This window comes from Camelus dromedarius, chromosome 6 (assembly GCF_036321535.1).
Source record: "Camelus dromedarius isolate mCamDro1 chromosome 6, mCamDro1.pat, whole genome shotgun sequence".
NCBI lineage: Eukaryota > Metazoa > Chordata > Mammalia > Artiodactyla > Camelidae > Camelus > Camelus dromedarius.
The window spans coordinates 37497078-37611837 of NC_087441.1; the positions used below are offsets into that span (position 1 = coordinate 37497078).

Sequence of the window (114760 nt, forward strand, 5' to 3'; positions counted from 1 at the left end):
GCACTGAGCATTGAAAGAGTACCAATCCTCAAGGACACAGCCAGACACTTAGTGGCAAAATGATTACATCAACTCTCCCCAACCTTACCCCAGGAGGAAGCAATTTATCCTTACAGGAAGTATTTCCTATTCTGGGTATGTGCTTGGCTTCCTTGCTCATAGTGTATCTTTCAGGATTGTTATCTGAGAGCTCAGGTTAGTTTGGGGACAACATCCTGCATAGCTGAGAGTTGTCCTACAGGATGTTATATATGCACTGAGCCAGCGATTGATATATGGTGCTGTGGACTTGGCAGCTAGAATACAGGAGTCTGGAAACCAAGGAGGGGAAGTAGGAATGGCTCCTCTCACCATCATACCCAGTAACAGAAATACTTGCAGAATTTGCCCGTCCTATTCCTGCATCCTAAGGCTATTAGATTTAAGTCTTGGCTACTGCCGAGGATGGGAGGAAGGAAATCACTTATAGTATTGAACATAGTAAGAGTCTCACAACACCTATAGCTATGACTACCACCTGCTCACTTTGGTTCTTTATTCCAAAAGATCAGAAGTTAAGTAAAGACACTTTTTATATCAGCGGGGTAATTAATGTGATGGTCATGAACACCTAGGGTTGTTGCTAGATAATGGGGACAAGGAGGAGTATTTCTAGATCTCAGAAGATTCACTAGGATTCACCTTATTCTTCCATACCTGGTGATAGTACCAAATGAAAAATTATAGCACCCTGAGCCTGACATAAGCAAGGCTTAAACTTCTCAGAGATGAAGGCCTGGATCTCCCCACCAAGCAAATAACTTAGACCAGTAGCAGTGCTTGCTAAGGATAAAATCTAAAATGGGTGGTGGAGAAGGGACCTGATAAATATGTTATGATCTTTGGACCAGTTGCAGCAAGGGACATTTGCTTGCTACACAAACTCTCTTGCCTTAGAAGGAGTTACCTCTTGAGAATTAGCAGCTGGCCACAAACTTAAAGAACTAGGGACAGGATGAATTTTGTATAGGACAAAAATGGATCTGAAAGGTGTAAGTGATAGGCTGCTGCAGATACTTTTGTTGTCTGTTACTACTTCTTTTTATTTCAGCTGCAGAGGTGCTGGACAGTTCCTATACATGCCACAGTGGCCCCTCAAGTGCCTGCTGCATCTCTCTTCCTCACAGCTCTCCCCAAAGCCCTAAAAAGCTGAACATATACTGAATGATCAGACACACAGGGAAGTTAATTCCTCTGGGAGCCACTCTCAACCAAGGAGTGAAGGGAGACAGTAGATAAATGTGTCCGCCTTTTGTCCTCAGGAGGGAAAATGCTGACACACATTCTATACCATTCCTCAGAGAGTCCTTAGTGGGACTGAGTCCCAATTGATCAAAGTGTTAGCCAGATCAATAATATATCCTCTAATGGTTTTTCCTTCTTATCTCTTTCAGTTTCTCTGGCTCATGATCACCTACTGAATAAATTACCTGATTTAATCTCTGCTTTCAGAGGAACCCAAACAAAGCAGATTGATAAACCAGTTAGCTGCCGGTTGATCATGAAGTTTTTAGAAAGATTTGGCTTTGTTAGTAAAGGAAAAGCTAATAATATTTTTGGTGGAGGAAGTGAGGTCAACTAAAATTCAGAAACAAACATTTATTAAACATTATTATGGATTGTACATTTTAGAAGGTATTCAATACTATTTGCAGTTGACTGATGTGACAGATGAGTTTTCTGAACTCATGGGGAAGGAACAAAAAGTAAAGAGGGAAAAAGAGAAAGAAGCACATAGCAAGACATCAATGAATGACAGTCAAACTCATAGTGATGTCTACCAGTTTACAGCCATCTGGATTTATCTGTGCAGATCTACAATCTAATTTAGGATTATATGTGTACTATGCTTTGGGTGTGTTAGAAAGTAAAAGTGAAGGTTGGGACATGATTGATTTTTGGTATATCCAAATGAATATAACAAAATTATGTCCTAAAAATATGAGATAATTCATCATGTAATATGTGAGAAAGGTAAGAACCCTCAAGATCATTTAGTCAATGTCCTTGCTTTAAAGATGAAGAAGAAGAGGTGGCTTAGTGGCACAATCAGGCCTGGAGTATCAGGATACTGATACTGTTTCCATTTTACTTGGAACCTTGCAGCAAGAGAATTGTCATTTGAAAATGACAATTTGTTTAATGCAAAATATGTTCTGTCTTTGTGTGAAGTCTTGCACAGAGCTCGTGTGTTTATTGATTCCATTGGAGTCCAGTTGCTTGTACAGTCTCCACGGATTGAGTCCCTTATGCAATTAAGCCTTAATGCATCACCTTAGCTTAAGTCCCATTTAAGTGCTGAATGTTCCTAAGGGGCTTAACAATGCGATACAGAAGAGAAGAGAGCTAGAACTTTCCTTGGAGATCACCCAGCCACCTTCACTTGTCATGCATTTTTGTAGATATTTACTGCCATTCTCAATTGACTGTCTGATTTCATCTCTATGACTCTTCTGGCCCAAGTGGGAAGGAGGAAAAAAGATAAAAGGACATTTCCTCACTTCTTCCTTCTCTCAAAACTAAAATCCAGATGGTCTCTATAGCTAACCACAATCTCAAGTAGAAAATGACTGTTCCACCTCCACAAAGGAAGCATTCAATAAATGCCTGTTGGTTGATGGAACAGCATTCTCTAGTTGTTCTCTAGAATAGATTTCCCATAAGTAGCAAGGATATGTTTCATTGAAGAAATCAGTGTCCACTTTTTTTTTCTATTGTGGTAAAACATACATAACATAAAATTTACCATTGTAACCATTCTTTTTTTAAAGTTCTTTTTTTATTTTCTATTGAAGTATAGTCAATTTACAACGTTGTGTCAGTTTCTGGTGTATAGCAAAATGTTTCAATCATACATATACATACATATTAACCATTCTTAAGAGTACAATTCAGTGCATCAAATACATTTGCATTGTTGTACTTCTACCACCAGAACTTTATCATTCCAACCTGAAACTCCATGCCCATTGAAGAATAACTCCCCATTTCCACCTCCTTTCAGTCCTGGCAACCACCATCTTACTTTCTTTTTTATAACTGAGATATAATTGATGTATAACTTTTTACATATGTGAGATAGCATACTTCCTGTATCTGTGAATTTGACTACTCTAGGTACGTCATATAAATGGAATCGTACAGTATATTTCCCTTTGTGATTTACTTATTTCACTTAGCATAACGTCTTCAAAATTCAACCATCTTGTAGCATATCAGAATATCCTTTTTTAAGGATGAATAATATGCCTATATATAAATACATATGTATCTATATATCTACCACATTTTATTTATCCATTCATCTGTTGATATATACTTGGGTGGTTTCCACCTTTTGGCTACTGTTAATAATGCTCCTGTGAACATTGGTGTACAAATATTTACAAATATCTCTTTGAGTCTTTGCTTTCAATTATTTTGGATACATACCCAGAAGTGGAATTGCTAGATCATATGGTAATTCTAAGTTTCATTTCTCAAGGAACTGCCATACTGTTTTCTATAGCAGCTGCACCATTTAACATTCCTACTAGCAATGCACAAGGGCCCCAAATTCTTCATATAATACTTGTTACTTTCTGTTTTGTCTTGTTTGTTTTTATAATAACCATTCTAATGAGTGTGAAGCAGTATCTCATTGTGATTTTGATTTGCATTTCCCTAATGTGCTTACTGAGCATTGTATAAGTTCTTTGGAGAAATGTATATTCAAGTCCTCTGCCCATTTTTCAATTGGGTTGTTTTGTTGTTGTTATTGTTGAGTTGTAGGAGTTCTTCATACGTTCTGGATATTAATCCCTTATCAGATATATAATTTGCAAATATCTTCTCAAAGGGTTGTGTTTTTACCCTGTTGCTAATATCCTTTCATGCGCAAAAGTTTTAAATTTTGATGAAGTTCAATTTATCTGTTTTTTCTTTTGTTGCCAATGATTTTGGTCCACTAACTTTTGAGCACACATCTCAATCCTCATTTTAATTTTTAAGTTTAGGTACTGCTGTCTAGGGTTTCCCATGTCATCCATTTTTCAAAGTCACAAGAATTATGTTACTAAAATACAAATCTGATTATTTCATTCACCTGCTTAAAGCCCTTCAGTGGCTCATCATTGCCTTTAGAATAAAGCCCCAACCTCTCTATCAAGGCAAATAAGATCCTACTCCTGAATAATCCTGCTACATGCTCTGCTTCATGGAGTCCATGTCTACTACCTCTCTTCATCTGAAAACTTCATCCTTCAGGAATCCGGTCAGATATGACCTTTTTGCATGTGTGAAGCCTTTTCTGACACTCCAAGGCTGGGTTAAGGACCCCTTTTGTGAATTCCTTTAATCAACACTTACCACACTGTATCACATCTTATTACTTATCTGTCTTTTCCACTAGACGGCTAACTTCCTGAGAGCAGAGACTGACTCTTAGTCATCACTGCAGCCTTAGCATCTAACGCAACACCTGGCACAAAATATGGCATTTGAGAAATATTTCTGCATAAATCATCTCATGAGAGAAACAGGTACTAAATAAAGATTTCTTGCCTAACTAGCTTTTCCTGTTTTCTCTCCTATTGCACAACTCCTTTACTGGATTTTTAAAAAATGAGATTCTGGGTGATGGGATTCTGTATGTATTATATTACTCTTTGTTTCTGTGTGTTACTTATAATTAAGCAGAATTCTTTATCTTGTTTTATCCCACTGTGGTCAGGTAAAACTATTAAATTCACGGAATGACACGGGGTGTCTATTGAGCAGAGTATTTGGGAAAAGGCTCTTGTTGGGCTATGCTGTGTAGTGATGGCAGGAACTCACGAGGTTCAGAGTGAATTGCCAGTGGGCCACTTCTAACTCCGGAGTTCGAGCTGGAAGGGACAGATAACACTGTCCTTTCAGAGGAGGCACTTGAGGGATGAACTAGTTGTCACTCAGCTGAGGCTACACGTTGCTCTTATTTCCAGTCCTATATTTTTCCCACTATATCATAGAGACAAAAACACTTTCTTTGTCCCTGTCAAGACTTAGCTATAAAAATTCAGGGGAACTTAGGGAGCTTTTTGAGCATACACTTCTGCGTAGACTGTAAAGGACTTGAGAGTTCTAAAATGATTGTGAATCTTCCATGCCTAGAATTTGATGAAATAACACTAGCTCCTAATTCTCTAATTTCATTTGATCATTAGTTTTTAAGAAGGGAGCAAAATTTGCACGATGTTTGTTTCTGGCCATCTGCTCCATTCAGAACCTTGGAACTAGACAACTTATTTTCTGAAAGTTCTATTAGAGGGAAGTCTGAGTACCTAGCATCTGGGAAAAGAGGTAACCAATTTTGAGCTTCCTTTCTGGAATTCCAACAGTTCTGGAAGTATTTCAAGTTCCTATTCAATCTTCACCTTGCTGATTTAGATTTTGTCACAATCAAGTACTTTATGTCAATATGGCCCCCAGTGGGATTTGGTAATAAGCTCAGATTTATAGGATGGTTAGTTGCATCCTAAAGAAAAACTACTTATTATAACATGAGAGGATTCAATCCTGCAAAACTGCATGAAAATAGATTTCTAAAAAATAGGCACAAATCTGTATTTTTAAAGTTTGTGTTAAGAATGCCCTAAAATGATCTCAACACAGGATACATATTAAAAATAGTAATAGTAATTTGACTCGCAGGTGTAGAGATGTTAGCAGAAAAATAGTAGGAAATAAACACATTTAGTTAGGTGAAAAGAAGAAAAATAGTACGAAATAGATACATTTAGTTCGATGAAAATGCGTAAGTAATGACACATTTTGGCCCAGCCCCAAATCCTTAAGGAGCTGACATCTTGTTCCAGCTTGTTTTCTCCCTTTACTTCTAGTTGGCTAGATTTCATATATAATGGCCTGTGGTTCCACTAGACTGGTGCAATGCTGTATCAATTGACTGATGAGGTGTGTACACTCAGCACGTACTTAACGTTGAATGAGGGACAGTCCCTGGCACGTAGTAGGTCCGCTTAAGGCGTTAACAATCATACTTGTGTGAGTTTGGAAGGAAGGGTCAGGGTAAGGGTTATCTGACTCTCCGTGACTTCATTACCCACGTCTCAGGTGCTGAGGCCAACGTTGGGAGGGAGCTGGATGTGAATTTGCCGCTCTTCTTGGGGAAGAGCCACTTGGGCCCAGCGCACGTGAAGATGCACGTGGAAAGGCTCAGTAAATCAGCACGCGTTCTACAAGCCGAACGTGACCACAGCCTCATCTTCCCTAGCATGCGCGGCACACAGGCTTTACCACCGTCTGGCGGGGCCTCGCGGGTCCCCGCCGCAGGGAAAGCCTCCGGCGGCTGCGGGCCCTCGGAGAAGCGCCCGCACTGGCTGCGGGGCTGCTGGGCTGCGGGGCCGGAGGCGGCGGCGGCGGCGGCGGCGCGGGGCGGAGCTTGGCTGCGGGGAAATGACGTCGTCGTCCCCGCGCGCTCCGCGGGCCGCGCGCCCTGGTAACGGCGGCTCCGCGGCTCCCGCGTCCTCCTCCGCGTCCCCGCCTCCTCCCGCAGCAGCCCGCGTCGTCTCCTCCTCCCGCAGCAGTCACGGCGGCGGCCGTCAGGCTGGGTCTTGGTACGCGGTAGGAACGGGACCTGCGGGGCCAGGCTGCCCACGACGCCCCCGCCGAGCGCGAGCTGAAGAGCGGGCGACAGCGGATCGGGCCCCGGGCCGCCGCCACCGGACTCTGCCCCGCGCCGGTGTAGCCCGCGGCTTCGGGCCGGCGGGGCCGCCCCGTCCCTGGACGGCGGTGACCGGGGGACGGCGGGCGGGTGGGCGCGGGCGGCCGCGGCTGGCGGGCGCCGGGTGTCGGGTCCGGAAACGGCCGCCCGGGCTCCTACGTCCCAGCCGCCGTCGCTCGGCGGGCCGCCCCCCGAGCGTGGGGACCGCTGCCCCGGCCGGGGTCTGCCGGGAAGATGGCGACCCCGGGCATGAGCTGGCAGCAGCACTATTACGGCGCCTCGGCGGCCGGGACGGCCAAATTCGCGCCCTCGCCGGCCGCCGCGCAGCAGGCGGGGCACAGCGTGGACTACAGCCAGGACATGCACCTGAAAATGAGCAAGAAGATCGCCCAGCTCACCAAGGTAAGGGCGCGGCTGCGGGATCGGCGCCGCGGAGACCCCGTGCGAGCCGCGCCGGGCCCGCCTGCCCGGCCCACCTGCCGGCCTGGGAGGTTACGCACAGTTGAAGGGGGCTGGTTCTGGGGAAGCAACAACCAGAGACGTACCTCCAAGAATCGTTCAAACTTCGGTGCAACGCTAGTTAATTTAAACTAAACAGGTCGACGGCATGGCTAGGTTTATGGGATTTGCACCCTGTTATCCTTCAGGGGTAAGTCAGCACAAAACAAATTAGGACAAATCTACGTTTATTGCACTATAATAAATCACTTTAGTTTTGCTCTCGTGCATCTGCCAAGACTTCAGGAGGCTTTACACTACAGTACTGTAGAGTACAGTACCGTATTTACCCAACACGAACCAGAATCTTCGGAATTCATTAGTATCTTGCCGGTTACGTAGTTAAGTGGAGAATAAACCTGAGCGGTGCAGGAGGGTAAAACATACCTTTCGTGCCATTTTGGGTATTCAATGAGTCATTCCTTATCCTGACAAAATGTCAAACAAGGCTTTTTAGATGAATCATGTGTGTGCATTTAGTTAAATGCTTCAGTCTACCAGAACAGAATTTGTAAAGAGCAAAGAGCCTGCAAATTTGGCCAGTTGTAGTTTAGGATGGTACTTGAACAGTGAGGTTTTTCTAGTTTAGTAAATGTTGATAAGGAGAAAGAGTTGGTATCTGTGGAGCAAGAGCAATTTAGATCCATTAAACTGCTCTGTTTAGATCTCAGGAGCAGCCTTGCCATACCCATTAAGTGAGAAGAAGTGATTCGTGGTTTTTGAAAGTAGAGGTGATAGAACGTAATGTGTTTAAGCTGAGTGGGCTAACCACTTGTTACGAGTGTTGGCACGTGAAGAGAGGCGGGCATTGTGAGGTTTGCTCCAGGATAACCTCTGAAGTCTTGACTCTTTCAACTCCCAAATTCGCCTTATATAATTGCATTACTAGTTGGCACTTTCGAGAGGGTCAGGCTAGACAATGTTGGAAGAGTGGAAAAGAAGGAAGAGGGATTGGAAAGGGACAGGAAGTAGGTAAAGATATTTTGGTGAAGAAATGTGATTGAGAGTAGAAACAAAAATAGCTGAAAGGACTGAGGGATGAGAGATCAAGTGGACGAGCAAAGGAAAAGGTGCAAGTGCGTAACCGTAAAACTCATCCAGGCAAAGAGCAAGGCAGCGTTTGGGGAAATTTTGCTTGGTAGTGGAACTGTGTACAGTTTAATAAAAGAAGTTTCTTTTCTCTTCAGTAAGCTGCTTTTCTTTTTACTTAAGCTTTTTTTCAGATTTCCTGTTCTTTTATCAGGAACAAAAATTCAGCACAACCGTTGAAGGTGGGAGTATGAATAGAAGTTGCAATCGCTTTTTCTCTTTATACTGCCCACCTCAAATCTAACGAAGCAGAAGGCTGCCCTCAGGCCTGCGCTCTCATTACAGCTTGCGTGCTACAGCTAATCTTTACTGAGTATTGCTTGCACTCTGATTTAGTGTTTGTAGTTACAATCTCTAAACGCTCACACCACTGCTTCTGCTCAGTGCCTCAGACGTTTAATCCTTTATACTGGAGTTTCTCAACCTTGGTACAGCTGACATTTTAGACTGTTGGGAGCAGGCAGGGCTGTCCTGTGCATTGTAGGATGTTTAGCACTGTCCCCGGTGCTACCTGGTAGGTTCCATGCACCCACAATTGTGGCGATAAACATGTCTCCAGGCATTGCCTGATATCCTGGGAAGGGGTGGGCAGGGATCATTCCAAGTGGAGAACCACTGATTTACACTGAAATATCCCACCCCTGTCTCTTGCCTTTATTACTAAGACAAGACAGGAGAATGAAACAGTGTGATATTAGGACTCTATTTCAGCCAACAACCTTCAGTTTCTAAAACATACAATAAAACCTGCTTCCCTTAGGTAACAATTTGGAAACTGTCAATTTTATAGACACATATATTGTAAATACTGTACAATAAGAATGATATCATGAGGAATAATATTGCTTGTTAGAAACTTTACTGTTATCTGCTGTATAGAATTTTCACTCATGAGGAGTTTATTGATAAATTCACCTCAGTAGAGATATGTTAATAGAACTGTGGTTGAAACTTGGCAATAGCTCGTATTTCAAAGTTAGATATTATAAAGGTAACCAAAAATAGAATTTTATTTCTTTTAGAAGTGAGTCAACGGAACTCAACTCTTCAGCATCACAGTTAGCATGGCTTGGGGATCTGACACAGTCTTGAGTTAAAATTTGTACTTTACCACTTATTGGTAGTATGACCTTAGGCAAGTCATTAAACTCTGAGGCCCAGTTTCCTAACCTTTAGAAGAGACAAGATGATACTATAACTCTCTACTGTAGTAGGCGCTTAATTCAGGCTGTCACTGAGAAGAGCTACTATATGCCAACAAACAAAGTATTAGTAAAATATTGGATAGTATGTTTTTAAAATGCTCCTTTCTTTTAAAAATAAACCATTCTGCCTTAATAGCATTATGTGATATTGCATTTCTTTTGTGGGTTTTCTGCTAAATTCTTTAAAAGTGTGTATAGTAATTTTTCTTGTATTTGAATATCAGAGTTTAAAGTTTACACATTTGCTCTGTTTTTGTAAGTACAGTATTGAAAATACAATATGCAATTTTCAGAGATTTGGCTGACAATGAGAGAAGAAGGATGAAAGTAATCTACATAACTTTATACACAGTAACATATTTTTGACTAACTCAAAAGCAATCTCAGCTGCAGGCATGTTTGTTCAGATTCTGTTTCCTAAGGACCTAACATAGCAAGCCATCTTATGGAAAGGACACAGCAGTTCTTCAAGCTTCTTTTATGAACAGGCACTTTGCTAATTGTTATAGATACAGCAGGGAGCAAGGCAGTCTCTGCCTTTTAAAGTGAGTCTGTTATATTTCTGTTGCCCATGTCAAACTTTAACAGTTACTGTTAGAATCCTGAGTCACGTTGTGGCAGGTTTCTGGAATTGTTAATGACTGAGCTGTGTCAGGATAGGCAGAGAATCTGGATGGGCTGAGTTATGTTTTATAAGGTCACATTTGTGTACTTCTCTAGTCTCCACAGTGTTGACTCTTTAGTGCACTCAGTCGAAAAGCAGAACTTGTAGGATGAAATTATAAAACAGCTTTATTTTTGTCACTCACTGTCCTTTTCAGTTTACTCTGTGAGACTGTCTCATCCCCTGCCTGTGGATAAACTTAACTTTTCTGGTTGCTTTTAGATACTACAAATTATCCTTCAGTGACTAAGTCATACAAATCTCAATTTGATTATTAAAATGTCTAGTGCCAACAAATAAAAACCCCAAACCAAACCTGAGGTAAGGATGACGCTTCTCCCCTGTGCCCACTCCCTAGCTCTGCCTATTGCAAGGGGGAAGGGGGCATCATTGACCTTTTTTCTTCCGACTGAGCTTTTCTACTCCTCCTCCTTTGTCTTGCCACGCCTGGTTTCTGACCCCTCCCAAGTTGCACAAGGAGGAAGGGAAGAGAGGAAAGAAAAGCAGCAACTAACATTCGATGAGTGTCTGGTGATCTAGCGTCAGTGCTGTTGTAGACTTGGCAGATGTTTAAAGCTCTTTCTTTCACCTGTGGATCCTCCACCTCCCACTTCAGTTGCTCGCCTCACCTTGCTTGACAATGAGAATGCATCTGTGTTCTGGCTGGTGGTTTTCGTCTTCCTCAGCCTCTTGGATCTGGCAAGACCTTCATGTTCATTCTGCTGAGGTCTGTGCAAGCTCCACTTAAGCTCCTTGGATGGACCCAGATGATGTCATCCCAACTTGCTCTGTCTCTCTCTCTTGTAGGGCCTACATTGGTCCATGGGGAGCACTCATTCTTTGTCCAGACAGACTCTGGAAGTGGTCCCAGTTCAGCCATTTCTCTGCTGTTCTCACTGCCTCTTCATCCAGCTGCTTATCCTTAGAATCTCCAGGGATGAGTCAGGTTCCAGTTCAATATGTTCTTCAAAGTGATTGAGACACATATCAAGCTCTTCAGGTAGTCCCATCAAAGCCTTTCCTTTAGGCTTTAGGTGAGAGCAGGCATCCACCTCCATCCACCCTCCCTCTGGAAGGCAAGGGCACTTGTTCCTGTAGCCCTCCACAAGGAACTCTTCTCCAAACCCCCCTCTGTATTCTCCTTGAAGCTTCTCTCACTAGTGTCCAGGGTAGGAGATAACACACCTCAACACTTTAGACTGCCTCCTTTGGAAATTTTGAGAATGTTTTGACATCTGCTTTGAGATGTCGGTTGTCTGGTTGTCAGTAGAAACTTTCCTTTTAATATTTTGTAATGTTAGCTGCTCATCCAACACTTTAGTTGACTGTACTTTTGGTATAGTTTGGCCCAATTACCACTTACAGACATAACTAGTATAAGGTAGGGTATAAGTTTCCAAAGAGCAGGAACAGTTGCTTTGTGTTCTCTGCTTAGCATCAAACCCTTCTTAAAAGTCTTCTAATACCCAACTTATGTCTCTCCTCTTGAGAACTGCCCTGACCAACCTAGGCCCTTTTGGGTTTGCCTTACTCTGGATTACTCTAACATTTATTGTCTGTACTTCTATTAGATACTTAATAATATAAATTTGCGAACACTGCTTATTGTGTTTATAAATGTACTTTGTTTCTCACCTATAAAGATCATATATTTCATGTAACCTTAATATGAGTGCTTTGCATGCAGTATAAAAGCTTAATAAATAGTTATTGAAGATGATGATGTACCAAGTAATTTTAATATATAGTAGAGAAAATCAGTACATATTTTTCAGGAGTTGTATCTGCTACTCTCCAGGATTAATGCTAGGTCATTTCATCTAAGTTAAATTACTCTTAAATATTTACTGACTTCCCCTCAAACTGGTTCAAAAAGCTATATTATTTCATAATATACTTATTATTTTGATGCAAAAGTAAAAAAAAGCACTTTGTCTAAAATATAAATATTATCATTTCAAAAGGAAGGTAATTGATATACCAGATTCTTTAGCAAGTATGGAAAAATAGTGTTTTGATCATTTAATGTGAACTCTGCTTTGACTGCTATTGCTGATTGTGGTTATAGAATACCAAAACCAGTGAGATTTTCAGAAACAATCCTATTTTCTCTGTGTTAAATACAACTGATTTCTCACTAGTTGGTTTGTTTGAAGTACCTGGATTCTCTTTTATAGTAATACTCAGTTTTGGTTATGACTTGGGTTTTTTCAGCTGGGCACATCCAAATCTGGTATCTTTTTTCCCTCCTTTGTTATATTGCAGCTTTGTCATTCTATTATGCAGTTGCTTGGATGTAATCTTTTAGTGGTTTAGTGTAATCTTTGAGTGGTTTGAATTAATATCCTACATTTTACGATTGGGCACAAAAGCATGATATGCTGTTAATTGTCTAAAAACTTATAAAGGGATTGCCTTTAGAGTTAAAAGGTTTAGTAGAAGAAAACGTAGATTTTTATCAGCCAAACCCCCTCATTTTATAGGTATGGAAGTTGAGGGCCTAAAGTCATTTGAAGATTATACAGCTTGTCACTGGCAGAACTTGGACTTGAACCCAGGTCTCTGAAATAGGCTAGGAGAGGGGCAGCTATACTAGCAGGTCTCCTTTTCCTGTGTATGCCTTCCTTCCAGCTAATATCACTCACTCAGTTCCTCAGTTCAGGCCACGGAGATGTTTTTCCCCATATTGGAACCATGTTTTGCTCACTATCTGAATCATAGACTTGGTAAGAGTGAAACCAGCATGCCTCTCCCATACACTGCACAATTTCTGGGTACGTAGGTTGTGCAGTTTATAACTGTAGCTTTGGCAAATTTGTAACAGCTCTTTTTTTTTTTTTTTTTTTTTGTATTCTCAGATAAATGTCACAATATTTTCATGTTTCTATTAAGAGCTTTAGTCATTCCAGACTTAAAAAAATTCTTTAATTATATTGATTTACATACTGTCATACTTGGTGTCAAAGTTACTACTATGTGGTTACTTTAATGTTTTTCCTCTGACTGCTTACTTTGTTGACTGGATTGTTGCTTAGGTCCCATTCCTGAGGGCAGGGGGTTGGAACTTTTTCAGTCCCCCACCCCATCCCCTCTCTGTTTTGTTTGTTTGTTTAGGAAAATCTGTTGCTGTCTTCTAATTGCCAACCTCTTCAAAAGTAGTATGAAGGATAAGCATTCAGCAGAATGTGATTGAAGCGATTTGTTTATTTTAATTAATAAGTAAATTCCTATACTTTCTTAAAATTATGAGTATTTCTGAAAATTTTGTCTCTCTTAAATTTGAGATGAGAATGAAGAGTAACCTGGGTCTGTAAAGCCAGTTAGCTTCCACGTGACAACAGGAAGTAACAAGGTGGGGTGAGGAGCGGTAAAATACTGTGATTCTCCCCTTTCAGCTTAATTTATATGAGATTAAAAATTTTTTTAGCATTTGGATAAACTTGAATATTATGCTGTGAAATGTGATTGATGTGAATAATAGAAGTTCTTAATGCCATACTTATTTTTTCACCGCAGAAGGTTTCTGTCCTGCAGGCTACTCATAAATAAAAAGAACAGTAAGTCTGTTGGAACTAGTGCCCCCCACCCCTTTTGGGAGACAAACACCTGAAGAGAGATGGAAGAAAATTGCTAACTGAATTCAGGATATTTTTTTTTTGTAAATAAAAACCATGTTACAAATATGTGGGGGAAATATTACTATCAGGTTTATATTTTATATTTCAAGTGTGTAATCTGAGCCATAAAGGTTTTTCTTTTAGGTTGACCTCATAACTTAACAATCCTTTAAAATCTTTAGGAAAATAGTCTCTGACTGCCAATCAATTAATATATAAAAATGAATTTTGGAAACACCAGTCTTTGCAGGTTGAGGATCGCCAGTTGTAGTCAGTATTTTGGTATACTTAACATTTGAGACCAAAGCAAATATTTTAGAAAATAAACCTTTTATTTTTAGCTTCTAAACTACAACAGTGAGACCTCAAAACTTATTTCATTAATGATTACATATTTTTTTCAAACCAAAACTTTACCAAGAATGTATAAAAAGCAGTAAAGTTGAATACGAAAATTTTTTAGTCCTAGATCTTTTACTACTGTCATTTTGAGATATAAATGGAGGCTGAAACTCCCAAAGGACCTATTGTGGATGGAAAAACAAGACTTAGTGATCAACCATAATACTTGAGATTTGGATACTAGACTCAGCTACTGTGTACTACCTAATTTACTGTAAGGGAGATAGTATTTTAATGACTTATAGAAATTACTAATCTGTACTTCTTTATATGTACCATCTCTGTTTTAGGGTTTAAGAAGGTTTGGAAATAAACATTTGGTTCATAAAATACATTGCTAATATTTAAATTATCAACAAAATTGCAAATTTTAGTAAAACATTAGGATAAATTCCTTTTCACAGTTGTTGAAGAATGAATTATTTTAGTTAACTCAAGAGTTACCATAGGGATTAATGATTTTCCACCTTCCAAAATAATATACTTAGATTTAAATCACACCATTCATAAATTACATGGAGTCCTTTATCACTTCCAGATCCTTGTAGATAATCAGTATGTTTATAAGAGATTAGGCCAGACCTGTACTAATCTTGTGCCAAATGCTGAACTTTTATTTCTGAATAAATTCTGTTACTTTAATTTTCATTTGCCACTTCTCTCATATAAAATGAATTGCAAAATTTGACTATTTACATACTCTAGATATTAGACCTTCTGGTTGGAAAGATTTATTCTGTTGAATGTGTGTCTGCGTGTTCACAGGTATTTGCATCTTTCATTCTGTTTCTCCTTATGCACAGTTTAATAACAGAATCTCATTTCTTTCAAAAACATTTATAACCAAAATACTAAATAATATTCTGTTCTTATTCTTAGATCTTTTGCCCAGTGAACCGCTCTGTAAACAAAGTACAAATAATTTTGAGAGAAAGATATGTGTTTGTATGTGTGTAATACGACGGTCCACTCAGAGCCACAAGAGAAGATAGACTTAAATATGACTGGAATAGAGCACATAGAGCCATATGATTGCCAGACTTTTGTTGAATGCCTAGTCCGTGGAAGACACTGTGCTAGGCACTATTAATTAATACTATTAATTCACTGTTCCATTTTTAGATTATATATTTTTCTCACTTTTTCCTTATACATTTTTGTTTGGGGGGGGGTAATTATGTTTCCCTATAGACTTTTGAGAAAATGTGACCAGAATAAAGTAAATGAACATTTTAATCAAGAGAATACTTTTATCTGACAAATTTTAAATGTTTAATTATGGGCAGCTTTTTCTTTTTGATTTGTGCATTTTGGGTAGTATACCTGATTTTCTTAGATAAATAAACAATGCTAGTACCTTCCAACTCCTTAAATAAGATTTTTAAGAAAAATTTAAAGAATAATGTTGACACATTCTCTGGTTACAAATCTCTGTAATGACCAGGGATAAAGGGGGGTAAGGGAAATTTCAGTCTTCTGAATCCCAGGAGCTAATGGATATGTATTGGGGTTTGTGCTTTCGGTCTCTCGTGGGTGGGCCAGAGGACCACGTTCCCCGAGCCATTGGCCCAGGGAGGCAGCAGAGCCCACCATACCGGTCAGAGGTGTGGTTCAGTGGCTTAGATAGACCCCAGTTTGAATTTCTGCTTCACCATTTACCAGACTGTGACTTTTAGTGAGTGTTTTAATCTCTCAGAGCCTCAGCCGCCTCATCTGTATACAAATAAGAATAACAAAGCCTATCTCATAGAATTATTATAAAGGGTAAGAGAGATAATCTGTGTAGGAGAAGTCAATAAATCTCCATTTGTACCCACTCTCCAGGCCCCTCCCCCTTGCTTCAGTCTGCTGGCATCGTCTCTAGCAATTAAGTATGTTTTATGTGTATTTTCTCCTCTGGTGGAGATGTATTCCACATTTTTAGAGACCACAGCTATCAAAAGTAAAGGTTGAACAGAAAATAAAAGAGAGTTAATTTTCATTATTTAAGGTAGTTATGTTCTATCAAGTTATTCAAGGGACGTACAGGGTTATGTTTCTGACATCCTGTGGTTACGTTTTCATCAAGCCATCAATGTATAACCTTGTTTTAGGTGTATTTTTCTTTAACAACACCTTATTTAATACATACTGTTGATTCATTAACAGAGAACTTACAGCCAGCAGCACTATAACTCATGCTTGACTGAAGCCTAGCACACTGTAAGTGTTAGATTTTGAGGTTACATATACATTTGAGCAAGTACGTGAATTTGGAAGTAGGGAATCCACGAGTAATGAGGATCTACTGTGTCTAAAAATGAATGCAGAACTTTGCATCTGCTGTTTACCTTGGCCCTGCTCTGGTTTGTCAGATGTGTTACCACCCTAACCACCCTCACATGAGTGTGGGTTTGACTGTTATTATTTCCCTGAACACTCTCAGATGGGAGGGCTGGAAGGGATGGTGGGGGCAGGAGTACTCATCTTTTGTGCTAGTTGCCAGTCACCTAGCAGCCACCCTGCAATCATGAGCATAGGATAAAATTACAATCGATTCTCTCCTTGTTTGTGAATTGTAGTCTTCATAATCTCAACTGGGATCTACCACATTGCCCTGGGTCAAAAAAAGGAATAAAATGTTTGAATTATTCCATAGCATGGAGTGAACCTTTTCAGAATATAATATTGACTTATTTAAATTGAAACAAAAGCCTTGTTTTTTATACTCATTTGCTTAAAATGTTTACATTTACAGTTCCTTTCTTCCCAACACAAACTGTCAGTGTGGGAGTTGGTTTTGTTAAGACTTTGTACCTAAAGATAACTAGAAATCTTTTACTCCCTGAGACTGCAGAACATTTGGTTGTTAGTTTCTAGATTAACTTTATGTAACATACAGAAAACTCTTTAAAAACCATTTATTCAAATACAGAATGTTTGGTAGATATTTAGTCTTACTGGTTCTATTTTGATATGTATCTTCCTTAAATGACCTAGAAAATAAGCACTTTCATTGTTGATCATGGAGTATGTTCATATCAGTACACGCTTTCTTGTCTCAATCGCCTGGTGATGATTAAAAAATACTGGTGGGAAAGGAGCCCAGATAAGAGAACTCTGTGGTCATGAAGGCATCAGCAAAGTTTGACTGCAACCAAGCCTGTCACTTTAATATCGCTCTTCAGGGCTACGTGTCTTTAGCCTTCAATCCTGGGTCTGTCACCCTTGCTCTTTGTTTCATCTGTTTCTATTTCTGGATTGTGGAACTTTGCCAGAGAAAATTAGGGGACTGGATTGTGGCAGAATGATGCCATTCCCCCACTCCAAGACATACACGCCCTAATCCCTGGAACCTGTGAATATGTTACATTTTGTTCACAGGTATGATTAAGTTAAGGATCTTGACATGGAGAGATTATCCTTGATTATTTGGATGGGGCAAGTTTAATCACCAGGATTCTTCTGAGTGAAAGAGGGAGGCAGGGGAGTCAGTGTCAGAGTGATGGATGTGAGAAAGAGGGCTGCTCATGAGGTTGCAGTCAAGCTGAAGACTTGACTGGGGCTGGAGGCTCCACTTTGGAGTTGACTCATGTGTTGTTTGCCCAAGACCTTAGTGCCTCACAAGTGAGACTCTCTGTAACTGGTGATCCCAGGGAGTGGAGGGGAGAGAGACCAAGATGGAAGTTACAGTCTTTTCATAACATAATCTTAGAATGACATAGCATCGCCTTTGCAGTATTCTGTTGGTTACACAGACCAACCATGGTGTGATGGAGGAGGTGACTACACAAGGATTTGAATACCAGGAGACACAGACCATTAAGGGCCATTTTGGAGGCTGATTCCCCCCAAGAGGGAATCAGAATTGATTGAAGATGTTATAATGAGTTCAGAGAGTTTGAGATGGCCATGTATACCTAGGTAGAAATATTTAGCAAACATTTGGGTATGTGTCTTAAGCTACAGGGATAGAAATGAAATTTAAAAGTCATTAGCGTATAGGTGATTATTAAAATCATGAGTGTTTGGGGCCTTAAGCAGAACAGAAAACATTTAGAATAATTGCTGGGGGAAGAAGGAGAAAAGAGCTGACAAGATTAAAGTGAAAAGATCAGTGAGATGTGTGGCTGTCCTAAGAGGAAATTAAACGTGATGTCTGGTATCAATTGGAATGCTTTGCAGTTTTCTGCAAAGTCCTATGCTGTCCTATGGAGAGGACCACCATTGTTCAGCAAATGTAGGAGAGAAGGCATGGCATTAAAGGATTAATCCAAAGCCTGAGTTTTGCCTGATAGGTATAGTAGAACTGGGATTTAAGAGAATGAAGGAGCTTTGATAGAGTAAGTCGTGCAGTTAATCCACTCTTAGTTGTGTGCTACATAGGGAAGGAAGTGGGTTAAGATGAAGCTGATAGACAAAGGGAAATGTAGGAATTGAGAGGACCATCGGTGTGTGTGTGTAGATAATGCCCAGTGGCTGAGAGAGAATGCAAGGAGATGTAGCATGAGAGGGGACTAGAGTAAGACTTTTGAGGTAGAAGAAGTTATAACAAGATCCTGGGTACAGTCTTGAGAGTGCTTATAAGGGAGTGAGGTTCTTAGAGTTAGGAATTCCGAAAAACTTTTAGTCTGGTCTTTAGGATTCTACATCCATTTTTGAAATCTCCAAAGATAATGGCAGGGTTTGGATAGGAGGAAAATTTGTGAGTCCCAGGCCAAAATTTACTCTGAATGAGGGCAGCGACTTGGAGCCTGATTTGTTCCTCTGATAAGGCAGGTCAGGTGATAAAGTTAAGCAATAGGATGCAACGTAAAGCAAGAGGCATTTTTCATTATGGGGGAAGGATAATGGCTTGGCATGGCTAACGGCAAGTACCATTTTTAAGCAACCATTACATGCTATTTTCTTACAGTGTTTAATATAATTCTTACCATACCCTGTGAGGTTGATACGAGACTTGAGGAGGAAGTTGAGTATTAGAGAGGTTAAGTGACTAGCCCTAGGCTTTGCTACTGGAAGAGCTGGGATTTGAACCTTGGTCCGTCTGATTGTGTCATGTTGCTATTTTTAGAAAGCAGTGCTAGGCAGCAAGGTGAGTGCCTGCATCAGTTCCAGATCCCGTGTGTTTGGTGCAACATAAAGTCAGGTTTATTTTGGAAGGGAATCTGTGTCTTTGGTTGAGAGGGGTGGAGATGGGGTTCTGAGGATGTGGGAAATTTGTGTGTGTGTGTGTGTGTGTGTGTGTCTGGTTTGCTATTTAAATACCGACTCAAGGATTGCATAGAATACAGTAAGAAGAGGGGTCAGTGGTGAAGGAGCGAGGGAATGAGGATGGATCCTGGAATTTAACTTGTAGCTGTTTTGCAGTCATATGTCTAAATAAAGTGAAATATATGGCCTGATGATATAGAACCATCTTATACTTAAGTTTTTAAAAAATATCAACTAAAATTATAAGTATTTAACAGATGTTAAACAAGAGGCTAGAATTTTTAAGAAAAATGTGATGTGATGTTTTTAAGTGAATTATTTCACCAAGTTGTCTTTTTAAGTTGATTATTAATTTGTTTTGTACAAAATTTCTGGAGAGTTTGTCATCCTAAAAATAGTGAATAACATAAATAGAATTACCAGTATTCTCCTATTTACTAAATATATGGGATTTTTTTTTAGGTGGTCACCTTTTTATTGATTGATACCTAATCTTAAATCTGAAAATGACATTTTATAAAATCTAAACGTCTTTTAGAAAACTAGCATATAAGTTATTTAAGAAAAAAAGAGATTTGTGCTAAATATAGCCTCTGGAACTAACATCTCTGAGGTAGGGGACTTTGCCTGTTCTGCTTTATTCCTATATGGATACTCATTCAGCAGCCGTTTCGAAGTATCCAGTAAACACTGGACAGTGGGGGGGGACACGAATAAGCCAGGAGCACATCCTCCAGGAGCTCGCAGTCTGACAGGTATACGAGATGGAAATTACCTGAGACAAAGCGGTTTTTGTATTAAGTAAACCTGTTCTTGATGCTTAGTGTTAGACAAATCAGCAAGAACATCTGAGTCCTTTCACTTCCTCTGCTGAGCGCAAGATGGGAGGCAGAGGGGGACAGTCTTGTCCCCTGCATACCTGGTTACGATTTCTTACGAGGACTGTATCAATAACCAAAACCATTACACCAAAAAGTATGTTGTGCACTACTGTGTATCAGGCACTGTGTTAACCAGTTTACTTACATCACATTGTTTCATCATAACTTTATGAAGTAGGCATTATTCTCTTCACTTTACAGAAAAAAAACTGAGGCTTAGAGATGTTTAAAGTAACCTCCTCTCAGGTGTATAGTTGAAGTAAGAAGGCTAATCCTGGTTGCTTTTCTCTAATGTGTTTGGAATCCTATGTAAAATCCACAGTCTGCTGTGTTCAAATGGTAAGAGCAGAGCCCATCTTGGAAGCTTCGAGCCGGCTCGTTTTATCTTAATGCCCTGTCTCTGTCCCTGGACCCGGCTCCAAATACAGGCCCCCGGTCATCGGGCTTATCCTCAGGCAGTTGTGCCTTCTTTTCCCAGACACTTGTTGGGTTGTTATACTTGCTCTCTGGAACTCTCATTCTGTGCTCAACAAACTTCTCTGCAGCCACATCTCTTCATAAAATAATCTTATCTCCTTACTTTAATTGAAAACCTGGCTCCCTCCCAGGATACTGCCTCTCCTGCTGCTTTTGCAGGTCTGCACTACTTGTTCTCACACGTTTCATCAACCAGATACTCATAAAGAAAATGAAGTTCCATCAGGAAAACGAAGAGCTTGATTTTTTATGCTGTGATTTGTGAGTGACCAATTTATACTTATTAAATATAGTAGCAAGTTATAAAATAGGCTATATTTATAAAAATGCAGTGGTTTGAAGTGTTTGTATTAAGATTACTTATCAAACAAGAATAGTCCTTTTGTTGAAAACAGTAAAATGTGCTCTTCTGCCAAAATAATACTTGCGATGAGAGTAAATTATAAAATTCATAGCCAACTCTCATTAATAAAGCATTTAGAATGGTAAACATCTGAAGTACTGGTACAGTGCTTTGTTTATGATAAATGCTGTATAATTCTTATGCCTGACAGAATGTTTACTTATCATGGTTATAGTTGGGTGCACAGCATTTGCTTCAAGTAATTGTCTTTTGTCGTGACCTAATTCAAACACAGATTGGAATACAAGGGTGAAAAAAACTGAAATAATTCCAACAATTGGAGAGGATGCTAGAAAGAAGCTTTAAAAAAAACATAAGTTGGAGACCAAACCCTAGGAAATAGTTTTATTGGATATGATGGTTTCTGAAGTTGAACTGTCAAAATAAATGGGGAAATTAACAGTGGACATCTATTATTGGCCAAACAAAACAAAACAAAACAAAACAAAAGAAAGGAAATGGAAGTTCCAGTAAAGGGGAAGAAAATTATGGAATACAGTCATTAAAGTGAGGAGACAGCTGTGTTGCCTAAGCTACATTCCCGGTGTCTACTGCTGCCTTTCACACCGCCCCAAAACTTGTATAAAACAACAACCATCTTATTCTTATACATTCTTGGGTTAGGAATTCAAAGAAGAGACAGCGGGGATGGTTTGCTCCGCAGTGTCTGGATTTTCAGACAGGAGTGGCTTGATCAGAGGGAGCTGAGACAGCTGGGGTTGGAGGCTCCGCTTCCAGGATGACTTCTTTACTCACGTGGTGCCCAGACTGGGATGGCCTGAAGGCTGGGCTCACCTGGAGCAGTTGACTAGAGGACCTCCATGTCCTCTCCGCGTGGTGGGGGCTTTCACAGTGTGGTGGCTACTGGAGCCTCCAGAGACAGAAAGCTGCAAGGCTTCTACTGATCTAGGCTCGGAAGTCATTCAGTATCCCTTTTGCCACATTCTGTTGGTTACAAGTGAATCATTAAGGCCAGTGTAGATCTGAGAGGAGGAGAATTGGACTCTACTTCCTGATGGGGGAGTGGCCAGATCACACTGCAGAAGAGCATGTGGAATGGGAACTATTGTGACCATTTTTGAAAAATACAGTCTGCCAAAACTTACACATTTTGGAAGTAGAAGAGAACTTAACCCACATTTACAGCCTTTTCAGTGATTTGCCACAGACTTTTAAGGGGTTAAAAAAGAGAAAGAGTTGGTAACCTAATATGCATTATTGGAAAAGAGCTCTCACTGCCATTTTAAACACAAATATAGACTCTCCAGATTAGCAGAGACACTTCCCCTCTACATTAAACAAAATCATTATTCGATATATGGCAACAAGAAAGCTTTTTTATTGTAAGCATAGCAGAAGGTTAGAAAATACAATGGTGTGCACTTTGGATATTGTCACTGCTTAGCCATTTGCCAGTCTTACCCGATGAGACAATAACCAAGAAGAGCAAAATTTCAAGGCCTTTGGAGATTACTTCCAAGATTCTGGAACTTTGCTTCAGTGGTAATAAGTGTATTACGTGTATTTGAGCAGCAGTTTTTGTGGGTTTCAAGTCATACTACATTAATTTTTAACTGTATTGTAGAAGAAAATTTTCAATCTGTTATAGCTCTTATTTCTGTCCTCTTAGCCCTTTTGAGAAAAGGGCAGATGGTGGTACTCAATAAATAGTGTTGTGTCAGGAAGGAGGAAGCCCAAATCTTCAGCACACTGGAGAGTGCCCTCCACCTGGCTTATAGAGGACATAGTCCCATCTAGGGGATTTAAGGAGGTTAGCAATCTTGTGGCTCACATACTGAATATTTATGATAGCTGAGCTCTTTCTTTTTTATTTGTCTCTTGGCTCCATTTTGTCACAGTGTAAATGCTCAGCAAGTGTGAGTGCCCACATTTATATCACTTTGGAAAGGAAGGACGTTCTCTGTAGATTATATGAGTAACTTTAGCTTGGGAGATATTTAAAGATTTTAGTGACGGAGCTGATAAACTGTGTGGTAGGACTGTGATTCAGTGGCCAGTTACTTTGATGCCCAATGCCAAGTGATGCCCTTGAATAAGACAAGAGATATATTCTGGTAAGCATAAAATGTTGCTGTGGGATGGTAGAACCCTCAATTAATTTTAAGAAGCTTCTGTCCATTTTTAAGGCTGTCATCTATACCTGGATGTCTGCCATCACCTCAAGTACGACATGTACGAAATTGAATTAATCATCTTCTCCATCAGACATCTCCCACATGCCAGAGAATAAAGAAAGAAGCCAAAAACCTAGTTTCCTTTCTCAACTTGAGCATTTCTGTCTGACTGTACCTTCCCTTGAGAGTGAAACTCTGGGATTAAGTTTTCCTTTTTACCTTTTTTTTTTTTTGTTTCTTTCTATGATATCTCTTTTAGATTTTCCTTTTATTTGCATCCCCCCAGGTAGGAATTGGAGCAGACCCTATTTTTGTAGTCTCCTGACTTTCATGCTCTCCCTATTTAAATTTATTGTGCTTCTTAGAGCTATGGTACTGCTAATAAATGTAGTTCCCTGCATGAGTACTCATTCCTCTTTGTTGTTCACTAAACCAGATCTTAAATCCTCTGCATGGTTTTTGCTTATTTACGTATTCGTGGGGTAAGGGGTTTCCAGGGTTTAAGCAGCAATATTAGTTAGGTTTCTCTAGAGAGACATCAGAGCCAAATAGGATGTATGTTGTTAAACAAGGAGGCTATGAGACTGAGGAAGGAGGCTCTAATGCCATGGTGGCCTGGGTAAGCAAACCAAAATCTAAACCTGGAAATGCCTCAAGATTATGAAATCCAAACCTAAGGACAACCAGTCACAAAGAGCCAAGTAGGCTTTAAGCCATAGCCAGTCAGATAATTTGTTTGCTTTGTGTTCCCTGCACTCCCAATCACTTCCAGCTTGGTGCTGCCCAATTTGACTCAATTTTTGCTCAAAGTCTTAACATTTTAACTATGCCTCAGTTTATCTTTTAGCAATAGCTAATAGAATCTATAAATATGACTTATAAATTGGCTCACATAATTATGGAGGCTGAAAAGTCTCAACATCTGTAGTGAGCAAGCTGGAGACCCAGGGGAGCCCGGTCCCAGGGCAGGAGAAGACCCATGTTCCAATTCAGACGGAACGAAGAAGTTTCCTCCTCCTCAGCCTTTTTCATTCTGTTTAGATCTTCACTTGATGGGATGAGGCCACCCACATTAGGGAGGGCAGTCTGCTTTACTCTGTCGTCCAATTCAAATGTTAATCTCTGCAGAAACACCTCACAGACACACTCAGAATAATGTTCAGCCAAATGTCTGGGTACCCCAAGGCCTAGAGCTGACACACAAAATTAGCCATCACAGCCCTTCTGTTGGAAAAAGTTTTCTTCCATTAGCTTTTAGTCACTTACAACTCAAAAGGCAGACAGGCTTCAGGCCACAGTGAGAAATGGGGAGTAGAGAAAGCACGGGATGACATTTACTAGTGCCCACGAGAGAGCGCAGGTGAAGGGCTGATCTGGGGGCTTGCAGCCTGAGGCTATCAGGAGGGAGAGACGTGGAGAGGACTAGAGCGGAGGACTAGACTTGGCGGAGGCTGGAGTCAAAAGAAAAGGTGGTTTGGAATATGGAGAAGTTAGGAAGGACTGGAAATGTGGAATGTGAGACTGGGAAACAGAAGAAGGAACTGAGAGAACAGGAGAAGCTGAAGTCCGCAGAGGTGGGGCTGACAGGGCCCTGTGAGGTGAAGCTGGGCCTGTGCTGTTGGGGTGGGAGCAGGAATGATAATGACCAGGCTTCTCTTTTAGAGGAGTGGAGACTGCAGGCTTTGTAGGAGGAAGGAGAGAGTAGGTGATTAGACCTGTTAGACCGAAGGCAGGGCTTTTGGGGAGGCAGTCAAGACAGAAGCCGAAAGGGTGGAAGAAGCTGGTAATAAACCACATCCCCTGTGGAGAGTAGCAGAGGGTAAAAAGCATGTCATGATGCCCAGAGAAATGCAGTGAAGGAGATTTGACACCAGAGACATGTATTATCTGTACCATGTGTACTTGCAAGGAATTAGGCTGCCCTCACTAGTCATTAGGGAACTGGATCAAAACCACCGTGAGATACCACTTCACACCCATTAGGGTGGCTGTAATTCAATTTAAAAGTGGGAATAAATTGTTGGCAAAGATGTGGAAAAACTGGAGCCTCATGCATTGCTGGTGAGATTGTGAAATGATGCTGCCATGTTGGAAAATAGTTCTTCAGTTTCTCAGTAGGTTAACATACACAGAGTTACCATGTGACCCATCAGTTCTATTCTTAGGTGTCCACCCAAGAAAGTTGAATGTATGTCCACACAAAAACTTGTACATGAATGTTCGTTACAGCATTACTTACAATAGCTAAAAAGTGGAAACAACCCAAATGTCCATCAGCTGATGAATGGGTAACAAAATGTGGTATATAATGGAATTTTATTTAGCCCTTAAAAAAAAGAGAGAGAAAACACTGACACATCCAAAACACAGATGAACCTTGAAAGCATCCTAAGTGAGAGAAGCCTACAAAAAGCCACATTATATTATATGATTCCATTTCTCTGAAAGGTCCAGAATAGGCCAGTCCATAGAGACCAGAGGTAGATTCGCTGTTGCCAGGGCCGAGGGGAAGCCGGTGGTGGGAGCAGCTATGAACCGTTACGGGTTTCTTTTCAGGGTGGCGAAGATATTCTGGAATTAGGTAGTGATCGTCGTTATACAACCTTGTGAATATACTTTAAACCACTGACATGCACACTTTAAAAGGGTGAATTTTATCATAGGTGAATTAATGTTTCATTGCTATTTTTGAAAAAAGGGAAGTGTTGCAATGTTCAGTTACTGAAGGCTCGGTACAAGAGCGTTCCTGAGTACAGGACCAGTAAGATGTCTGTGTGAATTCCTCTGCCTGCTTTAATCTTATCCTGAGCAACAATATATGACTTCACAGATTTGATGAGCTACTTGCTTTATTTCTAGGAACCATTAAATATATTGATTACCAAAAGTCACCTCCTGGGCTGCACTTTGGGAAAAATCTGGCTTATTTTATGTAATTACCAAGCTAGCATGCTTTATTTTATTGTAATTTACTCCTTTACCTTAGCTTTCCTTTCAGGGTTTTCCATACAGTATTTTCTTTAAAACTTTCTGTTTAAAAAAAAATGCAGAAATGGGGTAGTAGAAAGAGGAATATGTGCTTTTTTGGTTTTGGTCATTACCTTAATTTGAATTTTTTTCTCTAAAGAATTTGAATATTGACAAGTTTAAAGCTGTTTTCTAGAATTTCATTACCTTTCTTCAAATCCTTTCTGAATGGCACTGAGGTTTTCTCAGTAGGAAGAGCATCATAATATTCATCTCATTAAACTATACGTAGTTCCTGCTGAGAAATAGATTGAGACTTGAAAATGTTTATTACCAGGAGAAACAACAGAAAAAATATTTCAGAAACACAGAGTAACTTCTCTTAGAATTCAATTTAGGATACTGCTGTTATGTTTCAGAATTCTCATTCTTCTAAAATAGGTTGGCATAGCATTTCTTTTTAATTGCTGGATTAGTTCATAAGGCCATTACCTTTGCACTTAGTAAAGCAGTAGGTGATTCTCTGCCTTTTTTTCCCAACCATTCCGTCCCTTGGTGAGTGTGTGGATGGCCATCCAAAAGGGGAGGGGAATGAGCATGTAGTTTGTTAAAAGGCCACTTGATGATTCTTATACTACGTCCTACCTACCCTTTCATTAAATTGAGAATGACTACCATAGTGATCAGATGTCATTAATGGGAGTGTAATATCCCTTTGGTTGCTGGGTAGAAAATGGGTAAGCACAGTTAGCCTTAGAGAAGGCTAGAAAATTTGAGGTAATGTGTTTTTAGAAGTGCCTGCTCTGAGGGAAGATAGAAGCTCAGAACAGAACTGTAGACACGGAGTCAGAGGCTCCTTAGTTACACTCGTTCCAGCCCAGCTCTCTCTGAAACAGCAGGTTACTGGCGGGGTGGTGGCGGGTGCAGGGATCATGTGCGCAGTCGGTTAGTAGGTGCCACACAAGTCCCCTGTATCTCATAATGTATGAGCCTTGACTGAAGATAGAATGAAATCTGTAGAGATCCATAACCTCCTTGACGCACGGACCAGCTGGAAGAGGGTCTCTCCCCTCCCCCTTTGAATCAACCAGCAGATTCTCTTGCTATGTATGACCTCCTAAGTTGCTCTTCAGTTCTGTCTCATTTCTCCCCGCCAAGGTTTGTGAGGACCTCAGGCTGTTTCCTGAGTTATTTTGATGTGTTTTGACTGTTCTTTAGTCTCACCCCATCCAGTATATCCTCCACAATGCAACCAGAATTTTAATTTCTAAAATGCAAGTCAGATCAAGTTATTTCTCTGCTTAAAACCCCTCATTGGTTCTCCATCACCTACAAAGAAAAGCATGTTTATTTAATTCTGTAAAAAGTGCTGGTACCTTGACTTTTGATTGATTCATTATATTGGGGCATGTCCTTTAAGAAGACTCAGTATACTGAAATTCAGACGCCCCACGAGTTTTGCACAAAGTCTCTCAACACAGCCTGCTGGTCTCTCTCAGCTGTTGCTGCTTCCTGACCTGTCTCTGGTGGTAGGTTTGCTGATTCATTTAGTGAAAGTGGCTGTAGGCTTAGGTCAGGAGTGGAAACCAGATCAGGTACAACTTTGAAGTCCACAAAAAAGGATTTTGGCTTTTTTTTTTTTTCTGTATGCGTACGACAGAACACTATTGGAGGGCTGAAGGCAAGGATTAGTTATGACTTATATTTTGAAAGGACCACTTTGGCTATTGAGTGAGGAATGGATTGCAGCCCAACATATAAGTGGGAGCAGCGACATGACTGAGGGGCCTACTGCGGTGGTCCTGGCCCTTGAGCCAGGGGTGATGGTAGCTTGCACTAGGGTGGTTGCAATGGATGTGGAGAAAGGTGCAGAGATTTGTGATATATTTTGGCAGTATAACTGATAGGGCCTAATAGTGGCTTCAGGTGGGGGAAAAGAGTAGAAGGAACTCTTAGGTGACACATTTGTATGTTTTCATTCTTTAACAGCAATGTTTAGGGGTAAAAGGAGGAAATGAGAAAAATATAATATAGTTGTCTGTGTCCAAAACAGATAATGAATGCTATTGTAAGCCCTTGAATTATGCTTGAGTGAGGAAGGGAGTATGTGCCTTGGAGGATGTAAGGGCTAGTCCAGGGCCAACGTAGTGGAGGCTGCCATCTGAGAGACTGTGATTAGACCTCAGGATATACGCAGGGTGTCCACACTCCATCTCAGCACCTGAGTCTCATGCTTTGATACTGGTATCTAAAGGCTCTGACTCTTCAAGGAGAGTATCTCCCCAAATTCAGCCAGATTCTACAGACCTCAGTGTGTGTTGCATCAAATAATCTTATCCTAATTTTACCTGACTCACCTCCTTAAATTTTGCTGACATCCAAGCTCTTATTCAGAAGCCTGTTTATTTGAGTCCTGTGATCAGACAAGACAACAAATGATAGCGCTCCCATTCTAACTCCACCTCTCAGTCCAACGGCAGGATGTCCTTACAGATACAGATTCTGTATAGCCCTGTGGATCCTGTGATGTATCAGCTAATTGTCATGACATTTGCTCTTCTTAATATCTGTTCTGCATTCCTGGCCACTCAGAGGCACATTATTGGAGTACGCAGGAGTAGGGCTGGGGTCTGATGTGGCCTCTCAAATACTAGAGAGATGCCAGTCAGAATGGCTTCACTCTCTTGATGTGTGGCACAGGGAATTCATGCTTTCGATGTGCTGCCTCTTGAAGTAAGAGGCAGGAAAGTCGTGGAAGAATCAGCTCCCTGCCTGGCCTCCTGAAAAGAAGGTACCAGGCAGCTGCTGGAAAGTTACATTGGTTTTATCTTCCTTTTTCCTGGCTGAGGACACTTTACTCTTCATCTTGTTTCCACAGCATAAGATCGTTGGACTGTTAATTTCCTCCTGTTTTGTTTATTTGATATAGAACCTTCTAAGGCATGAGTTAAAATGTTGGTTAAGAATTCACTAATATTGCCCAATACACATTTACATGTGAGATATCTTATATGTCCAGTTACTTCAAAGACTCTAAATATAGGATTAAGAAATAGATTTATGGAGATGGAATATATTATTATTATGTTAAATAAGTGCTGTAGTAAAGATATGTTAAAAATATATAGGAACCTATATATTGAGGGTCTCCCTGGAATTCATATGCTGGTTGGACTAGAGATGATATTATGGTAGATTAAAAATTTTTGACATAGTCTTAACAATCCAGTTTTGACAATATTGATTAGTGTAATTATGTATTATGCATCTCTCTGAATTTCCTTTGAGAAGAAGAGTAGACTTGGAAAATAGCAATAATACTGACAGAAAATTGGATGGGTATGATAAAAACTATGGTGCATATTTGGGTAATTTTTTAAATTTAGTGAGCATAACAATTACCAAAAAGTTTTGTGTTCATCTGAGGATCAACTTGGTAGAATTAACTTTCCAAAGTTTACCTTTTCCTTCATGGACACAACTCTTTTTCTGACTTCTCAGTTTACAAATATCAGTGTGATTTTAAATTCTTCTTTGTACTTTGTTCCCTATATCCAATCTCTTACTAAATTCTATTTTAGGAAGAGAGATGCAAGAGAAAAAGGTAAGAGTTGTAATAGGATAAAGGGTGACAAAATATTTTTTCCTTTTTTCTTCATTTTTATCTATTCTATTTTTCATACTTTCTATAATGCACAAAGATTACTTTAGTAATCAGAAAATATACAGAATGTATAACTCTTTTAAAAGAGTTTTTGATCACTGGACATGACAAGAGGAGGATGTTCCAGGGAAAACACTAGTATTGGCAAAGGTGCAGAGAAGAAAAGTATAATTAGTTATATAAGTAGTTATGAAATATTTACTCCCCTAACCCAGATTTTTGCAGTATAAATGCTTTAAAAAAACAAGTGCCTTCATTGTGTTTGAGAAGATAGTTGGAGTTGAAAATGAAAATGTAGGAAATCTTTGTTTTTGCAGTTTTGCTTTTTGCCGCTCTCATTACTGAATTCATTGTGGTGCCTCATGCATTGTCTGTGAGTGAGGATGGCGGGCACTGTGGTCTCCTTTGCCATTTTTGTAGCCTACTCCACATTGCCTTTCCACTACTATTCTGCGTCTTCCAACTCCAAGGTGCAGAAGTCTCCTGTTTTGTTAAGTTACTGATCCACTGTTGCTTTGTGGGTATTCTTCTATTGGAAAAATAGGGTTTGGTGGGGAAGGGAGTAATGCAGAGTCACTTTTTGAGGGGACCTGAGCCAGAGCCAGCCCTGTGAGATGCTCATGTAAGCTGTTCAGTAGCTAGGAGGTGGAGAAACAACTAGATGCCAATAAGGGTTTTAAAAAAAAAAGAGGCTAGTTTCTATTCTATTTCCTTGATATAATTAGAAGACTAAAACAAACAAACAAACAAAAAACAGTGCTTTTGACAGTAATAACATTTTGTTTTGGTGAATGAAAGAGAGGAACAAGCCTTTCTTTTCTCTTAATTAATTTTTATCAATATAGCAAGGGTTTCCTAGCTTCTTTGTAACGAGGAGCTAATTTTCTTTTCTTTAGGTCCTTGAGATGGTTCTTTGAGCATAGAGTCATGGAAGATGAGTAGATGAAGGAAGGAATGTCCCTTCTGGTTTCACTTCCCTTCTGCCTGAGAATGTCAGCATTTCTTGCAATGGATGAAAGGGCATGAATTGGTTGGAAAGCCGTTATGGCTTTGAGAGCAAGGAGATATTGCTACAATATTCCAAATTAGAAGAGATTGCTAGAATTGTCAACCCCTTTTTTGTCTCAACATATGTGATGGATGATGTTTACCTGTGTAATATACCTTATTGTACAGAGCCAGGTTCAGATCAACCCCATACAATTTTGAGAGAAAATAAAACACTGTAATTCCAAATCACCACACACATTAAAAATATCAGTAGCTGTCACTCTCTAGAAATTGCAACATAAGTAAGGTAAACTAAGAATTGTATGCAATTCCCAGAGTATAGACCATATGGCTTTTTTTCCTTACATTTGCAAAATTCAGACTGTACAATTAATATTAAATTATTTGGGGGCATGCAAGTCACATCAGTAGAACCTATGTCATTTCCTTTTAAGTTTCCTTTTCAGATTATTTATTCTCATTCACTACTGATTTTGTGTATTAATTTTATAGTCTGCAAATTGGCTAAATTTATTAGCTCTAATAATTTTTTGTGGATTATTTGAGATTTTCTACATATAGAATCCTGCCAGCTGCAAATAATAATAATTTTACTTCTTCCATTCCAAATTAGGTTCCTTGTATTTCTTTTTCTTGCCTAATTGCTCTGGCTAGGACTTCTAGTACAATGTTGAATAGCAGTGGTGAAAATGGATGGACTTCCCTAAGGTTTGTCAATTTTCTGAATCATTTCAAAGAACCAATTTTTGGTTTTGTTTCCTATTCTCTATATCATTTATCTTCACTCTAATCTTTATTATTTCCATCCTTTTGCTAGCTGTGGGTTTAGTTTGTGCTTCTTTTTCTGATTCTTTGAGATGAGACTGTATTATTGACCTGAGATCTTTCTTCTTTTTCATGGTTGTTTATAGCAACTACTCATCTCTACAATTATAGTGGGAAGGCAGTTATAGACAATCCCTTAATGAATGGGCATGGTTGTGTTCCTTTATTTATAAAAACAAGCTGCAGTTTGCCATTTTAGCTCTATCCCACAAGTGTTTCTTTTTAACCACTCCCCACCTTCCCCCTTTGGTTACCATAAGTTTTGTCTTTTATGTCTGTGAGTCTATTTCTGTTTTGTAAGTAAGTTCATTTGTATCATATTTTAGATTCCACATATAATCATGTGATATGATATCAAATGATATTTGTCTTTTTCTGTCTGATTTACTTAGTATGATAGTCTCTAGGTCCATCCATGTTGCTGCAAATGGCATCATTTCACTCTTTATTATGGCTGAGTAGTATTTCATTGTATATATACCACATCTTTATCCATTCATCTGTTGATGGACATACAGGTTGCTTCCATGTCTTGGCTATTGTAAATTGTGTTGCTATGAACATTGGGGTGCATGTATCTTTTGGAATTAGAGTTTTCATCATTTCTGGATTTATGCCTAAGAGTGGAATTGCTAGATCATATGGTAACTTTATTTTTACTTTTTAAGGAACCTCCATACTGTGTTCTGTAGAGGCTGCACCAATTTACATCCCCACTATCAGTGTAGGAGGGTTCTCTTTTCTTCACACCCTTTCCAGCATTTATTATTTGTAGACATTTTAATGATGGCCATTCTGACTGGTGTGAGGTGATACCTTACTGTGGTTTTGATTTGCATTTCTTTTAATAATTAGCGATATTGAGCATCTTTTCATGTGCCTGTTGGCCATTTGTATGTCTTCAGTGGAGAAATGTTTGTTTAGGTCTTCTGCCCATTTTTTTGATTGGGTTGTTTTTTGTTGTTGTTATTGTCTGTGAGGTGATATCTCTTTGTGGTTTTGATTTGCATTTTCCTGACAATTAGTGATGTTGAGCAACTTTTCATTTGTCTTTTGGCCATTTTTTAATTGGGTTGTTTGTTTGATATTGAGTTGTATGAGTTCTTTGTACATTTTGGATATTAACCCCTTATCAGATATATCATTTGCAAATATCTTCTCTCATTCAGTAGGCTGCCTTTTTGTTTGGTTGAGTTTTCTTCACTGTGCAAAAGCTTTTTAGTTTGACGTAGTCCCATTTGTTTGTTTTTGCTTTTATTTTCCTTGCCTGAGGAGACATATCCAAAAAATATTGCTAAGACTGATCTCAAAAAGTGTACTGGCTTTGTTTTATTCTAGGATTTTTATGGTTTCAGGTCTTACATTTAAGTCTTTAATCTATTTTGAGTTTATTTTTATATATGGTATGAGAAAGCAGTCCAGTTTGATTCTTTTTCGTGTAACTGTCCAGTTTTCCCAACACCATTTATTGAAAAGGCTGTCTTTTCCCTATTACATATTATTTGGCATAGAATAATTGCACCAGATCTTTTGGAAAAATTGTTGGATCTGAGATTGTTCCTTTTCTTTGTAAGTTCTCTTGTGTTTCAATAGTGCTTATATACCCTGAGGATGAGCGTGCTCTCTCTCTCTTCCCCCTCCCTCCCTCCCCCTCTCTCTTCTGTTGGTCTGTCTGTCTGTCTCTGGAATTGATCAGAAAAGGAAGGTGGCCAAGTATCCAGAATTTTCAAATAAGCAAGAATTAAAGGTTGATACAGGCAGGAAAAACATCACCAGGAGGAGTAGTGGTGACGAGGATCTGCTTGTGGTTGCTGGGTGGTTGGGTCTGTCGTGAGGCAGACAGTGGGAGGGTGAACTGAGGCTGGCCTCACCAGGGTTAGTAGCATCATTTATGGCCATGGAAGGGATGCTGCACTCTAAGAACATGGTCTCATCTCCCTATTAGGGAGGAGTGTGAAGCAGTCAGACAGTGGTTGCCCATCTTCCCTCTCCCCCTCAAATCCCAGGCTTTATCCTTGCTCTCTCGGTCAGCTTTCAGTCAGTGCCAGTCTCTCCACCTGTGTCAGGCAATCCTTGCCTTAAACTTTCTCTGTGACTTTGGTGTAACAGTTAGCCCTTCCCTGGGTTACATTTTCAATTCCTCTTTAAAAAAAAAAAAAAAAAAGAAAGAAAGAGAGAAAGAGAGAAAAAGAAAATTCTCCCTGGACTGGACTCTGCTGCCTCCTAAGCCATCATCCTAGTTGTTTATTTCCTTCCTTTTGCCAACCGTTTCTTGGAGTTTTTTCTCTACCAACTGAGTCCCTCCATTCACTCACTGTCCACTCACCCACTTTTTCCACTTGTCCACTTGCTCTGTCCTCACCAATCTACTGAAAGTGCTGGCTCCAAGATTATTTCTGAGATTCAGATTCTGAACGCTGGGGCTTCAGGTCTTTATTTTTCTTGGTTTTTGTGCAGCCTTTGACATGATCCCCTGCCCATCCCTCACGCCTTGGACCATGATGCCCTTTTCCCATCCTGCTCCTGCTCATCCCTCTCAGCACGTTGCCTCTGTCTGTGGCTCCTAATCCTCCTCCTCCTCCTGCCACTGAACCCCGCTCAAGGCCTGGTCCGTAGTCATTCTCGTTCTTTCTCAGTGGTTTCTCCCTCCGGGATCTCGTCCAGCTCAACAGCTTACCTCTGCAGTGTGGACCACATGCCCCTTTCTAGCTCCAGAGCCCATCTGTCCCCTCACAGAATCCTGTGCTTTCCCATCTCTGAGTGAGCATTTTACTCAGAATAAGGGAAAACTCTCATGTTACCACCCTCACTCCCACCCCAGCAAAGACTCATTTTGTATTTCTCCTCCTTTGTAAGACTTACCAAAGTTTTACTTTGAGTAATTGAGTAAATATTTCTTTAAGGTCAGTCTCCACTAAGTTGCAAGAGAATAGATAGCCACATATATACATCCAGTTCACTGTTGTGCTTTCTGTGCCAGTGATAGGTCTTGGCACGTAGCAGGTTTGTTTTTGTTGAAGGGACGAATGATTGAAGTAGGAATTGACCATTAAAGATTTGCTGTTAAGCCATCAAAATTTATTTTGGTCATTGGGATTTTTACATTTCCCTCAGAATGTATGTTTCTTTTTTATGTGTAATGATTAATATTCAATATTCTTGAAAAAGTTTGATAATTTTTATAAATCAGTTTTATTCTAGTCTGTGATTTTTAAGGAAATTTGAAGGGTATCTGTTGATAATTAATGTTACTTTAATTTTCCATTTTCATTTTCAGTGTTATGTTTTCCTATAGCTAAGTCATTTTGAGTATTGATTCATTCTTTTAGCACTGTTAATATTAATTTTTAAAAGGTTTAATATTTTCTGATTATAATAGTGAAATAAATTCATTACAGAAGGCTTAGAAATGCTGAATATCCTCAGTTAAAATTTGGTTAATTTTTTATACAAGTTGAACCATGTATCTGCACACACAATGCACACTCACTTTTTTCCTTGTATGAGATTGGATTTTGTTGTATATAGTAGCGTGTGTATTTGCCTTATTCTACAAGCTTTTTCTTGTAAAACATTTTTCTAAAGGAGATTTGCTTTTTAATGGTTTCATGGTATTACATTTTATGAATGTACCATCATTTCTTCAATGATTCCCTTACCTTAGCAATCTTAAACCTGTTGGTATAATATGCAGCAATTTAGGTTCACTTAAAATATTTTAAGCTTATATAACATACTTTTCAGTGAACATACTTTATCACTAATGAGTTAGATTTCAGTGGGAACATACTTACGTTGCCAGTGTATTTGCTCCGGGACCATAGCAAAATATGATAGACCCTCTTGCTGTGTCCTCATATGGCAGAGAGAGAGGAAGCTAGTGCCCTGGTCTCTTTTTATAACGGCACTAAATCCCATCACGAGGACCCCATCCTCAAGACCTTGTCTAAACTTCATTACCTCCCAGAGGACCCATCTCCGTATAACGTCATGTTGGGAGTTAGGGCTTCAACGTATGAATTTGGTGGGCTTGGGGAGAAACAATTCAGTTTATAGCAGTCAACAAAGGAAACTGTCTCAGACACTATTTGTTTTTACCTAAGTAGCATTTTTAAAACTAGCATCTAGACTTGTCCTCATTTTATCTGTGAGTAAGAGTATCTGAAAGTCTTCATAGAAAAAATAAAAATTACTCACAATTGCTTATTCATCATGGAACATATAGTTAAGTTATGCATTATTGGCATAAAATGGAACTGTGAAATTGCATGAAATTGCTGAAATGATTGTACTATCCCATTCCATGAATGTGCATAGTTCCAGAAAAATTGCAAATGGCTCTTAATGTCTTTTAAAATAGTGTATGAAAGGAGACATTAGAGAATTTCCTTTTCCTATGTGGAAAATGATAGCCAATTTTATGGATGATTATGATCACTTACTAAAGTTTCTTTTAAAATTAGTCTCATTCTCTCCATAAATAAATGATAATAACTAATAAGGAAGCCTTAGTACCTTACGGTGCTTTACATTAAAAAAATCTTCATATGACATCATTTTTTAAAATGTCAATGATAAGTTGATCTTATAACAGTGATGTCACTAGGGTAGAATACACATGATCTTCATTTAACATTGAGAAACTTGAAGCTTAGAGAAAAAGTTACTTTACCTAGGGTCAAAAATTCAGTTTAGGTCCATTCTTTTACTTCAAGTCATATATCTTCTGTGTGTTCAAAGAACAGGGTGGGAGGATATAGCTCAGTGGTAGAGCACATGCTTAGCATGCACCAGGTCCTGAGTTCAATCCCCAGTACCTCCATTAAAATAAATAGGTAAATTAATAAATATAATTACCTTCCCCCCAAAACAAAAACAAACAAAAAATATTTAAAAAATAAAGGACATAGAACTATTTATATTACCTTTGTCTGAGAAATAGTAATTAATCAGAGAAAGTTACAAATAAATCGTTACCTTTGTAATTATGTAGAGAAGTGAACAGAGGATACTACATATAGTTAAGGTACTTGAAAATTCATATATAGCATTCTCATTTAGAAATACATAATTAAATAGTGGTATATTTTGTATGGCTACTTACGAGAGCACTATTAATTTGTTACTGTCCTTGGCATCCTTGTATTGTTCCTTTTGAAGTTTTTAGAAAGTTATTTTAACATAGCTTTCCTGGAATATATAAATGTATGGTTAGTATGATACTGTGTTTATTTTACATAATATACTTTCAGAATCTCATAATTGGTGCTCCCAGTATATGAGCTGTAGTTGTACAAAGTCTGGACTGTTTAGTAGAGAGTAAACAAAGGTACTGCAAATCCAGATTTTTAAGTTTTGGCTGCCAATTTCAGCTGGTAAGATGGCTATGTATAGATTAGAATAGGAGTTGGTAATAAGGTCTTTTCCACAACTGCTCAACTCCGATCTTGTAGTGGGAAAGCAGCTCCAGTGAAACTTTATTTACAAAGACAAGCAGCAGTGGTATCTGGTCTGCAGGCTCTACTCTGCTGGCCCCTGGATTAGAATACAAAATGAAATAGAACTCCTCACCGTACTATTGCCCTTTTATTTATTAGATGTTTACTTAAATTCTGTTCTAATTTAATGCTACAAAAATGGCAACACTTCTGCATTTTAACTGTGAAAGTATTTGGTGCTGGACTTCATTTTTAAAGCCAGAGTAAGATCACATTTTAAAATGAGCAAAGTTCTAGAACATTGATTTTTAGCTTCTGGATTGTTGGAGTGTATAGTGTTTACTTCTTTTTACTTCAGAAGAAAGTGGGCATGTCTGTAAGCCTTAAGTAACAGTTACAAATATTGCTGTTTGACCACAGGGGTGTAGTGGAGGACATCAAGGAACATAGGAGAATGGGAATGTTACTTTAAAGGGAATGTGTTGTCATTGGGATTAAAGTTGGGAAATATCAATGGAATCATTAAAATCCAAGGATGAAAATAAAGGCCTGTACTCAGAATACTCTGGCTCTAGGAATCTGGCTTGCTTGGAGGCAGAGGGAAAATTAGGCAATGAGTGAAAATACATTTGATAGGTGAGCGCAAATGTACTAATTGGATTTTGTAAGGAGACCACTTGGGAATGAGAAGGATCAGCTTTAAAACAGACCATGGGAGGATCAGAAAAAGAAATACATAAATTTAAAATATGTCAGACTTTAAGCAGTTGAAATAATACAGGAAGAAGAATGTGGGGCAAGAGGATGGCCGTGTCCCAGGTCTCAGTTGAGTCCCTGGGACGTGCCCCACCAAGTGTGGGTCCTTAGCTTCACGGAGGAAAGAATTCAAGAGCAAGCCGCAGTCAAGTAAAGGTAGATTTATTCAGAGAGATACCTACTCCATAGACAGAGAGCAGGCTATTTCAGAAGGTGAGAGAAAGGCCACAAGGTGTGGGGTGTGGGTACTCAGCTTAAAGTAAAAGTAGATACACGCTCTGTAGACAGTGCAGTCCGTCTCACTCAGAAGGGAGAACTGCTGTGAGGTGTGGGGGTTGTTAGTTTTTATGGGCTCAGTAACTTCATATGTTAACAGAAGGAAAGATTATTCCAACTACTTTGGGGAAGGGGCTTGGATCCCCAGAAATTGGGCCGTTGTCCACTTTTTGACCTTTTATGGTTAGCCTCAGAGATGTCGTGGCACCTGTGGGAGCGCCATCTACCATGTTAATAAATTACAGTGAGTGTATAATGAAGCTCAGGGTCTACTGGAAGTCAAATCTCCCACCATCTTGGACCTCAAGGCCTACTGGGAGTTGAATCTTCCACCATTTTGGTGTTAATTGCTGTGTCATTCCTTGAATGGCCATGCCCTGCCCCCTTCTCTCCTGTCTCAGAAAGAGGCCTTTGGGAAGACGTAGGGCTTCATGCAAAACCTCCTTCATCTTCAGGCCGCCAGTGTAGGGCAGAGACTTACTGTGAGGCCTTTCTACTGATCCCACCACAGCCCGCAGGAAGCTAGACTGGGCCATAGGAAAATGCCATTCTCATAGACCAGGTGGTCTCCTCTGTCTTTTTCCTCCTCACAGTTTCAGTTTTAGGAAAACATTCTTAATTTTGAATGCTTTAAAATCCTAATTTAAAAGTCTTTAAATGTAAATTTTAAGATGGTGCTAGGTAAATTTGCTAAGTAAATCTATGAATACAAAAACAATGCATGATATTTTGGTATTTAATATTTACCATAGCCAGTATGATATGCACAGAAAAAAATCAATCCAAATGAAAGAATTAACTTCGTTTGAAATTATATAGTTTACTGAATTCTTCTCCCTTTTTCCTTAATATCACGCAGGTAATATATGCTTTGAACACTAAAAATGATGAGCATGAATCCGCAATTCAAGCCCTCAAAGATGCTCATGAAGAAGAAATCCAACAAATTCTTGCAGAAACAAGAGAAAAAATATTGCAATATAAAAGCAAAGTAACAGAGGAGTTAGACCTTAAGAGAAAGATTCAGGTTTTAGAAGCATCGTTAGAAGACCACATAAAAATGAAGCAGCAGGCTTTGACAGAATTCGAGGCTTATAAGCACAGAGTTGAGGACATGCAACTTTGTGCAGAAGCCCAGCATGTCCAGCGCATTGTAACCATGTCTAGAGAGGTTGAAGAGATTAGAAGGAAATTTGAAGAAAGGTTACGGAGTTTTGGACAACTCCAAGTACAGTTTGAAAAAGACAAACGGTTGGCGTTGGAAGATTTGCGAACTGCTCACAGACGGGAGATCCAAGAGCTGCTGAAGTCACAGCAGGATCACAGCGCCTCGGTCAGTAAAGGGCAGGAGAAAGCAGAGGAGCTGCACAGAATGGAGGTGGAGGCCTTGAACAAGACACTGGAAGAGCTGAGACTTGAGCGGAAAAAGCTCATTGAAGATTATGAAGGCAAGTTGCATAAAGCTCAGTCCTTTTATGAACATGAGCTGGATACTTTGAAAAGGTCACAGCTTTTTACAGCGGAAAGCCTCCAGGCTAGCAAAGAAAAGGAAGCAGATCTTAGAAAAGAATTTCAGGGACAAGAAGCAATTTTACGAAAAACCATAGGAAAATTAAAGACAGAGTTACAGATGGTACAGGATGAAGCTGGAAGTCTTCGTGACAAATGCCAAAAGCTTCAGATAGCACTTGTTACAGCAGAGAATAATGTTCAGGTAAGTAACGAGTATTACATTCAACACGTGGGCTGTTTTTCCTCCAGTTCCCTCTTTTTCCTTTTGATTAGACCACTTTAACTTTTGTTTTCCATTTTACTTTTTTCTACTTTTCTTTTGTGAGAAAATCAGTGAAAGGGTAATTTTTATTACCCTGTAGCTGTTATATGTTACTATAGTTTCAGATATTAAAGGCCCAAAACGATAAGCTTAAGACCTTGCTGACTTGTTTATGAGAGGATTTTATTTTAGAAAAACATGTTAATATTTTCCCAGTGATTTGGGAAGGTTAAAGTATTGATCTTAGGGTTTAATTATGTTTTTTTTCCCCTTCATTAATAATAGTCTGCACATCAGTTGATATCCAGACACTTAGCAAAAAACTAAGATAGCTTTATAAACCTGAATTAAATAGGGGTATGACACAAGTTTGAAAAAAAGTCTCAGCAAAGAGTCTCTTTGTTTTATTGGCATAGAAAATTTCTTAGCTATGTTTTTAGTATCTGTGCAGCATTTAAATATATTAGAGAGGTCGAATATCGTTTCATTATTGGGTCATATTACTTGTGAAGATGACAGGTTATGTGTCACTAATACAGATTCAAAACTAGGTATTGTCAAGTGTGACTTTTGAATAAGAGAAAGTTGCTGCTGGTAGCTTAAATGAATTATATTTAACTTAGCATCATTCTTGGATATTAATTGCATATTAATAATGGCTATTTGATCTTTCTTAGGTTCTTCAAAAACAGCTCGATGATGCCAAGGAGGGAGAATTGGCCTTATTAAGCAGGCACAAGGAAGTGGAAAGTGAGCTAGCAGCAGCCAGAGAACGTTTACAGCAGCAAGCTTCAGATCTTGTCCTCAAAGCTAGTATGTCTGACCACAGTTCTTGGTGTCTTCCTCAGCTAAAACCAATACTTAAATGTTAATTGGAGACAAAATTACACGTTTCTTCTCATTTTAAAATATTGAGACTCTAAGTATGTTTAAAGAGTCTGTTATCTTATTAATTAATCATAAGACAAGCAAATAATTTAGTTTTAGAAATGTATTTCTATAGAAAAAGTTAGAGTTACAGGTTTCAAAGCACCAATAAGTCAGTCAGTAAAAGAAAAACGTTCTGAGGCTTGTCCTTTAAAAACATGTCCTTTTAAAATGTAAATATTAATATAAAACATAAACATAATAAAAACATAAATAAAATAAAAAATAAAATATAAAACATTTAAAAATACTGAAATTAGTGGAACTATATTTAAATTACAGCAGCTTCATTTCATTGGCTTATTAGTAAGGATCATTTTATGCACTAAAGCTGGGTTGCCCATCCTAATGTGGCTGGCAGGCTCATTTCATAGCTCTTCCTGGAGGAGGGGATGACCCTGTCAGTCTGAAGTGACATTGTGTCTGGGGGAGTTTGTGGGGCAGGGGAAGCTATTTGAGCGAGTTCTGTGAGGATGTCATCTGACTTGATTGGCTCATGGGTGAATCCCAGATTACCCCCTCAACTAAAGTAGCAGCTTTTCTACTTTTGCATGTATGAGAATCTCCTGGAGGGCTTGTGCAACCACAGGTCCCGGACCCCAGCCCCAGAGTTTCTGATTCTGTAGGTCTGAGGTGGGGTTGGTTTCTGACTGGCAGTCCCAGGTGCTGCTGGCGCTGCTGGTCCAGGGCACTTCGAGATACTCTGTCCTGGTGCATGCCTTCTGAGGTCCGTTTCTCACATTCACTTTTCATCTCTCTGTCTCTCCCCATACCCTCCTCCTTTTTTTTTTTTTTTTTTTGCTGTTGTCATTTATTTTCATTTTTCATAACCTTGCTGTCCTTCTCTGTCTCTTACTCTGCCTTCATTCTTTATCAGGTCTGTTGTCTACAACAAATTTAGTTTCAGCCAAACTGCTGCCTGTCATCTTTACTTTTTGCATACAAATTTCTTCCTTTCTATGTTAGAATTTAAAAGAGGAAGAGATTAGAAAAGAACAAATAACGCATTTTAGTGCCACAGTGCTAGTCAGTGCACCCTCTCTTACTTTGTTTTACTCCCAAGACTTTTGTTTCTGCCTCTAGGGAGTTGCTTCTCCTTCAACTTGTGTAGCTTGAAATTTTTAGAAATAATTAGAATGGTCCTGGGTGCAGGGAGCAACATCAGTGATGTGAAAATGGACTTCTTTCTAATTTAAGTTACTCTATTTGGATAAGAAGGATTCTCATGGTAAATATTTCTGTTTTATAAGTGAGGAAACCAAAGAACTATTTGTAAATGCAGACCTTTTTTTTTTTCTGCTTAGCTAATAAGTACAATGTGTCATTAAGTATGAACTGTTTTATAAGTGTAATGGATTTTAAATTGAAGGGATTTTCTTTTGGGGGAGTAGGTCATATTGGAATGCTTCAAGCAACTCAAATGACCCAGGAGGTTACAATTAAAGATCTAGAATCAGAAAAATCAAGGGCCAATGAGAGATTATCTCAGCTTGAAGAAGAAAGAGCTTTTTTGCAAAGCAAAACTCAGAGTCTGGATGAAGAGCAGAAGCAGCAGATCTTGGAACTGGAGAAGGTAAAGAGCCATGGAGGACCCCACACCCCCATGAAAGGAAAGGAAGATAAGTTCAGTTTCCCTCTTTTTCAGATTTGATTTAGTGTTTACTTCTGTACCACAGTCACGAACTATTTCTTTACTCTAGTAATTTTTGTTTTTATTTTGGGGAGAAAAGTTATAGAAGTTGGACTATCCCATATTGTGTATATGTTCAGAATATTCTCAATAACAATCTATAATGTAAAAACTTATGACATTCCAACCAATTCAAGGCAGAAACTGAATAAACTCTTTATTTCAGTGGAATAGCCACTACAGTTAATCATGTGTTTTTCTCTTGATGAAACATATCATTATATATACACCTAAGAAATGGCTGTAAAACTGAAAAGGATGGCAAGAATCAAGCCTTGAAAATTCATGTCCTAACATGCTGAATTTCTAAATTAAGTAAGACATATCATGTGTCAAGTAACTGTTAAACATGTATTCCAGCTTTTCCAGTGTCTACAGTACCAGGTGGGAGTTTGGGACACTCTTCCTCCTTCCCTCAACAACCAGGTGTCCTGGGAGGTATCTGATCTCCTTGTCCCTTGCTCCCTCCCATTCACCCCTGCCCCGGGTGCAGGCTGGTTTCTCTTGCCACCACTCCACAGACTCGATGTCTGCCTCAGGCTCCAGGGACATCCTGATCGCTGGCCTTGAGGATCTTGTCTTACTGTGGTACTGACTCTGCTCGGATTTGTAGCATCTCTCTTTGGGTTCTCTCTCGTTTTCCTCCTGTCTTCTTGGCCTTGCAGTGTTGTTTGTGAGCTTCCCTCCTCTCTCTGTGTCCTTACCTTTAATGTTCCTCTGACTTACTCATCTCAATCCACATGCTCATCCGTTACTGTTCTAGTAACATCCACCATCCCTTTCTCAGTGACAGCTCCCAGAGTTGTCCGACTGAGCCAGATCTTTTCCCTGAACTTGAGTCCTGTGTATCTAACTCCCTCTTGCCATATCTGTTTCTCACAAACATGTCAAATCAACGTGCCAAGAACTTTCTCCCCTCAAAATAACTATATTTCCTTTACTTCTTTTTTTTCCCCCAACCAATAGCACTATTTTCTATCTAGTTTGGTATATTTGAAACCCGGGAGCCATTCTAGATCACTGTTTTCTTCACCTCCTTATCTGTCACCAAGTCCTGTTGGTTCTACTCCCTCAGTCTGTTTTTACCCCATCCTCTCCTCTTCGTGCCCCTTCACAGACCCTTGCTATAGGCACCTGCCCTTTCTTGCCTGGATTACAGTATAGCCTCCTCACCGCTCTCCCTGCCTGCAGCCAGCTCACTAGCCTACTGCCAAGATGATTGTTTTTCCAAAAAATGTCAGTTGCTTACATTTCAGTGATTTCTCATTCCTGTCAGAATAAAATCCAGCATCCTTAGCATTAAAGACTCCTTGTCATCATTTAACTCCTGCCTGTTCCTGACCCTCGTCCCTCATCCCTCGTCCCTCCCAGCCGTGAACCCTGCCTGCCCACCACACTGCTCGGCTGCGTGGACTTCTGTCTCCCTAACTTCACCGCCTGGTCAACTGTTCCTCATCCTTCAAAATGCTGGAAATGGTTGTGGTGCACATCAGAGCTGGGTTTAAAGTTTTCTTGTCTCTCACTTCCTGATGGGCTTGTGAGAATTAAATGAGTGTGTCTTCTTCAGCTCCGATGTTTCCTCTTCTCCAAAGCCTTCTCTGATCTCGGTCTCTCCCTCTCCCTCACACACACACACACACACACACACACACACACACACACACACACACCCCTCACACACGCCACATTGTTTCCCACGCTGTCCACCCATCCAGGTTAGGCTTCCTTTCCTGTATACTCATAGTGTATGATGTATACTCCCTTCATTAGAACTTAAAATGTTATTTTGCAACAGCCTTGACTTTTTTCATCATTAGACTGTGAATACTTAAAAGGCATATAATTGGCATTCAATAAAATTGTATTGAGTAATGCCATCTGAATGGGTAAATTGGTAAGACATTTTTTGTTACAACTTTAACATGTAGGAAGACTTTTTCTCTTAAGCTTGCAGATGTGCTAACTCACACTTGGTTCTAACCTAATAATAGTATATTTTATCACTTACTTTAAAATGATTCATTTTGCCAGTGCCACCTGTCATTTTCTGAGAACACTCAATGATGTATATTCCCATGATGCATAGTCTAAATCCCATAGCATTCAGTTCATTCAAATTCATCTATTTGCTGAGTGTTCAAAGCACTAATAGCAGTAATGAAAAAAGCAGATGCGAATTATTGATCTTTTTTTTTTTTTCAATTTTAGAAAGTAAATGAAGCGAAGAAAACTCAGCAAGAATATTATGAGATGGAGCTAAAAAACCTGCAAAATAGACTGGAAGGGGAGGTGGCTCAGTTAAATGAGGCCCATTCTAAGACTCTGGAAGAATTAGCTTGGAAGCACCATATGGCAATTGAGGCTGTCCACAGTAATGCAATTAGGGATAAGAAAAAACTGCAAATGGTGAGTAACAATTCAACTTAGCGGGGAGAGGTTATAGCTCAGTGGTAGAGTGCGTGCTTAGCATGCACAAGGTCCTGGGTTCAATCCCTGGTGTCGCCATTAAGAAAATAATGCCCCCCCCCCCCCCGCAAAAAGAATAGCAAAAAAAAAAAAAAAATCCAGCTTAGCATTGCGTTGTAGATGGGTGGGTTTCTGTGATGATCCAGCTGCTGTCTTATACTCACTCTGTGAATCTCAATTCAGTGAGTAAGATTCATAGAAGTTCTTATGTGGGATGTAGTTTATTAAATTGATACGAGGCGTTTCTACTTGGTGTGAGCTGTTGTAGAAACACTGCCTAGATCCTGAGCTGTCTTTTCGTGAGGCAGCAACCTAGGTGTGATCTCTCCTGTAGACAATTTCCTTCCCTGGGAAAATGATCTGTTTTGTTTTGTTTTTTCCCTCAATTAGGTAATCAGCTTGCTAATAGTAATACATGACAGACAGTAATTATATAGTAGAAAAAAGCAAGGTGTCTGACAGATCGGGGCTGTAATTACACTGCGCTCTTTACTTACTAGCTCCTTATCTTGGGCCCCCAAAGTTTTTTGCATCAGGCTCTTTATTTGACAGATGAAGAGAAGGTCCATCTTGTAATATCCCTGTGAGGGTTAAGTGAGATTAAGTGTTAGGAACCCAGACATGTCTGAACAAATAGTGATAAATAAATGTTAGTTATCAGTACTTCTTACTGTGTGTATCAGACACCGCAGTGATGTTTTATGTTAATTTTTTCATTTAATCCTTCTAGCACTGCTGTTGGTTTCACTGCTGTACCCATTTTATTAAAGAGGTGGAGGCACAGAGAAGGCAAACACTTGCTCAAGCACATGCAGCTAGTAAGATTCAGTCAGGCCTTGAATTCAAGTCTCAGATATCAAATCCTAAGGCACTTTACCACCGCATCCTGTAGGCCTGTATTAATGGTGGTTGTTACATGTTTTACATAATAGCACTTTACAGCTTACTAAAAGCTTTCTTGTATATTCCTTATTATTTATGTCTTGAAGATTAATGTCATTTTTATTATATAGATGGTGAAATAACTTTAATAAACCTAAATGATTTACCCAGAACCACAAACCTAAGATGTGAATTGAAATCTTCTGCCTTTCTTTTCTGACAGCTAGTTGGAAAAAATATTCAACACCTAAACATTATTAAAAATTCAAACAAAACTTCCTTTTAGAAAGGTGTTTCTGTCTAAACATACTGTTATATTTATAATAGCTTAAGATGGAACTTAATGACATGTTATTTCTCAAGGCTGTGGTTGTCGTTTTCTGTGTCAGCTCACTATTCCAGGAGAGGTGTGCACAGCTTTAGTTACCTGTGTGCGTGTCGCCAGCCCTGGGTGGGCTGTCACGTGTGCCAGGTTTTATAGTAGAGCTGCTGCTGCTTCAGTAATGGCTCCCGTAGCTGTTTTTGTTCTTCCTTTTCATTTCTACGTGCCATTTTCACCTTAGCCGCCTGCTCTCTTACTTGGAGTATTTAAATTGCAGCTGCCTTTCACCTCTCGTTACCTCTGTATTAAGTTCTAAATGCTAGAATCAAGGCATCTTTCATCCGTATCATTTTTGCCTCACCGTTGCCCTCCTAATCATCCCCTCACCCATTAAATTTCAATTTCTCAACTACCTGAAAATCTACTTTCATCCATTTACATTTCTTACAAGCATTCTTTGAAACATGGTTGCCGTAAGACAGACGACATGAATTTCCTGTATGTGACCGTAGTCAAAACCTCTTATGAAAGCCTTATCTTTACCCTTGTCTTTTCTCAAAATAATTTATCCCTCGCTGCTTCATTCCTTTCTTGCCTGGGTGGCTCACGTCTGAGCCTAAGCTAAAACCAGCCTGCTTCCTGATAGTCTTTCTCCAAGGTCAAATTATTTTTTAAAGAACATTTAGCTAAAGGTGACTTCACCATTCCTTATAACTTTGTCACCAAGAAGGATATGATTATATGGAGAATCCATGCAGAAAAGAAATGACACAGCAGGTCTGAAACTGCCATCTTTAGAAAACATGGTGCAAGGTTGGCCCTCGCCTTGTGTCTGGAACTTGATTTCAGGAGGGTTCCCACCATTCCCTGATAGGAGTGGCTCACTGTGCCTGAACTGTTTATGCAAATGGTGTGGTTTATGCTGAACTTGTGCGTTCCTTCCTAGAGTCTGGAGTTTTGGTATGTGCTAGTCAGGGGTGCCTATGTAGCCAGACCCCAGTGGGAAACCTGGCACCGAGTCCCTCAGGAGACTCCCTAGTGGGCAGCATTTCACACGTGCTGTCCCGGCTTGCTGAGGAGCTCTGTGTAAGAGGGCTCTTAGAAGCTTGGGCCTGGTGTCCTGCAGGCTTCGCTCCATGTGCCTCTTCCCTTTGCTAGCTGTGCTTTGTACCCTTTTGCTGTGAGTGTGACTAAATGCTGAGTCCTGTGAGACATCCCACAAATCAGCAAACCTTGTTTGTCTTGCGGACTCCCAACACAGAGCCCTATTGATTACTTTTCTCACCTTACACCATAGAAATACTCAACACTTGTAAAATACCATGTTCTTTGGTCCCTCCATAGTTCTTCCCACATATTTTGACTTCTGCCTAGAATGTTACACTTACTCATGCCTCACCACCCTGTGCACAGCTTCAGACTGTGCTTAGGAATTGCTTTCTCTGTGAAAGTTCCCCACCAAGCTGGAACTTACCAGTTCCCCATCCAGATACTCCTATCCTCCCCATGTACATCTAAATTTAATCACATATTCTTTAATGAGCTTATTAAGGGCAGGTACCATGTCTTATTGCCTTTGTATTCCAAGTGGTAAGATGAGTAGCATGTCTGGCAAATAGTATGTTCTTCTTCAGCAAGTATCCGTTTTACTAGTATTGTTCTTTAGATACCTTAATTTTTCACTTGTTGATTCTTGGCTATGCTCAGTGCTAGGCCACTGAGTTTCAGAAATGTTACTAGATTTTGTGTTTTTATGTAAATATAAAAGAATTATGAATTCAAAAGAGAGAATTTTTTCTCATCTCACCAAATTGTCATTTATATCACACATTTTATTTTTTGACTTCAGCTTGATCTAGGCTGGTCAGATATTCTCACCATTAAAAAGATGTTTTAACTGCTACATCATAAGTGATTCACAGTAATAGAATCTAAGCCCCTAGGATTAGTTTGATTCACTGTTAACGCTGATATTAAGGATTAAGGGTAAGGCTAATTTGAAGAGCAAAGCATCAAATATAAGAACAGAACAGTCTTTTTCTTGGGGTCTTTGAAGTATACAATATTTGCAATTTTGTTAATTTAAAAAAAATTTCTTTTTCCAAGGAATTGGAGGAACAATATAAAAAGGAGAAACTAAACCTGGAAGAGGATAAAAATCAGCTTCAACAAGAGCTGGAAAACCTGAAGGAAGAACTGGAAGACAAGCTGAATTCAGCCAGTCAAGAGGCAAGAATTCTTTAGGCTAATCCATCACCTATGTTGTCTTATTGGTAGTATCTTATTTGGTAACATTGTATATGTAGGTGAGCCTCAGTGAAGGTAAAATACCTAGAGTAAAAATAATCCAGAAACTTTCATTAATGCTGGGTTTGTCATAGAACATTGATTATATCTCACCAGGTAAAAATTTACTACAAAAAATACTGGATCAAAGTGCTTTTGTGGGGAAAAGGAAAACAAAGAAGAACATCCCCTTATAGGAAAGAAAAGAAAGGAGGTTTTTCTGCCCTTTTGCAAAACACTGACTTTGTATTCTCTACACTGAATCTTCATTTAAAAAAAGAGACTTTATAAGTTCTAGATAGTGACATCTAATTTTTAAATTCTACATAAAAGAATTTACATAATATAAATTCTATATAAAAATAGTATCATTAAGCCTGGAAAAGAAAAGACTAAGAATAGAATATAATAAAATTATTATGAATCAAAAATTTGTGAATGAAATAAATGTAAAGGCAATTGGAAGGCTCTAATATTGTTTGTTCCATCCCTTTCTCTCTTTCGTCTTCGTTCACCTTTGCCCTTCACACACCTGTGCCCCGCTGCTGTCTCTTTTCCTTCCATTCCAGTTCATCCTTCATGTGGCTTGTAGACTGATCTTCCTGAAACAGGTTCTGGTCTTGACACTTCTTGTCTTGTCAGCTGTTCCTCCCTCACTAGCCCCATCTTTCCCAACAGTCTTTAAGTCCTGCTTTCTCATCACTCTGCTTCTGTTTATACAAACCACACCAAAATACAGGAGTGCCCCCGGGCAGGCTAATGATTTGCACTCAGTATTCTTTAATTATCTTTAAACATTTATCAGAGAAGGTACCAAGCACATTTGGATATAATGGAGAATTAAGATTGTCATTGCTGCTAGCTCAGTCTCTCTTCGATTGTCCGAGATCATCCGCTGCATACCTCTCTCGCAGTGCGTGATCCTTGTAGTTACAGGGTCCCACTCTCATTAGAAGGTAAGGGTTTAGTGACCATCTGTGTGTCTCATGTGGGTCCCCTGGAGTTCTACTCTCAATTCTGAGTAGTTTAGGAATTCCTTCAGCCTACATACCATAATCTCACTGAGAAGAGTTGTGATTAAATATATAATTGATTTTTCCTTCTAGTTACATTCTCATTAATGTTTTAGCACTGTGGTAACGTTTTGGTGCCATGTTAGAATGGCTCCCCAAGAATCTACCTGGCTCCTCCCTCCGTATACGCCTGCCTTTCCTTCAGCCTGGGACTTCCTTCTTGTCCTACTTTGCTGGTTAGGATCTCCAGAGATAATAAGCATTCTTGTTTTGTTTCCTGCTCTTAAAGTGAAGGATGTCAACATTTCATAGCTAATTATGATGCTTCTCTGCTAGTTTTATTTTATTAAAGCTCTTTATCAGGTTTAGAAAATTCTCTTGTAATTCTGGTTTCCTAATTCAAAAAAATTACAAATCGATGTTTATTTTTCTGCATCTGTTGAGATCATATTTTTCTTTAATTTGTTAATGTGGTACCTTACACTAATCAATTTTATAATTTTAAATCAACTTTGGATTTCTAGAATAAGTCCTAGTTAGTCATGACAGATTATATATATCTTTTCAATATAGTGCTAGATTCAGTTTTCTAATATTAATTTTAGGCTATTTGAGGTTTGAATAAGATTCCTCTGTACTTTTCCTTTTTTATACCATCCTTTCCTGGTTTTGGAATCAAGGTTGTACTAGCGTTATAAAATGAAGTAGGACTTATGTCTTTTTCTATTCTCTGGAAGAACTGTGTGAGATCAAAATGCTTTTTTAACCTTAATTGCACTGTGGTTTGTATGAAAACAATTTTTGAAACTTGTTAAGACCAGCTAGCATTGTGACCTTGCACATGAAAGAAGTTTAATGTTCTGGGTACATCCACTTATTTAATGCCATGTAGTCTGTATTCTGGTCCATTAAATCAAGATTTTAAGCTGTCTTCTTCAAATATTCTGTATTCTTTTCAATTTCTATCTTCTTGATTTATCTAAAAATTGATACTATGATAGTGGATTTGCGTATTTCTTACATTCTGTCAATTTTTGCTTTGTATATTTGGAAGCTTTGTTATATACACACAAATATAAAATTGTTTTAGCTACTTAATGAATCATACTTTTTGGCTTAGTCTGTGTTATTTGATATTGTATAAGCAGCTTTCTTTTATTTTCATATGACTGGCTTATCTTTTTTCATCCACTGATTATCCATTTTTCCTCATCTTTATGTTTACATGTGCCACTTGCCAACCACGTATAGCTGCATTTAAAAAAATATCTAGTCAGAAACTTTGCCTTTTAAATAAAGACTTTATTCCACTTACATTTATTTATTGGATGGGAAGTAGATACATCTGTGGAAGGACAGGCAGAAAGAGGGAGTAGTTCATAAAGACTGAAAGTGATTGTTTTAGAGAAAATTAAAGAAATGCACTATCTTCATAAGTTGATAGATCTTGATACCTTTACAAGTGAAATAGCCTAAAAATATAAATAGGTCAACTATGGATTTAAATAGATAAATTTATGAATGTCAGAATCATAATAGGATATTAAGGGAAGCTAGTGAATGTAAAATCTCAGGTAGAGCATAACCCTGTTATATGAAATATTATTTGGGTTCACCTTTGAAGACACAATACTAGGCTTAAATCATCAATAAAACTGACTATTATGGTCTTCTAAAATGTGCCTATAATATTTAAGTTGTGGATTTTCTTCTGGAAATAAGCTTTTTAAGTGTGTGTATAAATTTTTTTTCAATATTTCGTTAAAGTGAAAGTCATTTGGATTTGTGTATTATAAAATGTTATATCACAGTTGATATGGGACCCCACACATGGTAGGAGATCAGTAAATACTTGACATAAATCGTAGCAGTGTTTTTTGGGTCTGTATCCTAAGGCAAAAGAAATAAAAGCAAAAATAAACAAATGGGACCTAATTAAACTTAAAAGCTTTTGCACAAGAAAGGAAACCATAGACTAGAAGAAAAGACAACTACTGAAAGGGAGAAAGTGTTTGCAAATGGTATGACTGATAAGTTAGGATTAATATCCAAAATGTATAAATAGCTCATACAGCTCGATATCAAAAAAACAAACAACCCCATCAAAAAATGAGCAGAAGACTTGAATAGTTTTTCAAAGAAGAATAACACGTGGCTAACAGGCACATGAAAAGATGCTCAGCATTGCTAATCATTAAATGCAAATCAAAAACAACAATGAGATATTACCTCTCATTTGTCACAATGACTATCATCAAATAGTCTATAAATAACAAATGTTGGCCAGGATGTGGAGAAAACACTTGTACACTGTTGGTAGGAATGTAAATTGGTGCAGCCACTATGTAAAACAGTATGGAGTTTCATCAAAAAAACTAAAAATAGAATGAAACAACCATATGATCCAGCAATTCCACTCCTGGGTAAATATCCAAAGAAAATGAAAATACTAATTCAAAAAGATACATCCATCTCAATGTTCATAGCAATATTATTTACAATAGCCAAGACATGGAAACAACCTAAGTATCCATCAACAGATGAACAGATAAAGAAGATGTCATTATATGTATATAATGGAATATTACTCAGCCATAAAAAGGAACAAAATTCTGCCATTTGCAACAATGTGATAGACCTAGAGAGTATTATGCTAAGTGAAATAAGTCAGACAGAGAAAGACAAATACTGTATGATACCACTTACATGTGGAATCTAAAAAATAAAACAAACTAGTGAATATAACAAGAAAGAAGCAGACTCACAGATATAGAAAACAAACTAGTGGTCACCAGAGGGAGAGGGAAGGGAGAAGGGGCAAGATAGGCATATGGGATTAAGAGGTACAAACTAATATATATAAAATAAGTAAGCTACAAGGATATATTGTACAGCATGGAGAATTACAGCATTTATTTTGTAATAAGTTTAAAATGGAGTACAATCTAGAAAAATATTGGATCACTATATTGTACACCTAAAACTAATATAATATTGTAAATCAACTATATTTCAATAGAAATATAAAAATAAAAATTTTAAATAAAATTTATAGCACTTGATATGATGAGTGGTAGAAAGTGACTCATGTATCTCGCTCAGGTATTTAGACAGATAATGATGCCATTATTGGAAGATAGGAATTACAGGAGTAAAGATACATTAGAATCGCAACATTGAGTTGTTTGGACATGCTGACATTGAGGTGATTGTAAGACGAGGTAGAGTGCGCAGGCTTGGAGCTAAAGATCAGGCAGTTCTTGAAGCCATTTAAGTAGAAGAGCTCATTCATTGCGAAGGAGAAATCAGAAGCAGGAGAAAAAGGATGAATGGATATCAGAAAACCATGAAAACAGATACTTATAAGCAGGTAGAAGTGCCTCACAGCGTCACACAATGATTAGGGTCAGAGTATGAGGCCTGAAAAAGTTATGCAATCAAGAGTTCTTGGATGACTTTTCTATAATTTCAGTACGAAAGTTGGATGGAAACTAGAGTTAATAGGTTTAATATGAATCATAGTGATGACACTGCTTTTTTAAGACTATATGTAAATGGAAGAGAAGAGGACAATGAAGTTAAATTCCTTTTTCAACCTTACACCAAAAAAGTTCCAAATGGGCTAAGCATTGAAATGTAATATCAAATCATGAATATAAATATAAATGAAATATGCAAATACAAGTGAGAACAAGGACAAAGAAGGCCTTTTGAAATATGATGGCAGTAGCGTGAATTAAAAACAGAATATTTGTACAGTTAAAGGGAAAACTTCTGTACATCAAAACACCATGAGCAAAATTATGAGTGAGGAAAAACTGGGAGAGGTGGACTAAGTGATTGGCAAATTATATGAGTAACAGAATTTATGTTTCTAACACCATAAGAGTGTTTACAAACAGTAAGAAATTTACGGACACCCTAATTTTTTAATGGGCTAAAGAAAAAACGTGGAAAGACAGTTTTAATATCACTGTAATTTAAAAACTGGAAGTGAAATTAATGAGATGCCATTTCATTACCGTAAAATTAACAATGATAAAAAAAAAATTAAGTGAGACCATGCAGTGTTGATAAGGGTAAAGAAATATGCACTCAAAAGCTGCTGTGAATGTGAAATCATAATTTTCCTGGAAAGGAATTTAGTAGCGCATATAAAAGCCTTAAAGATGGGAATATCCTTTGGCTTATACATTTCAATGTATTTAACTTAAGCAAATAATTAAAGATTATTGACAAAATTTCGGCACTGTTTATAGTAGAAGAAATTTAGTGAAAATTGCAAAATGGTGATAAGTTATTAACAGAGGTTTGCCACAAGAATAAACTGAAGAAAGCTTATGTACAGGCCCTGAGGCATGAGAAGTTTCTAGGAATTGGAAGGATGCCAGTGTAGATGGAGTGCAATAGCAGCTGTAATTATAATTAATATTTAGTTCCTACTATGTCCCAGGCATTATTTTATATAGTCTCCCCTTTATGTTGTTTGTTTCTTTAATTCTCACAATAACGCTATGCAGTAAATACTAGTTACTAAATCACAAAAAGTTTTGTAACCTGCCCAAGTCACATAGTAATTGCGTAAAGCCAGAATTCCAGTCCTGGCGGTGTGATCTCAGAACTCAGTTCTTAACCCCAGTACCCCTCTTCTTCCTAATGAGTGTAAAGACCAAGGAGGAGTGTTGCCAAGCCAACGCTGGAGAGTTGCACAGAAGCTATGCCAGGGGGGCCTTATAAGCCTTTTGGAAAATTTTAGATATTATTCTAAAGGAAAAGGAAAGCATTTTGGAAGATGCTTGCATAGGGGGTAGTGCTTACACTTATGTTCATATTTGTAATTTATAAAATAACTCTGGTGTTTCAAGGAGAATGGATTAGAGAGGAGCAAGTATGGATAGATATTTCAGAGAGGAGGTTTCTACTTACTGTAATTCCCTCATATGCACGTTATCAAGAAGAATCTGAGTATTGATCTCTCTTGCACGTGACAGAAATCCCAGCTCAAACTGGCCTCAGGAAATTTATGAAGTCATGCAGCTGGAAAGCCGCAGGGGAATGCTAGCATCAGGCATGACCAGATTCAGAACTGAAATTGTTGATAGTGGAACTCAGTTTCTCTTTTTCGGTTGAGTCGGATTTGCTCCCTGTGTGGTAATGCCTTAAGTCATACATTCCCTTAGGTGTATGTGCAGCTGGAAAAGACCTTTTCTAAGAATTCCGTTGAAAGTCCTGAGATCACTGTGAGTAGATGAGCTTTAAACTGTGTGCCTGCCACTGAATCAGTCCCCATGGTCAACAGTGAGATGAACTTACTGGTCTGTGTTAATGAAGTGCTTCAGTCCTGGAGTTCCGGTTGAAGCCCTCCTGAGACCTCATGGGCCGATAGGGAAGAAGGTCGATTCCCCAAATGACAAAGGAGACTCTGATATTGGGAGACAACCAATGTGTTCTGCATGTATATATTTTTATTATATTTTGGAAAACAAAATTTAATCAGTTATGTTTATCACAATTTGCTTATTATATTTAATTGTGCAGAATTTTACAGTTTTTGCCTATTTAAACATATTGTCTCTAATTAGATTCTTAGTTTCTTAAACACTCTCTTTTAATCCTTTATGTAATTACTAGAATACTGTTCTTTACAGGTTTTTTTATACATTGCATTTGTATGTGTAATGCATATTTATCTGAAAATTTTCTGGATTGTGGTGGAAAATTCTCCATGTAGGTGAATTTGATTGTCCTTCCCTTATTGATTGGTACCTAATATTTGTATGTTACTTTCTAGATAAAAAATCTTTTCCCATATATCCTTGAATTTAATTATTATAATAAATCTGTGAGGTAGGTATTTTTACTGCTATTTTATAGTGGCAGACACAGAACTTTAAACTAGATTTTGTGCTAAGTTCAGTACTCTTTAACTCTGTTACAGTCTTTTCTGAAATTCATTCATTCGCTATAAAACACATTCACAGCAAGCCAAATCAACACAAAAAGTGGATAAGATACAAGAAAGCTATATAGACTAGGGAACTGGGACATAAATAGAGTGACAGAAAATTTTAAAACATTGTAAATGAATATTATATACAAATATGCTAGTAAATTTTAAAAATTAGGAAAAACTAATATTGTATGACAGTTTATAATTTTAAAATGACTTAAAGTGGCTGAACAGCCTGACCAAACCAATTATAACCATAAAAGAAACTAAATAATAGTCCATCATGTATCTAGAGATGCACTACTAGGTCTAGAGGATTTTAATGGATGAATTTTACTAAATTTTCAAAAAGTAAGTAAATCTTAGCTCTGAAAATATTTTAGAGTCCAGAAAAAATGGAAGATCTTAGCTCATTTTATGAGGTTGGCATCCTTTTAAAGATGCTAACAAGATAAAATGCTACCATCACCAGAATTGTTCAGCATGTATGTATATCTGCATGGAAAGGAGACAGGAAGTTGGGGGTGGGGGTGCAGGTCAGAGAAGGGGTTAAAAAAGGATTTTCATAGTTTTCTTTGTGATGTGTACTTACAGTGAGAAGTATTCAGGCATTAGTTTTAAATTACCAATTGTCACTTCTGTAGAGTTTGGATAAGCTTAACTGTTGTATAAAAATGAGATTTTTACATCATAGCATTTTCCTAGATAAAGTATTTCATTTATTAATCTTAGTTGTCATTGCTGTGAGTGTATGAATCTGCTTAATCAGCAAATTGTATATTTGCTCCTAATTTCAAGAATATATAAATTCAACTCAACAATTTCATGATACAGATTTTTGTGGAAACACAGAAATCACAAGTTATCTTAATTTAAGATGCATTTACCAGCATATAAATATTGACCTATATCTGTCACTTTTATAAATAGATAGAACGGGGCTCGTATGAAATACAAGTGATTCAGTTTTAAAGAGCAGGCTTTTAAATCTTTTTATCTAAAAAGTACTTTTTTCCTCAGTCTTGGGTATAATCTATCTTGCTTCAGTTCCTTTTTATAAGTATTTGATTATATGCTAGAACCAGGAATTCTCAGGAGCTTGAGGTATCCATTTATTTACATGGTTGTCTTGACAAAGGGAAATCATAAATACAGAAGTCTTTAAAATAAAAAACAACAACAGATGAAGGCTGTCATGTTGAATGCTTCTTCCAGAATCATCAAGAAAGATCTATTTAGTAAAATTACAATAAAAAAAAAGACTTTAAGAAAACAAACATCACTGTTTTGCTAGTTAATTATACTGAGGCATGTTCAAAGCCCTGTACTTACTTGCAGATTGGCCGCCTCCGAGATCTGGTAAGCAAAAGTGAGCAAGGTCTTGGCTCTGCGGAAGGACTCATTGCAAGTCTTCAGGACTCCCAGGAAAGACTTCAGAATGAGCTTGACTTGACTAAAAACAGGCTGAAGGAGACCAAGGATGCTCTATTAAATGTTGAGGTAATGTCATTATTCTGCTGTAATCTAAACATCAGCAAGGTAAAAATATAATTTATTTGCTTTGCTTAAGGTTTGCTGTAAATGTCGCCTTTAATAGTGCTTTAGTTTCCTAGGGCTGCCAGAACAAAGTACGTCAAACCAGGTGGCTTAAAACAACAGAGATTTCTTCTCTCGCAGTTCTGAAGAGTGAAAGCTCAAAGTCAAAGTGTTACCGGGGCCATTCTTCCTTCTAAAGACCTCTTGAGAGGATCCTTCCTTGCCTTTCCTGGCTCCCAGGAGCCCCAGGCATTCCTTGGCTTGTGGCAGCACAACTTCTCTTGTCTTCCCTACAGCATTCTTCCTGTGTCCTCACAGCTGCTTATAAGGATACCTGTCATACTGAATTAAGGGCTCACCCTGCTCCAATGTGACTTCAACTATCTCCAAATAAGATCACAGTCATAGGTGCTGGGGTTTGGACTTCTACGTGTCTTTTTGAATACACAGTTCAACTCTTAACGTTTAGTATGCACAATTCTTTTACCGGTAAGAGTTTGACCTCTCATGTATAGCAACTGAATGATTCTCTGAGACATACAGATTTCAGAAAGGATCTGTTTCCCCTTCCATCCCATGAAGCGGACCAAATATTTAGGCTGCCTTAAAAGGTAGAGAAGTGAATGCGTACAACTAGGAGGGTAGGAGCCAGAGATTTCTGATTTTCTCCTTCAGAGAGATGATTTAAAGCATGGGCTCTGCTGTCAGATTGGTTGCATGTGAATTCTGGACCTACCACTTAGTGTGTAACTTTGGGCACGTTACTTATTCTAAGCCTTAATTTCCTCATCCACACAATGCAGGAGGGACTGGGGATAATGATACACTTACACTGCTACTGTCATAACAATGAGGTAAACCATTACAGCACAGTGCTTAGCAAAATAGTAAGGCTTCTATTAAGTGTTGCCTTTTATTAATGTTCAGTTTTTTTTTGCTTAGAATTGGATTCAGTTTCATTTCTTTAAGGTCTTTGCCTATGTTTACATTGTCCTTCCATCAAATAGTAGAACATAATAAAAATTTTAAGCAAAGTCTTATCAACTGTTCATTTTCTGTCCTGCTGGACAAATGCAATCAAGAAAATACAGGTGCTGCGTCACGGCTTACCATAACTTTGGGTAAGCTCCTTAAAAGCAAGTATTTTCTTTACCTCTTTCCCCTCCCACAATAATGTTTAATCAAGTGCTTTGCATTCAGTAAAAGAAATACTTTTTAAGTAGTTCTCCATTCATCACTGTCTTTGGTGGAAAAAAAATAATTCCTAGAGGCCAAGTACTTAGTGAAAATGACAGTTGGCTAAGGTGGCTGAATTCAGGTTTCAGTACTGACTGTTTAATAGCCAGATCAACTGTGTAGAGTGGCAGTTGCAGCATTGACTTGCTGCTTTCTTGTTAATCTGGATATGCCCCTCAACAATGCTACAACACGTGTTATTAGCAAGTGGGTGACAGGATGGACCATCATCTGTCTCTTTTCTCTTGTCCCCTAAGAGCACCTACACTGCTGGCAAGGATCGATGGTTGCCAGTGTTGTCCAAACATTTCATGTCCAGCCTAAGCTCCAGAAAACCACTTGATTTATGCTACTCTACAGAGATTTCATATATATCATATTGTATTACTATAACACTAACCCCATGGACCACTGGTTTCAAGTTACATAATAAAAGTAGTCAGAAGCCTAAATTTCTCACAGTTACTTCAGTCATGTCAGTGAAGTATGACTGTAATGCTTAAGCTTTGAGCAGATAGTATACTTTTGATATGAATGTGAATGAATTTAAGTAATGTATCTTCCTATGTAATGTGTGTACCCTTAAAGATAATTGAATTGTTAGATACCGTGATATGGAAAGTTTAGTTAAGATTATTAATTTAACACTGACTTTAAACCATGTAGAATAACTTGTAAACTTGCAAACCTTAATAAAATATAGTTTGCTCAGGGACATTTAAAATATAAAATGGGTACCATAATTTTATTGTCAGAAAATCTCGAATAATTGTCATAGATAGCACTATCAGTTATTGTGCTGTAAGAATTTAAGTTCTAATGCAAGCACTCTGCTTATTTGAAATAAGCAGCAGTGACTTTGCTTTTGAAGACTAATCATCATTGAAAAGTTTTTATTCTGCAGGGTGAGCTAGAACAAGAAAGGCAGCAGCATGAAGAGACGCTTGCTGCCATGAAGGAGGAAGAAAAGCTCAGAGTGGACAGAATGGCCCACGACCTAGAGATAAAATGGACTGAAAACCTTAGGTACATTCTTCACTCTGTCATGGAATCTTATCTACAAAGACATGCAAAAAATGTTTCTCTATTATGTGGCTTATATTGTCTTATTGTTGAAGACATACTAGCAGCATTTTTAATTAATTTTTCCCATGATGAAATGCAGAGAAATTGGATTTTTTTTTTCTGCTTAAATGCAGATGATTTTTGATTTCATTTCCTTGACTATAACATAGGCAGATTACTGACCTGAGGTCAGAAGACTTATTGTTTTAGTACCTAGTCTGCTATTGATCATTTGGTAACTCAGTGATCTTGGGTAAGTTACCAATTTACCTTATGGTTCTTAACTATAAAATAGTCACCTCTTATTCTGAGTTGGCTTTTGAGAATTAATTAAACGCTTGGAAAACCTGTGAACAACTATACTACCATTATGAGAGGAATAATTCTCTTTACAAATTAAATGCATTTGTTTTATTTCAGACAAGAGTGTTCTAAACTTCGTGAAGAGTTAAGGCTTCAACATGAAGAGGATAAAAAGTCAGCAATGTCTCAACTTTTGCAGTTAAAAGAGCGAGAGAAAAATGCAGCCAGGGATTCATGGCAGAAGAAAGTAGAAGATCTCTTAAACCAGGTAATTAATAGCCTGTAGATTATGAAGGTTCCCTAGCCAAAGAAATAGAAATAACATTGTGTGTTAATTCACTGTATTTTGTCATTTTTCGTAGGGCAAACTTAAAATTTTTTAAATGTATAAAATCAAGATGACATATTCTTAAACACATGGAACTGTGCTCACTAATGAGGTTACATCTGTGGTCCTAAATACTGAGAAGCACTTACAGTTTTTTTGGTTTAATAACTTGAACTGAGCACATTAAAGATTTTTAATGGAAGAGTTTTATTTTTTGAAAGTATAACATCTTTTTCCAAGCCATTAGATACCATTTGGGCAATGGAAGGTAAAATTTATTACATGTTACCCTGATTTCCCAAAACCACTTACCAGAAATGAGCAGTTTACTGCTTTCTCACCAACAGGATGCTCCCTGTTTTGCTTCAGAATGACATAAATGAAAGGTGGTAGTATTTCTAAATCTATCTTCTTATGTCAGGCTCACTTTATTTCCAGAGCATTTATAACTATAATTAAAAGACTTTGCACATTTTCACTCATTTACACAACTTCTAAATTTGTGAATTCTTAACATTCTCCTGCAAAGCCAGTAATTAAATGGGACTGACTGCATGAGTCACCAGTAGATAAGCAAGTGCAGAACTTGGATAAGAAGCAGCTCAGTAATTTAGTGCCAGAAATCCACTATTATCTTTCCATTTGTGATCATGATGAATTTCAAAATAAACAGGATAGGCTTTTTGTAAGATTATTTATTACATAGGTACATACGTGCACTGTCTTTCAAGAGTACTTGGGGTCTGCCAATTTGTGTGTAGTATTTCGTGATAACTTACAATGTTACCCTGAAAAGGGGGTATACATACATGAATATTTATAAGCTTTTGTGAATAAATTTGAAACCCTTGAGACTCAGATAAAAACAGGAAAACAGCTCTCATTATAGTTGGTCACCATGTTAGCATTGCTTGTTAGCTACCTCCTGTGTACTTATTTTACATTCCTACCTGGAGATCTAGAAGGACAGATTTTCCTGGGTAAGTGGTACTACCCCTCTGTGATGTTCTTTCTGTACTTAGGAAGATTTAATTAGTTCAATTGTATGATAAAACTGGAACACATCCTTAAAAATCTTCCTTGTTTTTCAGTCGGAAAGTATTGACATAGACATTTTCTAACCGGACTTGGCACTGTAAAGAGGGCCCACCACCTCCCTCACCTGTTTTCTATCAAATTATTTTTTTCGTTATTCATTTATTCTCTCTTCTGTTAAATTGTCAGATTTCATTCATACTTCTCTGATATTCTGGCATTCTTTTCTTTCCTTTTTTGGGGGGATGTCTGGTCTACGTTATTCATGCCTGAGAGGACATAATGCTTTGCATCTTGTTTTAGTTCTAGTATTTTAAAATAATTTATTACATGTGGCTCCAATTTTTGCCAGCTTTAGAAAGAGTCAGTTTTCAAAGCAGATTAACCATAAATATCAAGATAACCAAGAATTAATAGCCTCCAAAGGTAAAACTGTTCTGTGCTACTTCAGTCCATTTCCAAAATTTCAGTATCTTCCTATCTCCCCACTTTTAGAATGTGTAGGGCATACACGTTACCGTAGACAAGCTGGCAGATAGCGGCTGCACGCCTGGATGGTTTGTACCTGAAGAAAGTTAAGAAAACAAACTGAACAGAAACACATTACAGTGAGTGGGCATCATGTTGGAAGTTTCACTCTTTGTAGACATGCGATGACAAACATTCTTGCAATCTTTCTAGGGGAACTTTGTTTTGGCCAGAAGCCCCTTTTTGGCCCTTTGGATCTTGTTCTCTTGACTCTTTCAGAGTTTCCTAGAGTGTGTGCTCTGACGCCTGCTCAGCTCTGCTCCCCAGACCCTCCGCCCCCGGCCCCGCCCCCTACAGCCCGTTCACTCCACTCACCCAGCACTGCCGGCACCCTCCGCACGCACTTAGGGAAAACAGACCTGGCTTGGGCTTTGTGACATTAAGAGGGTAAGAGTGGAGAATAGAATTGGAACAGCCAAGGCTTAGGGAGAAGCATGTGTTGTGAAAGGTATCAGAGGACCTGCTTTTTAACATGTTTTAACTATTTCTGAGTAAAATGAACACGAGTCTGTTTTTGTGCCTTAGCTTACACATATTTCATCCGACTTAGAGCAAAGAAGAAATAAAATTATTTGTCTTTTGCATGAATTTAAACTCTTTGAGAGTTAAATTTGATATAAACTAACCTTCATGGCTTACGTATGAGAAAGTGGGTGTAGAGAAGCATAAGAAATTCACGTTTTCTTTAATGCTTTTTAATGAAGATGCTTTTTACTTTATGAAAATTTCCAAAACGCTACTATTTTTATTGTTTGCTCCAATCAGAGTCTAATTTTGTATCTTTTAGTTTTCTTTTAATATTTCATTGTGTTCTTTTTTGCTATCCAATGATTACACTTTAGTCCAAAACTAATAATTATGCTTCCTGGGCTAATTGGTGTGTATTTTTGAATTCATTTAAGGCAAAAGAACTACGTTCTTACTCTTCAACTCTGTCTAAAGAAAAGTGATTATGTAGATTCCTCTGTGATCATATTTCTGTTTGTGATCCTAAACTGCCATCATGTGTTTCTTCAGTTCACCTTTTTCAAGACAGATTTATTTGGGGTCCAGTATGACTTCATATTCCAGTGTCCTCATTCAGATCAGTGGACTGAGAAATCTGAGAGACACACAGATCATTCAGACATTCAGAGCTGTGGAATTTTGTGCTTTACGTCTGAGTCTCCATTTTGAACTTAGAGGCCACAAGTCCATTTAGCTGTTTATATCTGCTGCTCTGCCTTCCAAGTCCACCCAGGATCTGCCCATCTCTCACCACTTCCTGCACTGCCACCCTAGTCCAAGCCATTTGTAGTTCTCTTCTGCACCGCCCCTGGAACCTTCAGTCTCCCTACTTCTCCTCTTGCCCACCTACAGATTATTTTCCAACCAGCCAGAGAGATACTCTCAAAATATTAAGTGGGGTCATGTTACCCTTCTGCTTCAAATTCCCCGTAACTTCCCATCGCCTTGAGAACACAGTCCACACTCTTACTGTGGCCCCGGGCTGCATGGTCAGTGTCATCTCCTGCCACTCTCTCCCTTCCTTTTTTTTACTGTCATAATGGACTGCTTGGAGTTTCTGGACCACCCACACCACGTTTAATTCATCTCAGGGCCTCTGCCTCTTCCAGTCCCTCCACATGGAATCCACTTTCTCCAGATCTGCATGGCTTGTTCCTTTACTTTGTTCAATTCTCTGCTCAAATTTTAACTCTTCAAAAAGATCTTCTTTGATTACTTTCTCCAAAATAGCACCTCTGTCACTCTCTCTCCTTATTCTACTTAGTGTTTCTTCAAAACATGTTACCCCCATGGCATTATACTGATTCTCTTCCCTGTTAGAATGTAGTTCCACCAGAGTGGGATTCCTGGCGTGTAAACTGTGCCTGGCGTATAGTAAGCACTCAGTAGTTGTTGAACAGAGTGAGGAAAAACCAAGGCACTGCATCCCAAGAGGAGGCTGTCAAATATATGAAATACAAATAATTCTGCCTAATTAGGACCTGAATTAGGTTTATTTCACTGAGAATTAAACAAGAGAAATTATAAAGGAACAAATCATGTAATTTGATGCAATACTTTGGTAAAGGAGAAGGAGATGTTAAAGCTGACTCAGGATTTGAAACCAGGATAATGAAAAGGAGATCATGGTCTGAGTCAGGGAGGTCACGGCAAGCTGCTTCACTGAGGCGGGTGAGATGGTAAGTTTGATATTAGATGTACTGATTTTACAATCACAGGATATTTTGGAATTTTTCACACTCAGTAGGAAAGAACAATGACATGAGTTAAGAAACAGAGCATTGAAATAAATGTTGTGTAAAAAAAGAATATGGGGTGTCTCACTAGTATTTTGTATATAATTACATATTGGTACTAGTGTTTGGGATATATTGGGTTAAATATACACCTAAAAATAATTTAACCTTTTTTTTAAATGGCTACTAAAAATTAAAATTACACATGTGACTCTCAATTATAAGTCTATTAGACAGCACTGGTCTAGACTATTTAGAACACAAAATTTTTGAGTAAATTTGGCACTAGAAGCTAAGTACTCATTCTGCTGGCTCCATCTCTTAACTCTTAAGAAGTTTTATATCAGATAAAGAAATTCTCTCTTTAGAAACTGTATTTCTTGCTATCGAAAAAAAGATGATGTTTTCATGAGTTTTATGCCTGTTTTAAATGAGTAACAGTACTGTCTTTTAATGGAAGAACAGCTTCAGAGACCTGGAAACTATGTAAGACTAATATGAGAGACCCAGCCTGAACCCTGGGAAAAGAGGTGGCTTGGGTAAGGAAGAGAGAGGTCAAGGGAAGAAGAAGCAAGGAGATGAAAGGAAATAATATGAAGAAAAGAGAAGAACCAGCTAGAACAGAGTGGGAATAGCCAGCATGATTCAAATTTGCTTTCTCAGAAAATGCAGAACGGAATGAAAGTACTAAAACCCAACCAACATCTGTTACACTTCATCCTTCCTCTTTCAGTTCCTGGATTCAAAGTTAATTTGCCATATTTTCCTTAGTAAATATGGAAGTTTGTTTTTAATTTTTCTTCAGTCAGAAAAAATTAATGACAGTCTTACTTTAGCTATATTATATCCTCTTTTATCAGACTTACGTTATTATTTTTCTACTTGAGAGTTTTCTTCTAAAATAAATAGTACTAAATTGTTTTCTGAATTAATTTGCAAGTCTAAAAATACTTAGTTTTATTTTTCCTGCCCAGACCTCCCCTTTTAGTATTTGTCTATCCAGTTTTTATATTGGCACCTTTAGGAGACAAGAGTGAAAAGACAGGACTATGATATCTATACCTAGCTTTAAAAGAGATGTTAAAATACTGGGCAGTTATTAATGTGTACTGGGCATATGTATATATATATATATCTGTTCTGCAAAATACTGTAGTAAGACTATAATGAAATGCAGGCAGTGTGTGCCTGCAGAAGTCCCAGGGCCCAGAACACACCTGAAAAATACTGAAGAACTTCTAGATAGCATTATAGTAATAAATCAGTTTAATCTATTTCCATTTCATAAGACAAAATTACAAAAAAAGAATTAAAATATTTTAAATTTGAAAGAGTTCAGTGGATGTATGATTATAAAGTTATTTAAAGACCTAGTCTCTGACAGGTGTCAAGAATTACCTAAATCCTATCCTTCTGAAACTATTCCAAAAAATTACAGAGGAAGGAACACCTCTGATTTTGGTATCACCCTGATACCAAATTCAGAAAAAGATATTACAAAAAAAGAAAATTATAGGCCAGTATCACCGATGAACATAGATGCAAAAATCCTCAATCCTCAACAAAATACTAGCAAACTGATCCAACACTATATTAAAAGGATCATACACCATAATCAAGTGGGATTTATCCCAGGGATGCAAGGATTTTTCAATATCCACAAATCAATGTGATACACCACATTAACAAACTGAAGAATAAAAACCATATGATCATCTTAGTAGATGCAGAAAAAGCTTTTGATAAAATTCAGTATCCATTTATGATAAAAAATTCTCTGGAAAGTGGGCATAGAGGAAACATACCTCAACATAACAAAGACTATATATGACAAACCCACAGCTAACATCATACTCAGTGGTGAAAAGCTGAAGGCATTTCCTCTAACATCAGTAACAAGACAAGGATGCCCTCTCTCACCACTTTCATTCAACATAGTTTTGGAAGTCCTAGCCACAGCAATCACAGAAGAAAAAGAAATAAAAGGAATCCAAATTGGAAAATAAGAAGTGAAACTGTCACTGTTTGCAGGTGACATGATACTATACATAGAAAATCCTAAAGACACCACCAGAAACTACTAGAGCTCATCAATGAATTCAGTAAAGTTGCAGGATACAAAATTAATCAAAGAATCAAATACCTACAAAGCAACCTATCAAAAAAAGTAAAATACCTAGGAATAAACCTAGCTAAGGAGGCAAAAGACATGTACTTGGAAAACAGTAAGACACTGATGAAAGAAACTGAAGACGACACAAACAGATGGAAAGATACTGTGTTCTTGGATTGGAATAATCAGTATTGTTAGAATGGCCATACTGTTCTGGAGAATAGAATAGAGTGGAGCAAATGTTCCAAATATGCTTCTGTTATATAGAGTAAACTATATCCTATAGTAGTCTTAAGTTATCAGTAAAAAAATTGTTTACCAAATAAAAATTAGCTTTAGTTACGACACACCAAGGAATAATCACATTATGATAAAAAATAACTATGTTTCTTTATGAAAATTTGATTAGTGTCCAAAGTAAAAACCATTTTACAGGAGCTTTTTTATTTAAATTAGTAATATAAATTTAAAATACTATTTTGTATTTTGTGGAGGCAAGAAAGTAAGGCAATTGAAAATGAAATCACATTTTCCCCATATTTGGGGGAGGGAGGGTGTGTGTTTTTCCAATGGTTTACCATTCAACATTTCAATGAACTTCTAAAAAATGAACTCAGATCATACATAATTTTACCAAATATGTCCTATAGAAAACAGGGTTGAAATATATTAAGGCATCTCTTCTTCCTTTCCCCCAAGTATAAAACTAGATTATTATTAAATCTTGACATTTTCAGTGATTACCTCATATTTGTTTCTGGCCCCCAAATTATGCAGTCAGTCAAGTTAGTCCTTCAGTTCTCATCCACTCACTTCTCGTAACAGAAATCCGTTGAGAACCTACTCCAGTGCTCAGTGTGGTGCTTGGAAGCATTATTACATGTTGTAGATTTCTTTGGGGGGAAGGATTTAGAACAGGGCTGTTTCTTCTAGGTACTTCAAGAATCATTATCTTAAAAGCTGAACTCTGGTTTACAAGTACTAGCCTTTGGTACCTTGCATAGGTAAGTCTGCCAGCCCACAACCATCAGACACTATTTTAAGGGATGGTGGATAATTTGGACTGTATGTCTTAAATTTCTTTTTGTCTTATTTCTTTCTCAGAACTGTTTTCAACCTAATTTTTCTTGAGCTTATTATAATTAATATTCTATGTTTTACTCTCGCTTTTTGTCCCTCTTTCTTTCACTTAGTTGATTTCTGAATGTTTCCCTTTATTCCCTTTATTTATTCTGAATATTTCCCTTTTCATAGCGGCACTCTCTGGGTGAAGCTTTGCATAAATCTATCAACAATGTAAGTTAGCGGCACTTATAGTTTGTACACCAAGGCATGTTGCGCTTTTGGTTTTGCATAAACATCATCACCGCTTTAAAGCTTTAACTTATGACATAAAAAATACACTTGGACATTCAGTAAGATCTGTTTTGTATCTGGGTAACAAAAGCTTCTAACTCTCAGCCATTCATTTGTGTATGTGCATACATCTACCACATTGTATTAATAAGCATATGTTTTATTTTAAAGCCAAGCAAGATTTTACATCTCAAACATAAAATTCATTATTTTAATGTTTATTTTGAAAGATATAGTAACATTTTTAATAACTATTAACTAGTTGACTATGATAAAATGGAAATAAATATAAAATGTATTTCTTCTTTTGTTAAACTAGCTTATTTTTCAAAAAAGTAGTATCAATTGACTTCTTAAAAGTATTAGATAGTTGTGAAGATTCATAGATTCAAAACATATTTTGCATTTTAATAGTTAAAAGATTTAAAACAAAATGGAGTAAATTCCTTTCCTAAGAATTGGCAAAGCTGTTCTTCTACTTACATATACTCAGATATGCAGAAATTCAGCTTCAAAGTAATATTCCATTCAAATACTCATTGAACTTTTTTTCTTTACATATGAAGAGAAAAAATGAGATTTATTTTCACATCAAACCCATACCCAATTTGTTCCTTAAAATAAGTTAACAGAGAGCTAAATATCTTTGAATATTTTTCTAGATATCTAGGGCAGAGGTCAGCAAACTTTTTCTGCAAAAGACCAGACAATAAATATTTTTGGCTTTGTGGGCCGTGCAGTTTCTGTGGCAGCTGCCGGCCTCTGCTGTGGTAGTGTGAAAGCAGCCACAGGCAATGAATCCATGTGGCCGTGTTCCAGTAAAACTTAATTTACGGAAACCGGCTGTAATGTGCCAATTCCTGACCTAGAGGAATCAAATCTTGAGTCTAGAGATGTTCTGTGAAATTTTGATACTTCTCAAGCAAAACTATGTCCTCATACCTCCCTAATTTCTTTCTACTATGGAAGAAAAGAAAGTTTTACCTACTCTTTATATTCAACTTTATTCTCTCTATCAAAAGCAATTAGAAATACATGAATACATGTACAACAAGGACCTACTGTATAGCACAGGGAACTATATTCAGTATCTTGTAATTACCTATAATGGAAAAGAATATGAGATAAAAAAAAAAGAAGAGATAAAATGGTGAAATCCATTAGATCATATTCTGACTCTGGGTTTCCTCATTGTGTAATAAAGAATTTGGCTGTCATAATAAAAAAGAAATACATAAACATTTAATGCCATTTTCTTTAATATATTTTAAAATAAGCAACAAAGATATTTGTCTCAATTTTGATGAAATAAGGCTACATTTAGAAATTTTTTTAACAGTCACAGAGAACATAGTAAGAATTTGGGCATGATTTCTGTATTAGTCCAGACTTTTTGACATATATGCTGATTAGGATAGAAATAAGAACCCAAATAAGATATGATTATTGTCAAAATTAATTGAACTGTACTTCAGAACTGTACTTCACAACATAGTCACTTTTTTCTAAATTGTTATAAACGTAAAGTGTCCATTGAAATAAAAACAATCTTATTGAAGTTAAATCTATTAGTAACTGAAATGGGAACGCCTTGATTCATCTCCTACAAAATAAGTAAAAGGGGTTTGAAACACAATGAAATCTCCATTAATTAATTCTCTTTTGTAACATCATAGTGATTTAGGATCAACCCTTTCCTCTGCCATCATCCAAACAAGATGCGACCTTGTCAGAGTGTCCTTCAGCAGGGTGAGATCTGACCCCCACCCACACTGTCTTTACCCAGCCTTCCAGGCAAGTTTTCCACTATACGCTGGCTTGTTCTAAAAAAAACCCAATTAATTGTTGATGCCTCTGTCCTTCATAAAATCTTTCTAATTTTTTCAGCTTAAGAATGAGAGGATGATTGGAAACATATTCCAGAAATATCTAAGGACATTAAGTAGGCATTATTGTGGTTCTTAATCAATAAACTCAGTTTATAGCTCTTTGAAAATACCAAAAAATTATGAACAATTCAGAATTTTTCAGAATGATCATAACTTCACAAGTGTAAATTTGCTTTTCTTAGCCAAACTCTTCAAACATAGCAAATTAGAGGTTAAAAAAGGAAAAACAATAGAAAGAATTAAAATATTCAGATGCCTGCAAACATTTTATACAAGCTTTTATATAAGTTATTGACATACTAGTAAATTATCCTTACTGTCCTCTACTAAACCTATGGTAGCAGTTTTTAATGTTGCTTTATATATTTGAAAGTATTGGGTATTAATGTTATGTGGTATAGACTTTCTAATAATTTACATTGACCTTATCAAAATTAATAAGTATCTTGGCTCAACAAAACTCCATACCTATAATTTATCAAAAAATGAAATTATATTTATGCATCCTATTTTTCAAAAAAATTTTTTAATTTTCTTTTTACAAAAATGAATGAACCCTCTCACATAAAACCTTTAAAAAGCAAATCATTTTTGAAAAAAATCATAATTTATATAACAGCCTTCTCCAAAAACACACAAGCATAAGATGAATAGTTCACTAGTATCTTGATAAATTGATCAAAACTGCAGGAGAGGAGGTCATAGGTAATATTACTTGAGGAAAATGTTTTGTTTTCCTCCTTGATCTCATAAAATGAACTGAGAGCAGAGGATAAGTAAAAAGCTAGGGCTTCAGAGACTTCTCTAGACATTGCTTTAAGATTATCGTTAAAGAAGTAGCCAGTGTTTTAGTTTTATGAATACCAGGACAATGGTTCTCAACTGTGACCGTGCGTTAAAGTCATCCATGAAACTTAAAAAAGAGAGATGGGTGCAGCCTCCTGATAGACTCACATGTGCATGTGTTTGTACCATTTGTATTTGATGGGTTTGGTGCAGTGTTTGTAATAGCAAAACAAAGTGAGATGATCTGAATTTCCATCAGGAAGGATTAAAGTAATTATAGTGTATATATATTTTGGAATTATGTCTGTCAGGATACATTTGGCTATAAGCAGCAGAACATCCAGTTAACAGTGGCTTAAGCTGCCAAGATACTTAATCAAGAGTTCAGGTACTTTCTGTACTTCTGCTTTGCTGTGTTCAATGTGTTAACTTTTTGACCTCAAATTTGTCATATCACAGTTGTGACATGGCTGCTACAGCTCCAGCCATCACATTCTTGAATAGCTGTGCTAACGCAGGAGACTCTCCTTAAGCATGTTTTACTTTTATCAGGAAATAAAATCTTTCCCCTCAAATTCCCCATATACTTCCTTTTAGCTTATTTACTAAAACAGGATGACATGTCCTTAGAATTAGATTACTGTAACTTTCTTAATCCCTATCATAACTCACTCCTTGGTGCTGGGAGTGGGGCCTGCCTTCTTGAAGATAGGGATTTCCATTCAGTCCCTGAACAAGCTCTAGAGTTCAGCTAACTGGGGGAAGAAAGGAAAGGGGAAGATGTGTATTTGGGCATTCGAGGAGGCAAGGAACAGTGTGCCTGCCATACGAGGTCTGTGTAGTCAGTGAAAAGAACGGGCATACCTAAATGTCATGGATTGTGTACCCCAGAAATGTCACCATGAAAGGAAAAACAAACCTCTAAAAACACAAACTCATTGGCCTTCCTAATGAAGAAATCATTAACTGTCATTGAGTAAATCCATGGGTGTACTCATCTTAGAAGGAGCTACATAGAATTGGGTATGTGAAACATCTGCAGGTCTGGACAGCTTCATGGTTTCACGAATGCAGTAGTGTTTACTCCTCTGAGTAAGACACAGGGAATGGTCTATGCCAGGCGGCAGCCCCATGGGTGTCTGTTTCAGGACATTAAGCACTGGTCTCTTGAGGTGTGCCCTGGGGCCCCCAAGTCACTTGTGTGTGTAGCCAGTGTTTTGTCAGATCATGGCAGATACTCTCTCTACCTGGTGCAAATCATCCAGCCATTTATATGATGTAGTGAAAAAAAACCAAACAAATGAAAACAAAAAAGGAAATTATATCGAGAGAGGTAAATCATAAGGCTAGGGAGATAAAGTATTAACATTAATTACTCTTAGGGATTGGAATGTAGTAAGGAAAGGAAATGAAGGAGAATTCCTTTTTATTTTATACACTCCTGTATTTTTTTCACAATGAACACTTAATACTTTGGTAGTTAGGAATAATATGTTAGATGGCCTGGTTTTAATTACAGACCTGTTTATTTAGAGTGTCCAGGGACCAGGACCTGGGCAAGTACACTTATTGAACTCTACAGAGATGTTTCTGATATACAGCCAGGTTTGAGAACCATAGATTACATTTACTATCTCGAGAGATGCTTTGTTTTGAGGACAAACTATTTATATACCTTCTGTATTCTTTCATTTCTGTAATAAGACTCTGGTTTCTTAAATGGGAAAAACCACCACAACAGTGCATCAAAACCCAAAGGTTGTAGGTAGGATGTACATAACTAGTGCGATGTCTCATGTTGACATCCCAGCATATCCAGTACCTCAGATTTGATGTTTCAGTTTCTGTTTTGAGGGAGTTCTGCAAGTACCATCGTAGAGGTACAGAATCTCTGTGCAACTGCCCTGTAGGAAATAGGTAAAACTTTTCTTCAAAAAAGTGTATCCTTATGTTTTTTATTTTAATTTGTCTTTTTGAAATTTTTACAACACTTTATTTTCAGAAAGACAACAGTATTTTAAGTGGTAGAGACCAGAAGGTGGCGTTCACTGTCAGCACAGTTTGGCCTTTAAAGTTGTTTGCCAAGTATCTGGTACCTGTTGACCGGTAGACTATATTACATAATTTATATCTGAACTGCTGTGGTAAGAATTTTTTAAATTAGGATTAACATTTTTTTCTGAAATAAGGGCTCTCTTTGGTTTAAGATCAGCAAACTAAAAAGCCTTAAAAATTTTAATTATGACAAATGTATAGAAACCAACACCATATACTACATAATTTGAATGTATAATTTGAAGCAACTACTGCTTCTTATTTATTCTCAACAAATGCCTGTCTATAAACTGTTAGGAAAGCACTGATCAAGGTTGCCCAAACTAATGCAAAATCTGCTTTTGTTCTCTTTCGTTTTGAATTAATGAAGTTTTATATTAATATGCATTTCCATAAAGCATATTAAACTCTGCTGTTTAAATTATAGCTATGAAACATTAATTCATTTTACATTGCTTTGCTCATTATTTCTGTCTTTTAAAGTGCCATGTAACTTTCATGCTGAATAAAGGCTGACAATTTAATGCACTCTACTAATTGATTAATTTATAAAAAGAACAAAATAAGTCTTAATGCTGCATTGCATGATAAAGGCTTTCTGCATATAATTCACTGTTACTGTCTTGAGCATGAATCCAAAGATTTTTAGTTAGCCTTAATATTTTGTTGTGCTTTCAAAATTAAGAATATAAAATATCTAAACTAAGTATATTTGAACACTAAATTGCACGATATTTTTTGCATAGACTTTATATTTTCTTGAGTATAGATACCAAGATTAATCGTACAGCCTAAAATGAAAAATATTACTTTGGAGTTCTGTCAAGGTAAAGTATATTATGATATAAAATATTTAAGTGTATTAAGCTGTAGAGGTTTGAAAGTGTGCTTAGATTTTAAAGGTATAACTGTTACATGACTGTGGTACTTCATTTTAAATGTTACATTTCTTCATAAATTTCATCCTTAAACTGTTTAAGTGTGAGTCAAATTCTAATCAAATTAACATATGGGAGCTGTTTTTGATGGAGTAAATTTTTGAGTAGGTATTTCAGAAAATGAGAGACACTGCTGGGAACCGACTGGCTTCTTAGCAACCTAATGCACTTAATTGGAGGTCAGGGTCCAGGGCCACTGCTAGCCCGTATGGTGCCTGTGTACCAGTCAGAAGATCATGCCCATTTTCTTTGGGTGGACACAGACGGGTACCCAGGCCAATGGCTTGGTGAGCAGTTCATTCACTGGGCAGATTACTTCTCACTCGGCCAGGCGCCAAGTAATAGCTTTGACAAATATCAGTTATTATTCTACATGTAACATAGTCTTTTCCTAATGTTCCCATTTATGCTCTGACAGGTTGTCACCAGACTGGGCAGTCACAGGATTTCCCTTGCTGGGTCTGGGACTGGGGTTGGACTTGAGAAGAGAGTGGGTGGGGGCCTTCTCTATTTCAGGGACCAGCTAGCTGGGAAGAAACCAGCTCTACCATTCACACATCAGGGTTTACAGACACACATTTTTATTGCCTTTTACTCTTTTGTGTATGTTCTTTCTTTCTGGGTTGTCTTTCCTATTCACTTTATTTTGATTTTCTTTGCATAAAATGGTGAAATCACATGGCATACTAGGTTTTGGTTCTCTGCTCCACAAATAGGGCTTTAGCTGTTGCCCTGCTTTTCTCCTGCAGTCTTCACACTCGCAGGGTTTATTTCAGCTGTAAATTATGAGTGCTACTGCCATTTATAAGTGTAGGGAGTTGCATGGCCTAGAGTTAGAGTGTTGCAGTTCACCTTGACTCCAGACATGAAACACCTTCTGAAATCTTAAGTTTGTTTAGAAATTAACAAGTAGAATTCATATAACTTTCAATAGGTGGAGTCACTTCTTTGGAAGTACGTTAAAACAGACCAGGGTTGTATCAGTTGTATAATTTCTCACCAGTGCTCGGCCCTCTCCACAAAGGCAGGTGTGACCTTTATGGCTAATCCTGATGTGCAGCTTTTTCCAGACCCATTGCAGATGGCTGTCACCCGCCCTCAGCTCACTACAGTCTGGGCCATTCCCTGCTGCTGGCCTCTGACCTCCCAGGCGTCCAGTCCCTCCTTTCTTATTTTGCGTCTCTGGTGATCCCCACCCTTTCTTTCCCGGGTCCCTTCCGTGGTGAGACATGTGAGGAGGCCTTTATGTACCTCCCATCAACCAAGAGAAAGTCTTCCTAGTTACAGAAATTCACTTTGAAGTTTCCTCTTTCTATTAGCTTTCTTGGCCAGAGAACTGTTTTACTTGTGTATAAACACAGCATCTTAAGTCATTTAATAGGACATGTTTGACAACTTTTTATCTGGTTCCCCCAAGTTCTCCCTAGCCTCAGACTTCTACTAGAATGTAACTGAGTTCTCTAGTTTCAAGTTTTCCTGTATATGAGAAGAGAAATAGATCAAATAAAATGGCTTCATCAAATCTGTTTTTAGAAGGAGGAACAACAAATCAGTTTTCCATTGTGAAAGAAGAGCACCTGTCATTATTAAACTAGAGGATTGTGAGAGGTTTGTGATTTTTAAAAAGCTTGAAGGTTTGCAAGTCCTTTGAATTCAATTGAAATTCAAAAATAAAAATCTTTCTTTTTATACCATAATTCTAAATTATAGAATGATAAATCTTTTAGAGCAATTTTTTAATCCTCAAATAATCTTAGCTACTGTTTATTGAGCACTTACTACATGCCAGGAGCTGTTCTAAGTGAACTGTGTGTAGTAACTCTTTGTCTCACACAGCCTGGGGAGGGATTGATACTACCAAGTGGAAGAGCTAGGATTTTAACCGAGAGCCCAGAGTCTTAACTATTAAACTAGTAACTATTAAAGTTCAACTTTGCTGCCTCAAAAGCAAGCAGTTTAACTTCTCACAGTAGGTAGTGTGATACTGTAAAGTGACCATAATCTAATAAATATGGTAGTTATCTTCTGTTTTTATTTCACATTATGAATTTTTATTGCAGTGCAACATAGGTGTTCATTATATTTCTAAATGTGGGCTGCAGTGTTCTTTAGAGAGTCTACAAACGTAATACCACTAAAACAGCCCATTTTTAAGGGTAATTACTGAAAACAATAAAAGTGGTAAAACTTAAAAATTAGATATTTATGGATATATTATAAAACATTTTACGTGGATATTTTGTTGAGGCAGCTTTTACTACTGTTCATTTCTTTGAAATGTTTTTTTCCCTTAGGCGATTTGTAAAATATGCCTTGTATCTATTCTTCTTTGTGTACCATTCTGTGGCACAGATTTCCTTGCTCAAACAGAATCTGGAGATACAGCTTTCCCAGTCTCAAACCTCTTTGCAGCAACTACAAGCCCAATTTACACAAGAACGACAACGACTTACACAAGAGCTTGAAGAATTAGAGGAACAACATCAACAAAGACATAAATCTTTGAAAGAAGCACATGTCCTTGCATTTCAGACTATGGAAGAGGAAAAGGAAAAGGAACAAAGAGTAAGTTCAAAGTGACATGTTCAAAAGTAATCCAACAGCCTAATAACCATTAATCTTCTGATTCTAAAGCATACGTTTTTTGCTCCCCCAAAATGATGTATTGCTTTATTTCAGTGTGCTTTCTAGGATATGACTGTCTTGTAGGGGTCACAGTGATTTAACATACATACTTGTTGCATGCTATAGCAGACAAATTAGACGAGAGCCAACGTTTTATTTCTGTTTCCCATTATAATGCCAAATTCATGATCAGACTAATACACTGATGTGTCAAATGTTAGCAGTGATTAAATAAATTTAGTTGTAACCACTATAAATACTATCTTGAATTTATAATAGTCTTTTCATCAAATTTTTAATTTTTCAGTCTGGATCTACCAAAGACATGTGTATCCAAGGAATATATATTTTTTATTCCACGTTTTCCCCCTCACACTTTTTATTATCTACAGAAGTCACAGTGAAATGACATTGGAAACATTTAAAAATAGTACAGTTCCCTATATATGGCCCCAATGGCTATATGAAAAGTAGTGAAACAAACAAGTCACTCAGAAAAGACTTAAATAGATACACTATTGGTTTAATTATTTGCCAGGATCTCCCCATATCCACTGTTTAGTTCTGTGTTAAAATGTTAGACACAGTGTTATTAATTTTGGTTTAATTCATTTCTTAACACTGTATTTTTCAATTTCTTCTAAGGGTCTTATGGATAACTAAGATAAAGATTTGATAGAAAAAGTTTTACTACTAATAATTTTCACCATGTAAAGTTATTTCAGATACACATTTTTAATCCTGTACTTAGGTATAGACGCTTTTAAGAAGTGGTATGTTATTAAAAATTATTAAAACAAAAAAGTCGTATTCTTTCAAGAAATAAGTTGTAGTCGATTGATCTTGTCCAGAACATCAAGGAAGTTCCTGCATTCGATCTGCTTGCATTGCTAGATAATCTATTTGTTGGATACCATTTGTGAATTGGAATAACAGATAAGCTTTCGTATCAGTACTTTAATTTTACACATTCAGCCTTTCAGAACTGAATCATTTTTCAAAAGAAATCATAACCGGCAATTTTATTGTCGGTTATTAGGTACCCAAGCTACCTAAGTCATGTTGTCTATACTGAAAGTCCTTTATTTTGCCTATAGTCAAATGCTTTATGCTTCAGGAAGAACATAAGTAGTCAAATAATTTTTAAAAGTGGCACTCTAGAGTAATGATGGAAGAAATACAGCCGTAGTTATAATGTGCTATCTTTCTCAGAAACCTTTCATGTTATATAGTAAGAAAAACCCTTCCTGGCACAGTTCAGTCTCTAAACTTGAAGTTCCCTGAGTTCTCTCTTTTTTTCTTTTGTGGCCACATATCTTCTCTTCATCTGAGCCACATATAGTCTGTTCCCTCTGGCTAGGTTTTTAAAACTGATCATATGAAAACTACCTACTCTCAGAGCTTTTGCTTCTGTTCACAAATGCAGGAGCAAAGACTGAGGAGAAAATAGCTGCAAAAATGTTACAGTTGCTTGGACTTGTAAAAGCCCTCCTCTCTTCCTAATCAGAAGATCTTTTCTGATCTGCCCTTCTCCACCTCTTTCCTAAGTCTACATCTGTGCACACAGAAGAGTTACTTGTTTATTTTAGGCCGTTTACATCCTTTAGCAGCTTTAGAAAATAGCTTTATTAGAAAACTGCCTTAGATAAAGTGTCCATATCTCAATTCATCACCATATATTGACTCAAACTGTTTCCATGATGATTATTCTACAGAAGTGACCCTACTAATTTGTTTTCTAATGATGATCATCTTATATCTAATTTTCTTGAAAATGAATTTAAAACGCCTTGTTTTCCTTAAATAATAACTGAGTTTTAGTTATTCTATTTTGTTTGTATTTCCTTTCTGTATTCTAGCATAATAATTTGAATATGTTTCTTTCATTCTAGGCTCTTGAAAATCATTTACAACAGAAACATTCTGCAGAGCTTCAGTTGTTAAAAGATGCACACAGAGAGTCAATGGAGGGGTTCCGGATAGAAATGGAACAGGAACTTCAGACACTTCGGTTTGAGTTAGAAGATGAAGGAAAGGCTATGCTTGGTATTTTGAAAAGATTATAATCCTTTCATACTTATTTTTACATTGTCCTAAGTTTAAAATTCAAGAAGAAATCACAAAGTTTTTCTTAATTTTTGAAAAATCAAAATGAACATCAGAGTGCTGTACATATTTTATTTGAGGTTGCTGGATGAAGGAGCAAGTATGATGGAGTGGAATGGAAGGACACAGACAGTAAAGTGAGGTCCCCTCAACTTTCTTCGTGCTCTGGCTGTGAGAGCAGCACCCAGTGGTGCTTCTGTGTTTCATTAAGGGACTAAGTGGAGTCAGGACATGCAGGCTCCCCATTATCCAGTGACTGAAGGGATTAGATGAGCAATGGAGCCACGTGTCTTTAGACGCGATTGTCATATTGGTTTTTTTTTTTTCCCACTTCAGGATTTTGTTTTAATGAGAAAAGTCATAGTTAGGTCTGACTTCCTGTTTGGGTATTTTTCAGTTTTTTTAATTAAGTAGGATTTTATCTTTGAGATGTTAAAATCACTACCCTTTTTACAGGAGATCAGTTGAGTTTGAAAGAAAAACTGAGTGTGTATTTAAAGGGTTTTGGGGTTTTTTTTTTAGGGTCATTTAATAACTTTTTATTCCTGCCATCTCATTTTCCTTCTGGTTGGATGTTTCTCCCCCAATTCTAATGTTTTTAATGTCTGTTCTCACATTTCAGTGGTCCACTCTTTCCAAGTAAGAATTGGAAACAAAAAAGACCAAAGTGTTGCGAATATTTGGGGCCTCAAAGGGAAGCCATTTGACCCACTTTATCACCTCCACTATTTGAGTCCTCGGCCAAGTCCTTATAGCTCTCTCCTCTTCCTGAGGAGAGGTAAAAATGGGCCAGGTGTTGGAACTCTTGTCCACTGAAACATGACTTAAATCCCTCTTTATTGACAAAAGGGCTTTTTATGATTTCTTAACCTTAAACTTTTTATTTTGAGATAATTGCAGATTCACATGAGGTTATAAGAAATAGTACAGAAAGATCCTCTGAACCCTTTACCCAGTTTCCCCCAGTGGTAACATTTTCAAAACTGAAGTGAATATCAGAGCCAGGATGTTGACCCTGATCTTGTCAAGATGCAGAACATTCCCATCACCATGAAGGTCCCTGTTGTCTGTTTATAGCCATGTGTACTTCAGTCTCCTCCCTCTCTTTAACTCCTGGCAACCATTAATCTCTTTACCATGTCTATAATGTTGTCATTTTAAGAATGTTATAAATGTTATAAGTGGAACTTTTGAGATTGGCTTTTTTTACTCAGCATAACTCTCTGGAGATTCATCCAGATTGTTGTGTGTATTGTTTGTCCCTTTTTATTGATGAGTAGTATTCCATTGTATTGACAATACCGTATTTGTTGCCCTTCACCCACTAAGGAATATCTAGGTGTTTTCAGTTTTGTTCAAATTTAAGTGTTCATTTCTCTGGGTTAAATGCCCAGGAGTTGAGTTGCTAGGGCATATGATAATTGTTATATTTAGTTTTTTAAGAAACTGCCCAAACTGTTTTCCAGAGTGGCTATACCATTTTACATCCCCACCAGCAATGTATGAGTACCCAGTTTCTTCACATCCTCACCTGCATTTGATGTTGTCACTATTTTGTATTTTAGCCATTCTGCAATGTAGTGATACAGTGTAGTGATATCTCATTGTGAATTTTACTTTACATGTCCCAGTAGCCAATGATGTTGAACATTTTTCCCTTTCCTAGGAAATTTGGGTGTGCTTTCATTTTAACTCATGTTCGTTTCTGATATCCCATTTAATTCCTTGACTTGCTGCCTTTCCCTCTAGTCTGTGCAGTTATAAGAACAGGGTCATACTATTTTCTCCCTCAGTATAGTACCTGGCATTCAGTAAATGTGGATTGTATGAAATAATCTCAAATTTAAATAAAAATAATGACTTTCAAATCACTAAGAACATTCACCAGCCAGTGCTTAGTGTCTTTCAGGGATCTTGTGGAAGAAGTCATACCTGGGTGGGAAGTTGCCTCCTAATATATGTTATAGTATCATTCAACTCTACAATGTATTATTCTAATAGTGAATGAGAAGAATTTTAAAAATTACATCTCCATTAACACCTGACTTGCAACCTTAAAACATGTATAGAAATACCTCGATCCATTTGAGCAACTAAAAATTTTCTCATTCTCATCAAATCTAGATGACCTCTAAATTCATGATATTCTCTGATAGACTGTAATATTTTAAGGGGCATACGTAATTCTGTGATATTTTAATCACATACACAAGTATCCTGTTTTTAAAAAATAATACTCTGTAACCTTTATAATTTTACTCTAAAATGCTGATAATATTTAAAAAATACACTAAATCTCTTTTTTTCCGTGGATTCCAGCTTCTTTACGCTCAGAACTGAACCATCAACACGCAGCTGCAATTGATTTGCTACGGCACAATCATCAGCAGGAATTGGCAGCTGCTAAAATGGAATTAGAGAGAAGCATGGACATGAGCAGAAGACAGGTAAGGAACATTCTGTTCTGTGATAACTTCCTACATGTCAGTAGATCTGAGTGTTCACAGTTTCATGAAAATCGTTTTTAATAACTAGTATTTTCACTAGTAATTATTTACTGTCTACATTAAAGAGATTTATTTTTAAAGGGAGGTAGGTAATTTGTCTTAGTATAATCATTAAATGTCAGTTTATTTTATTACCTTTTAATTGAATATTTTGAATTTTACTTGCATCTTGGGAATGCGAACAATGAAATACAAATAATACAAAGAGTGAAAACAGAATACTATGGAACTGCAGTGTCAGTAGAACTTTCCCTGGTGATGGATCTTTTCTGTATCTGTGCCATCCACTAAAGTAGCCACTAGCCAGATAGTCTAGCATGACCAAGGAGCTGAATTTTTAATTTTATTCAATTTCGGTTAATTTAAACTTGAATTTAAACAGACATATTGGATAGCACAGCTATAGAAGTAGCAGGTCCGCAAGAAGAAGAAAGAGAGTTAATATTACCATATCACTAGCAGTTACTATTCACGCTTTTCAAATTTTGCTCATTAGCCAAGGGTACCTCCTTTAAGTTTGTGATCTTGAATGTATCTCTCAATGAATGAATTTCCAGGCATAGTACAGTGAGGACTATTATTTGTTTATTAGTTTATTACCTATGACTTTCACTTTGTTAGTCTTCAGATATGTTTATGATCAGCTCAAAGTTTTCTTCATTACTAGAAAGTTATAAATGAGAAATGAGCCACCTTTTAACCATGGAAGGAAATTATATTCTCTTCATCTAGGTTGACATTGATCATTAACAATGTCTAGGCCTCCAGAACTTGCAGGAAACAATGACTTCTAGGAAAATGGAAGGGGGAGCTTATCTGTCAGGCAGGATAACTGCTGAATCAGCAGGAAACAAACTGTCTGCTTTCTAAGCCATGGGATGTGTGCATGTGTTAGGATCGCCTCCATAGATACAGGTCCTTTTTAACTTAAAAGGACAGTGGTGCCAACATTTTACTCCAAAACCATGTTACTTACTGAATGCCTAAGAGCCCTGTGTTCTGATCTCAGCTCTGCCATCGATTATAGATAATCCTTGGACAAATCATCTCTTGGGTATTGGTTTCTTCATTTATAAAATGAGGGAGATTTGCTTATATGGTCTTTTGGGTCCTCTGTGGCCCTGAAATTATTGAAGCTGCATCCATATTCATATATATGAAAAGAGAAGAGGCCTTGAAGTTTCCTTATTCCCGCAGTTTGCTTTTGAAGCAGTGTTAGATTTATCACATTTGACATTCTAGTATGTCAGTTTCTTTCCCTTAAACACGGAAAGTAAATATGTAGAAAACTTTTAAGAACTATTTGTATTTTTCAGAGTAAGGAGCACATGTGTAGAATAACCGATCTACAAGATGAAGTAAGGCACAGAGAGCATCACATCTCAGACTTGGATAAGGAGGTGCAGCACCTTCATGAAAATATAAGTGCCCTAACCAAAGAACTGGAATTTAAGGGAAAAGAAATTCTCAGAATACGAAGTGAATCCAACCAGCAGATGAGGTATGCCATTAATTACAGCAGAAGGAATTTGTAGTGTTATCTGAAAGGCTACTGCAGTATATTTGGCAATACATGCCTATTTTTATGACTAGATTGCCTTCTAGTAAGATATTGAAGACCTTACTTGTTGACTGTATTATAATTTGAATGTAGGAGAAATTTTTATAGTTTGAATGATGTATATGCATTTCATTAACTTTGGAAATTTTATATAATTACCTAAAAATCTTTTAAAATGTTATTTAGAAAAGCATTAAAGGAGACAACTGTAACAGACTAGAAGATTATAGCAAAGCAAAGCAAATAGGCTGTTTCCAGCTAATTTTCTATATATTATACCTAAAACCATTTCAACTATGGTAGAGTATAGAAAGTTTTAAAAGCTTGACTTCAGAATAACGTTTTCTTAACTAAAAATAAATTAAACAGGTTGCATGAACAAGATTTAAACAAGAGACTTGAAAAAGAGCTGGATGTCATGACAGCAGACCACCTCAGAGAGAAAAATATCATGCGAGCAGATTTTAATAAGACTAACGAGCTACTCAAGGAAATAAATGCAGCTTTACAAGTGTCGTAAGTCATGTTATATTGAAGAAAATTCATATGTGGATAATATACTGAGGAGCACTGTGTCTAACCTCAGATGAGCTAGTCTTTTGAATCTAATTAAATGATACTTTAAAAAAAAACCTAAGTGCTATATTACAGATGGTAATTGCACTATGATATACTGTTTAATTAGGAGAAGGAAGTTGAATAATTATGTTTTATCAGCTCTGCTGCTACAATTTGATCAAGACAATACTTGTCCAAAGACTGTCCCTCAGGATCATGAACTACAATGCCATGATGAAAGCTCAAAAGATGTCCATTATTTAATGTTAAGTAAAAAGAGCATATTGTGACCAGTGGGAATATTGTGATCCTATACATACAGTAATAGTACATATTTTGAAAAAATATCAAAAGATCTTACAAAACAACTAGAAAATTTTAATGGTGGTGATTCCCTTCAAAGACTGGATTAGGAGGTACTGGACTTGGGGAAGAGCAAAAATTTCCTTTTTATTTTATACACTCTACTTAGATGTTTTTTAAATTCCTACAACAAGCATTTAATTGTTTTATGATTTAAAAAACCAATAAAGGTAAAACAGCACAAAGTTACTACCTATACACAGTAACTCCAATATTGTTAAAACCAAAAGTTCTAATTATTGCTTAATGTTTGAAAAAAAAAATTCGTAGCCCCTCTTTCTCACACACTTAACTTATAAACTTCTGTAGCCAAGGCAGCTAGCAGTCACTCCACCTAAACCGTGGTCCAATTTAAGTTATCTCAGATTTAATCTGAACTCTAAGCTGCTGCAAATGGTTTATTCACCTTCAGTGTTTCCTCTTCCAGTCAATTAAAAAGGCATCATAAAAATATATAAATGCTTCCACAAACTTCAGTAAAGTCAAAGTAGTGACTAAACCCATTACCCTCAGCCTCAAAGTCAGAAGTAAACTCTTCACTCCAGTATGCCTTATCCTGCCTCATCCCACAGCCACCCTTACTCCCAGTCTGCTGCCTTTGTGTCAGCTACACTGACTTTCTCAGTTTCCTTCCAAGATTCTTCTGCATTGTCCTCTATAATCAAGAATAACCTCCTATATGATTCTCACCTATTACCTTCCTCCAGTCTAAAAGTCACATTTCATCCATTTAACCAACTAAGCTTTATAGTAAATACTGTTACATATGTAACACATATGCCCACAATAACTTAAGGTGAAACAGAAAATAGACCCCCACTCACTGGCATTTACTTCAGTAGCCTCTGAGGTGAGGTGCTCTTTCTAATGGATATGTAAAGAATTTTCACATCAATAGGCACTCAGTGAACGTTTCACAAATAAATTTTTTATTAAATAAATATTACAGGGAACCTTATAATACTTACCACTTTATTAAGTTACTCTTGAAATGGTGAGGAGACTCATGAGATCATTTCCCCAGTCACAGTGATTTTTGGTGTTTACTCTTGTTGGAAGTAAATTTTTAAATCCTTTTGAGCCACAGTAAGAGCTCAGATACCTGCCATGTAGAAAAGCTCATAACCTTAGGCATTACGTAGAAACCAGTTATGATAAAACCTAGCGCCTGGGCCTTCCCTCTGGCCTCAGTGTTACTTATCAGGTAGAAGCTGAAATCCTGGCACTCCTCGCTTCATACTCTGAGTGAACATGCTCACAGAAAGAATAGCCTCTGTCTGTCCGTGTGTCCTGTCCCCTTGGGAATGGTGATTTACAGAGAGTAAAGGTTATATCTTTGTTTTTACTTTATTCTGTTTTTTCGGTGATTTTTCACATTATGAATTTTCAATAGATGATAAATAATAAGTTTTTTGTATTCATTTTTAATCATTACAGAATTAATATTAGTCCCAAGTCAGATATTTTACCTGCTTTTCCAGATCTGTCATTTGTTTTCTGCTTCAACTAGGTCTATGCTACCCACCCATGTATTTTTTTTTACCTGCTGTCCTCATGTAATTAGCTTCTAGTTTTAGGTATCTACTCTTTTAGTTAAAAACATATACAAATGCATTTAGACCAGCACTGTGTAGTCTATTTTTCTGTAATAGCAAAAATGTCCTGTATCTGTTCTGTCTAGTACAGTTGCTACTATCCCCATAATGGCTGTTGAGCACTTGAACTTGTGCTAGTGCAACCAAGGAACGGAGTTTTTAGTTTCATTTAATGTTAATTAGTTTAAAATTAAATAGCCATGTATGGGCTAGCAGCTTCCATGTTGGAAAGCACAGTTTTAGGTGATTGGATTTTCTGGTCCATGTCCTCAAATGCAGCCTACTTGGATCTGCTGAATGGTTTTGATTTAGACAGAGGCGGAGATCAGGGAGGGTCTGTTCCAGTTTAAGGAGCTGGGGAGAACAACTTTTGAACTATTCTCAGCCTGTTTCAAAGGACTGAGGGTACCCTGCTGAAGTTCTTAATCAACCACATACTGACTTTCAAGCTTCAAGATCAGAAAAAACTTGTGGATTCTTGGAAGTGGGTGGTAGTGGAGGGACTAGAGGAACATGGCAGGCTGAAGCCTGGAGCTGAGGGGCCTCTGGAGCAGCTGGAAACTTCTTGCCTCTCCTCTTGCCCCAAACCCTGTTGGGCTCCAGGGAAATGAAATGGGGACTAGAAATTTAAAGGCGGGAATGCACGCTCTGAACATCGTAGCATCGGTGATAAGAGTTGTGTGTCTCTTATGGAATGATTACTAGAAATCCTCAAGTGCTGGGTATTAACGTCTTCTTAGATTTTCAGATATTCTGTAGAAGCTTTTATTTTCTTGAGTGGTATAGTATCTTAGTGAAAACATTGTATCCAGTAAATACATCATGGTTTTTGTTTTAGAAACAAAGAAGAGAATGGACTGTTCTAAACTTCCTTTAAGCTAAATATAAATATACCCAGAACTTGGAGTCATGGCAGATCTTGGAGTCATGGTTTGGTTCAGAGGTTATTATTGATTGTTTAGATTTACTTTACCTTAACTTCTCATTCTACTGAAGCCAAAAGATAATTTCTTCTTGGGGGAAAGCTTGAGTTTCTGTACTTGGACTTTAAGTATGTCAGTACTCTAATTAAAAAGAAGCTCTCCACCACACCAGAATTACTTACTCTTTAAAAGTTTGATATTTTTTATATCTATAATACCCTAATTGTTTTTTTGTTGTTCTTTGATTTTTAAATCACCATACAGGTTATTTTCATAAGCTTTGTGAGGTAAGGACATAGTCATCCTATTGTCACAAGTCAGTCTGTGCCTGTAATTTATGGGAAAAGAAGAGTTTAACATTAAGCTGCTTGAATTACTGTATTTCCTTAAGTCTGTAGAGAGGATGGTATAATAGAGTTCTTTCATCTTATACAATCAAAATTCTAGGATAGATATGTGCCTAATAATACTGTCGTTTGGCTCTAAAATCTCAACTTTTTTGTCAATTATTTTATAAGCATGGAAGGTCTGTCAACTTGGAAACATTTTTATATAGCTTTTATGCATTTATATTTTTGGTTTGTGTTGTCCATGAACCACAGACATTGACCTGTATATCCTCAGAGCCAAAAAAAATCAGGGCACTCATGCCTGGGGAGAATCCAACAGTGACCATAATTAGTGATTTTGTATGTTCTACTTCCGTCTGTTCTCTTTGTGTTTCTTCTAAAGCGAATCTGTGTTTGGAGTAAAAGCCTGTGTGGTTCCCTCAAGGCAGTGTTTTCCAGGCTTTAATCCTTCCTATTCAGCCTTTGGGGATTTGGTCATTTCTAGCTACCTGTGATACTGTTTTCTTAGTATTTTTAATTGGCTCATTTTAACTTAATCTTTTCCTGTTAAATTTTTATCTCTGCAGTAAAACCATTATCACTACTGAAAAAATCTTATCCATTATTCTAAATAGAAGCTAAGCTGTAGTTAGATAACTGTAACTTCTGTGAGAATACAACAGTGTTATCGGGTCCGGCTGGCACTGATGCTGAAGGCCTGCCTGAGTGTCAGCGAAAAAGCATTAATAGACATGTGTGTTATGAAGGCCAGTCAAGACCCACACAACCAGACTTTCTCCTTCTCGTGACCAGAAAGATTAAAGGAGAACAAACTAAAAACCGTCCCCTGAATCACGTCTTCACACCTAGTCTTTGGGAAGCTGCTGGCTTAGCCACGTGGGACATCTGAAAGGGAAATGTTGACTGGTGTTGGCTTGAATGGATGTCGGAATAGTACCAAGTGTTCTTCCTATCGGGATTTCAGAAGACTAGCAATCCTGAAAACATGTTTGCAAGTTAAATCTACATCATGTTACTTGTTCTCTCCTTTAATGCTTTCCCATTTGTGTTTATATGGATTATGCTTTTTCAATTTGATCATTTTTTCCCTTTAATATCCAGGTATCTTTTTAAAAAATTATTGGCACTAAAGATTTTTTGTGGGGAGGATTAACTGGTAATAATTTTGTAAGTAAAGAATGTTAAAACTAAATGAAAACATACACTCACTAAAACTTAGGTTCGTAGACCTTTATTATGCAAAAAGGTGGTTTAAGACTGTAATTGTTTTAGATTCACTTTACCTTAACTTCTCATTGTAGTAGAACAAATGAACATAATAGTTTTAAATATGGCTTTGAATTGAGTTTTTTAGTGACCATTTACTACCAAGTATTCTTGTTCAGCTGCAAGAAACAGTTTAAAAATCTTATACCTTGCTTTTAATGGTGAAGAAAGTACTCCAGTGACACCTTGTGGCTACTCCAGTATTAAACCCAGATAACTTTTTCCTTGACTAAATTACTGTTTCCCAAGCTTTTTAAAACCGTTGCCCATAAAATGTATAAACCTCTGCCCATACAGTGCCACATCATGGTAAAATGCAAGGTTACTGTATGTGAGCTCAGTGAATTGTCACAGAAGAACAGAAGTGAAGATAATGGAACTAGCCTCACACTGAACTGACAAAGGCCCTGCTGATCCTGGGACAGTCACACCCTAACCTCACACTTCCTCACCTTCACACCTCCCCACTTCCCAAATCAGAACTTCAGCCGTGGGGCTGGGTATGGAGCCAAAAATGTCATCTCCAAGTCTTTGGCTTGAGCTGAGTTCGTGGGGTTTACTGAAGGTACTAAAATACTGATTCTGATATGCCCCTGGGATCGGAGGGCAGGAGTGGGGCACTGATTCCCAGAAGACAGATCTAGAAGCTACTCAGATTTGAGTGAATAAATTTTTCTGTGAATCTTTATTAACCATAATTTTACTGAGCTTAAGTTTATCCTTTACATTTTAAAGATAGTAAGTTTTTAAGTTGTTTTAATTATTTGAATTTTCTCAAATTCAGAATTCTTTTTTTCAAACTAAGCTAGCAGGTTCCGTGTGCATCCTCTTCCTTCTGCCCTGCCCTATGTTCTTAGACTCTGCAGGCTCCATGGCATCTCTGCTCATTAAAACGGCCTCTTTTCTAGAGTCTTCAGTGTCATTCAGTCCTGTTACCTTCTCATTCAGGGCAGAAAAGGCCTAGAAGAAAATACAATTCTCCTCCATCTAATGAACTGTTTTTTACAGTTTATATATATTAGCTGGTAACACTGAATTTGTAAACTATGTTTTCCATAAACCAGGAAAGAATGATGTCAAGAATGATGTCATATGTGTGTCCTTTGTTCCCCTTCCTTCTGTATCTTCTGTCCTTTTTGTGTATGTTACTAAGCCTTATGTCAGTACACAGTATTGTATTTGTGGTAAGTTCTTCTAATAGCAAGCCTGCATTTTCAGCATCAAACCTGTATTTCCTAGAACAGTATTATTCAGTTTATTGTTTCTCCTACAGACCATACCTCACCTCATTGCCATGTACACTCAAGTGACTTAAAATGAGAGAATTCTTCCAAAAGTAACCTGCAAAGCCTTTAATGAAATCATCTACCCTTGGAGAGCCTTTAATAACACTTCCCCTTGAGGCAGTTATGTCTTTATGCTTTAAAGTTTTAAGGAAAAAAGTTTAATTTTAAATTTGTGTTCAACTGAACTAATTTGAAAAATGTAGGCATTACAGAAGAATGTGTCTGAGCCATATCAATGAACTAAAAGTTTTCTTGTTTTTAGACTAGAAGAAATGGAAGAAAAATACCTAATGAGAGAATCAAAACCAGAAGATATACAGTTGATTGCGGAATTAAAGGCCATGCTTACAGAAAGAGACCAGGTCATAAAGAAACTAATTGTAAGTTGTTTAGGCTTGGGGGTGGGGAGGTGGCGGGGGTTGTGGTGTAATCATGTTGGTAATCGATAAGACTACTGATTGGGGCAAAAAATTTTTAAGTAATGCTAAATGAAAATTGAAAGTACAAAATATATGTATTGTGATTGAAAGTTTAGTAACATGTTGATGAGTGAGGATAAGAAATACAAAGTAATTTTAAAATTTATAATTTGGTATTGGGTAAGAGGATTGTGCCTGGGTTTTGTTTTTTTTTTTTTTTTTTTTGGTAATTTTTAAAAAGAAATAGTCTTTTGAATACATATTGAATGTTTAATGTCATTGGCAATGTACAGTTAATTTACTATTGAAGTGTATGTGTATTGACCGTATACAGTTAATATGCTGTTGAAGTGTATGTGTATTGTACATGTAGAATTAGAACTGGATAGGAAAGAACAGTCTACACATGCATGCATTAGCCTGCATTGTACACTTCCAGTTAGTCATATTAATTTCCTAAAGTGTGTTCCACCGAAACCTGATTCAGAGAGGTACCGCATGGAGGAAAGTTTCCATTTGCTTAGGGTTCTAACCTAAGAAAAGCAACAGGCTCTCTATTGAGGGTCTCAGTCCATGCTGAGGTGTTAGGGACTCTGAGAAGTCCATCAGGGAAGAAAATACAGATTTAACAATATATACTCTGCCTTCATTAAACTCATTATTCCTCAAGAATAAAAAATATACAAATGTTTTAAAATTCATGAAACATTTCAGTCTTCTAAAATTATATGACCTGATTAATAATTGAAGTATTTCTTTTTACTAGCACTAACAAATAAAACTCTTTCAGAGTAAAACTAGAAATAGACTGTTAATCATTCTATGTGCTCGTTGAGCCCTTCATAAAAACTTTGAGCATTAGCATGCAAAGACAGCCTAAGAGCTTATTTCTGAAGTCCTTTTTCCTTAATGTATTTCTTTTAGCATTTAAGAAAGCCATCTTATTATCTGGGACTAGAAATTCCTGCCAAAATCAACAGGTAGTCGACTGGGGTTCATAGAAGGAACCCAGGAGTGGGCATTGGAAAGACAGAGTATGTGCTACTTCATCCCACTAACCACCCAGTTTTCCAAGCTTTGTGAACAGAGCACAAGCCTCCTGGCCTGCTCTATCTGATAGCAGAACATTCATGGAAAATTACCTTATATTCCACACATGAAATTAGCAAAAGTACTAAGTATGCTTCATCTATAGTAGAAGTAGCTATTGATTTTCCAGTTTTAGCCAGAGGGTTGTTCTGCACTCTTTTACTATACCCTGATTCTGTGAACTGTGAGGCTGAGATTAATGATGCAAATGATAGTGATAACTAAGAGGGGGTTGAAGAATCCAGTTCTGCTAGAGTTATTACCCTGCATTTCACACACACACAGATCCATTTGCTTATATGTTTACTTCCTACTGCCTGATTGTTCATTTAGCACATGTTGGTGGAGCCAAAGGCAAAGGGTTTATCTTATCTCTGTATTGGCCCTTCACTTTTTCTCTGTTTTTTGGTTACCATTGCTGTAATACATCAATATCTCAAGAGAGGAGATTAGGCAAGATCAAATACATTTCCAGTACTAAAGAATAATGTATACTATAGTATCATCATCTTATATGGAAACAACTCAACCATGCATGCAGCTCCATGAATGCAAGTTAAGCCTGCTCAATCTGCAGTCAGCCCTCTGGAAAGGAGGTGGACAAAATAAAACATTTAGATCCAGCCTTGGAAGGAAAAGGTATGAAAGGGTAGAGAAGAGTCTCGGAGCACAGGGTTTGAAAGGTGTTGAAAACTTACCCACCAGCAGACTTTAAGACCCTGGCAATCAGGTCTAGAAATCTTTGAATAAAGTATAAATTTTCAAGTTTTATATTAAGTTTTGAATGAAATGGCATTTATACAATTAAGTTTTCAAATATTCAATAGAAAATGTTTAAGAGATGTTTTTAATTCTTTTGCATAGGAGGATAATAAATTTTATCAGCTGGAATTAGTCAATCGAGAAACTAACTTCAACAAAGTGTTTAACTCAAGTCCTACTGTTGGTGTTATTAATCCACTGAGTAAGGTATGTGCTGTAAACATTGTAAAATAGAAATGTGGTTTAAAACTTGATTAAAATTTTTATAAAATATTTACAGCAGCATAGGATGAAGCTTCCAAAAAATGTTTCCTTAAATTTAATAATCTAGGACTAAAATCTCTGAATTCTTTATGTACTCATTTTCAGAATGAGATGCTAATAATATTCATTTATTTGTTGAGAATTCATACTCCTTAAAACAGTATTTTATTATTATAAAACCTTGGTTCTACGATTTTATTTTTCAGACCTATTAAAAAAAAAAAACAAAAAAACTAACTTCTGAGTCTCCTCAAGATAATTTCTTGTCATTTCCTTAGTGTTCACGATCCTCTATGGGGTCCTAAAAGGTACTCCAGCTCTGTATACCGAACAGCTTTTCCTGACTTAGGGCCTGCCATTTTCTTTAATTATTCTTTTTTAAAATTTTGTTGCTTTTTTAGTGTATTTGTTTGTGTTTTAATGGCAGTACTGAGGACTGAACCTAGAAGCTCGTGCATGCTGAGCACGTGCTCTACCACTGAGTCACACCCACCCCTCAAGGCCTGTCATCTTCATGGGCCTTGGATGGGACATGTGCTCATCTTCAGAGAAGGGCCTCACTTCTCTCAGTCTTACTGCCTTGCTTGACAATTAAAATGGAACATGACCTGTTCTTACATTTTGTTACTGTCTTAGGACAGATAGAAGAGCCTTATAGACAAACGAAATGGACATGGCTAAGTCTTACACACCTTTCTACCCAGCAGTTCCTGTGGCTCCCGTCATAGCACTGTGGGTACAGTGGGTAGTCAGTGTGTCTGTTCAGTTGCAAAATTTTGTCATGTTTTCTATAAACTACTACAAATTATTGTAGTCAATAAAGCAAATAATAAAGAAGGAATAAACATGTATACTGGCTTCATAGAAATTACATTATCTTTTACCAAAAATCAGTAGTAGAAATAAAAGCTATTTTATCTGATTTGGATTTAATTTTCACATCATACCTAATTTCTCTTAGGCCCTTAGCCAGAGATACCTGCTTTCAGAGCTCATAAACCTTCTCCATTAAGAGATGGAATCTATCCTTTACAAGTTAAAGTGCTTCAAACTTTAAACTTAAAAGTTTAAAAGTAGAATGACTTAAATAATTTATAAAATAGAATGCCTGAAGTAGGAAGCCTGTAGTATCTCCGGAGTCTAAAACAGTGCCTGCCAATGGAAGCCTCTCAATAAATAATTGGTGAGTGAATGAGTATAGTTAGTTTCAGTTTTTAAATTCATTATTTAGAGCGAAAATAAGCTTTTAATTAAAAAGCTAGGTTATGAGACTTGTTGAAAGAAGATTAGAAATATTTTCTTTCTTATTATTTGGTTTGGAGTTACATTTTTAGGCACAAAACCATTACCGTAGAACTTTACCAATGATACTTGTGATCTCTTAAAGTAGAAACCTTAAAGTGGGTTTAATTATGCCCTCTCATGACTAGAACAAGAAAATGCAAAAGATACATCTTTGTAAATTTTGACTCCTAAAAGTGACTCAATTTTCACAAATAGTTCTGAAGAAGATACTATTCTTCCTTTCTTTTTGCAGTTATGCTAAAATAAGCTTTTTTTTTTTTCAGAGACTTTGTGATTCACTGAAAATGACATAGAGGACAATGTCTAGATAGTGAGCTATAATAAATAAAAAGGCCATCTTGTCTATTAATTGTATTTTTTTCAAACTCTGGAATTAATTTGCAAAATTATTTTATAAATTTAATTAGCATACATTTAATTAGTAAAAGATTGGACTGTTCAAAATATCATACATGTTAGTTTTCATTCCACATAGCAAGATGATGCTCATTGGTTCTACAGGGGTGAATAAAATACAGACTAAAACTAATGATATGGAAGCTGATAGATTTTAGTAACCTGCAATTGTATTGCTCTTTTCATCTATTAATTTTAAAGACCAATTAAAAGATAAAAAACATTGATCACTTTTATTATACATACTTTAAATTTTTAAAAATATTGTGAGCCAATTGTAATACTACCAATTAATTGGTAAATGAGACTTAACTATGCAGATTTGATTTTCCCTCTTCAGAGAGATGGTACAGTGAATTTAAAACCAAATTATTTCTCTGGGTCAGCTCTCAATCTTATGTAGAAATGTGAGTTTTGTTTCAAACACCTTTGCCAAGCATTTTTTCATTCCTTTTATTTTCCAGGCAAGAACTGCCTCCCTTTGACAGATGGCTAAAGTTCACGGACCTCTCTTTTAAAATTATGTTAACTTTTCACCTTCTCCTAATTTTAGCCTAAACCCATTTAACCTCATGGTATCCGCAAGATCTACTCTTTCCCCTACTTTCCCTTCTCGGCCCAGTATTCTTTACCCTTGGCCTTCTTCCCACCCCTCCCCTCCCCCCACCCCATGAGCCATTCCTAAACGTTTCTTCCTCATTCTTTCTGTCCTAGCAGCATGTCTGTCTGTGAGGATTCCATGTAGATAAAGAGCACCTCCAAGGATCCCCAGACCACACTTTGGGTAACACTGGTTCATTTTAACATCCCAGTTTAACATAAAGCTTCCAAAATTTTCCCATGCCAAATTTATATCTTCTACTGTTCCTACTTTCTCATTCGTCCTTATGCAGGACTGTCCTCACATGTATTATTTTTAATGCAGCAAAAGAAGAAGAATGATAAATCACCAACAAACAGGTTTGTGAGTGTTCCCAATCTAAGTGCTCTGGAATCTGGTGGAGTGGGCAATGGACATGCTAACCGCCTGGATCCCATTCCTAATTCTCCAGTCCATGATATTGAGTTCAACAGCAGCAAACCACTTCCACAGCCAGTGCCACTCAAAGAGCCCAAGACATTTTTGAGGTGAGCCCCATCTCACCAGTGATTTCTTTTCTTTTTTAACTTGAGAAATTTACTTTGTTACATTGCAGAAATCTACTACTTTAAGAACAGCCTAGGAAAATAAATTTTACTGTGAATTATTTTCAAAATATATCACCGCTCTAAAGAACTTTTTGACTGTTAAAAAGATTTTTTTCTGTTTTCTTGTCAGTCAGTTTTCTGAATGCTGAAAGAGGTGCTAATGTAATTCATATGCTTAGGATTTTAATATTTATGGACTATGGCTTCATTTTTAGAATTATCATCAATTTTTCATTAATAATCCATCCTTGATACAGAATGAACGTGAAAATATTTTTTTATTAAGTAGCTTTTGTCTCTTAAATGTTTATTTTTCCCTTGCTTATTTATAAATATATGTGCTTATTGCCAAAAAAAAAAATAAGCTCTGGGAACTTAATGACAAAAGTAAGTAGGAAATTTAAAAAAAAATATTTTTTTAATTCTAATTTTAAGTTATCTCACAAGAGTTCTTGATTAAATGTATTAACAAGTAAAGTTTGACTGAAATGCAATTATTTATCCATGAAATAAAGTTAGAAAGTACTGCCATTTTATGCTTACCTTACTATTACTGAATTTGTGCTGTTTTAAAATTTATTTTTTGACTTATTCTTACTAAATCTCAGTGTCACTAGTAATAATCTTAGAGGTAGATTACTTTTCTCTAGGCTAAGTGATTAATGACTAATTAATGACATTATTTTCAATAGAAAAAAATAGCAAGAATGAAAAAATAGTCAAGTACACCTTTGAACATGTCTTGTGCTAAATACTTTGTGTTGCTTATTTTCCCTTGTGCATGGGTATGTTCAGGTATCAGTAAGATGCATGTGCATGGGCTCAAGGAACATGACTACTGGAGTTTCCATTACACATTGTTGCGTGCCTTGTAATTTCCCCCAAAGACGGTAGGGATTTTTTTATTTTCTTAACTAGCCCAAAGAATCTTTAGTTAGAATTAAGATAAGTATAAATTATATAACTTTGAAGATGGAAGGGAAATTGGCTTTTTAATGCACTCCTTTCCCGTAGAGTATTTGCTTGTAGAATTATGAAAGATTAATTTAAATATACATATAGAAAAAATACTATACCATAGTTTAGTTACTTACTTTAGTTATATTTAAGGACACATCTGTAAGAAGTGCTTGTGTCAGATTTTAAAATTTTAATTAACGAAAAGAGAAAAGGTGCTGAATGAGAAGAATGTTCTCTTGTTCTCTTATTTCCCACAGTTCCTCCTGAATTTTTTAATTCAAATCAGGTCACATTATTTTTCTCAACTGTTTGAGTTTTTGTTTTTTTGCAATTGTTGCAATGTGGCTCTTCCTTAATGGACTTCATCTGAGCTGCTGATGCACTCTCATGGAGTGGAGAACCCGTCTAGTGTAGAGGAAGTAGCAAATCTTTAAAACCCATCTTCTAACATAGGGAACCAGTTGTGGTCATCTGCACTGATGTTTTATGTGCTTTTCCCTTCATTTTGCAAAACGGCTTAATGCTGGGTTACATGTCTCTCTTTTTATGAATTCAGTCCTCCTCAGAGTGAAGCTTCCCCGGTGGCTTCTCCAGATCCCCAGCGCCAGGAGTGGTTTGCCCGGTACTTCACATTTTGAAAGAATTGTTTTGGCACAGCTCTGTGTGGACTGTTGCTGAGAGCATGACCTTATACAGAACATTATGTGAACAGGCTTTCCTATGTCAAACACTGTGAATGAGAAAACTATTTGTCTTTTCAATTGAAAGTGCACTGTATTTCCTGTGATATTTATTGGAATCGTTCTATAAGGTACTATATTATGTGTGTAATTATAACAGTTATTTTTATTTGAGATGGAAGAGTCTTTAACCTTTGTAATTACTGCATAATAAATTTTGTTAGAACAAACAATGTTTTTCTTTTTTTTCTAGTAAGTTTTAATTTTTAAATACTTTTTAATTCCAGGTAGGACTTGCCAGAAAATTTTACTGCATAAAAATCATAAAATATTAAATTATTTTACTTTATTAATAACAAAATCAGAATAGGGAAATGTTAAAACTTACTGATTTGTTTCATTACCACGTATAGCTATAACTCAACCACATTCTCTAAATTTACAAGGCTAAGATGAAAACACTTGTGGAAATTATGGACTTTCAAGTATATAAAATACTACCAAGTTACTTATAGTGTTTTTTAAAATTATTCTGCTAGAATTTATAGTGCAGCATCTATGATCAGTATTATGAAGTCAGCTTGTTAGCTTCCTAAGTAGGTAATTTAGTATTGACACATGAACACTGACTCAGCTAACCACTATCACATATTAATGAGACTTTTTATTCTTTTAATTTTTCAGTCAACCTTGGCAGACTGCCATATTGTATCCTGTGGCCTGAAAGAGTGCATCCATTTCTAAGTGCCAAATTTAGCTGATTCAGTAATGTAGATTTTAGAAGAACCTAGGCGGAGAAAAATGCAAATATATGATCTATTAATGATTATAATAATGTTAAAGACCAACTTTTAAAATGATTTCCATGTGTTAGGCATCGCGCTAAGGAGCCAGTAGAAAGATTATCTCATTTAATCCTTACAGAATCTTCAAGGAATAAACCATTGCATATGGGTATGCATAGCTGGTAGTGTGTTCTTTAAATTACCCTGAGAAATAGGTTTTACAAAATGCTTGCTTTGAATTTTTTTTTCCAACAAAGAGGCTGGATTTTCCAACAAAAAATGGTTAAGGTGTATTTTAGAAAATATAGTTATAAGCTCATTTTCTTGCCTCTCATAATTTGGACATTTATTTATCAAGGATTTGATGATTAGGACTCCTACCGGTGACTGTGCTAGATATGGCCATACAAAGATGATGAATACCTGTTCTCAAAGAGCTAATCATATACTTGCTGAATTAGTCTGGGACCAAACTTTTTTTCCCCCCAGCAGTATCAGAAGGGCCACAAATCAGATTTATGGAGTGTACAACGGGAGCAGAGAGGAGGAAGTGATGTCTAAGTGGTGGCTACCTGCCGAAGGGGTCAGGCTACCTAAGCTGGACATGGAAGTGATACCCAAGTATAATATTGTTGAGTGATGAGTAGGAATTAACCAGATAAAACCAAAGGTGGGGCTGTTTTAAGGCACAAGCTGAAACAAGAGTCAGGAAAGAGCAGACCGCTGCATCCAGAGAGCTCAGTGCAAACCTGTAGGACCACGGAGCATAAGAGAGCAGCCGTTTCTTGAGCACCTACCTTGTATTAGTATAATTTTAATATTTTTAACCCTTCAACAACTAAGATGAAGTGCCTGAACACTCCCTCTTTGTCATACCCTCACCACACACAAACAACTGGTAAGGGTTGAAACCTATACTCTTTATGCTACAAACAGCCTGGAGTGCTTAGTAAGGAATTCAGTTTGATTCTCTAGAATGTGGAGCAGGCAATAAATAGCAGGATTAGGTTTTAAAATTGTAAAAGTCAGCATATTGGCTGCAATTTGTTCAGAAGAGATGACCTAACTAACAGCAAGGCCAATTCAAGACTTACTGAATTGGCTCAGATGAGGAATGAAAGGAAGAATGGTGAATGGGAGTGGAAATGAGGGGATAAAGAGTGAAAATGTAGACTTGGTAGGAGTTAGTGACAAATACAGGTAGAATATGAAAGAGAATGAAGTGTGGGCAAAAGATGCAGCATGATTTCAGGTGTGCTGAAATTAAAGTTTCTCTGGAATAATTAAAGGCAATTACACACAAGTGTCTGGAGTGCCCCATATATGAGATCAGTAAAGCCAAGGATGAAAACAGCAAGGAATGGGGTTGTGCATAGAGCTCTGGGGGATACCAGCATTTAAGAAGGCAGGCAAGGCTAGAATGAAAAGTAGAGTTATAGAGCTGCAAAAGCATCATGTTATGGAAGAGTGTTGCAAAGAGAGAGCAGCCAACCACCAATGTCAAGTGCTGTAGAGATCAGGAAAGGGGAGTAATGAAGTGTCCACTGGCTTTGACAACTAGAAAATGGTCTTAGCAAAAGCAGATTCAGGGTAAATGGTGGTAGCAAAAGTGAGATGAAAGGAAGCTGAGAGAGTGAGTGAAAACCCTTTTTCGAAGAAACTTAGCTATTTAGGTAAAGGGAAAGAGAAGGTAACGGTGAGACTGGGATGCAGGATCAAGATGGGGTTGGTTTGTGTTTTATCCTATTTTGGGACTGGGGAGGGAGAGAAGGAGAAAGAAGAGACAAGCAACAACCTTCACCTGTGTCACTGGGTTACATGGTAACATTAAAGAGATGGTCCAAGAAGTCCTGTAACATTGTTAACATTGTGATTGAAGAAAAAGTTTCAGCAAGACATTCATTTTGATAGAATGTAAAAAGCAACGTAGAATCTTGGAATCTTGGAGTTAGAAGAGGCCTTAAAGGCCTTCTCTTCCAATCTTCTACAGAATGCTCGGCTCTCCTGTGTAACATCCCTGAGTGAACTTCAATACTTCAGTGGTAGGAAGCTCACCTCCTCTGAGGCTCCCTCGTACTGGCTCTGCCACCAACCAGTATCTTAACCTCTGTGACTCCATCTCCTGGGCTCCTTCCTACAAAGAATAAGAGAGTTTGAGAAAGGTATAAATTACTACCGTTGTCTTGGAAAGTAGAGAAAATATACTGGGGAAGTGTAAAAGGATTGTCAGGCAGTGCTTGAACTCAGACTGTATATTATATATGTTACATATTGTTTATAAGTTACATATATTTTTTGAAAATACAACTAAAGAACCTTTATTTGTTTTTCACTACGACGTTATCTTGAGGATATAACTAAACTGTGTCACCACCCCCCATCCCAATTTGAAAGGGTTAGTACAGTGAATGTTATAAAGCAGATAAGAACAGTTTGAAGGATTGAAACCAACATTAACTGACAAAAATCAACTTCCATATAAATCATCATAAAAATATTTTAAGTCAAAAAAAAAAGGTGGGGGAGGGCAATGGGGTTTCAGATTGAACAAGATCATCAGATTTCATCTAATACATTCTATCCTAGCTAGAGTGTACCAAAATGGAAACAGGATTCCACTTCCAAAGAGCATGATTATTCTTTGGATACAGGTTTATAGGAATGGACAGTTACACTCAACCAGGATTAGGATTTTGTTAGGTAAGTAAAACAGAAGGGAGGAGGAGGTCAGAAGAGCAAGAGTATTTGCAGAGATGTGATTATTATTTTTATGCTAGAATTTTAGAAGTAAAAGCACGATGGACAAATACTATCAATTGCCTTACCAAAGGGTCTGGCCATCAATTTCCAGTGGTGTCAGAGGCATTCCCCCACACATCCAAGCAAGTCTTGGGTACCAGCTGGGTGTCCCAAGCTACAGTTCCTCTCAATTCTGACACTACCTATCCAGATAAGACATCAGATCCCACAGTTAAGGGCCCAGTCCTGAAAGTCTACCTTCCCCTTCAGATGCCAATCATAAACCTGGGTTATTACTGGCTGTAAATCAGAGGTTCCCATGACCCTCTCCTTGGGTTTGATTAATTTGCTAGAGTGTCTCACAGAACTGAAGAAACCCATTTACTCACCAGGTTACTGGCTTATTACAAAGGATATTAAAGGACACAAATCAAGAGCCAAATGAAAATATACCTAGGGTAAGGTCCCAAACAAGGAGCTTCTGTCATAGGGAAGTTTGGGGCCCAGCATGGTGGCATATGAAACTGTTCCAGCTCCCACAACCTGGAAGCTCTCCAAACACAGTCCTTTGGGGTTTTTATGGAGGCTTCATTATATAGGCATGACTGATTAAATTCACTGGCCATTCGTGACTGAATCAATCTCCAGCTGCTCTCTTCTCCCTTCCCCTGAGAACTAAGGGGCTCTAACCCTTTAATCACATGGTGGGTTTCCCTGGCAACCATCCTTAGGTGGAGGTGGGGGGTCCAAAAATCACCTCATTAACATAAAGACCACTTTTGCACTCGTCACTTAGGAAATGCCAATGGTTTTAGGACATCTGTGCCAGAAACAGACAAAGAACAAATATATTATCTCTTACTAATAAATTACAATATCACTCTTACCTTGGAAGTTCTCAAATTGATTTTTACATTTAGGTCAAGATGTTTAGTTCTTAGTTCTACTCATTCTGTTACCTCTTTCATAACCAATCATATGTAGGTATGATTAAAACTCTTTTTTTTTATCTTAACACTGTATCTTAAAATATTTACCTAAGGCTTCTCATCATCAAACAGTAAGTCTAGCTCAGAGCTTTTCCCCAAACACTCTGATTTTGAATCTGGAGTGAATAGATAGATCCTCATGGGACAATCATAAGGAATATTTTCTTTGTATATATGGTACTCTGTTTTAGAGCCGGAGCAGAGAAAGTGCTTCTTGAAGAGATGAACCATGACTGGTTTGTTGTTTTGCTGTATTTCTCATCATGTTGTAGAGAATGTTAATATGAATTAGTGAATGGAAAAGGAAAATTGTATAACATATGCTTCATTCATGTCCAGAGGATATATGCAAAAGTTGATAAAAAAAATACATATTAGATGTATGGAAATATGTCTAAAACAAGTTTCTTAGTTAAGTACTTGGGTTCCAAAAATGTATTAATGATAAAAGCATATGAAAATTTTTTGAGAGCAGTATCTTGGTTTGGACCCATCTGAAAATTCTCTATACAAAGTCTCTTAAATATTAATTTTATATACGAAATGGAGAACACATTTTATCTTTCCAGCAAAACATCAATATAATTTGGAATAGACATTCTTTGACAGTAATGACATGCATAATTTTTCTTTTCATGTTATCACAAATACTCTAAAATTCTCTGTCATATGATACCACTGTGATAATGGATTATATCAGATTAATTTTGGTTTGGAAGACTACTATGTATTAACCACCTCTAGTAATATTAGGAATATAATACCTAATTTTGTGAATGTAATGTTAATGTTAACAATATAACTATTTTTTTATTGTAGTATAGTCAGTTTACAATGTCTCAATTTCTGGTGTACAGCATAATGTTTGAGTCATATATATATTCATTTTCATATCCTTTTTCATTATAGGTTACTACAAGATATTGAATATAGTTCTCTGTGCTATACGAAAGAAACATGTTGTTTATTTATTTTATGTATAGTAGTTAGTATCTGCAAACCTCAAACTCCCAATTTATCAATTTCCACCCCTTTCTCCCCCAGTAACCATAAGTTTTTTTTCTATGTCTGTGAGTCTGTTTCTGTTTTGTAAATAAGTTCATTTGTGTCTTTTTTTTTTTTTTGATTCCACATGAGTGATGTCATATGGTATTTTTCTTTCTCTTTCTGGCTTCACTTAGAATGACAATGTCCAGGTCCATCCATGTTGCTGCAGATGGCATTATTTTACTCTTCTTTTATGGCTGAGTAGTATTCCAGTGTATAAATATACCAAAACTTCCTTACACAGTCATCTGTCAATGAACATTTAGGTTGTTTCTCTGTCTTGGCTATAGTAAATAGTGATGCTATGAACACTGGGGTACATGTATCTTTTCAAATTAGAGTTCCCTCTGGATATATGCCCAGGAGTGGGATTGCTGGATCATATGGTAAGTCTATTTTTAGTCTTCTGAGAACTCTCCATATTGTTTTCCATAATGGTTGCACTAAACTACATTCCCACCAGCAGTGTAGGAGGGTTCCCTTTTCTCCATACTGTTTCCAGCACTTGTCATTTGTTGACTTTTTAATGATGGCCATTCTGACTGATGTGAGATGATAGCTCATTGTAGTTTTGATTTGCACTTCTCTGATAATTAGTGATACTAAGCATTTTTTCATGTCCCTATTGGTCATTTGTGTGTTTTCATTGGAGAATTGCTTGTTTAGGTCTTCTGCCCATTTTCTGATTGGGTTTTTTTTGTTGTTGTTGTTATTAAGTTGTATGAGCTATTTATATTTTCTGGAAATTAAGTCCTTGTTAGTCTTTTGCAAATATTTTCTCTCATTCTGTAGGTTGTCGTTTTGTTTTGCTTATGGTTTCCTTTGCTGTGCAAAGTTTAATTAGGTCCCATTTGTTTATTTTTGCTTTTATTTCTATTGCCTGTGTAGACTGCCCTAGGAAAACATTGCTAAGATTCATGTCAAAATGTTTTGCCTATGTTTTCTTCCAGGATATTTATAGTGTCTTATCTTATATTTAAGTCTTTAAGCCATTTTGAGTTTATTTTTGTGTATGGTGTGAGGGAGTGTTCTAACTTCACTGATTTACACGCTGCTGCCCAGTTTTCCCAACACCGCTTGCTGAAGAGACTGTCTTTACTCCATTGCATATTCTTGCCTCTTTTGTTGAAGATTAATTGACCAAAAGTCTGTGGGTTTATTTCTGGGCTCTCTATTCTGTTCCATTGATCCATGTGTCTTTTTTTTTTTGGTGCCGATACCACACTGTTGTGATTACTGTAGCTCTGGAGTATTGTCTGAAATCTGGGAGGGTTATTCCTCCAACCTTGTTCTTTTTCTTCAGTATTGCTTTGGCAATTCTGGGTCATTTGTGATTCCATATAAGTTTTAGGATTATTTGTTCTAGTTCTGTGAAAAGTGTCCTGGGTAATTTGATAGGAGTCACATTAAATCTGTAGATTGCTTTGGGTAGTATGGCCATTTTAACAATATTAATTCTTCCATTCCAAGAGCATGGGATAGCTTTCCATTTCTTTAAGTCGTCTTTAATTTGCTTAATCAATGTTTTGTAGTTCTTTGCATATAAGTCTTTCACCTCCTTGGTCAGATTTATTCCTAAGTATTTTATTTTTTTGGATGCAATTCTAAAAGGATTGTTTCTTTACTTTCCTTTTCTGATATTTCATTGTTAGCGTAAAGAAATACAACTGATTTCTGTATGCTAATCTTGTATCCTGCTATCTTGCTGAATTCTTTTATCAGCTCTATTAGCTTTTGAGCCTTTAGGGTTTTCTCTCGATAGTATCATGTCATCTGCATATAGTGACAATTTTACCTCTTCTCTTCCAATTTGGATCCCTTTTACTTCTTTTTCTGTCTGATTGCTATGGCAGGACTTCCAATACTATATTAAATAGAAGTGGTGAGAGTGGGCATCCTTGTTCCAGGTTTTAGTGGGATTAATTTACTTTTATTAGTAGCAAAATACCTTTGAAATAGAATAGATACCCCAGAAATAAACTCTCACATATGTGGTCAAATGATTTTTGATAAGGATGCCAAGATCATTCAGTTGGGAAAGGACAGTCTTTTCAACAAATGGTGCTGAGAAAACTGAATATCTACGTGTAGAAGAATGAACATGGGCCCTTACCGTCTTATACTGTATACAAAAACTAATTCAAAATGGATCAAAGACCCAAACATAAGAACTAAAACTATAAAACTCTTAGACAAAAACCCTCGGGTAAACCTCTATGACATTTGATTGGGCAATGATTTCTTTGATATGACACCAAAAGCACAGATAACAAAAGCACAAAGATAAATCGGACTTCATCAAAATTAAAAACTTTTGTACACCAAAGGACACTACCAACAGAGTGAAGAGGCAACCCTCCAAAATGAGTTGCTAAAAAATTTACAAAGCATATACCTGATAAAGGATTAATATCCAGACTATATAAAGAACTGCTAAAAGTCAGTCAACAAACATAGTTCGAAAATGGGCAAAGGACATAGCCATTTCTCCAAAGAAGATATACAAATGGTCAATAAGCCCTTGAAAAGATGCTCAAAATCACTAGTCAACAGAAAATGTAAGTTGAAACCACAATGAGATACCATAGAACGGCTTTTTGTTTTTTAAAGAAAACTAACACGTGTTGGCAAAGATGTGGAAAAATTGGAGCCCTTTTGCACTGCTAATGAGAATGTAAAATGGTACAATCACTGTGGGAAACAGTCTAGCAGTTCCTCAGTTAAACACAGAATTACCATATGATCCAGCAGTTCACCTCTAGGTGTCTATCCAAAAGCAGAATTGAAAGCAGGAATTCAAACAGATACTTGTACACCAATGGCCATAGCAGCATTATTCACAATAGCCAAAAGGCGGAAACGATACAGATGTCCATCAACAGAAAAATGGATAACTAAAATAAAAACCACAGTCTTTCCCTCTTGTTGTAGGGAAGATCTTCAGTTTAGTCTATCTCCTGTGGGTTTCCTTTACTCCTGATACAAAACACTATTTCTGGTTATCTAATGCGTGGGGAGGCTTTCTCTGCAACATGCAAGTCTCCAACATCAGCTGGGTGCCCTATGATTTAACTCAATTCTGACACTATCAGGAGGTAACATCCCACAGTTTTAGGGCTCAGTCCCATAAGACTGCGGAGACACCACACACACACACAAAATACTTCAGATGTTAGTCCCAAGCCCAGGTGATCAGTTGTGCCTCTGACCAACCAGCTACAGATCAGAGGTTCTAATGGCCCCCTCCTTGATTAACTTGCTAGATTAATTTGACTCACTGAACTCAGGGAAACATGTTTACCAGTTCATTAAAGGTCATGATAAAGGATACAAATGGACAACCAGATGAAGAGATAACAAGGGTGAGGTCTGAGAGAGTCCTGAGGGCAGTAGCTTCTGTTCCTGTAAAGTTGGGGCGTGTCACCCTCCCAGGGTAGATGTGTTTGCCAACCTGGAAACTCTCTGAACCCCATACTATTGGGATCTTATGGAGGCTTCCTCATGTAGGCATGATCAGTTATTAACTCTGTTTCCAGCCCCTGTCCCTACTCTGGAGAAATAGGGTGGACAGGGCTGAAAACTTCTAAGCTGCTAGTTAAGGTTTAGTCCTTCCGATGACTGGCCCATTCAGGAACCTGCTCAGAGTCACCTCAAGAGGACAAAGGATTGGTCTTAGTGCTCTTATATCATTTAAGAATTTATAAGGGTTTTCAAAGCACTGTGTCATGGACAAGATCAGAGATAAATATTAGAACGAGATGCTACTAGTGTTCTTGTCATTTAGGAAAGGATTTCAGGAGCTCTGTGCCAGGAACCAATGGCAGAGACCAGTACATATTTTCTGTTCTCTCTGACTTACTCTTCGCATTTGTTGATTCCTTGGATCTGTGGATTTATAGTTTTCATCAAATTTGGAAAATCTTTTGGCTTTTATTTCTTCTAATGTTTTTTCTGCTTCCCTCACTCCTGCCCTTTGAGGACTACAACTATACACATATTATGCTACTTGACATTGTCCTACAAAACTCACTGATAACCTGTTGAATTTGGGGGGCTCTTTTTTTTTTTTATTATGTTTCAATTAGGATAGTTTCTATTGCTCTGTATACAAATTCACCAATCTTTGCTGCTGCTATGTCTAATCTGCTGTGAGCATCCTATTCAGTTATGCTCCATCTCAGCCATTGTAGTTTTTATCTCCAGAAGTTAGAGTTGGGTCTTTTAAAAATATTTTCTATCATGTCTCTACTTATCATGTTCCTCTACTATTTAATCTTTCATACCGTTAATTATGTAGTTTTGAAACACTTATCTTGTTCTATTTCTGTAAATTTTTAGTTATGTAGTTTGAAATTATTTTACTGTTATTACAAGAATTCTTAATTTCTACTTTTGTCCTACTATTCTGTATTCTTTTACTCTATTTTACTTCACAATTTACATTCTGCTGAAATGCGAGCAGGAGTTTGTGTTGGCTTTGATGCTCCTAATATAGTGCCTTTCCCATAGGCGATACCAAATACTGTTTGTTGAACTGAATTTTTGTCATATCACTAAAATATTGGTTTTTGTAACATTGTTTTAGACCAATGTATATATTTTCTATTATCTCACAATAACAGAATGCGGTATATACTTACAATGGAATGTTAGCCTTTAAAAGGAATAAATTCTGATACATGCTAAAACATGGATGAACCCTGAAAAAATGCTAAGTGAAATAAGCCAGACTAAAGAACGAATATTGTATAATATGTACAAATACTGTATATTATGTGGGATACCTAGAATAGACAAATTCATAAAAACAGAAAGAAGAATAGAGGTTGCCAAGGACTGAGGGAAGGCAGCAAAGGGGAACTATTGTTTAATGTATACAGAGTTTCTGTTTGAGATAATGAAACATTTCTGGAAATGGCTATGGGGTGATGGTTAAACAACACTGAATGTACATAATGCCAATGAATATACACATAATGTATGCTAAAAAATGGGTAAAATGATACATTTTGTGTATATATGTTTAATCCCAATTTCCAAAAGCAACAAAAGCAAAAATAAACAAGTGAAACTTCATCAAGATAGAAGTTTCTACACAGCAAAGGAAATCATCAACAAAATGAAAAGGCAACCTACAGAATGGGAAAAAATATTTACAAGTCATATCTGATAAGTGGTTAATATCCAAAATATATAAAGAATTCATATAATTCAGTAGCAAAAACAAACAATACAAATTTAAAAATGGGCAGAGAATCTGAATAAAACTTCCCCAAACATACAGATAGCCAGCTATTATATGAAAATATGCTCTACATAATTAGTCATCAGGGAAATGTAAATCAAAACCTCAATGAGGTATCACCTCACATTGGTTAGAATGGCTATTATCAAAAAGACAAGAAACAACAAGTGTTGGCAAGGATGAAGAGAAAAGGGGACCCTCATAACTGTTGATGGGAATGCAAACTGGTGCAGCCACCATGGAAAACAGTATGGAGGTTCCTGAAGGAATTAAAAATAGAACTACCATACAATCCAACAATTCTACTTCTGGGTATTTACCCAAAAAAGCCAAAACTCTAACTCTAAAAGATACATGCACGCCCATGTTTATTTCAGTATTATTTATAATAGCCAAGACATGGAAACAACCTAAGTGCCCACCAATGGATGAATGGATAAAGAAAACAATAATAGAATATTGTTCAGCCATTAAAAAGAATGAAATAAGTCAGAGAAAGACAAATACCATATGATCTCACTTATATGTGGAATATAAAAAAACAAAAACAAGCTCATAGATACACAGAACAGACTGGTGGAGTGGAGGGTAATTGGGGGTAGAAAAAAGTGAAGGAGGTCAAAAGGTATAAACTTTCAGTTATAAAATAAGCCATAGGGATGCAAAATACAGCATCCTGACTAGTTAATAACACCATAGTGAATATTTACATATTTGAAAGTTGCTAAGAAAGCAGATCTTAAAAGTTCTCATCCCAAGAAAAATAAATTTTGTGTAACTATGTAGTGTGACAAATGTTAACTAGACTTATTGTGGTGATCATTTCACAATTTATACAAATATCAAATTATTCTGTTGTATACCTGAAACTAATATGTTATATGTCAATTATATGTAAATTAAAATTTAATTTTTAAAAAGAAGAAGACTAATGGAATACTGTCTCAGTGATCCTGCAAGATTTTCTGAATAAAAATAATTATAAATTGCTATATTTGCAAAGTATTCATAGTGAAATCTCTTCGGTTTAGTAAGATCCATTCCTTTTGCTTTTTTCTACGTGCCATTTTCTACATGAATGAATGATCTGCTATTAGTACCTCAATATGTTTAAATTCCAGTATCTGAACAGAAGGTGCTTAGAAAGTACAGTCAGAGAGATAGAGAAGGGTGACTGAAGATTACCTCAGATACTGGGGGGATGTCAGGTACAGACTAACTCATGGCTTCTACCTAGAGCATTACAAAGGCATTTATCCTTCCTATTTCTGCATATTCTGTACTTGTGCCTGAAATATCTTTCTGTTGCCACTTACTGAATTCTCTTGTCACCTCCTCTCTGAAGGCTTTTTCCACACCCTCACACTGAAATAGACATTCCTTTCTAGGTGCACCTATAGCACTAAAATTACAATTATTCAATCATTTGACAAATATTTATTAAGTGCCTACAATATGCCAGGCATTAAGGTTGTTGAGATAAATACATCATCGAAAAAAACAGATAAATATCCCTATCCTCATAGAACTTAGATTAGAAGCAGGGAATGTAGACAATAAACATCATAAATACACTTAATGTTAGAAAGTGATAAGTGCTATAGACAAAAAGGAAAGGATGAGTAAGAATGCATGGGTGAGAAAGGATGGACATGACGCAGGATTAAACAGAATGGTCCGGGTTAGCCTTATCAAAAGATGATGTATGATACTGACTTGAAGACCTTAAAGTCTAAGACCTAAAAGGTCTTAAAGTCAATTTACTATGTAATTTATCATTTGGCTCTCCCTCCTAGTACAATGCCCAACTCTTAGTAGGTTACTGGAAGAATTGAATAAAATACATCTGTATCTTTAAGAGAAAATGACTCCAAGTGTGTGTCCATATGTTCACGTACACGTGTGTGGTTGTACATATACACAAATTCATTTACATTCTAAATTCACTGTCATTTTATGTTTATATGTGTATATATACATTAAAATATAGACACACTGTTTCATTCAAAAAGGATTAGAAGTGACTACATAGAAGATATACACTAAAAAAATATGTATTCTTTAGCAAAGCAACTAATCAAATGGTACTGGAAAATCGGGACTGAGAGGAGAATACAAACATGTAATTGAAGGCCAACATAACTGGGTTTAAACCTCAAGTGTTTGTCTGACCCTAATGTCTTTGAGCTAGGGTGAAAAGATGTATGTTTATATGATTCTTATCAGAAAAGGGGAAGGGTTCTCGGGAGGATAAAAAGCTTTCCTAGCACTAATTTCTAGAAGGAATTCCTCATAAAACTTCACTATAAAAGACAGTCAAATAAAATAGTGAACGGTATTTCCAATTATTTTCACAACAAAACAAATGAATTTTAAACATGTTATCTCAAAGTAACCTTTGGTACCTTTCCCTTTGGAAATTATAGCATTTAAGAATAACTCAATTTATGAAATTCTGCAAAAAAAAGTACCAGACTACTAAGAAATAGCTATCTCATGTCTAACTTGATCCTAGGATCAAACTGAAAATAAAGAGGTAAAAAGTCCCTTGGACAACCATCCCCAAGTATCATTTATCTTAGCTAGACTCTTGGCTAGCAGAAAGAGGTCGTAATCAGACAAGCTACTGATGGCAAGCCCTGGAATGCTGTTATTTTGTATTTCTAACCAATGACAGAACCACGTGCTTTGGAAATGGTGGATTTGAAACCTAATTATGAAACCTGAGACAGAAATCAAATTATGAAATCTGAGATAACTTATGTTATGACATATCCTCTGACCATTTTATTTCAAGCAAAATAAAAATTTTCCTCAGAAATCTGCTTTAATTGAATTTATTTTAGTTTTTAAAATCACTCTTTACTAGGATTCCAGAGTTCCATGTCATAAAACAGCCAAAATAATTTTGGCTGGAACACATTCAAAGCAACTGCTGATATCACCCATGATGGCCAAAGAACAGCTTCAGTCATGCATCCCTGTAGCATCTGTTTAGAACTGCATGACTTCCTAGTATATGATTTAGCTGAAAAAACATTCTTACAAAAGGGTAGCCAAGATGGCAGAGCAGGAAGACCCTGAGTTCATCTCCTCCCACAGGGACACCAAAATTACAACTATTTACAAAGCAGCTATTGATGAGAATGACATAAAGACTAGCAGAAAGGATTTTCCACAGCTAAACACATAAAGAAGGAATCACAAAGAGATGGGTAACAAAGCAGAGACCCAGTAAAATTAACACTCATATCTCCTGGGGTAGGAGACCCACAAACAGGAGGACAATCACAATTGCAGAGGTTCTCCCCAAGAAGCAAGGGGTTCAAACCCCATATTGGGGTCCTCAGCCTGGGGGCCCTGCCTGGGGAACATGTGCCCCTAGGAAATTTGGCTTTGAAAGCCAGCAGGGCTTGTGTACAGGAGAGCTAGAGGGCTGTAGGAAACAGAGACTTCCTCTTAAAGGGTCCACACAAAATCTCACATGCTCCAGGAACCAGGGCAGAAGCAGTAATTTGAAAGAAGCCTGGATCAGACCCATTTGCTAATCTTGGAGTGACTCCCAGAGAGGCAGGAGGCAAAGGGGACCCCCCTTGGGACAAAGATGCTGGCAGCAACTTTTTTGGAAGCTTGTTCTACCATGAGGACACTGGTGCTGGCAAGAGACATTTTGGAGTCCTCCCACTATCCTATTAGTGCTGGGACTTGACCCCACCCACCAGCAACCAGCACCAGACCCAGGAGTCCACAGGCCATGCACTCAGCTACACCAAGACCCAGCCCCACCCACCATTGGCCAGCAGCCTCCACAGGAGGCAGGTTCTGGCAGTCAACCAGGCCATGGACCAGCCCCACCTACAAGTATATCCACAGTAGTCCACCCCAATATAACAGAAGGGCCCATGCAGCCCACATAGGCATCACCCTGAGATCATATAGCTCTGGTGACCAGAGGGAAGTATGCTGCGAGGCCCCATAGGATCTCCTACATAAGGACACTACTCCAAGATCAGAAAGTGTAGCCACCCTACCTAATATATACAGATAAGCAAAGAATTAGGGGAAATGAGGTGACAAAGAAGTATGTTCCAAACAAAGGAACAAGCTAAAACCCCAAAAGTACTAAGCAAACTGGAAATAAGGAATCCACCCAACAAAGAGTTCAATGTAATGATTATAAATATGCTCAATGAACTCAGGAGAATGGATGAATACAGAGAGAAGTTTAACAGCGAGTTAGAAAATACAAAGAACCAGAGATGAAGAATACAATAACTGAAATTTTAAAAACACTAGAAGGAATCAAGAGTAGATACAGGACAGCAAACTGGAAGAGAAGTGGAAACACACAAGCTGAACAAAAAAAAAACCAAAGAATTCTTATAAAATGAGGATACACTAAGAGACCTCTGGCACAATGTTAAGTGTACTAGCATTTACATTACAGAGATCCCAGAAGGAGGAAAGGAAGAGGAAGAGGCAGAGACATATTTGAAGAAATAATAGCTGAAAACTTTCCTAATGTAGGGAAGGAAACAGACATCCAGGTTCAGGAAGCCCAAAGAGTCTCAAACAAGATCAACCCAAAGAGGTCCACACTAAGTCACAATTGTAATTAAGATAGCAAAAATGAAATATAAGGAGATAATATTAAAAGCAACAAGAAAAAAGGAAATAGTTACATACAGAGGAACTCCAGTAAGATTTTCAGCTGACTCTTCAGCATAAACTTTGCAGGCCAGAAGGGAGTGGCACAATATATTTAAAATGATGAAAGGAAGAAACCTACAACCAAGTATACTCTACCAAGGAAGGCTATCATTCAGATTTGAAAGAGACACAAAGAGGTTTACAAAGAAGCAAAAGACTTCAGCATCACTAAATCAGTTTTTAAAATACATGTTAAAGAACTTCTGTAAGTGGAAAAGACCAAAACTAAAAATATGAAAATTAAAAAAATAAAATCTCATTAGTAAAGGCAAATACACAGTAAAGATAGTGGATCAACCACTTAAAAGCCAGTAGGAAGGTTAAAAGACAAAAGTAGTAAACATCATCTACCCTCAGTAAGTAGTTAAGGGGTACACAAAAGAAAAAGATGTAAAATATGACATCAAGAACATTCAACAGGAAGGGGGGGAGTAAAATTGTAGGGTTGAAGGAATGTGTTCAAAGTTAAGAGATCATCAACATAAAATAATCACAGATAAAGAGAGGAGATAGAGACAATGGTTATAACAAAACAAAAACCTATGACAGATACACACAGAAGAAAATTGCCACTTAGTTCTGACAACAAGTAAAAACCTAAAACACTGAAAAATCAATAGCTCTTCTTAGATCCATAAGAAAGTAGGGGCAAACTATTGCCCCCCCCCCACCAAATTGGAGAAACAACAGGCTAATACAGAGAATTACAATTTACTAGAGCAGAAACTCATGAGCTAGGGTAGGCAATCCTAGATTCTAACTGACAAATTACCAGAGGCTTAGCCTGGGCAAGTCTGAAAAGTTAAAAACCCCAGGAGGACCCCCTCACGCTTTTGTGGGTTTTACCTCCAAGAGCTCACCAGGTCCTCACAGTAGTTATTGGAGAAAAATCTGCTTGTGCTTCTCACAGGGTCTGGGGAAAGGGAACCATTTTGAAATACACTAGAGCATTCAGTTCTTGTTAACAAGCTCTGCCCTCAGCTGAAACTATTTAACCAGAGCCTAACCCGCTAGGGTCTATCAGAGCCTAATTGACCTGGAGAAGGGAAATAGCCATTACCAGCTGGCGCTAGCCTTCTACATAAAAGAAGGGAAATACACAACTCCAGCCTCCTTTAGCCTTTCACATGGGAGAAGAAAAATATCCAGTTCCAGCCCATTCTAACCATCCTATCCCACATAAGGGGAGAAGGAGCTGAGAAGAACATGTGGATTTCACAATCCAGAGGCAGAGTCACTAAAAGGTTGATACCCAATCATAAGTCTATAGAACATGTCTCCTAGCTCCACACCTTACCACCAGGTTACTAAAAACCTACTTACAGCACTTTTACCCAGTACATCATGTCCATCTTTCAACAAAAATTATAAGATATAGTATATCTTTCCTTTTAGTAAAGGAAAAAAAAAAAACACCCAGTTTGAAGAAACAGAGCAAGCATCAGAACCAGATTTTGATATGGCAGGGATTATCAGACTGAAAATTTAAAACAACTATGATTAATATGCTAAGAGCTCTAATGGATAAAATGGATAGCATGCAAGAACACATGGGCAATGTATGCAGAGACATGGAAATTCTAAGAAAGAACCAAAAAAAATTAAAGATTAAAACCATCACAACAGAAATCAAGAATGCCTCTGTTGGGGATATTAGTAGATTGCACACAGCTGAAGAAAGAATCTCTGAGCTTGAAAATATGTTAGCAGAAACCTCCAAAACTGAAAAGCAATGAGAAAAAAGAGTGAAAAAACAAAAACAAAAACAAAAACTTCACCAGCATATTCAAGAACTGTGGGACAACTACAAAAGGCATAACCTCCACATAATGAGAATACCAAAAGGAGTAAGAGAAAGGAACAGAAGAAATATTTAAAGTAATAATGACTGAGAACATCCCCCAAGTTAATATCAAATTAATGTCAAAGAAAAAATCCTGAAAGAAGTCAGAGCGGAAAAAAACACTTGTAGAGGAGCAAAAATAAAAATTATACTCAACTTCCCTTCAGAAATCATGCAAACAAGAGGAGAGTGGAGTGAAATATTTAGTGTTGAGAGAAAAACCCCAGCCTAGAATTCTGTACCCTAAGAAATTATCCTTCAAAAGTGAAGTAGAAATAAAGATTTTCTCAGACAAATACAAATTGAGGGAGTTTGTTGCCAGCAGACCTGCCTTGAAAGAAAAGTTAAAAGTTCTTTAAAGAGAGGGATAAATAATAAGGGTCAGAAATTCTGTTCTTCTCTGTTACACACACACACACACACAAATCTAGAAATATTTTACACCGTTCACAAAAATTAACTCAAGGTGTATCATAGAACTAAGTGTAAAATACAAAACTATAAAAGTTCTAGAACATAGAAGAAAATCTAGATGCCCTGGGGTGATGACTTCTTAAATGCAACACCAAAACCACAATCCATGAGAGAAACAATTGATAAGATGGACTTAATTAAAATTTAAAATCTGCTGTGAAAGAAAATGTGAAGAGAATGAGAAGACAAGCCATAGACTGGGAGGAAATATTTGTAAGACACATCTGAAAAAAAACGCTTAAAACTCAACAGTAAGAAAACAAGCAATGTGATTTTTAAAATGGGCTAAAACCTGAACAGACAGCTCACCAAAGAAGAAATATAGATGAAAATTAAGCATATGAAAAGATATTCAACATCATACGTCATCAGGGAAATGCAAAGTAAAACAACGAGATACTACATACCTTTTAGAATGGCTAAAATCCAAAACAGTGATAAGTCCAAATGCAGGAGAGGATGTGGATTAACAGGAACACTCATTCGTAACTGGTAGGAATACAAAACGGTACAGCTACTTTGGGTAACATTTTGGTTGTTTCTTATAAAACTAAACATACTCTCACCATATGATCCGGCAATCACACTCCTTGGTATTTACCCAAAGGAGATGAAAAATTATGTCCACACGAAAACCTGCATGTGGATGTTTAAGGCAGCTTTATTCATAATTGGCCAAACTTGGAAACAACCAAAATGTCCTTCCATAGGTAAGTGGATAAATAAAGTGTGGTACATTCAGGTAATGGCATATTATTCAGCACCAAAAATAAATGACATGCCAAGCCATGAAAACACATGAAGGAAATTTAAATGTATATTACCAAGTGAAAAAGGCAATCTGAAAAGGCAACATACTGTATGATTTCAACTACAGGATATCATGGAAAACTATGGAGACAGTAAAAAGATCAGTTGTTGTTAAGGGTTAGTGAGGAGGGAGGGATGAACAGACAGCACAAATTTTTAAGGCAGTGAAACTATTCTGTATGATATTACAATGGTGAATACATGTTACTACATATCTGTCAAAATCCATAGAATGCACACCACCAAGAGTGAACCCTACTATAACTAGAGACTTTGAGTGATGATGATGTGTTAATACAGGTGCATCAGTTGTAATAAACATACCACTCTGGTAAAGGGATACCGATATTGAAGGAGGTTGTGGGTGGGTGGAGACAGGGATTACATGGGGAAATCTTTGTATTTTCTGCTCAGTTTTGCTATGAATCTAACACTGTTATAAAAATATATTTTACTATTAAAATTTTTAATAAAATTTAAAAAATCAATCGTATTTCTGCATGCTAGAAAAGAATAACCAGAAATTGAAATTGGTTCCTCCTTCCCCATGATTTTAGGGATAAATCTAAGAGATAAATATGACAAAAGATCAAACATTGTTGAAATTATATAATACCTAAATAAAATGCGGTTTACCTTGTTCAAGGTCAAACGACTCTTATTATTGACATGCGAATTCCTCCCATATTGACCTACAGATTTTATGCAACCCCAACAAAAATCCCCGCTTAACAGAAAATGACAAGCTGGTTTTAAAATTCATATGGAAACAGAAGAGCCCAAACAACTTTGAAAGAGGACAAAACTGGAGGCCAAACACTACCTAATTTCAAGACTCATTATAGAGTCACAGTAACTACGACAATGTGGTACTTTTTATAAAGATGGACAAATAGGTTATGGGAAGAGAATCCTAAGTCTTAGACCCAAACAAACAAGGATAACTGATGTGTC

The 114760-nt window shown here is 37.2% G+C and overlaps 1 protein-coding gene and 1 long non-coding RNA gene across 5 annotated transcripts; one reads left to right on the forward strand and one right to left on the reverse strand.

Annotated features, from left to right (window-relative positions):
* Positions 1-6902: 6902 nt before the first annotated feature.
* Positions 6903-95394, forward strand: FAM184A (family with sequence similarity 184 member A). 4 transcript variants are annotated; one of them, XM_031456229.2, is made up of 18 exons: positions 6903-7141; positions 39100-39954; positions 40692-40827; positions 42333-42514; positions 44840-45037; positions 48408-48530; positions 56889-57050; positions 59227-59348; positions 59808-59958; positions 75314-75526; positions 77479-77632; positions 80012-80139; positions 81516-81700; positions 82130-82276; positions 88364-88481; positions 90474-90578; positions 93262-93296; positions 95041-95394. In XM_031456229.2, the coding sequence occupies exons 1-18, from the start codon at positions 6974-6976 to the stop codon at positions 95120-95122; spliced, it is 3264 nt and encodes a 1087-aa protein (XP_031312089.1). In that variant the 5' UTR covers positions 6903-6973; the 3' UTR covers positions 95123-95394. The 4 variants fall into 4 exon arrangements, with proteins under 4 accessions (XP_031312089.1, XP_031312088.1, XP_064342804.1 ...); XM_031456227.2 differs by having other exon boundaries at positions 6904-7141; positions 93262-93464; XM_031456228.2 differs by lacking the exon at positions 82130-82276 and having other exon boundaries at positions 93262-93464.
* Positions 95395-95630: 236 nt separating this feature from the next.
* On the reverse strand, positions 95631-99140 carry LOC135321482 (uncharacterized). Its single transcript, XR_010381251.1, has 3 exons — positions 98775-99140; positions 98005-98083; positions 95631-95951 (listed from the first exon to the last, which is right to left on the reverse strand). It is a non-coding gene; the product is annotated as an uncharacterized LOC135321482 (long non-coding RNA).
* Positions 99141-114760: the final 15620 nt, after the last annotated feature.

Excerpts from the sequence above, each read along its gene's own strand:
- FAM184A (XM_031456227.2), top strand. The coding sequence starts at position 6,974 with ATGGCGACCCCGGGCATGAGCTGGCAGCAGCACTATTACGGCGCCTCG. Across the intron at positions 45,038-48,407 it reads ATAAGAAAAAACTGCAAATG|GAATTGGAGGAACAATATAA; the intron begins GTGAGTAACAAT and ends TCTTTTTCCAAG. Across the intron at positions 82,277-88,363 it reads AATGCAGCTTTACAAGTGTC|ACTAGAAGAAATGGAAGAAA; the intron begins GTAAGTCATGTT and ends TCTTGTTTTTAG.